The sequence below is a fragment of the Sinohyriopsis cumingii genome, chromosome 15 (genome assembly GCF_028554795.1).
Source record: "Sinohyriopsis cumingii isolate HCF-2022 chromosome 15, ASM2855479v2, whole genome shotgun sequence".
Classification (NCBI taxonomy): domain Eukaryota; kingdom Metazoa; phylum Mollusca; class Bivalvia; order Unionida; family Unionidae; genus Sinohyriopsis; species Sinohyriopsis cumingii.
The window spans coordinates 8,773,416-8,917,594 of record NC_142975.1 but is presented as its reverse complement, the minus strand read 5'-3'; the positions used below and the strand labels follow the sequence as shown (position 1 = coordinate 8,917,594).

At 39.1% G+C, this 144,179-nt stretch overlaps 1 protein-coding gene and 1 long non-coding RNA gene across 2 annotated transcripts; one reads left to right on the top strand and one right to left on the bottom strand.

The window, feature by feature from the left end:
- Positions 1-23,794: 23,794 nt before the first annotated feature.
- Positions 23,795-136,675, bottom strand: LOC149781238 (uncharacterized). Its single transcript, XM_089935318.1, has 8 exons — positions 136,236-136,675; positions 129,306-129,437; positions 121,488-124,007; positions 76,861-77,084; positions 74,796-75,032; positions 50,183-50,382; positions 47,044-47,265; positions 23,795-36,761 (listed from the first exon to the last, which is right to left on the bottom strand). The coding sequence occupies exons 2-8, from the start codon at positions 129,367-129,369 to the stop codon at positions 35,936-35,938; spliced, it is 4,293 nt and encodes a 1,430-aa protein (XP_089791444.1). The 5' UTR covers positions 129,370-129,437; positions 136,236-136,675; the 3' UTR covers positions 23,795-35,935.
- Positions 109,134-113,784, top strand: LOC149781239 (uncharacterized). Its single transcript, XR_016414661.1, has 3 exons — positions 109,134-109,633; positions 110,264-110,408; positions 113,592-113,784. It is a non-coding gene; the product is annotated as an uncharacterized LOC149781239 (long non-coding RNA).
- Positions 136,676-144,179: the final 7,504 nt, after the last annotated feature.

Sequence of the window (144,179 nt, the reverse complement as noted above, 5' to 3'; positions counted from 1 at the left end):
GAAGTGAAGACAGAAGTGAAACAAGAACCGATATCCCCCGCTCAGACATCCTTCTCCTCTTCGACACCTATTGCTGGCCGCACACGCAAAGCATTGCAATCCAAGAAAATACCCCAAGAGAAAAAGAGTAGCATCCTCCAAGAGTGGGTGTCTTATTAACACACCAACCAACACAAAAAATGGAAAAAGTCTTAGCCAGCATTTACTACGATCCCTCCCATCCTGCAGGTTACGCAGGAGTTCAAAAATTGTATGGTGCTGCCAAAACGCGACTGAAAAGTCTCCGTTTACCTCAAGTGCAACGATGGTTACAAGAACAAGCTACCTACACTTTACACAAACCCATTCGACGCAAGTTTGCCAGAAGTCGCACCCGAGTGGAAGGCATCGATCATCAATGGCAAGCCGATTTAGCCGATGTCTCTCATTTGGTCAGCTACAATCGTGGCTACAAATATTTGTTTTGTGTCATCGACGTCTTTTCCAAATTTGCCTGGGTCGTACCCTTGACTTCCAAATCGAGCAGCGAGTTAGTGCGAGCCCTGCAACGGGTGTTGAAACAAAGCGGTCGTCACCCTCTTCGATGGCAAACGGACAAAGGCACCGAATTTCTGAACCAAGCTTTCCAAAAAGCGTTAAAGAAACGTGACATTCATTTTTTTACCACCGAGAATCCCGAAACCAAAGCCAGCATCGTGGAACGTTTTCAACGCACTTTGAAAGAACGCATGTGGAAATATTTTACGCATCACCACACTCTGAAGTACATCGACATCTTACCGCACCTGGTGCAAGCGTACAACCAATCTTACCATCTAAGCATCGGATGTGCCCCGCAAGACGTGACTCCCGACAACGAAGTGTTGGTGTTTGAGCGCCTGTTTGGTACGTCCCCGGCGAGGGCTGTCCCCGAGAAAAGTGGAATGTTGGCCGTAGGAGATTGGGTGCGCATTGGCAAAACCAAACGCACTTTCGACAAAGGTTACTTACCTAACTGGACGACCGAATTGTTTCGCGTCACTGGACGAGTGCATGGCCGTCATCCTGCCGTCTATAAATTGGAAGACATGAACGGAGAAGTACTCAAAGGAACGTTTTATTTGCCCGAGTTACAACGCGTCACCAAAAAAGAAGACGACGTGTACGACATCGAAAGCATTCTCGAACGCAGAACCCGTAAAGTGGGCAAACGACGTGTCAAAGAAGTCAAAGTACGTTGGAAAGGATATCCACCCAGTTTTGATTCTTGGATCGACGCTTCGCAAGTCATCGACTATAAAAAGAAGTGACCATCATGCCCTTTCACACAGCAGACGCATCTACGTCGACCACTCCTCCTTCACCTAGTTCTTCTGTGCAAGATTTACAAAAACAACCCTTGTGGGTGTGGTGTGGAGAACGTGTGCCTAAAACGCAAATCGTCTTTTTCTGCCAAATCTTCGTGGTGTATTGTGTCATCGGGGCAGCCATCGCCAATTTGAGTTTGCAACAAGGAGACAAACAATTGTGGACCATTTTATTGAGCAGTTGCATCGGTTACCTGCTTCCTAATCCCTCCCTGAAATTCACCTCGAACGGGAACCTTGTGTCCAGTGCCAGTGCCAGTCACCACTTCAATCACAACCAGAACCCCATTTTAGAAGGAGACACGCCTCTGACGTCCACTAACCCCTCGGACAGCCACAGAACTCTGGAATTATGAGTCACCAAAACCAATTTTACTTAACCTTACCCAGTGACAGTTCCATGGAGGTGTTTCCCAAGAACACGTTGTGCTGTTACACGGCCAAATTACCTCAAGCCATCCCCTTAGATCACGAAGCCCATTGGGAAGTGGCTTTAGTAGAAATGATTCACCCGACCCAAGTCCTCAATGTCCTTCCCAATCAAAATTTTTTTGATGTGGAAGTTCATGACGAACAATTGCAACAGTGGATGGATAGCAATGTCAAATATGACAAGAAAACCCGTACACAAAAGTACACCACCTATCACTTGTTCATTTCCCCAGGCTATTATTTTAGTGGTCAACATTTGGTCAGCACCATAGCCTCCAGGTTTAATGCCGTGTTTCTGAAAGCTTTGGAGCATGTTAACAAAAGTGTCACCATGGAGTACCACAAAACAGCTCGTCGCTTCTTGATGAAATTTGAACGGAGTAAAATCCTGTCCATTTTATTTTGTCCTGAATTGTATGACATGTTGGGCGGAGACATGAACCTGAGAATGAGCATGATGAAGAAAAGCGAATTACCCATCGTTTACGACAACGAGTCTTTTAGCAAGTTATTTCGTGCCCCGGTAGAACTGAACCAAGGACTGAATTTGATGTTTGTGTACTCCGATGTGGTGGAGTATAACGTGGTGGGACACACCTCCGTACCGTTACTGCGTGTCATTCCTTTCAAAGTGGATTCTGCCACGAACACTGACGAGGAAGGTGGAAACACTTACCACGTCCACCGCGAATTTGTACATCCTCACTATTTGCCTGTCAGTAAGTCGTATTTGGACACGGTCAACATTACTATAAAAGGAGATTTGGGACAAAATATTCCATTCACCAAAGGAAAAGTCACGGTGAAACTCCATTTTCGAAAACGGTTTTCTCACGATTCGTAAGTCATGTATCCAGTGTACCGAGGCGTTGCTCGACAGCGAGGACACGGTTTAGGAGATATGTTAAAATCGGCCTTTCGTTCGGTGGCCCCGGTGTTGAAACCGATGGTGACACGCGGATTGCACGCCTTGAAAGATGCGGCACTGACGCAAGGCAAAGAATTTCTCCAAAATGTCATCATCGACAAACAAAACCCTAAAGAAGCCTTCATGAGGGCAGGCAAAAATGTCTTGCTGCAAACGGGCAAAGACATTTTAGGCCAACGATAAACACCTATAAATGCCCTGCACGCTACCGAGTCAGGCATTCAGCAAGGACAAGGCAGAAAGAGACGACGAAGAAAACACCCTTTCACCAGACTTCAAGCGAGAAAGGCCAAGAAAAGAAGAACCGTTCGAGACTTAGACGTTTTCGATTATTGAGAAAAGAGACCAAAAAAAAAAAAAATGATGCACCGAGAATCTTGCGCTTGTTCCAAGACGGAACTGGATCTGTTTGCCATGCCCCCCACGATGATGACGATGCAAGAATCCCAGTGGGTGGAATTTCACCCCGTCTCCTCACTGACCGATTCCGCTCCCATCGAATTTGAAATCAAAGGACAGCCCGAAGATTACATCGATCTGAATAGCAGTTACTTGTACCTGAAAGTAAAAATTCTAGATAAGACTGGAGGTGCTATAGACGATGAAGCAGTAGCTCCCGTCAACAATTTCATGCATTCCTTGTTCAGTGGAGTGGACTTGTACTTGAATAACAAACTGGTCAGTAGCAGCATGGATACTTACCCTTATCGTGCCTACCTGGAAAATCTCTTGACGTACGGAATAGATGCCAAGAACACTATTCTCAATGCCTGTGTGGTATGGGAAGCTGACGAACCTACCAAGTTTTAAATATTGGAAACTGATGAAAAGAAAGACAACAATGATGGATTTGTAGAACGAAGAAAGAGAATCACGGGAGCCGACACAAGTTTAGAACTGATGGATCGTTTGCATTTGGACATGTGGTTGCAAGAAAAGTATTTGCTGAACGGGGTGGATGTCCGTCTGAGACTGAATCGTAGCAGTGCCGCTTTCCATTTGATGGCTGATAGTGACGGTTACAAAACCAAAATCCTAGAAGCCAGACTCTACGTACGCCGTGTGGAAGTGTTACCTAAAGTGGGAAACGACATCAGTCAGACGTTGAGCAGAACGACCGCCAAGTATCCCATACGACGCGTGGAAGTGAAAACCTTCACCATTCCCAAAGGACAGCGATCCATGATCGAAGATCATCTGTTCCAAGGACAGTTACCCAAACGTTTGATCGTTGGTATCGTCGAGAATACAGCCTTCAACGGAGCTGCCGAAAAAAATCCTTTCTACTTTCAACACTTTGGCGTGTCCAAAATCGAAGTCAGTCGCGATGGCAAGACCTTGTGTACCCGACCTTTCGAACCTGACTTTACCAAGAAGAATTACTTGAGATCGTACTTGTCCCTGTACGAAGCCACCGGACAGTTAGGAACCAATACCAGTCACGGTATTACGTACGAGGATTATGCAGGAGGCTACGCTTTGTGGGCTTTCGATTTCACTCCGGACCAAGGCAGCGACGAGGGACATTTCCACCCTATAAAATCCGGCCAGATTCGTGTGGAAATTCAGTTTAAAGACCGAGACCCTGATGAAACGGTGAACGTCATCCTGTATGCAAAATTCGATAATACCATAGAAATCAACAGTTTGAGAGAAGTCATCCTAGATTACTAGAAACCATGGAAGACTGTTATCCCTCTTTACCTAGTGGAGAAACTTTTAGTGTTGCATTGTTGTTAAAAAATGTTAGAGTTGTTGTTTAGTGTTAAGTGATTTTTGAATAAAAAATGTTGTGTTTTGAAAAAAATGCCTTTGTCTTTTGTTTAGGTATAAGAATGTTGGATTGATGCTCTTTCATTTCTTACTATTCCTCTCATGACACTCACTAAACGTTGCGACTCAAAAACCGTGTGGGGGATGTTTTCCTTCACGTCCGCGCTTTGACTTTAAGAACCGGGTTGTTTCCAGTCTAACCATCCATTGTCGACTCATCCTCCTAAGAAGATGTGCTCCAAACTAGCTTAACTCAACGAAGCCTACGTGAATTTGCATAGGGTCAGACACAGTCTGATACCGAAGCCAGAAGAAATAGAGAATGTGAGAATGTTAAAAATCACTGAAGACCTGATAGAAGAGCTCTTCAGAGAAGAAATGAACAGGGAGAAAGAAGAATGGACAGAGAAGTACAGACTTCAGAGACAGCAGCAACAGCAGCAACAAAAGCAGCAGCAGCAGCAACCTGAACCTGACAGAGGATTTGTCGATTGCCGTATCGACACCAGAGTTCTTCTTTTCTTTCCGAAGAAGCAGACCTATCGCCAGAAAGTCTATCCTCAGAGGACATCGCATTCTTAGAAACTAAAAAAAGAATGCCATAGCAAACAAAAAAAAAACATCCCTTTTCAGGGCTACCCCAATACTCTAGAAAAGAAATAACGATCGATTTGCCAATGTGTGTAGGTAGAGTAGTGTGAAAATAAACACTAACTCTTTTTTAAAAAATGTGAGGGTATGTGTTTGTGTGTTAGTAAGTGCTTAAGTAAGCTGGTATGAATAGTAGATTAAAATCATGTTTTTTTGGTGTTTGAGGTGTATATTTGGAGTTAGATTGGATTGCTTTGCGTATGTGGATAGTCTATTGAAGTGATTTATAAAAAATTTTAAATTAGTGATGGGTAGCATAAAAAAGTGAGTGAGTGTTTCTTTTAGGTCCGCGCGTTGTTGTTTTTGGTCATGATGTAGGTAACATCAATTTTATGTTTTTTTAGGGGGATGTTTTCCTTCACGTCCGCGCTTTCACTATAAATTGAAACTCGCTGGGCAGTCTAGCTACCCTTGTTGATTGATCAACACCAAAAATGAACACGAGACTGTCTAAACTGTTGGAACTTCATGTGCATCTGGAATATGCCAGGCGCCTGTTGAATGAACTGGCCGCGGAAGCCATTGTGGAGGAGGGAAGGATAAGAGAGGAGGAGGAAAGAAGAAAAAAAGAAGAGGAGGAGAGAAGATATAAAGAAGAAGAAGAGGAAAGAAGATACAAAGAGGAGGAGAGAAGAAACAAAGAAGAGGAGGAGGAGAAGGAAAAGAAGAGAAGAAGAATAAATTTCAAAATCCCAGAGAGCGAAAATTGGGATTCTGAAGCGACATATCCTGCCTCTGCTCTCTCCCCCCAAAAAGTAAAAAGTAACTGGGGGATAAGATGTGTATGTGGCGCCAGGCCTGGAAGGTGCCACCATTAACCAGGTGTCCATGAAGTTCCAAAAACAACAGCCCTTTTCAGGGCTACCCAATACTCTAGAAAAGAAATAACCATCAATTTGCCAATGTGTAGGTAGAGTAGTGTGAATATAAACACTAACTCTTTTTTAAGATAGTGTGAGGGTATGTGTTTGTGTGTTTGTGTTTGTGTGTTTGTGTTTGTACCCGCTCACGTACGATTGTGTGGATAGTAGATTATGGATTTGTTTATCGTTTCTTAGCGTATGTGTTTGTGTTTGTGTGTTTGTGTTTGTACCCGCTCACGTAAGATTGTGTGGATAGTAGATTATGGATTTGTTTATTGTTTCTTAGCGTATGTGTTTGTGTATTTGTGTTTGTGTTTTTGTGTTTGTGTTTGTACCCGCTCACGTACAATTGTGTGGATAGTAGATTATGGATTTGTTTATTGTTTCTTAGCGTGTGTGTTTGTGTGTTTGTGTTTGTGTTTGTGTGTTTGTGTTTGTACCCGCTCACGTACGATTGTGTGGATAGTAGATTATGGATTTGTTTATTGTTTCTTAGCGTATGTGTTTGTGTATTTGTGTTTGTGTGTTTGTGTTTGTGTGTTTGTGTTTGTACCCGCTCATTGAGTCATCCACCCTTGTGTCTTCCATGATGTTTAGGACGGACATGCTCATGTATGTCAGGTCCAAGTGGACTGTTGTTGATAGGACAGATACTAGTCAATGGATGAGGAGAGTTTACATAGAAAGACAAGGATGTCTCAAGAGGGTACTTGTGTATGGACCGGTAGTTAGAAGGAGTTGAAGAAGAAGAAGATGTGACAGATGCCATCTATGTTAATATTAATATTAACATAAACCCAAAGGCCCTTTTCAGGGCCAGCCATATTTCTCGAAAAGAGATAGCCTTTCCATTGCTTACCCCTTTTCTAAATTTAAATTTAAATTAAAAAAAAACTTTTTTAAAAAAAAACAACAAAAAATCCCATATTCAATTCCCCTTGTCCCTAGACAAACCCAAACTCTATTCCCATGTTAATTTCCCTTGTCCCTAGACAGACCCAAACTCTGTTAAATTCCCATTGTCCCTAAAGTGACCCACGATTTTTCTCCATGCTAAATTTCCATTGTCCCTAAAGTGTCCCAGGGGTCTTTTTAATGCTAAGTCCCATTGTCCCTATAGTATCCCACTTAACTACTCATGCTGCTATGGTGGACAGATGATTAACACTCAGTCAATTAGACAATATAGGATTTATAAAAAGTAGTTTGAATGCCAATGAATACAATGAATTTTTATTCTGCACCTCCACCCACCCAGCAGATTCGTTGCCAACATTGCCTGTTACATATCTGTACAGGATTTCATCTCTTTCATTTTCTTACTAAAGTGATCAATTTTAAAGTGACAGTGAATAGAAAGTGTTTACTTTTTCTGGATTGTACCCTAAATAAGCGGTTAACACGTGCAAACGTTGCTGTCTTATCTTCAATGATAAAAAACAAAGAAATGCACACAACTAAGTAATTTCGTTCATTAAAAACACTATTTCTAACCACTGATTGTTGTCATGGGGTCCCTAACTCTATCGTGCTGTTTGTGATTCAAACCAAACGGAAGTTTCTTTACTAACACGGTATCCATATCACATGATTGTGTCAAATGTTTTTTTCATGCAAAAGGAGTGATGTAATTTAACATCTCCAATAAGCTCCAAATATTTCTGTAAATTGCAATAACTTTAGAAGTTGTGCCCTTTTGAACCATTTAAATAAAGAGTTAAGCTGCTTGCCGTTCTCATTTTGTTTATTGCAAATATTGAATGCAGATGACCTAGGTTTGCTTTCTATATACGTGTTGTCCTTTGAGCCTTAGGTGACTGCACTGAAAATGGACTTTTCCGGGAAACGGAAAAATGACCGTGAGCAGGTTCATTGTTTATATTTAAAAGTCTTGCTTGGTTTAAAGCGTGAACAAGGTGACTGTAGGGATAGACCATTTAATTCTGGGAGTGAGTGGCCTGTGATTTTATTGAAAAAAGTTCTGGCTCCTAAATAATTTGACATTTTTTAAAACTCAAATTTATAGCACCCACCCGAAATTAAATGTTCAGTGCCATACTAGATTAACCACGTGCACTGCTTAGTTTTAGTTGCCTGACCCAATTAGTAGCGTAAGTTCTTACACCTTAAAAGTACCTTTGTCGTGAATGGCACTGCTTTAGTTGACTTAACATCAGTAGCTGGCTCCGACCCCCAATTACCTTAAAACAAATTCACTCTTTACTCCTGGCCTAATTTGAGGAAAAATAACTATTTATATCAGACGAAACAAATAGAGAGAGAGAACGGCGTCCCCATTTGGAAAAAGATACTGCAAATTTCTTCAAATGGCCCCCACCCACCTCTGCTTTGGGTCCCTGTGCAGTTGCCCTTATTGCACGCCCCTCTCAGAGAGGGAGGCAGAAGAAGAAAACAAAATATTCAGAAGGATTAAATGATCTAACCCTGTGCTAAGTTCACTAACCCCATTAGTTCCATGGCTTTAGGTGATTGCTGACTAATCTCATACCTGGCATATCCTTAGCTGATAGTTAATCTCGTACCTTATATCGCTGGTCGATATAGGACCTTTTATAAGTTTTAAAAGATTATACAAGTAACACTTTGTTTGGCGCTAAATAGCCTAAAAGTGCTGATGCGCCGTTAAAAAAAAAACAAACAAACAAACAAATAATCTCGTACCTGCCATGGCCTTAGCTGATAAATAATTGTTGTTGTTGTTGGGTTTAACGCCATTTTTCAGCACACGATCGGCTATGCATGGCGGCCAGTATTAATGGTGGAGGAAGAACCCGGGAAAACCCCAAGAAAAACCACCGACCCACGAGCAGCTACTGGCAAGCTTTCTCACATACCCACATTGGCCGAATCCTGGACTCGAACCTCGCCGACAGAGGTGAGATGGCAGTGATCCGTAACGGAGAGCGCTTTAGACCACTCGGCTACTCGGGGCCCCAGCTGATAAATAACTAATCTCAAGCAGCAGAGGGGGCGAATCGGACATTTTGTCCAATCGTTATTTGGCTTAATTATTACTTTCTGCACTCAACGATCTAGTGTCGTCAGCGCCTGGTAAAAAAAAAACGACGACGTCGTTGGGGGATCGTCGCGTCGTCATTTGGTTTAATTAACACCTTCTGCGCGTCGATCCCCAGCGTCGTCAGCGTCCGGTAAGCACATCGACGACCGCGTCGATGTCATCGCCCCCTCTGCTGCTAAGTGGTTATTTACAATGAAAATTATTTACAACTAACCGAATATTTGGTCAAGTCCGATACGATATCGTGTCCGAGGATCATGTAAATTTATCGTTACGAATCCATGTGGGGTTGACTGAGCATGACTAAAAAAGTTTCGAAAAACATTAAAGTCCATGTCACCGCCGCACCATGTCTGCCAAATATTTCGTAGCGTGTGTGTATCAACGCCGTTGAATACAGCAAGAATATTACAGTTGTCTCTAATTACTTTTGGAATCTGAGTGTATCGTTGAGTGACATATATCACGTCAGTGTTTTTATGCCTGCCTCTGGAAAATATCCTAGCTGGGTTTTTTTGATTGTCTAACATAACATCATCGTACACGACTAGATTGTTAACGTCGCCATCAATATCATCAATAACCGGTGCATCATTGATATCTGTAATAAACTCGATGACATTTTTTTTAGCGATCGCTGATGCATTCTCGTTGAAATCTTTCAACACCTCGTAGCATCGTTGATCATCTACGCTAGGAGCAATCAAATACAACTTATCCCACTTCATCCATCTCATTATTAAATTGAGTAACAATTGCGTCTTGCCGGATCCAGATGGTCCGATGATAATCATCCGGATCGAGTTTGGTAACGCTGCAACATGCTTAACTGGTTCTCTTGTTTTAGTTGCCGAAAAATCAATTATATTCATATCTCTATACATAAATTATGGATCTATATTGTGTGAAGTGTAGAGTACGTACTGGTACAAATGATATGACAACCGTTACGACAAGAAATAACAGATCGGCGCTTACTGGTAAGTGTGTACAATGCGGTACAAAGAAATTTAGATTTATTTCTATTAGACCCGGAGATGTTTTAAAAAAAAGCGAGGAGGTGACATCGCAGCCAAATTGGCAAAACTCCCCGGAACACCGTGGGCAAAGTATCCAGGAGAAAAACACCTCCCAGGATATAACTACTGTGGCCCCGGAACACGATTAGATATTAGACTCGATGATCAAAATCAGCCCAAACCCGGTGAGTATCCAATAAACGCTATCGATAAGGCGTGTCATGCTCATGATGTTGCTTACAAAAGTAGCGATCTGCAACAGCGTCATATCGCGGACGTAAAATTAATTCACGCGTTAAATGCTATTCCTGATAAATCCGTCAAAGAAAAATTGGCTTCATGGTTGGTAAAATCGGCTATGAAAGGTAAATTAATGATTGGAAGCGGAGCTTCTCGCGCTGGTAATTGAAAACGCTAACGTTTATAATAACAACATGGATTCCATCTATTATTCCCCGAGAGGATACTGGAAGGGGAAGGCCGCAATTGGTAAACTCGCAAGCGCTGCAAAGGTAACAAAGGCCACTGCGGTTAATTGGTTATCCAAACAGGCTATATGGCAAATTTATCTACCACCGCCTACACAAATCAACTTCTCGCGCTTTGATGTCAGCGTACCCAATGAAGTTCATCAGGCTGATATACTATTTTTGCCGCATGACAACGGTTACAAATACGCGCTAACCGTAGTTGATGTTGCGAGTCGATACAAACAAGCGGAACCGTTAAAAACAAAGTCAGCAACTGAAGTAGCCGATGCGTTTGAGCGGATTTATCGAAGAGGTCCTCTGCGCTGGCCAAATCTATTACAAGTTGATCCTGGTAGTGAATTTCGCGGCGCTGTTTTATCAACGCTGAAACATCATAGCGTCGCGATACGACGAGGTCATACTGCGCTACATCGTGATCAGGCAATTGTTGAACGATTCAATCGGACTCTCGCTGAACGGTTATTTGGATATCAATACGCGAAGGAATTCATCCAAGAAAAACGATCTCGAGAATGGGTCAAAAGGTTGCCAGGTGTAATTGCAGCGTTAAATAACGAGATTACCCGAGCAATCAACATGAAGCCCAGCGACGCGATTAAATACGAGTATATACCCGGAAAATCAAAAATAAATAGCGTTTCCAAGTCGATTCTTGGCGATGTCACTGTTAGATATCTATATGAACCAGGAGAGCTTGAAGGCGGTAAAAAAAGAGCTACTGATCCTATTTGGAGTGTTACCACACATAACATATCAACGATAACACGATCAACTGGTAGACCACCGATCTATAGACTGGATTCAACTGCTCCTCAGCGCGGATTTACACGCGAGCAACTACAAGTGATACCTAACGATACTCAATTACCCCCGCGTGGTCTTAACTAGCGCCGTTGCGTCTATTGCACTCAAGACAGGTCAACCTCACATTGTTTTTGACATGACCGAGACTGTTATCGATCCTATCCACGGTAAATTGGCGAGTGTCTTTATCCGAATAACGCCAACTCATTATACAATTGCAACTCGCGCAGTGATTATTCTGTTGTTGTCGTAGCGAGATTATTAATTCGGCATCAATATCAAAACGCCGCTGTTTTTTTTTATCCTGTTGGCGGTAACCCGAGAGTTTTCTATCAATGACGCTTGCATCGATGGTGACTTTGTCGCCGGCTTCGTCAGTGACTCCGTCACCGGCTCCGTCAATAACAATTCTTCGAAGCTGATTTATCCTTCGTACTCTGGACACTGCAAGATAGACTAGATTCGACCATTCGATGCGATTATCAACCATCCAAACAATTGTGTCCGTGATGGTCAGTCCCTGCGAGGAATGTATTGTTGTTGCGTATCCTAGCGTCCACGGGGATTTATCAGCACGTAGCGCGTCCTCGACGACACCGATATCAACGAGCACGATATCATTCAGCACGAGAATTTGTTTTTTTGTCCCTGACGCTGTCGGGCCCGGGATTTCAACTTCAATGTTCTGCCGCCGTGTGTCAGCGGGTCTATAACATAACGGCACTGGACGCGTTGGAAACTTTTCCTTATGCAACGCAAACAACCTCCGCTGAAGTGTGTCTCTGACTATCTTTCTGCTCGCTACAATTAAATCGTTTGGTCTCCATGTTTCCCAGAATTCATTTAACGGCGTTTCCGGAATCACCTCGCGGATTATTTCACATTGAATTCTATCCGGCTGTAATCTGATTAATTTTTTAACCTCGCGCAGTTGTTCATCAAGTGCTCGGTAATCAGTATCGGTTTCTTCATAATAGTCCACAAAACCCTTTAACCAATCATGTGGACCCTCGCCGACAAATGGTAGTGGTTGGCCATGGTCCCCACACATGATTACCGCTGTATTCGCGCGCAGCAACCACTCAAGAAACATTTGTAAAGTATCTAACGAAACAGTACATATCTCATCCCAGATGATAATGTCGGGAATAAATTTTTCCCCCATTCGATCAGGAGTCCACTCACCGCCGCTGTATCGAAAAAAGCTGTGATAAGTAACGGCGTCAACATTTCGTTGTTTTATCTCTCGCGTTAGTCTATGGGTCGGTGTAAGCACGATTATACTTGCCCGCGTTCGAAATAATTCAATTGCCCGAGTCGTCTTTCCCGACCCGCCACAGCCGCTTAAATAAACCGTCTTGTGTCTACAAATTGGATCAGAACACGATGGTGCATTAGACCATTCTGATAAATTATTACCGCGTAGGTAATTGTTCTCAACGATGACATTTGCTGACGGGGAATAATCGCGTCGTATTTCTTCTTTAATTCTCCATGTACCCCAACTCTCGTCCGGACTAGTAAACTCGGTTACGTTTTTCTTATACTTTACGTCAATATAAAACGAATCAACGGCTACTCTAACGGCGGTGTCAGGAAATCTATTTATCATCGAGAATAAATTGATAGCGGCGTAACCCAGCATAGATGCCCTCAAATGCGGGTATGCCGGGCTGTCTCCATCGCTGTAGGTAACAACTGTACCCAACTTTGTTCCATTGGACAAGAAAGCTGTTTCGCAGTTCACGTATCTATTTTTTGCCACTGCGTCCTTGATTACGAAATCATATTCTGCGTCATCTATAATCAGCCGTGAGCAATATCGTTTGTAATCGCAGTTTTTTCCACCTTGTGTAAACTTACCAATTATTCTTCTACCGAGATCTTTTGCCTCGTGGTTTCGTTGGTTGAATATCCTCCTGGACCATTCGATGATATATTCCTCGTCGGCATCAATGTTTTTTCTGGACTCGTCAATTATGCTATCTAGACGCTCCGGTTCTGGTAACCAGACTTCAGTCTGCGCCCGGTATGATATAATCGCGTCACTGACAATCAACGATACAAGCATGCTACAATCAATCATATACCGTAGCAGCGCTATTGGCAGCCACTTTTTTTCAGTCATGTGTCTACCGATCCAAATATAGCAACAGCGATGAAGTCCTGCCGCGAACTCAAATGATACTACGCGAGCGAATCCGGTTAAATCAAAATCGGGCAGTGGTCCATTAATAGCAACACGAGTCATTTCATGTCTGGGGTGTCCAAATCGTTTGAAATACTCAGCGGCGGATCCATACCCGAGAAAACTCGCTGGATAACAGGCAACCATATCAACCGAGATCATAGCGTCGCGGTTGTATTCAGTGTTCCATAGTCCACCGTGATAGTATTCCAAACAACTGGATTGTACATCTGGTAAAAATTCCTTGCGCGTTGGTCTCCACGCATTTTTCCTTGCTGCAACATGAGCTACAACCGATGGAATCGTAAAACAATTTGTTAGCAGTTGTTCATCATGCTCCTCAAATTCTATGGCAGTTTTTTTCATCCTGTTGTGAAATGCTTCAGTGCGATATAATTCATCGTTTGGTCTTACAAACTGATCAAAGGTATCCGCATCGTTTTCAGCGCTGCGAAGTAACCACACTGATACAGGGTCGTTTTTACACAAACAAGCAATAGCATCAAATAGTTTCCTCTCCGCGAGAAAACCGTCCTTGGAGAATTGTTCTCCCAGGAATTCTTCGGGTATATACTTTACTGTTCTATCCCGTGGAAATATTGTGATCGCGGGCGTCCATGCGTGTTCGTTATGATCAATAATTTTGATTGGGGCTCCCTTCGATTTATACTTTGATTCGTATAATACTTCACCGGTTATCGTTGTAACGGTTATTGGAAATCTCAGCGATGTTTCTAATCTCGCTATGTCGCTGATGGTCGCTCCACGCTCTTTTACGGTTAGTTCCCACTGGTTGATTTTGCTACGTCGTAAATCAGTCAATTTGTTTCCTCGACACGCATTTGTAAAATGCTCTATTATTCGTTCTGCTACACAATTTATCCCGGTTGACTGTTTCATCGGTTTCAGTTTTCCGATATCAGGTTTCTTATTTAACGGGTATATTCCATAAACAACTGCTGTTTCAGGATACGCTCGTTCATAGTATGGTCTGTCAATTCCGGTTAACAACCCCGGCTTGGAGTCGCGGCTGACAATGACTGTTTTCTTGTCGCTGAGAACCGGTTCAAATTTATCACGTATGATCCAATCGCCTGATTTCACCCGGACAATGAATTTTACTCTGAAGAAATATCTTTTACCGTCAAGTTGTGATATTATCGTTGCTGCGCGGTTGTCGTTCATGATAGCATCAACAACACCATCAATTCGAAATGTTGACCAACTGTGAGATGCGCCATCACGCTTGAATTCATTGATACAATCGCGTATTTTATTCAACAGGGTTTTATCGTTTATTAACGCTTTTGGTGTGTCCTTGAGGACTCTATCGAGATTGAATTTAATATTTTTCCGGGGCTTAATTGCTGCTAATCTCTCAAACTCATCCATATAATTAAAACAAGTATTTAAATGAAAGAATATAGTATAATGAATCACTGCAAATGGTTGATGATTGGGTCGACAACCCCGTGCAATAAATCATGTAGAGGTGAATTCTGCGGATACCATTTACAAAGCGTTCGTAATGGTTCTCTTGGCCCTCTCCCGTGCTTGGTTTGCCACGTCGGTGTAAGAGGAAAATCACAGTTATGTATTAATTGTGGCGGAAAGCGATACAGGGAACTAAAACGCTATTATGACAAGCGAATTAAAAACGCCGTCATTGACCCTACCGCAGACTTCGTCATCAAAACCCCCCAAGACTACGTTGAAAGATTTATAATTAAACCAAATAATAAATTAGACAAATAGTATTATTATACAAATGGACCAAGAATTTCAGCCGCATCCTGTGCTCGTCAGTTACGAGGCATCTCGCGACGGCATTGTTAGAAACCGCAAACTGAAGAAGCCGGTTGGTACCGTGAATAATCGGGGGTATTTGCAATTTAGTGCTGGAAAGAAGACGTATTTTGTTCACAGGGTGGTATATGAAGCGTTTAACGGATTGATCAAAGATGGCCTCGTTATTGATCACATTAATTCTAATTGTCAAGATAACAGACTGTGTAATCTGCAAGCTATCTCTCAGAGCGAAAATATTAAAAAAGGCCAAACTGGTAAGTGTTCAAATCAAGCAAGAGGTGTCAAATCGTTTAATACATCAACGCATGAGGAAAAAACATTTCACTCCATGCATGCGGCAGGAAAATATTTCGACATTTGTAGGGCCACAGTACGATTTGTTGCAGAACGAGTATATCAAACAGCGATCTCAAAAAGGACCGGACACAGAATTCGATTTTCATATGTAAATATCAGCGAGTGACGAAGTCACCGGCGCCTATGGCGCTGACAAGGCCACCGGCGCTGACAATAAATTGTCCGTTCCGGAAGAAAACAAAGTATGAACACCTCGGAATTGATACACGGGGGTTTCATTTTTTTTTTATTTAAAAACAAGATGTTTTATAAGAATAATGAATATCGAAGACATCAATAATATGTTAGCCGAGATTTCAAAATTAAAAAATCAAGGAATTGAATTATCTGATGGTCTCGACAGTGAAAAAATATTATCCGATTATGAAATTATTAACGAACAATCGAAACGGGGGTGTTTTACCCTGGCCCGCGAGTATTTTTTTATAAAACGATTACAACATACGATTAATGAAAACTTGTACCACAATGACGCAAATGCATTCATTGGACTATTTACTGCCGTTGAAATAATACGAAAAAAACTCGGACGTGTTTATGAACGACGCCGGGAGATTTCTAGTAAGATCAAAAACATTAGAAGGATTATAGACGAAAACTCCGGCGAGAAATTAGAAATTGCGAAGCAATTGCAATAATGGTAGGCGAATCACTTACTACTCGGCTAGCCAGAGAGCGGCTAGCAGCGCTTAAAAAGTTTATACCGTTACGAGACAGGGTCCGAGAACAACTTCAAACGCGGCAGCAACTACAAACCGATTTTAGTGTTGGAAGCGAACAACTCTTTGACCCGGTAACTAAAGCGACCAAAGATGTTACGGCGGTAACTGTACCCGTTCTTGGTGCGCTTGAAAAGATAGCGGCTCAGACCGAACAAACAAAAAGGTCTTTAGAAACACTTCCTGCAAAAATAGCGGCTGCTACAACACGGAGGCCGCCACCACTCGCTATAACCGAACCACAAGAACCCTATGTTACAATGGCCGATGAAGAAGAACTAGGTGCTACTGCGAAAGAACCGGAAGAAGAAATACCAGAAGAGGAAATACCAGAAGAAGAAATACCGGAAGAAAAAGAGGGGAATATACCCCGTATTGTACTCAAGAAGAGCACAATAGATGAAATTAGAGGCTTCAGCAGCAGGGAAGAATTAATTAATTTTGCTGCCAACAATTTTGCTAAGAGCATACGAGATAAGAAGCATATCAATAGCGGTTACGAGAAAAATATAAAGTCGTTAAAGGACTGGGCAAGAATAGTGTATTTAGCGAGTAAACATAAAGAAGCATTACCACATCGTGGTGATCCCGATTACGATGAATTCCACAAGGAAGTTAAGAGTATAACACCAAAAAAAGGAAAAGGATACCCTGTTGGTAAAGAATCCTACGGCGTTACCTGTCCTGGTAGTGTTCTCAGTGATATATCACGGCTAGAGGTACTAATTGGAGGAAAACGAGCCGGAAATAACTCTCCGGAAATAATCAATGAAGCCGCTGATATTTGCAAGCGGTTATTTGCAGGCGGTATTATGGACATTAATGCATATCGAACGCTCATAGACGAACTCGTGGATGATTAATTGGAAAACTGGTGTTTTTAATAAGGATGATCATACACTACAACCATGATAAACCAGTACTCGTCTACGTGGTAAACTCGCGATTGCCTGTTTACCACGCGTACTATGGAGACGGTCTCGGTAGCACCATTGCGGGGTTATTTACAAGAATGGCTCCAAAAGTAGCGCCGTTAGCCAAACAATTAGGAATGAAGGCTATTGATGTTATTCGTGATAAGGGAATTAGTGCTATTGGAGATGTTGCCGGAAAGGCGCTTTCAGCCGCGCGGGACAAACTAATGTCATTGGTGAAATCCAAGAGAAAAAAACAGAAACCACCGGTAATGCCATCAACGACAGTGATGCCTGCAAATGTCAGTAAAGTAATAAATAACGCCGTGGAAGAAAAATTAGAGTCGTTGGCGACGAAGCCATCAATGGCTGAGCCATCCGCCGATGCGGCAACCAACGCGCTCATGAACGCGATAGCGGGAAGTGGTTTAAATTCAAAGAATTTACGACGAAAAAATCGCAATTGAAAACATCAACATGATAAATAATAAAATGTTTGCGCGTACCGCTGATCCCGCGTTTGATATGGACGCCCCAGTGCACAGGGATGATTCTGTCCGTGATTATCAATATTATTCTTATCATGCAGCGCAACCTGACCTACGATCGCGAATTGAACTTCAAGTCCAAGATACCAGTAAATATTTTTTGCCGTGTGAAGCGTTTATCGAAATCGAGGGAGAACTCGTGACAAATGCCGCCGATAATGCACCATACGCAGATGACAATCGTGTTCGAGTTGGCTTTGTCAACAACGGTATCATGGCGTTATTTGAGAGCGCCAGATATCTTATTGACGGGCGAGAAATTGAATCAATAGAACGCGAGGTTGATGTTGCAACAACGATAATTGGGTTAGCGAGATACTCGGATGATTATACAAGATCGGCGGGCCCATCTATGATGTTCGCAAAGGATATCACTAATAACGCTGACCATCTTCAGTACATCAACGTGCTGGTGGAAAGAGATACCGCAACTGACCCACAGGCTGAAGCAAATAACCCAGACCGCAGAGCAGGACCAGGCGCTAATTTCAATATTATAAAAAGTACTAATGATAATTTTAATCTAGGATTCGCAACACGAGTAGGGATGTTGCAAGGAATACGCCGAAAGTTTTCATGCGCGATTCCACTCCATCACATATTTGGATTCTGCAGAAATGTCAGAAAAGTTGTCTATGGGGCTAAGCATACAATCGCGCTGACGCGAAGGGGCGATGATAACAATGCAATATGGCATGCTGCTGGCGTCGCTGCCGGTAAAGTCATTTTAACTAAAATGGCATTGTGGATGCCGGTGCTGACTCCATCAGTTACCACGGAAGCACGATTGTTAGCATTTATGGAACAGGGAGGGAAATCGCTGTTGAGTTGGCTAGCGGTAACAACTGATGCTAAAGAGGATAACGTCGCCGATACGTTTACATGGCACCTAGCATCAAAACAAGGTGTTTCAGCCCCGCGTCATATATTCATAGCGCTGCAGAATAGGGAACGATTGGGCAGTCAAGAACGCAGCCATATGATATTTGATCAATTAGGAGTCAGGGATGTTTCGCTGAGAATAAACGGACAACAGGAACCATCCGAGGATATACAGTTTAATTACGACAACAACCATATCGCACGTGTGTATCATCGATTGCTGTCATATATGGGTCGTGATCAAAACGTCGACACTGGTTTGCAAATATCACAACTTGATTTTAAAAACCTGTATCCGATTTATTACTTTTCGTTGGAACATCTTGATTTAACGAGACAATCCGTCGTTGATATACACTTCAGAGCTCGTATAGCCCCGGGTGGTGTTAATTATAGAGCGGTTGCTGTCATTCTCAGCGATAAATCAATGCTGCTAGAAGGCGTTGGTGGACGAATGAGAATCGTTGATGCGCCAGTGGAAAACATGTAATTGAAAGCACAAAACGCGTTTACAATAAAATGTCGTATAGTGTCGTCAGTGTAGAGTTGACTGATGGTCAAGTCAAGAAATTACGATCAAAGTCGGCTAAACAATGCGGGACCACAATAACGCTGAAGCCGTCACAGATGGCGGGTGGTAATCATAAGATATCGTTGACGGCGCGTCAAATAAAACATTTCAATGATGCGATGAAGAATAAAAAGGGTGTTCAAATAGATTTTTCAGCCGCAGCAATTAAAAACATGGAAAAGACCGGTGGGATATTTCCGCTGTTAGCTGCGATTCCGGCATTGATTGCCGCGGCCGCACCAGCAGTGGCTAAGGCGGCGGCGTTAGGAGCCGTTGGTACCGCGGCGGGGATGGCATTGAAGAAGGCAACCGGGAAAGGCTACAAAAAAAAACGACCCGTGGCCGGAAAGGGTCTAAGACTACCGGGAACCCCGTATTCATGGTACTCGGGAAAGGGTCTAAGACTACCGGGAACCGTTTAATGACTCCAATGTCTAATTTTGATTTAATAGACGCCGCAAACGCGCTAGCGATAAAAAACTTCAGAGGTGTTTTTATGAGGGATCAATTACCGGCGGCCCCAAGGAATACTGAAACAGGCATAATTAACCTCGATGGGTCCTCCGGAGCGGGAACTCATTGGGTTGCATACGCGATTGATCCGCGTGCGATCGTCTATTTTGATTCATACGGGTTAGCCCCGCCGAAAGAGTTCATGCGGTATATCCGGGCGTGTTCAGCCCGGGCGTGTTCAGCCCGGGTTTTTTATTCCACGTTGCCAACACAGCAGTTAAGCGACCCGCCGATATGCGGCCGTGAAGTATTGAACGTACTCGCGGCGATTTCATCATCGCGGAAACCACCTCATGTGGTTGTAAACGAATACACTAGTGGGAAATTTAGAGACAATTACATTAGATAATAATGATTGATATTTGGGGACGACCGGTTTCGGCGCTGAAAGAATCCACGGAAACGGCCGCCGCCGACATAAAAAAACTAATTGAGGATGAAATCGCTGATATGTTGAATCTAACAAGTGTTGACCCGGGCGAAATAGTTGTATTTCAAGACCGCCAGGGTAAATTGAAATCCGGTAATGTGTCACTGAATGACGTTTTAATACGACAGCGTGATGCCGCCGAGGACACTATCGCGCTGTATAACAGCAACGGACGACTCAAACCGGGTGATCCATCTTGACGATAAATGGAAAAATAAGTACACTTGGCGACAATTATATAACCATGTCAAATTCGTTAAAAGGTTTACGTAGTGAAATTAAATCGTATGAAGAACGGATCGTGTTGACGCTAACGCATTTCGACGATGTGCGACACATTGTCGATAGTTTTTTTCGGGGGCCCCCGACGGCAACCGAACCGAATTTTATAATAATAACAAATGCTATTTCGGATCTTATGACGCTGCCGGGCCAATTTACCTCGTTACGAAAAAATGTTAACAGGATCGATGACAACTTTGATAAATTCTTTGGTAAAAAAAATACCAAGCCGGATGAGATCACAATAACTATAAATGATATCACTGCGTATAGACAGGAAATAGAAACAATCAAAACTAATGTTGCAACGAACAAAAAGAGTGTAGACTCGCATGAACGGGAAATAGAAACAATCGGCGCTAATGTTGCAACGATCATAAATAATGTAGACTCGCATGGACGGAAAATAGAAACAATCAAAACTGATGTTACAACGATCATAAATAATATGGACGCACATACACAGGAAATAGGAACAATCAAAACTGATATTGAAGCGAACAAAAAGAGTGTGGACGCGCATACACAGGAAATAGGAACAATCAAAACTGATGTTGAAGCGAACAAAAAAAATGTAGACGCGTATTGGCGGGGAATAGGAATAATCAAAACTGATGTTGCAGCGAACAAAAAAAGCATAGACGTGCATACATATGAAATAGGAACAATCAAACTTGATGTTGCAGCGAACAAAAAAAGTATGACCGAGAATACACGGGAAATAGAAACAATCAAAACTAATGTTGTAACGATCATAAATAATGTAGACGCGCATGGACAGAGAATAGAAACAATTAACACTAATGCTATAGCGAGCAAAAAAAGTATAGACGTGCATGAAGGGGAAATAGAAGTACTCAAAATTAATGTTATAGCGAACAAAAAAAGTATAGACACGCATATACAGGAAATAAATACACTCATTACTAGGGTTGCAGCGAACAAAAAAGATGTGGACACGCATATACAGGAAATAGGAACGATTAAAACTGATGTTGAAGCGATTAAAGACGGACTACCGAGAGTAGCAGAGCAATTCGAAAAAATAAAAATCCCTCATGAGAACATCATCAACACAGTATACACAATTCGGCATGGATCATTCGATTGGACTCCTACACAGAATACAGTAAATATTACCGCAACTGTTAAGGGTATTTATCGATTGACACTGGTTTCAATGATGCAGTTTAATATATTATCGTCGAGTTCATCCGGGTTTAACAATACAATATCAACAATTATAGACAGGAACGCAACTGAACAGTTTACAATTTATGCCGTTGATAGAAATCTAGCCCGGGCAAACATTACATGGTATGTGGAATTTGCAGCGAATCTAAGTAATTAAAAACACTAGCTCTTTTAAAATAAAAATGACCACCAAGGAAATTGAATCAGAGGTATCACCGACGTCACATCAATATCGATTCGATACCGCAAAAGAATTTTCCGCGAACTTGAAAACGCTTTCCGAACAATACCGTGCAAAAATAAAAAAATACCGCAGAAAAATAACCGCCATCGACGCGGTCGTGTACTCGGTATCGGGTATAGTAGCTGGCGCCGGTGTTATTTTATCCACGGTGACCACGATAGCCCCGATCGCTGTTCCAATCGCTGTCTCCGCAATGACAACAGTTGCTGGAGTTGCCAACGCAATCACTAGGAAGATATCATCGTGTTTTCAGAAAAAACTCAACGAGTATACAGTAAAACATCAAATAGTATCCGACGCATACTCGAAATTATCCGGGTTGATCTCGTTATCGATTGATAATTTGTTCGTATCCGATGTTGAATTCTCCACGATGGTCCAGTTATATAGCTCCGCGATGTCAAAAATCGAGGATTTTCAACTGGAAGCCGAAACCACCTGGTTGTTAAAATTAGACACTAAAAACAACGAATAATAATAATGTCGCTGAACCCCGAAGGGTCTCAATTACTGCAGCGGATCGCGGAGAATACCACTCCGGTACAAACAAATATGATATCGATAACATCAACGAAACCCGAATTCAGTGTAAACTTTCCATCACCGGTTCCAGTAAAGGAAATAGCGCTGGCAAAATTGCGAGTATATCACAGTTGGCCTAATATCCGAGCGGACGCATTTAACGGACAACAACCTAATAACTCGCTGGTTTTTGCACGGAAAAATAAACCCGATGGAACCCCAGACTGGGAGGAGGTTACAATACCAACTGGGTCATACCAAATAGAGCAAATCAATAAAGAATTTCAACGCAGAATAAAATCGATCACAGGAAAGGAATCAAAAATCGCTATTACGGTTCATGAACCGACGTTATCGTCGACGATTGAAATAAGCACACCGGGGTATATGGTTGATATTTATAACAGTTCAATAAGAACCATACTAGGATGGCCTAAGAATCCACCCGCGGATGCCCCCCCATCAACTTATATCCTCAGACACGATAACGGAGATGATGGTAGGCATATTGCCCCGTACAACGTAAATATCGCATCGGTGATAGCGATTAATCTAGTGTGTGATGCTATCGAAGGAAGTTACCAGGTGGATACCAAGCAATCAAATCAGGCTCAACAGGGATATATCCTTTATTCATTTTCACCAACAGCCCCTCCGGGATTTTTAATCGTTGAGAGTCCGATTAATCCGGTCTATATGCGATGCCATGATCGGTTTTTAACGAGAATTAATTTTAGAATTACCGATCAGTCAAATAACCTAATTGATCTGCAAGAGGAGGAGTTAGTGATCACTCTGTTTGTAAGATCATTGTAAATAACCACTTAGCAGCAGAGGGGGCGATGACATCGACGCGGTCGTCGATGTGCTTACCGGACGCTGACGACGCTGGGGATCGGCGCGCAGAAGGTGTTAATTAAACCAAATGACGACGCGACGATCCCCCAACGACGTCGTCGTTTTTTTTTTACCAGGCGCTGACGACACTAGATCGTTGAGTGCAGAAAGTAATAATTAAGCCAAATAACGATTGGACAAAATGTCCGATTCGCCCCCTCTGCTGCTTCTCATACCTGGCATGGCTTTAGCCGACCAAGCTCCTGTTCACTACTAACAAGCAAACATACAGGCCTGGTAATCAAACAAACATGTTGATTGTTTTTTCCCAGTAATACTCATAATAGGATTATGGTGAAGTTCAGGAACACCTAAAATGCATGTAAACATTCAAATAGTTGATACTAAGTTGTTAATATAAGAAGCAGAGACAAAGGTTCAATATCCATATTTAATAATAATTCAAGTTTTATTTAAAATTTTGTCTCCTAGAGTAAGCCCCATGCAATGTCAAGAGAAAACAAAAAAAATTGCAAACAAGCACATGAATGAACCAAATTCTTGAAAAGAATAAAAAAAAAAAAAAAAACGTGTCACTACATTTACATATTAGACTGAAGTAGTTATTTCATTAAATCTAATCAACATACTTTTTCAATACACCTCATTGCAGAAACAACAACCATATTTAGCCAACTGCAGTTGTCTCCCTTTTCATTTCAGTAGTAAATATACTGAGAGTTATGGCACATACTGAAGTCCAATATAATAACAGTTGGAGAGATTTGAAAATCATGAAAATTTATTAGACCATATAGACTTGAGGGTTTTCTACAGTGCTCCTACTTAAGTTCAGCTCTTAATATTTCAAAATGTGCAATGGAGTTGGTAAAATGTGACAATTATGGTATTGAAAAATAAACAAACTGAAGTCAAGAAATACAAGGTACATGTATTCTTGAGATTGCAAATTTAAAAAGCAGCTTGACGGGGAGTATGTGCAAGAAACATCAAAACGAAATGTTTGACCTTAACAACTGCAACATTTACTTAGTGTTGGAGACATTTTTTCTTGTCCGCTTTAAGTTTTCGAGAAAGTGAACTTTAATACATGAGCTTAATGTAAAAACTTTAACACTTTAACAATGGCCTTTACAATCATGATAGTTGACTGGATATTACAGACATACGAATGTACATGCACACACTGGTGCTGAAGTGATTACTTTGTAAAGCTTTCAGCAAAACAGGTTTGATAACTACATATTTTCATAACATCTTGAGTGATTTTAATATTTTCATTATGTGATTAACATTTTTTACAGTGCTTGAACCTTTATGGTTCTCATTTTTTCTGGTAATCTGTGCATCTAAATGATGTGTACCTGAATCATCTTACTGCCATAAATTCTGACAAACATTTTGTCATAGTTTTCTGACGGATTCGACATTAATATGGAAAACAAGTCATACAGATCTACAAGATAAAAAGAGAATCCAACTGCAGATAACAATGTTGTGATTTTAGATAAATGTTTCTTTTCAAAATCTTGTTCTGATGGCACTCTGAACACTTTGCCTAAATTGTTCCACTCTCACAACAAAGGTACTCTTTGGCATCAGAAGTTAATGCAGTTACCATCGTGCATGACGTGAAACCGATATTTCCGCCCTGCTTTACAGTATTTAAGCAGACCAAAAATGCTTTCCTAAACTGAAGAGTACCCAACTGCACTGAGGTGTATTGAATGATGTGAATAAACAGTACATACTTCAAAACAGTTTACATTTTACAGATTATCACACAAATAAATCAATGGATTATTAAATATTAAAGTATTCATACAAACCATCTTCAATTTCATTTGATTATTCAAAATAATTACTTTTTTATATTTGTGTGCATGTGATTTATGGATAAATAAAACTGATCAATAACTTCAATGTCAAGGAAATATATACATCAGTAATACAATGTAAACAATAGAAAAGAGGTTCAAAAGATATTATGCTCTTTCATGATGGTATAGGAATCATACTATTATGTAAACCATCGTTCTATTTTACAATTTTGTAAAAATACTTTTCATTCTGCTCCAGGTATACAAATAATTATGGGTAAAATACTAGACTTTGATTTTCTAAAACATGTCTTCCCTTACTACAGTCCAAAAGCTACAAAAACACAAAATGTGAAAAACAGAAAAAGTACTTGTTAGTAAATGCAAATCTAGCCACGCAATTACGTATGCATAAAAATATATTCCAAAATATTTCAACTATGCCAAGTAGTTTTCGTGTAATCATGCCAACAAAGTAACATCGAAAAGTACCCAACAATCCAACAAGCTAAAAAATGTATAACATAGGGAAATTATTCTTTATCGGCATACAAATCAAATCAGGTTTTCTCTATCTGCATTCAAACATGACTACCATATTTCACTTGTTTATGTCCAAATGGTTTTGTGCAATTATGCTAACAAAGTTGTCTAAAACAGCACAGGTCCAACAAGATTACAAAACTGATAAAGCCTGGAAAATGTATTTTGCTATATGCGTATTTCTTTTTGTGCATGTATCAGTATATCCAAACAGAACCATCAGTAACTGAGACCTCACAAAAGCCACAGTCTCTATAATTTGCCAGGCAGGGCCTTAAAAAAAAATTCTGTTGGAATCCAAAATTTGTAAGAAGTCGGACATTTAGGGGTTATAATTCTTCAATATGATAACATAGGATGCTGTAAATGCTTTGCATTACAGAGTATCATCAGTATAAAGAGACCTAATAACTGTGGATGAAATGCAATATGCCTTAGTAAAGCAATGTTAGGTGGACAGGCAATTAGGGGCCACAACTCTTCCAAATGAGAATGTGGAACACTTTAAGTCAAACTCATTCAAGGACTCATCAATGCCATCATGCCAGATGTGGCTAAAATGCAACAAAGCTTATTTAAGTTTTGCTGCAAAAACCAAAGCCATGAGAACATGAAAGCAGTGGCCATAATTTGTGTCAATAATGTTATAGAATTATGGAAATCAAATTCATTCATGACCTAATCAGTCTGAAGTCACATGCCAAATTTGGTTTGAAATGCAAGAAGTTTCGGTGAAGTTGTCTAACCAAACCCAAAGTAATGAGGAATCACAATCGGGCCATAACTCTTCTAAATAACACTAAACTCCTATAAAACACATGAAAGTCTATGAGACAATGTTCAAACCAAACTGTTTCAGAAGATGCTGTAAAGTTTCAGGGCTATGCTGGTTACAGATAAAAATATTAAGCTGACATTGTCCAAGGCCTGGAATTGATGAGACAAAACACATAAAAGGGACATTTAGGTCTAAGAGACAATCTACACATCAAACTGACCTGCAATGTTGAATATTGCTAAGCTAAACTGGTTACAAGGATCTGCTCTGAAAGAGATATCACACCGATGGAAAAAGGGCAAAACCTTCATCTCAGTTGGACCTAAAAAGCCGAAAGCTTTAAAAGGCATATTTATTTGTAACAGGCATTTCACCAACCAAATCACGTGCAAGGTTGCAGAGTTGTGCACATTACATGTAACAATCTCAATGAAGATATGAAGTTAATTATCAGGGACCCATACATTGTTAAAAAAGGAGCTGACTTGACAGAACCCATCCCAAATTGCATTAAAATATGTTGACTGGTTCCCAAGTTGTACTCATTACAAGTTTCTGCTTAAGTGGAGATGTAATATCGATAGGGGCAGAGCAATAACTCTGTTGAACTTGGGCTTGAAAAGATGAACCAAAGCTACATCTACATGTAAAAGGAATATTCAACCACCAAAAATGCCTTGAAATAATGTGAAAGTTTTGCTAAGCTATGCTGGGTATAATGGCTGGATGGAGAGACTGATGAAACCATTAATATTATTCCACAAATTGATGTGAGATGCTAAAATTCACATACATGGCATTGAATAACTACCATACTTTTCAAAGTGGATAGCACATGACATGTCAATGTCTGACATTGTATACCATACATACAATATGTCAGTGTTTGACATCATGCACCACACATATGATATGCTCCACAAAAACAATTGTTTCAGTTACATATACTGTCTGCATCCTTTTAACAATACAACTTTAATCTGATGACAGTGGCAGGTAAAAGTATTATCTTTCTATTTTTTAAGTCATAAAAAGTTTATACAATCATACTGTCAAACAATAAAACTCAACTATGAAGACCATTATTTGATTTTTTATGCAAGATCAACTGTTTGACAAAATGTATGACCTCTTTGCACAGTATAAACAAAACTGTTATTGATAAGAGCAAAAATAAGCCACAAACAAGAACAGTTTTGGAGTATCGGTCCTCTTGTTTCTAAAATCTTCACACAGCTGGGGCAGTTTTGTACTGCTCAACATATTCATGCATTATTAGCATACAGAATGCTACTTTTATGTACAAAGTTTTCAGTATATTTTATTTTTTAAACCCCATTTGAGTGTGTGTGTATCTGTGATTTGGATTTTTAACGTAGCGTTAACAATTTTTCAGTCATATCGCTACGATGTCTGCAGTATGGCAGTTTATAGTGATATATATTACTGGGGCACCATGTCACAGACATGAAGCATGATGTCCCACCCAGTCATATTATCCTGACATCAGGCCAACCAGTTCCAACACTAACCGCTTAATGCTGAGTGCCAAGTGAGGCAGCTGTTAGTACCATTTTTGTAAGTCTTTGGTACAACTTGGCTGGGGATTGAACCCACGACCTCCTGGATCTGAGGTGGATGCTCTAACCACTAGACCACTGGAGTGGTCTAAACACCATTTGATGTTCATATAAATGACACCTGCTCATAAACAACAACTACATGGGTTCCTTTTCTTATACTGATGATTTTTTTGAACCTTTAAATAAACAGAACCCATCCATATGGGAAAAATACATGTTTGGATTACTTTTCTTTTACCGATTACCATTTTACCCTCTATATAAAAAGCACTTGTGCATATGGGACAAATATGTGCATGGGTTGAGTTTCTTATACTAATGATTATTTTACCCTCTACATAAAGGTCACCTGTCCATATGGGACAAATACTTGTATAAGAGCCTTTTCATATACTGATGATTATTTTTACCTCTATATAAATAACACATGTCCACATGGGATAAATATATGTACAGGTTCCCTTTTTATTTTTGATTATTTTAACATCTATATAAACAGCACTTTTCCATATGGGACATATTCACATATGGGTTTTCTTATACTGATTATTATTTTACCCTCTACAGAGAGAACACCTGTTCATATTGGACAAATACATGCAAGAGGAAAATGGTGACAATGGAGGAAGACAATCCAACTCACTCTACATTGCTTAAATTTAGCAATGAGTAATGATCGTATCTTTGGCTTCATTGGCAGAAAATGAAGCACTCTCCTGAATAAAGATCTAGCTCCAATATCAACCCAAAACAGAAGCATGGTAGAGAAAATCGGTAGAAATTTGTTTCCATGTACACATCTATCCTGGGACTGTACTGGTGCCAAGGAAAATTCATAACTGTCACTTGGCTAGCCAGAGCCTATGACTTTTGAAAATGATATATACATGGAGTTTCAGGTCAGTTCATCCCATCTATAAATACAGCCAATGTACAATGAATAATTACATAACTCACATACATGAAGCTTTCAGAAGTCTCTAGTAACAATACATCATTGCAAGCCATGTGGGATAATCAGCTTTACTCCTTTACCACCCACGGCTGACTGCTGTGATTTCTTCATTTTTCATGAGTAAGCATAAACAAAAAGAAGCCATCAACAATCTCCTACAAATGAAAGTACCCATTTTACTGATCAATATGTAGGTCTGCTTTGAAGAGAATCTTTGAATGGCTTATTCAAACAGCATGAAAAGTCATCTTGGGTCACAAAGAAATATTTGTGTTTGCAGTGATAGGTTAAGCAGAGTTACGCATATTCATAAAAATCCAAGGAAATGTCTGCATAGGTGTGAGCCTGTGATTTGGATTCTTAATGCAGCTTTAACAATTTTTCAGTCATATGGCTACAATGTCTGCAGTATGGCAGTTCATAGTGAGTCTAGCACTGGGCCATCATGCAGTACACATGTAGCATCACATTAGCTGACACCAGCCCGACCAGTCCTAACATTAACCTGTTAATGCTGAGCGCCAAACAAGGCAGATGCAAGTACCATTTTTATAAGTCTTTGGTATGACTTGGCTGTGGTTTGACCCCACAACCTTCTGATAAAGGAGCATAGCAGATTATCACCCATGGAGTGCTACATTCGTAGCAATTGTAAACATTAACTATCATGCAAAAAACAGATTCTGATTAAAGTGATCTTGACAAGAAAATCATGCCCTTTATGCCAGGACATAAAGACATAAATCAACAAAAGAGAACATTATTTTCTATTTAGTGAGTTCTCCAGGATAACAACTACATAATATATGAAAGCATCTCTTTGCTTAATTGCAACAAATCACATCACAAATGTATGATTAGGACCACTGATCTATAAGTCCGGTGATAATATGTCCAAATTGAGCATTGTTAATATTAATTGACATTACATGTTTCAATGTCCTCACAGCATAGTGAATGAATGTAATTTTCATGTGGTAGTCTAATTTTTAAGAAGGGATTCATTAAATTATGTTGGAATTTGTGTTATCGTGTGAACTGGAGAAAACATGATATTGAAGTAAAGGCACTATGATCACCTAATATAAACCTGGGAAATAATTTTGTTGTTCTTGCTTTTCAAAAAGCACTAAGCTTAAAAATTGTCTTCAAAACCTCTTATCACTGTCCACCCCATAAAGTCATACTTTACTGGGAGTATAATTACTATTTGAAAGCTGAATTCATGCATTAGAATTATCCTGATTAGCCACTACAGCTGGGGGCTTGCACAAGATGCATCCAATCCATTCATGTAATTGTTATACTTAATCATATGTTCAATACATAATGAACTTACTGAGGGTAACCCATTGAAATAGATACTGTATAGTCATTTAAATGAAAAGTTGACTACTGAATAAACAAATTTATTTCTACATCCAAAGGCCCTGGTCTGAATAGACCTTCTATGTAAGCATAGGAACTTCAGTCATGAGCTACATACAATGGCAAAAAGGATGAATGAAAAGTAACAAGGCTATCATACACTTTATACAGTCACTGATAATGACACTGGGGTGAATACAATGGCACTCCTCTATTTTATAGAGGTGAACTAAAAATAAACAGTCCTTTTCAAAGTTAATGTTTACACAACACTGTACAAGGCTAGCCTCTCCTTTTATTTGTATGTGGTTGATGAGAGACAACCTTGCACACAAGATATACACCACTGTCTAATAGCACCTATGCACAACATCATACACTATGATATTCTTTAAATGGCATTTACAGAATACAGTCTACAAGCTTGTGAAATGTATGTTGGTACTGACACATATGAATATGCTAGTGATGTATATAGAGATATGGATATGCTAGTGATGTATATAGAGATATGGATATGCTAGTGATGTATATAGAGATATGGATATGCTAGTGATGTATATAGAGATATGGATTGCTAGGGAAATGCATACTGACAAATACTGAGAACTATTTGTGTTTGCAGTGATAGGTTAAGCAGAATTATGCATATTCATAAAAATCCAAGGAAATGTCTGCATAGGTGTGTGTCTGTGTGTGCGTGATTTGATTCTTAATGCAAATTATAACAATTTTTCAGTCATATGGCTACAATGTATTGCAGTTTATAGTGATGTCTAGCACTGGGCCATCATGCAGTATACATGTAGCATCACATTATCGGACACCAGGCCGACCAGTACGGTGATACTATATGCCTGAGAAAGGTATACTGACACATAGATATCCTAGTTAAAAGTATAATGACACATGGGTATGCTAGTCAAATATATAATGACACATGGATATGCTAGTCAAATATATAATGACACATGGATATGCTAGTGAAATATATATTGACACATGGATATGCTAGTGAAACTATTCCAGGTGAAAATTAATGATCTGATTAACAGATCAACAGTATTACTATGAAAAGTTAACAAAATGCAAATGCAAGAATTATACAGAGCATGGATTATATAAGTAGGCCTTGAAATGGGTAATCGGACCAAACTGGCATTTCACTTGAATTTCATCCATTGTTGTCATTTTTGTGTTTTCAGTGTCTGGAATGCACTAAGATTTTACATCTATCACTTTCATCACTGTCTCCTTTAATTTTCACTAGTTTGGAAGTAATCTGAAATTCATTTGCTGAATGTGGATGTTCAGTTTTCAAACAAGTTAAAGGGAGAGAACTATGGCTTCATATCTTGACTTGTCAAAAGTGTGACTTAAATAAAATTTTTTGCCAAAAAAATACAGACAACACCAATTTACAACAAATTAAAATAAAATCACAACTGAAGTAAGTTTTAAAATACTGTTTTAGAGCATCATTCAATTAAGACAATTTCCTTTTTACTGTTTTATTCCAAAATCATTTAACAAATACAACCACCATTGATGATGTCATCACATTTAAGACAGTTGTTTTTTGTCTTGCTGCAAAAAGAAAAATTTCTTAGCTTGTAAAATGCAAAAGAAACTTGCATTTTGAAGAATCTGAGGGCAGCTTATCTTGCAAAAGTGTGAATTTAGTAGCAGCATGCATTTCATTCAGTTTTTGTTTATCATTCATTGTTCTGCATTCCATGTTTTGCATTTGTGCATTCCATTTTCTTCAAAATGCATGCATCATATTTTAGTATTCATTTTGTATTTCAATTTTATCTGAGACAATTTCATTTCACCTGCATTCATTTTCAATCTGTTTGAATTTCATTTCTTGTTATTGGTAAAATTACTCATTCCAGGGTCTGTACATATATTCATGCATGCCACTTAATCTGCTACATGGCAGATCATCTCAACTCCCTTCAATCCAAAATCTTTCATATTCTAAAATATCTACTCAGCTTAAACCTAACATGCAGTGCAACTTCACTTCTAATTCTTTATGTACACTGCTAATGTATTTCTTACTGATTCCCATTTTGTAAATATATCTTTGTACTTCACTGCCTTCAGCAAACCACCTCCATTACACTAAAAATGTTCCATCCCATTCCAATGCATTTCAGAGAAGACCTGATTAAAAGTAATGCAATGAAAACTCCAGGCTTATGTTGTTTTTAAATATTTTTGTATTTTATGGGCTTTTATTCAAAGATTATTCAGTATATAAACATATGTATGGATTGATATTTGCTAATTATGTAACCAGGTCACATGTCAGGGAGATCAAACCCAACAAAGATTAGTAATGACTAACTGAATAGCTGTCCAATAACAAAAGTCAAAGCCAATAATGTTCCAAAACGAAATGCAAAGCAAACAGTAGGAAATTAGAAAACAACAACAAATCATCTTATTTACAGTATTAAAATACTATTTATTCCAATGAATCCTTACTAACCTTAAACTTGTTGGTGTGTTACATGTGACTTCACATTCCAATGTCTCTATACTAACCTAAGACTTGCTGGTGTGTTGCATGTAACTTCAAATTCCAATATATCATTAATATGTAAGACTTACTGGTGTGTTACATATAACATCACATTCCAATGTCTCCAACTTAACCTAAGACTTGCTGGTGTGTGACATATGACTTCACATTTCAATATCTCCATTCAACCATAAGACTTGCTGGTGTGTGACATATAACTTCACATTCCAATATCTCCATTCAACCATAGGACTTGCTGGTGTGTGACATATAACTTCACATTCCAATATCTCCATTCAACCATAAGACTTGTTGGAGTGTAACATATGACTCACATTCCAATCTCTCCATTCAACCATAGGACTTGCTGGTGTGTGACATATGACTTCACATTCCAATATCTCCATTCAACCATAGGACTTGCTGGTGTGTGACATATGACTTCACATTCCAATGTCTCCATTCAACCATAGGACTTGCTGGTGTGTGACATATGACTTCACATTCCAATATCTCCATTCAACCATAAGACTTGCTGGTGTGTGACATATGACTTCACATTCCAATATCTCCATTCAACCATAGGACTTGCTGGTGTGTGACATATGACTTCACATTCCAATATCTCCATTCAACCATAAGACTTGCTGGTGTGTGACATATGACTCACATTCCAATATCTCCATTCAACCATAGGACTTGCTGGTGTGTGACATATGACTTCACATTCCAATGTCTCCATTCAACCATAGGACATGCTGGTGTGTGACATATGACTTTACATTCCAATGTATCCATTCAACCATAGGACTTGCTGGTGTGTGACATACGACTTCACATTCCAGTATCTCCATTCAACCATAAGGCTTGCTGGTGTGTGACATATGACTCACATTCCAATATCTCCATTCAACCATACGACTTGCTGGTGTGTAACATATAACTTCACATTCCAATATCTCCATTCAACCATAGGACTTGCTGGTGTGTGACATATGACTTCACATTCCAATGTCTCCATTCAACCATAAGACTTGTTGGAGTGTAACATATGACTTCACATTCCAATATCTCCAATCAACCATAGGACTTGCTGGTGTGTGACATATGACTTTACATTCCAATGTCTCCATTCAACCATAAGACTTGCTGGTGTGTGACATATGACTTCACATTCCAATATCTCCATTCAACCATAAGACTTGCTGGTGTGTGACATATGACTTCACATTCCAATATCTCCATTCAACCATAAGACTTGCTGGTGTGTGACATATGACTTCACATTCCAATATCTCCATTCAACCATAGGACTTGCTGGTGTGTGACATATGACTTCACATTCCAATATCTCCATTCAACCATAAGACTTGCTGGTGTGTGACATACAACTCACATTCCAATGTCTCCATACTACAATAAGACTCACTGGTGCATTATGTATGGCTTCACAAAAGAACATCTGCGTTATAATGCCAGTTTTACTCCTCATTTCACTCTTGGTTTAACATTTCATAACAAAAGTACATGAGAAAAATGATGTACTTTATCAGAATGAAACATCTGTGTTTCAACTGTTTCCACGAATCAAGGCATTAATTTTATAACTGCAGGAAATCTTTTATTTACCACCATATCTAAAGTAATGAACTAATTCTGTAACTACAAGAAATCTTAAGTTATCGCTGTACGTGTACCATGTACACCTTTGCAACCTTTACGCTAAAATTATAATTTCCCCTGTTTATATAGAGCATTTGCTGGAGACATTTCCAGCAATGATCATTTCCACCAATTCTTCAAACTTCAAGATACCGATAGTTTCAGATACTGTACACAATGGCATATTACTCAATGATTTTGACTGGTCAATGAAATTATTAAAATAATATATTTTCAACCAACAGCATCAATGATGATTTAATTTCAAGCACTTTTTTTTCTTCAATTAATATTTAATCATTTAAAATTAATTGGCCACTCAAGTAAGCATTTAACCATGAAATTTCAAATGCAAAGCCTCACAGCAAACACCAAAAGAACCAATGGCACTTAACAAAAATTAATGAATTTTTTTTTGCTTTAAATAACTGGTACCAAAAGCATAAAGATTCATGGTGAATTGTATACACTGCCAATCATAATGTACAATGCATATGTGACTCTCATTCTTTCATTGAATGATAACATCTGCTGCAATTCTAATCTAGACTTTCTGTCATTTGCTTACAGTATCAGACCACATAATACCATATATACCGACTTATAAGCCAAGTCCAACTGCAAACTACACAAATCCAGATCTGCTGTCATGTAATGCATCAGCAGATCTGGGTCCCTGCAATTTGTAGGAGTAAGTAGAACAAACAAATACAGACCCTGGTCTACTAGCACGATATGCAACAGCAGAACAGGGTCTATGTTATTTGCTTTCAGACCTGATCTGTATGAGAATGTAAATGGTATTAATACTACAATGATGCATTTCTAAAGACAAAAAATGCAGGCAACAATCAAACATATGTGGGTCAAATGCCCCTTACTATATACAACAAGCTTTTCTAAAGAATGAACAATGATATTTTTAGAAATGAACAATATTTGCTGGTCAATTCTAAATCTAGTATCAAAAGCAGCAAGGTTCATCAATGTATTAAATTATAATGAAGCATTTTTCAAACCCCAGGAAACGGAGTCAATAGTAAATAAAAAAGGGTATACATCATTACTGTATACTTTAAGTTTCTTGTTAAACAGAGTAATCTCTGACAGAGTAACCTGCCTGTTTAACTCTGCCCTCAATATCATCTACTCCAAGGCCACTGACTCTGGCCACTAGAGTTATCAGGTCTCTGAGAAAAGATTCAACAGCTGATAATGCAACTAACACAAGCTGACACTTAAATATGACGTATTCCACTGAAATATTTTTAAATCCCAGTCAACAATCTAAACAAACCCCAGGGCCACAACGCCTTTACTGTAGACAACAATTTTCTTGTTTAGTAGACGGTTCTCTGGCGGACTGCCTTGCCTGGTTAGCTCTGGCCTCAACATCATCTACTCTCTGGCCTTGTCTTTGGTGTAATGTCTGGCTGCTGGTAGTATCGGATGACCTACGAGGGGACAGAGGAGAAGAGTATGATGGTGCAGAAACAGGATGAGAACTGATATTGTCAGAGAAACTACTAGTAGTAGTTGCAGACCTATGAAGGGAAGTCTCTGCTAATGAGGAACTTTTGTGGATACCTGATGTAGGTTGAACTGATGCATTCTGCAAAGTGGAGGGCTGAATCTGGGCTTTGGGATTTGGTGCGACTTTTTTTGTTGGTCTGACTGGGGTTGCCTCCCTTACAGATAAATCTTCAACCTTTTTATAGCAGACAAGATATTCTGGATAACATTGCTTCAAATCAAAGACCACAAATATGGCAGGATTGTTTACATTGTCAACGCATGAGTCAAACAGCTGGTGTGCTGTAGCTCCTGGTTTTTCGGGGGGCCGTGTATAGGTGGAAGAACCAACAGAATATTCCCCTACCAAGACCTTAGCCACGAACATGTACCTATCAGCTGTAGTACTGGAACTATTTGTGTAGCTGTGACTGTACTTGGCATCTCTAGCAAAATAAGCCCCCTTCCCATACACTGTACCATGTTTGCCACAAACACGAAAGTCGAAACTGTTGGTGCAGATTCCTCGCACAGTGTTCAGGGAGTCAGTGCCATGGAAGAGATTCCTCTCATCTACTTCTTTGGTCTGACCGGCTCTCTCCAAGCTGATCTTCATGCTCTGTTTCTGCCTGAAACACAATTACAGTACATCCAACATTTATTACATGTACCTTGCATGCAGTGTCAATATATGAAAGAAAAAAATCCTAAAAATTAATTTGGCACAGTTATTTTGAAATTTATTTCTCATCAACCATAATATGCAAATAAACTGAATATAACACAAATAGCAATTAATATTCAACATTGTATCAGATGTGAAGTATTGTGGTAAAAACTTCAAATTATTATAATAATAAATAGTGTCATGCAGCCAGAAATTGACAAAGATATGCAATTCTCCAAGATATCCCCCATGCAAATCTTCATGGAATAACATTGATATGAACGTGTGAATGACAGGTTTGATGGTAGTTTGTGGTTTTAATGCCATTTTTCAGTATAGGCTATACATCGTGGCCAGTATATTAGGTGGAAGAACATGGGGAAAACCCCAGGAAGAACCATGATTCATCCACAGGAAGCTACTGGCAAGCTTTCTCATTTGCCTATATATCAGCTGAGCCAAGACTGTAACCCCAGCTGACAAAGGTGAGATATTGTCAGTGATCTGTAATGGTGAGTGCCTTACACCACTCAGTAACCTGGGACCCCAACTGGGTTTTGAAACCAGTCAGTTTGACCTCTATTGGTATAATGTGAGGCCTGGCTTTCAAAACAAGGAGGCATATAACTGATCAGTCAGGAAACTATTCATTTTATGCCAGTAACAACAAAATATGTTTAATTCTGATAAGTAGCTGTCCTATTTTTAATACCTAACCCCATGCACCATTTTTCAACTTAAAAACTGACACTTCAGATTGGAAACTGACATGACCTATGATGAGTTGCATTTGTTTACACACAGTTAACAGAAACAGACTGTTTTTTGTTTTTCAACAAACCTGGGACAATATGATGGATAATGTGACCTTATCATTAAACATGGACTGTACATATATACCAGTAATACTGAAAGTTCTTGTTATAACCTTTTTATTTCTTTGAATCCATCAATAAATTTAACACTGATAGACATATAGCATTCTTTAAAATGACCTGAAGCTATATGTACACTGTACCAGACCTTGTAGATCTACAGGTGTGATGTACCATAGGTAATGATGGTGACCTAAAAATGTTGGCGGAGAACAATTTGCTACTGAGCATACTATAAAATTTCCTTAGGGTTGTCTCCCACTCTGGATGACTTTGTAAGTTTACTAATGAAATTCTCTATCACATCCTACAATTTTGGTGTAGTTTCATCACTTAAAAGATGGATACAAATCCAAGTATGATGACCCATGTTCTTGAGAACCATATTCTGTCATTGGTGAATGGAAAGTGGCTGTTGTGAAGATGTTCCATACACCATGGAGATATCTGTACTATCTCAGGCATTATATACACCATGGAGATATCTGTACTATCTCAGGCATTATATACACCATGGAGATATCTGTACTATCTCAGGCATTAATTCATCAGGTATTTAAAATATACGGAAAACTCATTCGAAGCTCATAAGAAATGTGGGCAAAATGGGTTGTGCATATTTTTTTTAACCAGACTTGTTTGGACAGGGAAAGACCAGCAGAAACCACAATTCAGTTGACTTAGTAAGACTTCAAGATAGTTTTATTTACATTATTTATTTAACGTAAAAGTCAACCAGCTACCTGTGCCTGGCTCTGCTAGTGTAAATGGACAATTTTATTCCTCCAAAGTGATGCGAAAAGTTGTGTAACACTACCAAACTGCCCATCCACAAACAGGGACCTGAAATATCCATCTACTCCATAACAATGCACTGGTGCATAAATCCATTGCCATGGCAGCCTTTCTGCAGGAGAACAGCATCCAAACTTTGTTACTTCATCCATACAGCCTTGATTTAGCTGCATGTGATTTTTGGCTAAATCCTGTTATCAAAGATTTACTGAGGGGTAGATGATCTGAAAGCCACAATGTAGCTAAAAGTACAGTCTTTCAGTGTATAAACAACAGACCAAATAGCAAATTCAAAATGGCATTTAATAATTTGATAATCAGTGTGTAGAGGTGGAAATGAATAACTGTGTGGGGATGTTGGTATGTACTTTTCACTAATAAAGAACTTTATTGCACTGAACACTAATATTCAGAACTTTCCTCATATCAAACTTCAGATGAAGGTTATTCAAAAGTTTATAAACTTTTGTAAAATTAAATTCATATATTTGCAGTGATTCAATTAAATTCCACAGAAAATTGTAGTATCACAGAGACAGAGACAAAGGCAAGAGCAAAAGCAAAAAAGTTGTGACATTTTTATTTGAGTACAAGAGTTGAAGAGAGAAAAAAATAGTGATTGAGGATTGAGAAGAAGACATTCATATCTCCCCATCTAATCAACTGGTAACTAGATGAATGGTAATTTGCTGACAAACATATAGCTCTGCCTCTCCGACATACCATTTTAACAAAATGATAGTGATGAGTCAATAGTACAATCTCAATTATGAATAACTGTGAGATGAGTTTTCTCCAAGCACAGGTCAAATTGGGCAATAACTCTTCTAAAAACCATGAAATCACTGTCACTGGTCCGTAATTACTTATTTAAGACCATGTTAAATCTATGAGTAAGATTAACTGTAGTCAAACGATTCTGTCATACATTGCTCCCGTCTTTCAACAGAAAGGGATGTAACTCTGGCAAAAATGGTGGAAATACAGTGCAGGGATCATACTCAACGTTTGGTGTAAAATATATATATATATATATATATATATATATATATATATAAAGGAATTTCTTACTTGAAAAATATGATAAATATAGGACGTTGAAAAATAGGATAATTTACTAGGCAAAAACTGAATATTTTCCAGTGTGAAAAAAAAACACACACACACACACATGCACATACATACATACATACATACATATATATATATATATATATATATATATATATATATATATATATATATATATATATATATATATAATACACAGCTGAAAATCAACATGAGGTAATATCCATAGTAGCACTGTGGGTAAGGGTTAACATACCCATCAAACTTCTGTTCAAGGGTATGAAAATATATCTGACTTGCACGAGTTGTAATTAGAAAGATATGTGCATTTTTATTATATTTTCTTAATAGTTGTGAGTTTGTACTTCAAACATATCACATAATTTCAGGACAGAAGTAGATATAATAATGAGAGGAGTTCAGGTCATGGGTTTTCTTGAAGAAACAGGTTGACCTAATTCCTGATTGGTTAGCTGCTTGTGTACTTGACCTTATCAACAAAGACAAAGTGATTTTGAAATGATTCTTCAAACCTCATTCTGCTTCTGAAATTACATCTTAGTTTTTTTCATAAAAAATGTTGTACTGAAAATGTGCTCTTCCTGGCATAAACATGTCTTAAAGGAGTAAAATAGTTGGAATTTTGTCAATTATTCATTGGAATTAGAATGTGCTCAGACTTTAGGATTTAATAGATGTTTTGTATTTATTTTGAATTCATTAAGACATCTGAGATTATTCCATTGTGATACATCAAGACTATTGGCACATCAGCACAACAGACAACTTCATTTGGAACACCACTTGAACTCATTTGAAATATTCTATGCTTTTTGACTTGTGTATAGAACTTAGGACTAGTTAGGATTTCAGTCACCGTTCTGTATGTTATTTGTAATTTTTAACTTTTTATTTTAGGGAAATATATTATATTTTGAATTTTACAAAACTTGTTGGTCTATGTTCTTTTCTCATACTTCATTTAATATCACAGAATAGTAACAATAAATACAAGTAAATTATATTCTATATATTTCTAGGTTTAAAAAAAATCAGGTTACACAAAGTAGGCATAATAAATAGTTAATGGCTGAAAGTATTTAAACTGTAGAAATTATAGGGCAATTATCTAAAATATACAATACAAACATTGTGGATTTTTGACTGACCACTCATGGACATGGACATATGAGGAAAGGGGTTCAGTAGTGTTGGTTGTCCGCTGGGTCTGGTTGGTATCCATTCATGAATTTTGATTTTGCTGTAGTGTTTTATAGTACCCTTCACTGTCTTTATTGAACTGTGATAGTTGACACACTAAGCAAACAGATGTGAGACACCCATGTGTCATAAACAACACCAATGCAAGTGTCAATTTCATACCTGTACCTTACTATGTACATACTATGAAAACATTTTTTGTTGTATTTATCAGTGGCGAAGCTTAGACATACATCAGATGTGTACAATGTAGAAAACAAATCGAAATACTGTATTTTAACTTTATGGTTAACTTTTTTTTAACTTAATGTTATATTTTTAACTTTAAATTTTACCATAACCTTTGCCCAATGACTGTGTCTGTATGAGACAAATGCCTAGCTATGTCCCTACATGCACCAGCAAGTATATCCACATGTCAAAATGTATGTTCCCTTTGGCACCAAGCAATACTTTTATGCCCTTTTTAAAAAAATTATATTTCATTATAGTGCCTGATGTACTGGTTCCCAATATTTCACAATTTCCCATTACTTTCCATAAAATTACCATGATAACTTTTAATGAATTATTAAAAGCAGTGAACAAATAAAAAACAACAACCTTCACCTGAAAACAAACATGTAACATTCATGGAAGGTAACTATCATTTACTGCGTTTGTCTTTTAGATAAGATTTGCAACACAAGTTTTTATTAGGTAAATAATCTACCAGACTGAATGAAGACAGAGCCCTTTCAAAGCCAAATGCAGGTAAATAATCTATTAGGCTGAATGAAGACAGAGCCCTTTCAAAGCCACATGCAGGAATTATAATTATGAGACTGAATGTAAGACAGAGCCCTTTCAAAGCCACATGCAGGAATATAAGTATGAGACTGAATGTAAGACAGAGCCCTTTCAAAGCCACATGCAGGAATTATAAGTATGAGACTGAATGTAAGACAGAGCCCTTTCAAAGCCACATGCAGGAGTTATAAGTATGAGACTGAATGAAGACAGAGCCCTTTCAAAGCCACATGCAGGAATTATAAGTATGAGACTGAATGAAGACAGAGCCCTTTCAAAGCCACATGCAGGAATTATAAGTATGAGACTAAATGAAGACAGAGCCCTTTCAAAGCCACATGCAGGAATATAAGTATGAGACTGAATGAAGACAGAGCCCTTTCAAAGCCACATGCAGGAATTATAAGTATGAGACTGAATGTAAGACAGAGCCCTTTCAAAGCCACATGCAGGAGTTATAAGTATGAGACTGAATGAAGACAGAGCCCTTTCAAAGCCACATGCAGGAATTATAATTATGAGACTGAATGTAAGACAGAGCCCTTTCAAAGCCACATGCAGGAATATAAGTATGAGACTGAATGTAAGACAGAGCCCTTTCAAAGCCACATACAGGAATTATAAGTATGAGACTGAATGTAAGACAGAGCCCTTTCAAAGCCACATGCAGGAATATAAGTATGAGACTGAATGTAAGACAGAGCCCTTTCAAAGCCACATGCAGGAATTATAAGTATGAGACTGAATGAAGACAGAGCCCTTTCAAAGCCACATGCAGGAATTATAAGTATGAGACTAAATGAAGACAGAGCCCTTTCAAAGCCACATGCAGGAATATAAGTATGAGACTGAATGAAGACAGAGCCCTTTCAAAGCCACATGCAGGAATTATAAGTATGAGACTGAATGTAAGACAGAGCCCTTTCAAAGCCACATGCAGGAGTTATAAGTATGAGACTGAATGAAGACAGAGCCCTTTCAAAGCCACATGCAGGAATTATAATTATGAGACTGAATGTAAGACAGAGCCCTTTCAAAGCCACATGCAGGAATATAAGTATGAGACTGAATGTAAGACAGAGCCCTTTCAAAGCCACATGCAGGAGTTATAAGTATGAGACTGAATGAAGACAGAGCCCTTTCAAAGCCACATGCAGGAATTATAAGTATGAGACTAAATGAAGACAGAGCCCTTTCAAAGCCACATGCAGGAATATAAGTATGAGACTGAATGAAGACAGAGCCCTTTCAAAGCCACATGCAGGAATTAAAAGTATGAGACTGAATGTAAGACAGAGCCCTTTCAAAGCCACATGCAGGAATTATAAGTATGAGACTGAATGTAAGACAGAGCCCTTTCAAAGCTACATGCAGGAATTATAAGTATGAGATTGAATGTAAGACAGAGCCCTTTCAAAGCCACATGCAGGAATTATAAGTATGAGACTGAATGAAGACAGAGCCCTTTCAAAGCCACATGCAGGAATTATAAGTATGAGACTGAATGAAGACAGAGCCCTTTCAAAGCCACATGCAGGAATTATAAGTATGAGACTGAATGAAGACAGAGCCCTTTCAAAGCCACATGCAGGAATTATAAGTATGAGACTGAATGAAGACAGAGCCCTTTCAAAGCCACATGCAGGAATTATAAGTATGAGACTGAATGAAGACAGAGCCCTTTCAAAGCCACATGCAGGAATTATAAGTATGAGACTGAATGAAGACAGAGCCCTTTCAAAGCCACATGCAGGAATTATAAGTATGAGAGTGATGATAGTTATGACCAAAAGAGGTTACAAATGATGAATTATGTGAGACATAAAGACGTACTGACATGTAAATGAATGTCATTACTCTTTCTAACACTTTACTGAAGAAGAATAACGTGGCTTCATAAAATGATTTTTTGTTTTTTTATCCACCAACTTTAAAAATGATAATGGTCAGTGGAGAACATCCTACTGGCACCTTTGATGCCAAGTTTCAACCTTTCTTTCTTTTTTAGCACTAATGTTTCCAAATGAACATTAGCTTCTGAATGAAAATGTTCTTTGTTGTCACAGAAAACTGCATTGGGATAGTTTGTGATAAATGATTCAGGACTTCTAACATCAAATGAGAAACGCAACGAGGTTAAGCTTTGATAATTCCGACAAACACTGGTTTCTAGTGATATATAAAGCAAAACATTTAAAATTAATTTTGGCATTAATGCATATAGCAAAAGTCTTCTGCCGCTGGATAACTTTAATAAAAGTGCTATACAATCGGTTTTCTTTATTTCAAAATGAATCTTTCATATCTTTGTATTGAGTCTGTAATGAAAATTTACATCTGGGATTGTAATTACTCTAACATTTTTCAGAAAATGGAGAGAAAGAGACAGAGAGAGAGACTGCATGTTGGTTGTTTTCAGATCATAATACTCGCCTCACAAAAATCAGAGTTGTAGAACAGATAGTAATACTTCTTTGAGTTAAACATAATGTTTTGTAAACATATGATAGGTACAAAAAATGCTCCAATTTTTATATATAGGACTAGATTTTCACTGTAATAATCTACCAAAGAAATAAGAGAGTAGGAAGTAGGAGATTATGGAATCTCACTTTTAACTGATGTAAACTGAGACTACAATATTACAGTTTCTGATGTAATGAAATGCGTAAATGCAAAATAGTATTTAAATATTTAATAGCAGATTATCAAGGGCTGATTATATCACTTTAAATATATTACTTTCCATGCATGTCCTGTGTGAAGTATATTGAATCTTCTATTATTTACAGAAATCACATTATACATAAGATCAATGAAAGAGCTTGGTCAATATACACAACCTCAAATAATATTTATAAGATGTACCCAGTAAACAAGAAATCCATCAATCAATGCACAACGAGCCGAGTTCACAAAATCTGAAACTTATTTAATAACTGCAGTAACTCTTTAAAATATTGTGTGATTATTTAAGAGTTTTTTTTAAAAAATCTGTTTATCATGGTATAAACTGTCAGTTGCCAAATTATACAGCAAATAATGTGCAAGTCAGCAACTGACAGCTTATACCATGATAGACTCAGATTTTTAAAAAAAACTCTTATAATTGCAATTCTTTATATAAAAAAAATATTTATTTTGATTTTGCAAAAATATTTCACATCAGTTTTCAAGCCTTATTTAAGCATATGAATTCTTGTTGAGGGCATCTGCTTCGTAGCTATTTACAGAATGTGGGATTCTCCATCTGTAATGTAATAGCTACATCACCATCAAACAAATTCTACCAATGGTAGGCGATCTAAGGTTTTGAACATTCTACAGCATGATCTTAATCTCTGATCTAAATAGGCATATGTGATAAGTTCAATATTCAAACCAAAGGATGTGGTGTTTTCTTTGACAAAGAAATTACTCTTGGATCTGATGCTTTCATGAGTTCACAGTGATTTGGACCAATCAATACTGTTCAGCCACGTAACCAATTTTTGTTTCTTTAAACCTATCTTCATGTTCTTTAACATTTTAAGCTTCCTATAGGGGCTACTTACTAATGAAGTTAAGAATATTGGTAAATGGTTATTGTGATGGGGGTTCAATAGTCAAACTGTGCAAGACATCGACCCCGACAGTTATGATGGGGGGAGTAGCAGATTTATTTCCCATCAACCCCCACATCGTAACTATCATGGTCAGCATCTCACATTGTAGGACTGTGAGTCCAATTATTATATTGTCAATCTTTAAGCCCATCCCAATCCCTATATCCATTTGTCTATAGTTTTAAATTTATTTGTAATGAGCCACAATGAAAGTGCCACTATGGCTACTCCAATGTTCTTCTTGGCAGATTTTGATTTTCCCAGTGTTTTTTGTCAAATCTAGTCAAATACAGAAATATTTATATTCAGAAATAATAAAAAGATGTGTTATCTGATTCTGTCAAATCAATGTATTCAATTTTCTAAATAAAATGTAAAACCACCATTTTTATTTCGTTTTAAGGTGTGCAAGCCTTCCAGTTCAGCGTTTACATTAGTTACTTTGCACGTGACTCTATTTATAGAACTTAGTAAATAGTAGTTCTCCATAATTTTTACAGAAAATAAAAGCAACTGGGTTTGATCACATGGTTATATTCTGACCAATGAAAATCCTACCTACATTTATCAACTGATGCAATCTCTGTTGTATAGTTCTATTGTGTCTTTAATATTTGGTCCATGACTGTAGATTGCAATGGGCTAAAATAGATTATTTGATTGTTTTTGTGTTCTACATAATGAACCTGTTGACAAGTTTGGGGTAATTTCACACTGGATGATTAAGTCATGTGGGTTGTGTTGCGGTTTAAGCCTGATGGGTTGTGTTGTGATGCAAGTCACGTAGGATGAATTGCGAAATAGAGTCGTAATTGAGTCATGGAGATGTATAACATGCAAAGAGATCATAAAAGTGAGTGTGTGTGTGATTTTGGATTTTTAACATAGCTGTAACAATTTTTCAGTCATATCGCTATGATATCTGCAATGTGATAGTTAATAGTGATGTCTATCACTGGGGAATCAAGCTGCAGACATGTAGCATCATGTCCCACCCAGTCATATTATCCTGACACCAGTCCTAGCATTAACCTCTTCATGCTAAGTGCCAAGCACGGCAGCTGCTAGTTCCAATTTCATAAGTCTTTGGTATGACTTGACCGGCATTCGAACCCGTGGCCTCCTGCAGCAGATGCAAATGCTCTAACCACTAGACCACCGGAGCAGTGAGATCATAAGAAGAAACTTTTGTGATTTTGATTTAATGCTTGAGGAAATGCAACATTTATGCAGGAATATAAACAGATAAAGGTATTATCTGTGGTCTACTATGATCTGAACCATTATTTTGTTTCCTAGTTCCCAGTTTGCTATGTTACTTGAATTATTCACTTGTATAACAAAGAACTCATTGACTCTGGACTAAAGCAACATTTTTGATTACTGTACATTTATTCAAAACAGCTTTCGACAACACCACTGTCAAACATTAAGACAGTTGGAACTTCAGCATATTCAAAGATATTGGTACACCAGCATATTTCAGACATGGAATTCATTTGGAACTATTCTTTAGGACTTGTGATAGAACTTTCAGGATTGTTTTGGATTTAATTCATAATACCATAAGTTCCTGATCAATTTTAATTTTAGAATTAAATTATTTGTTAAGTTTTACAAAACATTTTGGTTTTGCTCCTTTCCGTATTTAGTTTAAGATCGTAGTCATAACAGTCCAAATGCACATCTGATGATGATGATGACAATAATGTTTACCAAGTTTTACAATAATCCACCAACATGAGGTTCACCTGGCTTATATAGCACAATATATACACAAGTTAGATGATTCTGGCATGATCAGTGCTTTAGACTGAACTGTTACGTCAATGCCCCCACCTCTCTAAAGTTCATACAAGTGTTTCATACAAAAGTGAATGATACTAACTCATCATAGGCCCTCCATAACTTCATATTCTGTACTCTACAGATATAGCTGATACGAAACTCCTGGGGTTGAAGAGTACTGAAGAACAAGCTTTCCACCTTTTTCAATTCTACAGAATCTTGTTTCAGCTCCACTAGTTCAAAGTCATGTGCTTGATCCCATGGAACCCAGCCAGCTGGTAAAGGTATGGCAACTCCTGTAGGGGTGGAAATCTTCTCTGGGCTGTAAAAAAGATCGATACAAAGATGTCAGTATGGGTAGAGGGAGTGTTCTTATCTTTTATTATTAAAGCAGTATGTTCCCATGGTATATTTCCTGAATAATGAGATTCCAATGGATTACCTGATAGCACAATCTGAATTTCTGACATCATTCCGTCTTTGACATGTTTAGAGTATGCATTATGCATCACCAACAAATGACAATATTTTTTTAATATATGTTTATCCATCCTTATATAAATCTGTACTTCAGCCAGATCTTTCATTTGTATTTGCGCCAAATTTTAAATAAAAGTATAGGTGTTAAAATTTTAAAGAGGTAAGGGAGCTCAAAAGACTATTTATCTTTATTGTAATGTCTATGGTTCCAATTAGGAAATAGGAGGCAAGACTTGTGAAATACATTCAGCAAATAGGAGGCAAGACTTATCAAATACTATCAACAAATTATCAAACAATACCTCAAATGTCTGAATGACAAAAAGTTTGCACTAAAAATCCTGACCAAAAGTATTTCCAAAGCAACTAAGTAAAGTTGCAAATACATATATTTCACTTATTCATGGCAAAAATACCAAAATAGGAAATTCATATCATTGGATGGAAGTAATTTTAAACAATGCATTACTGGACCTTATCAAACTGGAAACAAGATGTTTCTGTTCATGTCTTGGATTTCTATCAAAGATTCACTCTGACTTTTGAATAATGTATAATTGGCCCTTGTCAAACTTGAAAACTACAAGATGCCTGGCCATCTCTTGGATCACATACGCACTCTGACTTTTGAACAATGTATAATTAGTCCTTATCAAACTGGAAAACTACAAGCTGCATGGCCATCTCTTGGATTACAGATACACTCTGACATTTCTTCATGGATTAAGACACCCTAAAGGTGTTAGGATTTTGTTTCCAGATGGAAATTTCTTCAACAGATGCTTGGCAAATTTGGAAAGGAAAGCTCTAATTAACAAAAGGTCTCCTGCTGTCCTGGTTTTTAACTTTAAGTTGAAATAGATTTTTGAAATCAAGTATATGTTGGGTTAGATTATGTAGCACATGATCATCAAAATTACACAAATACTTTTACGAATATTCTAAATTAATGTGCAAATATTATATGCTGAAAATGAATTCTTGATATCTGCAGTCAAGCAAATAATTGACAATAAATAAGGGAAAAACTAAAACGTTTAATTCAAATGATACAATTTATCAAAATAAATGAACATTTTAACATTTGCTATTTCCATAACTGACAAATTTATGAATTTACAAGAATTATGTATAAAACAGTAAAATATATTTTTTAGGAATCTTTAAATTTATGGGAATTTATAAGAATTTGACAGCCACAATACAATTTGATCACATTTGATAAAAATTTTAGGCACAGAAGTCTAAATCGTCAATTAACTTTGTAAGAAGAACCAGGGTTAAAGCAGCAGAGGATTTCTGATTGATCACTATTCAACTGCTATTGTGACCCAAGAGCTTGCATAAGCTTTCACTAAAGAACTATTTCCAGACATTACAAAAGCTTCAGTGGTCTAAATATACTGGTTTTCAAGCTGCTGTTTGCCTATATAAAATTTCATAAAAATCGAAAATCTGAATCTATTTAAAGTGACCATAATGGCATAACCTGAATAGTATATGTCGGTTTGGTGCTTTATTTACTGATCCAAGCTCTTGCAGTACAGCATTCAACTTGGCACTTTTAGAAATCAATTATGTTTTGATCATCTATTAAAGCCCGTACACATATAAATTTCTCTGATTCAATTAATGTCTCTCATCCACATGTTTTAGTAACTAATAATCATTAAGTATCAAGTTAGTAATTTCATAATAACAGGGGCCCCAAGTGGCCGAGTGGTCTAAAGCGCTCTTCATTATGGATCACTGCCATCTCACCTCTGTCTGCGTGGGTTCAAGTCTCGGATTCAGCCTATGTGGGTATGTGAGAAAGCTTGCCAGTAGCTTCTCGTGGGTTGGTGGTTTTTTCCCGGGTTTTCCTGGGTTCTTCCTCCACCATTAATACTGGTCGCCATTTATAGCCTATCGTGTGCTGAAAAATGACGTTAAACCCTAAAACAACAATAACAACACTAATAATAACTATCAAGTACTGAGTAGTAATGTCACAATCATGCATGTTCCTGTATTATCTCAGTGATGAAGCAGTACTTTCACCAATCATGCATGTTCCTGTATTATCTCAGTGCTGAAGCAGTACTTTCACCAATCATGCATGTTCCTGTATTATCTCAGTGCTGAAGCAGTACTTTCACCAATCATGCATGTTCCTGTATTATCTCAGTGCTGATGCAGTACTTTCACCAATCATGCATGTTCCTGTATTATCTCAGTGCTGAAGCAGTACTTTCACCAATCATGCATGTTCCTGTATTATCTCAGTGCTGAAGCAGTACTTTCACCAATCATGCATGTTCCTGTATTATCTCAGTGCTGAAGCAGTACTTTCACCAATCATGCATGTTCCTGTATTATCTCAGTGCTGAAGCAGTACTTTCACCAATCATGCATGTTCCTGTATTATCTCAGTGCTGAAGCAGTACTTTCACCAATCATGCATGTTCCTGTATTATCTCAGTGCTGAAGCAGTACTTTCACCAATCATGCATGTTCCTGTATTATCTCAGTGCTGAAGCAGTACTTTCACCAATCATGCATGTTCCTGTATTATCTCAGTGCTGAAGCAGTACTTTCACCAATCATGCATGTTCCTGTATTATCTCAGTGCTGAAGCAGTACTTTCACCCATATAGTCAGAGAAATCACAACTCTAAAATTACCTGTACCCAATTAAGTCATTCATTCAGACTGTGACACTGGATAAAATAATAATAGTAATAATAATAATAATAATTATAAAAGTCAACCCAACTTACTAATGCTTAAATTCCACATCCTCTGCAGACACAAACAAAGGGCGTCGCATAAGTTTCCGTTCCTTATCTGTTTCCATATTTATCTGCTTCATGCTTTTGAAGTCAATGCGGTATTTGAATCGATAGTTGTCACGGCAAAACAGATATGTGTCCTGGCATTTGCTCGTAAACTTTTGCTCCAATGTGAACTGCAGAAATTCCTTGAAAAGAAACCATTAGTTACTTCCATGTATGACATGATGGAAAAGAAAAGAACAAATTACAACCTTCTCTAAGGTCTGTGCATGCAAAAGTCCACTAATGATGTCACAATTTCTTTTTGTCTTTTGTAAATTTAATATGTCATCTTGAGACGACACATCTCCCTAGTGCCCTACTTAGAGATGACACATCTCCCTAGTGCCTTACTTAGAGATGATACATCTCCCTAGTGCCCTACTTAGAGATGACACATCTCCCTAGTGCCCTACTTAGAGACAATACATCTCCCTAGTGCCCTATTTAAAGACGACACATCTCCCTAGTGCCCTACTTAGAGACAATACATCTCCCTAGTGCCCTACTTAGAGATGACACATCTCCCTAGTGCCCTACTTAGAGATGACACATCTCCCTAGTGCCCTACTTAGAGATGACACATCTCCCTAGTGCCCTACTTAGAGATGACACATCTCCCTAGTGCCCTACTTACTGACGACACATCTCCCTAGTGCCCTACTTAGAGACGACACATCTCCCTAGTGCCCTACTTAGAGATGACACATCTCCCTAGTGCCCAGCTTATGTAATGACTCCTGTGGTGCAGATCTACATTTTATACTACTTCCTTGATTCGTACTATTTATGCTATACTTTATTTGAACTGAAACAATAAATATATTCAATTTCTAAAACTCAAGACACCCATACAAAATAGACTGACTGATGTACTAAGTTTCGTTAAAATTTGTTGAATGGGTTCAGGTCAATGCTCTAGAAATGAAAATGTTTTATGAACAGACGGACAGGTTAGCCAACAAACAGATGTAACAGAAGGATAGAGCACCTGCAAATAACAGCCCATATTACATTACCAGCAACACACAAAACCCCCATAAGAATATGGAATTATCAACGTCCTCCACTCCACCAAAATGTCTGCTAAACGATTTGTCAAAGACTTCACGTATTGGAACAATATACATGTACATACAAAACATAGAAGGAAGTGATTTAAAAGAAGCAAAAACAAACACCTATGAAAGTTCATATGTACAAAATATAAATTAGATTATGAGCAACATTTATACAGTGATTACAGACTTCTTCAACTGCCAACAAGGAGAGAGAGAGAGTGTGTCTTCACACTGCTGTTAATGCAGCCACATTCTCTCTTTTGTAATCATGAATGAGTTAATTATATAGTATTTTATACATGGACTGACATTAACTATGAATGAATAATTATCTTCCCATTCAAAATCACAAAGGGTAATCAACTTTAAACTGCACATATTACAAACATTATGTGTGTCCCTGCTATGGTTGCATGAAAAGATGGTTTGGCGGACATTTGGTACTACAATATTCCCAACGCTAATAAATGTGGGATAGTCAGGCAGTCAGTACTCTCAACCCTGGTTGAACACGGACAACATACAAATGGAGTTTACAACAAATTAATCCTTTAAGTCTACCTATCATGGACCGCCCTGGTGGCCTAATGGTTAGAGCACCTGCCTCAGATGCAGGAGGTCGTGGGTTCGAACCCCAGCCAAGTCATACCAAAAGACTTGCAAATAGCTGCCTTGCTTGGCACACAGCAGTAACTGGTTAGTGCTTGGACTGGTTGGCTTGGTGTCAGGCTAATGTGACTGAATGGGACATCATGCTACATGTCTGCTGCATGATGCCCCAGTGATTAGACTATAAACTGTCACACTGCAAACATCATAGCGATATGACTGAAAAATTGTTAAAGCTACGTTAAAAATCTAAACCTCACACACACACACTACCTATCATGTATCTGTGATTCAACACCATAGAACACCATTTCAAATCAAGATTGAATAAATAAAATCAAATAACTGCAGGCAAATAAATTCAATACAATGACAATATTTGATCAAAAGCATGAAAATATGATGTTGGAACTGTACAATGAACAAAAGAACAAACTAGAATTTGTATTGTACTCCATTTATGAGCATTCAATGGCAAAGGGATGGGTTAGAGGAGGGATACAACATTAACTCGAGAAAAGACAAAGCCAACTTCTCTCTTTCTGAGTATTTGGGTGAAATGACAGGCAGTGGGGAAATTATTTTTTCTACACACTCTAGCAAATACCTTTGATAAAGTTGTTTAAATGTATCCCTATATGATGGTGGATTGTCATGACTGGAACAAAACCTGATAGGCCTTTAAAGCTATAATACTTTGTGTCAAATTTGGTTAAATTCATTTGAACAATTATTTCAACAAGCTGTTTCAAACATATTCTATTTTTAAAAATACCAGCCATACCTGACAACTGGTTGGCATTATTTATACAAACTTGAAAGACATCCAGGTTGTGATTTCTTTTAAATTTGCTCAAGTTTTGTTTAGTGGCTTCTGACACAAAATTGTTCCAAGTTAATTTCCTTATTAATGTTTGGTAGTGATGGTCATATATAAAATGTACAAAACTGTACGGCCAACATGTCAGGATGTTTTCTGTCCAGTTTGGTCCAGTTCCAATGCTTTTTCTTTTAGGAGAACTAATTATTTCACACAGAGGTTCTTCTATTTTTCAGTAAGCATGGCCATAGTTGAGGGCAGATGAACAAGCCTGTCATGAAAAAGTGCTTTCTGTAAAATTGGGAACAATTCTGTTCAGAAGTTGTTAAGAAAATGAGGTGTAATTTTTTTTTTATTTGTGTCATGCGTATTTAATTTATATTATTTATTGGCTTTTCTCCATGATTATGCATTATGTACATCTGTATTCTGTACCAGACCTTGTCCTAATTCAAGCCCAAGGTGTACCTGACAAGTAACAACAGCATACGTAGCTAAAATTTTCTCTATGAGTGTGGATTAAATATGCAGATCATTATCATTGGAGTTAAATGTTTATTTAAATCTGAGTTTAATGTTTACAGTCTTGATTCTGAATTTAGAAACTTCTAGAATGGAAGTTTCCATTAAGTCAACGGAGTATTTTCAGAAAATGATAATTGCAATCTAGGTCAAGTAGAGGGGTATATAAGCTTGTTTATCTAAGAATTACTCATTCTTGCCTAAACATCCAGAGAAGAATTTTTGTGTTCAGCTTTTAATTCTGGTTGATTTTTTTCTCCTTCAAATTATTATTCACTGGAATTAAAAAGCACTCATTAATCCATTTTGGAAACACTGTTTTAAATGAGATACCTGAAGATAGCTTTTTTTGTTGTTGTTGTTGTACGGTTTAACGCCATTTTTCAGCACATGATAGGCTATACATGGCGACCAGTATTAATGGTGGAGGAAGAACCCGGAATAAACCCAGAAAGAACCACCGACCCACGAGAAGCTACTGGCAAGCTTTCTCACATAACCACATTAGCCAAATCCGAGACTCGAACCGACGCAGACAGAGGTGAGATGGCAGTGATTCGTAAGTGAACGCTTTAGACCACCCGGCCACTCAGGGCCTCTCCTGAAGATACCAGATATATGCATATTTGATTTTTTTAAAAGTTTTAAAGCATTTCATCTTGTTTAAATTCTTAAAGATTTTAGCAGAACTTTTTAAAAGTTGTAAAATTTATGATGTTGACATGTTTTTTCTTAAATTAATAGTTTTGATAAGATAGGTTTTAGCTGTATTGTTTCCTGAATGAAATCTCATCACTTCCATCTTCACATCAAATTGGGCACCACATTCAAGGTTTGAAACAATCATTGTCATCTATACACCCTAGTAAAACATCACACTGAAATATTATAATCTACCAGTGTTACTTAAGTGAGAGAACACATGTTTACATAAATAATGTTCTGTCTGAACCTGAAACAATTAGATATGGAGTACCACAAGGCTCAATTCTAGGTCCATTACTATTCATTTTATTTATTAATGACCTACCACTTTTACTAAGAGACTCAATATCATCTACAGATCTCTTTGCAGATGACACAACATTGTCAGACATCCAAAACACAAAGCATGAACTAGAAATTTCTTTAAAGAATGCCATAAACAAACTGGAAAACTGGTGCACATGTAATGGCATGTTGGTAAATACTGGTAAAACTAAAATATTACTTATCTCAACATGGCAAAGAAGGACAAATCTTGATAGTGATGAACAGCAGCAGAGGGGGCGAATCGGACATTTTGTCCAATCGTTATTTTGCTTAATTATTACTTTCTGCACTCAACGATCTAGTGTCGTCAGCGCCTGGTAAAAAAAAAACGACGTCGGTCCATCTTACACGATGGTGACGTCATTTGGTTTAATTAACACCTTCTGCGCGCCGATCCCCAGCGTCGTCAGCGTCCGGTAAGCACATCGACGACCGCGTCGATGTCATCGCCCCCTCTGCTGCTAAGTGGTTATTTACAATGAAAATTATTTACAACTAACCGAATATTTGGTCAAGTCCGATACGATATCGTGTCCGAGGATCATGTAAATTTATCGTTATGAATCCATGTGGGGTCGACTGAGCATGACTAAAAAAGTTTCGAAAAACATTAAAGTCCATGTCACCGCCGCACCATGTCTGCCAAATATTTCGTAGCGTGTGTGTATCAACGCCGTTGAATACAGCAAGAATATTACAGTTGTCTCTAATTACTTTTGGAATCTGAGTGTATCGTTGAGTGACATATATCACGTCAGTGTTTTTATGCCTGCCTCTGGAAAATATCCTAGCTGGGTTCTTTTGATTGTCTAACATAACATCATCGTACACGACTAGATTGTTAACGTCGCCATCAATATCATCAATACCCGGTGCATCATTGATATCCGTAATAAACTCAATAACATTCTTTTTAGCGATCGCTGATGCATTCTCGTTGAAATCTTTCAACACCTCGTAGCATCGTTGATCATCTACGCTAGGAGCAACCAAATACAACTTATCCCACTTCATCCATCTCATTATTAAATTGAGTAACAATTGCGTCTTGCCGGATCCAGATGGTCCGATGATAATCATCCGGATCGAGTTTGGTAACGCTGCAACATGCTTAACTGGTTCTCTTGTTTTAGTCGCCGAAAAATCAATTATATTCATATCTCTATACATAAATTATGGATCTATATTGTGTGAAGTGTAGAGTGCGTACTGGCACAAATGATATGACAACCGTTACGACAAGAAATAACAGATCGGCGCTTACTGGTAAGTGTGTACAATGCGGTACAAAGAAATTTAGATTTATTTCTATTAGACCCGGAGATGTTTTAAAAAAAAGCGAGGAGGTGACATCGCAGCCAAATTGGCAAAACTCCCCGGAACACCGTGGGCAAAGTATCCAGGAGAAAAACACCTCCCAGGATATAACTACTGTGGCCCCGGAACACGATTAGATATTAGACTCGATGCTCAGGATCAGCCCAATCCAGGTGAGTATCCGATAAATGCTATTGATAAGGCGTGTCATGCTCATGATGTTGCTTACAAAAGTAGCGATCTGCAACAGCGTCATATCGCGGATGTAAAATTAATTCACGCGCTAAATGCTATTCCTGATAAATCCGTCAAAGAAAAATTGGCCTCATGGTTGGTAAAATCGGCTATGAAAGGTAAATTAATGATTGGCGCTGGTAATTAATAACAATCATCCAAGAAAAACGATGGATTCCATCTATTATTCTCCGAGAGGATACTGGAAGGGGAAGGCCGCAATTGGTAAGCTTGCAAGCGCTGCAAAGGTAACAAAGACCACTGCGGCTAATTGGTTATCCAAACAGGCTATATGGCAAATCTATCTACCACTGCCTAAACAAATCAACTTCTCGCGCTTTGATGTCAGCGTACCTAATGAAGTTCATCAGGCTGATATACTATTTCTGCCGCATGACAACGGTTACAAATACGCGCTAACCGTAGTTGATGTTGCGAGTCGATACAAACAAGCGGAACCATTGAAAACAAAGTCAGCAACTGAAGTAGCCGATGCGTTTGAGCGGATTTATCGAAGAGGTCCTCTGCGCTGGCCAAATCTATTACAAGTTGATCCTGGTAGTGAATTTCGCGGCGCTGTTTTATCAACGCTGAAACATCATAGCGTCGCGATACGACGAGGTCATACTGCGCTACATCGTGATCAGGCAATTGTTGAACGATTCAATCGGACTCTCGCTGAACGGTTATTTGGATATCAATACGCGAAGGAATTCATCCAAGAAAAACGATCTCGTGAATGGGTTAAAAGGTTGCCAGGTGTAATTTTAGCGTTAAATAACGAGATTACCCGAGTAATCAACATGAAGCCCAGCGACGCGATTAAATACGAGTATATACCCGGAAAATTAAAAATAAATAGCGTTTCTAAGCCGATTCTTGGCGATGTCACTGTTAGATATCTATATGAACCAGGAGAGCTTGAAGGCGGTAAAAAAAGGGCTACCGATCCTATTTGGAGTGTTACCACACATAACATATCAACGATAACACGATCAACTGGTAGACCACCGATCTACAGACTGGATTCAACTGCTCCTCAGCGCGGATTTACACGCGAGCAACTACAAGTGATACCTAACGATACTCAATTACCCCCGCGTGGTCTTAACTAGCGCCGTTGCGTCTATTACACTCAAGACAGGTCAACCTCACATTGTTTTTGACATGACCGAGACTGTTATCGATCCTATCCACGGTAAATTGGCGAGTGTCTTTATCCGAATAACGCCAACTCATTATACAATTGCAACTCGCGCAGTGATTATTCTGTTGTTGTCGTAGCGAGATTATTAATTCGGCATCAATATCAAAACGCCGCTGTTTTTTTTTATCCTGTTGGCGGTAACCCGAGAGTTTTCTATCAATGACGCTTGCATCGATGGTGACTTTGTCGCCGGCTTCGTCAGTGACTCCGTCATCGGCTCCGTCAATAACAATTCTTCGAAGCTGATTTATCCTTCGTACTCTGGACACTGCAAGATAGACTAGATTCGACCATTCGATGCGATTATCAACTATCCAAACAATTGTGTCCGTGATGGTTAGTCCCTGCGAGGAATGTATTGTTGTTGCGTATCCTAGCGTCCACGGGGATTTATCAGCACGTAGCGCGTCCTCGACGACGCTGATATCAACGAGCACGATATCATTCAGCACGAGAATTTGTTTTTTTGTCCCCGACGCTGTCGGGGTTGGAATTTCAACTTCAATGTTCTGCCGCCGTGTGTCCGCGGGTCTATAACATAACGGCACTGGACGCGTTGGAAACTTTTCCTTATGCAACGTAAACAACCTCCGCTGAAGTGTGTCTCTGACTATCTTTCTACTCGCTACAATCAAATCGTTTGGTCTCCATGTTTCCCAGAATTCATTTAACGGCGTTTCCGGAATCACCTCGCGAATTATTTCACATTGAATTCTATCCGGCTGTAATCTGATTAATTTCTTAACCTCGCGCAGTTGTTCATCAAGTGCTCGGTAATCAGTATCGGTTTCTTCATAATAGTCCACAAAACCCCTTAACCAATCATGTGGACCCTCGCCGACAAATGGTGGTGGTTGGCCATGGTCTCCACACATGATTACCGCTGTATTCGCGCGCAGCAACCACTCAAGAAACATTTGTAAAGTATCTAACGAAACAGTACATATCTCATCCCAGATGATAATGTCGGGAATAAATTTTTCACCCATTCGATCAGGAGTCCACTCACCGCCGCTGTATCGAAAGAAGCTGTGATAAGTAACGGCGTCAACATTTCGTTGTTTTATCTCTCGCGCTAGTCTATGAGTCGGTGTAAGCACGATTATACTTGCCCGCGTTCGAAATAATTCAATTGCCCGAGTCGTCTTTCCTGACCCGCCACAGCCGCTTAAATAAACCGTCTTGTGTCTACAAATTGGATCAGAACACGATGGTGCATTAGACCATTCTGACAATTTATCACCGCGTAAGTAGTTGTTCTCAACGGTGACATCTGCTGACGGGGAATAATCGCGTCGTATTTCATTTTTAATTCTCCATGTACCCCAACTCTCGTCCGGACTAGTAAACTCGGCTACGTTTCCCTTATACGCTACGTCAACATAAAACGAATCAACGGCTACTCTAACCGCGGTATCGGGGAATCTATTTATCATCGAGAATAAATTGATAGCGGCATATCCCAGCATAGACGCCCTCAAATGTGGATACGCCGGGCTGTCTCCATCGCTGTAGGTAACAACTGTACCCAACCTCGTTCCATTGGACAAGAAAGCTGTTTTGCAGTTCACGTATCTATTTTTTGCCACTGTGTCCTTGATTACGAAATCATATTCTGCGTCATCTATAATCAGCCGTGAGCAATATCGTTTGTAGTCGTGGTTTTTTCCACCTTGTGTGAACTTACCAATTATTCTTCTACCGAGATCTTTTGCCTCGCGGTTTCGTTGGTTAAATATCCTCCTGGACCATTCGATGATATATTCCTCGTCGGCATCAATGCGCTTTCTGGACTCGTCAATTATGCTATCTAGACGCTCCGGTTCTGGTAACCAGACTTCAGTCTGTGCCCGGTATGATATAATCGCGTCACTGACAATCAACGAAACTAGCATGCTACAATCAATCATATACCGTAGCAGCGCTATTGGCAGCCACTTCTTTTCAGCCATGTGTCTACCGATCCAAATATAGCAACAGCGATGGAGTCCTGCCGCGAATTCAAATGATACTATGCGAGCGAATCCGGTTAAATCAAAATCAGGCAGTGGTCCATTAATAGCAACACGAGTCATTTCATGACTGGGGTGTCCAAATCGTCTAAAGTACTCGGCGGCGGATCCATACCCGAGAAAACTCGCTGGATAACAGGCAACCATATCAACCGAGATCATAGCGTCGCGGTTGTATTCAGTGTTCCATAGTCCACCGTGATAGTATTCCAAACAACTGGATTGTACATCCGGTAGAAATTCCCTGCGCGTTGGTCTCCACGCATTTTTCCTTGCTGCAACATGAGCTACAACCGATGGAATCGTAAAACAATTTGTTAGCAGTTGTTCATCATGCTCCTCAAATTCTATGGCGGTTTTTTTCATCCTGTTGTGAAATGCTTCAGTGCGATATAATTCACCGTTTGGTCTTACAAACTGATCAAAGGTATCCGCATCGTTTTCAGCGCTGCGAAGTAACCACATTGATACAGGGTCGTTTTTACACAAGTAGGCAATAGCATCAAATAGTTTCCTCTCCGCGAGAAAACCGTCCTTGGAGAATTGTTCTCCCAGGAATTCTTCGGGTATATACTTTACTGTTCTATCCCGTGGAAATATTGTGATCACGGGCGTCCATGCGTGTTCGTTATGATCAATAATTTTGATTGGGGCTCCCTTCGATTTATACTTCGATTCGTATAATACTTCACCGGTTATCGTTGTAACGGTTATTGGAAATCTCAGCGATGTTTCTAATCTCGCTATGTCGCTGATGGTTGCTCCACGCTCTTTTACGGTTAGTTCCCACTGGTTGATTTTGCTACGTCGTAAATCAGTCAATTTGTTTCCTCGACATGCATTTGTAAAATGCTCTATTATTCGTTCTGCTACACAATTTATCCCAGTTGACTGTTTCATCGGTTTCAGTTTTCCGATATCAGGTTTCTTATTTAACGGGTATATTCCATAAACAACTGCTGTTTCAGGATACGCTCGTTCATAGTATGGTTTGTCAATTCCGGTTAACAACCCCGGCTTGGAGTCGCGGCTGACAGTGACTGTTTTCTTGTCGCTGAGAACTGGTTCAAATTTATCACGCATGATCCAATCGCCTGATTCCACCCGGACAATGAATTTTACTCTGAAGAAATACCTTTTACCGTCAAGTTGTGATATTATCATTGCTGCGCGGTTGTCGTTCATGGTAGCATCAACAACGCCATCAATTCGAAATGTTGACCAACTATGAGATGCACCATCACGTTTGAATTCATCGATACAATCGCGTATTTTATTCAACAGGGTTCTATCGTTTATTAACGCTTTTGGTGTGTCCTTGAGGACTCTATCGAGATTAAACCTAATATTTTTCCGGGGTTTAATTACTGCTAATCTCTCGAACTCATCCATATAATTAAAACAAGTATTTAAATGAAAGAATATAGTATAATGAATCACTGCAAATGGTTGATGATTGGGTCGACAACCCCGTGCAATAAATCATGTAGAGGTGAATTCTGCGGGTATCATTTACAAAGCGTTCGTAATGGTTCTCTTGGCCCCCTCCCGTGCTTGGTTTGCCACGTCGGTGTAAGAGGAAAATCGCAGTTGTGTATCAATTGTGGCGGAAAGCGATACAGGGAACTAAAACGCTATTATGACAAGCGAATTAAAAACGCCGTCATTGACCCCACCGCAGACTTCGTCATCAAAACTCCTCAGGACTACATTGCAAGGTTTATAATTAAACCAAATAATAAATTAGACAAGTAGTATTATTATACAAATGGACCAAGAGTTCAGACCTCACCCTGTGTTTGTTAATTACGAGGCATCTCGCGACGGTATTGTTAGAAACCGCAGACTGAAGAAGCCGGTTGGTACCGTAAATAATCACGGATACTTGCGATTTAATGCTGGGAAAAAAATCTGTCTTATTCACAGGATGGTGTATGAAGCGTTTAACGGACTGATCAACGACGGTCTCGTTATTGATCACATTGATGGATGTCCTCAAAATAACAGACTGTGTAATCTAAGAGCTGTTACACCGAGTCAAAATTCCAAATTTGGAAAAACAGGAGGGATGAGAAAGGCAAAACCCGTAAAGTCATTTGATACAATAACGCACGAGGAAAAAATATTTCGCTCTATGAATGCGGCTGGTAAATACTTCGATATTTGTAGTAAATCAGTTCTAGATGTTGCGGAGAATATAACTAAAACAGCGATCTCAAAAAAGACGGGTCATAGAATTCGATTTTCATATATAACATCAAAGGGAGATAACTCGTTTTGTGATAGCGTCGCATGACAAGAGTTACGTCCCTTGAAGTCTAATTAATGTTGCGTCCCTTCAAGTCCAATTAATGTTGCGATTAATTAATCATTTTACGATGAAAACTAATGAAATACACGCTATTATCTAACAGTGTATTCTTTTTTTTAATGTTTTATTCAAGTATTTGGTTTCATTTAAATGCCGTGAAACACCATTAATAAGTATTTAAGGATTCAAACGATTCAAGGGAATTCAAATTAACACACACCTTGTGACTGACGCCGCTGTATTAGTCACTTTATATACAAGATGACTCGTTATAAGCCTGGGGCTTTCGAAAGCCAATTCAACTAATCAAAACTAACCCACGCTCTTGACCCGGGCGTGTGGTTGTCTTTTGTTCACAATCATGCAACCGGGTTAATTTAATTGGGTTGCTTTTGATTGGTTGAATTGGCCGTAGAGTTCCGCCCCGCCGTTTTATGTTTGTGCTGTCTTGTGCCGTCCCATCATCCATCAATCATTTCATTATAAATATATTCATCCTTAATTAAGTACATGTAGTGATGCCCCCCAAGCATATCTTCTGGGCGGTCTACGATGACGTTTGTCACCCTAGGCCTCCCTCCCGGAGATGTATGCTTTGGGGTTCCAAGATGTGAATGTCCTTAATTAAGTATATGTATATGCCTGCAATCTGCCACAACACTCGAGTGGAGATCTACGGCATTGTACTGTCCATGTATGCCTGCAATCTGCCACAACACTCGAGTGGAGATCTACGGCATTGTACTGTCCATACAAAAAACGGGGTCAAAAATGGCCCCAATAATTTTATTAAAATTTTTGATATTAGAAATAAGATGTTTTATAAGAATAATGAATATCGAAGACATCAATAATATATTAACTGAGATTTCAAAATTAAAAAATCAAGGAATTGAATTATCTGATGGTCTCGACAGTGAAAAAATATTATCCGATTATGAGATTATTAACGAACAGTCGAAACGGGGGCGTTTTACCCTGGCCCGCGAGTATTTTTTTATAAAACGATTACAACATACGATTAATGAGAACCTGTACCACAATGACGCAAATGCATTCATTGGACTATTTACTGCCGTTGAAATAATACGAAAAAAACTCGGACGTGTTTATGAACGACGCCGGGAGATTTCTAGCAAGATCAAAAACATTAGAAGGATTATAGACGAAAACTCCGGCGAGAAATTAGAAATTGCTTCGCAATTGCAATAATGATAGGTGAATCACTCACTACTCGGCTAGCCAGAGAGCGGCTAGCAGCGCTTAGAAAGTTCATACCGTTACGAGACAGGGTCCGAGAGCAACTTCAAACGCGGCAGCAAATGCAAACTGATTTTACTGTTGGAAGCGAACAACTCTTTGCCCCGGTAACTAAAGCGACCAAAGATGTTACGGCGGCAACTGTGCCCGTCCTCGATGCGCTTGAAAAGATAGCGGCTCAGACCGAACAAACAAAAAAGTCTTTAGAAACACTCCCTGCAAAAATAGCGGCTGCTACAACACGGAGGCCACCACCACTCGCTATAACCGAACCACAAGAACCTTATGTTACAATGGCCGACGAGGAAGAACTAGGCGCTACTGCGAAAGAACCAGAAGAAGAAATACCAGAAGAAGAAATACCAGAAGAAGAAATACCGGAAGAAAAAGAGGGGAATATACCCCGTATTGTACTCAAGAAGAGCACAATAGATGAAATTAGAGGCTTCAGCAACAGGGAAGAATTAATTAATTTTACTGCCAACAATTTTGCTAAGAACATACGAGATAAGAAGCATATCAATAGCGGTTACGAGAAAAATATAAAGTCGTTAAAAGACTGGGCAAGAATAGTGTATTTAGCAAGTAAACATAAAGATGCATTACCACATCGTAGTAAATCCGATTACGACGCATTCCACAAGGAAGTTAAGAGTATAACACCAAAAAAAGGAAAAGGATACTCTGTTGGTAAAGAATCCTATGGCGTTACCTGTCCTAATAGTGTTCTCAGTGATATATCACGGCTGGAAGTACTAATCGGAGGAAAACGAGCCGGAAATAACTCTACGGAAATAATCAATGAGGCCGCTGATATTTGCAAGCGTTTATTTGCAGGCGGTATTATGGACATTAATGCATATCGAACGCTCATAGACGAACTCGTGGATGATTAATTGGAAAACTGGTGTTTTTAATAAGGATGATCATACACTACAATCACGATAAACCAGTACTCGTCTACGTGGTAAACTCGCGATTGCCTGTTTACCGTGCGTACTATGGAGATGGTCTCGGTAGCACCATTGCGGGGTTATTTACAAGAATGGCTCCAAAAGTAGCGCCGTTAGCCAAACAATTAGGAATGAAGGCCATTGATGTTATTCGTGATAAGGGTATTAGTGCCATTGGAGATGTTGCCGGAAAGGCGCTTTCAGCCGCGCGGGACAAACTAATGTCATTGGTGAAATTCAGGAGAAAAAAACAGAAACCACCGGTGATGCCATCAACGACAGTGATGCCTGCAAATGTCAGTAAAGTAATAAATAACGCCGTGGAAGAAAAACTAGAGTCGTTGGCGGCTCAGTCATCCACCAACGCGCCCATGAACGCAATAGCGGGAGAGTGGTCTTAAACAGAATTCAAAGAATTTACGACGAAAAAATCGCAATTGAAAACATCAACATGATAAATAATAGAAATGTTTGCGCGAACCGCTGATCCCGCGTTTGATATGGACGCCCCAGTGCGCAGGGATGATTCTGTCCGTGATTATCAATATTATTCTTATTATGCAGCGCAACCCGACCTACGATCGCGAATTGAACTTCAGGTCCAAGATACCAGTAAATACTTTCTGCCGTGTGAAGCGTTTATCGAAATCGAGGGAGAACTCGTGACAAATACCGCCGATAATGCACCGTACGCAGATGACGATCATGTTCGAGTTGGTTTCGTCAACAACGGTATCATGGCGTTATTTGAGAGCGCCAGATATCTTATTGACGGGCGAGAAATTGAATCAATAGAACGCGAGGTTGATGTTGCAACGACGATAATTGGGTTAGCGAGATATTCGGATGATTACACAAGATCGGCGGGTCCATCTATGATGTTTGCGAAGGACTCCGCCGACAACGCTGATCATTTTCAGTACATCAACGTGCTAATAAAAGAAACTACCACAATTGACCAGGATGAAGCAACCAATCCAGATCGCAGAGCAAAACCAGGCGCTAATTTCACTGTTATAAAAAGTCTTAACGATAATTACAATATGGGATTCGCAGCACGAATGTTGATGCTAAAAAGACCACGCCGACAGTTTTCATGCGCGATTCCACTCCATCACATATTCGGATTCTGCAGAAATGTTAGAAAAGTTATCTATGGGGCCAAGCATACAATCGCGCTGACGCGAAGGGGCGATGATAACAATGCAATATGGCATGCTGCTGGCGTCGCTGCCGGTAAGGTTGTTTTAACTAAAATGGCATTGTGGATGCCGGTGCTGACTCCATCAGTTACCACGGAGGCACGATTGTTAGCATTTATGGAACAGGGAGGGAAATCGTTGTTGAGTTGGCTAGCGGTAACAACTGATGCTAAAGAAGATAACGTCGCCGATACGTTTACATGGCACCTGGCATCAAAACAGGGTGTTTCGGCCCCACGTCATATATTCATAGCGCTGCAGAATAGGAATCGATTGGGCAGTCAAGAACACAGCCATATGATATTTGATCAATTAGGAGTCAGAGATGTTTCGCTGAGAATAAACGGACAACAGGAACCATCCGAGGATATACAGCTTAATTACGGCGACAACCATATCGCACGTGTGTATCATCGATTGCTGTCGTATATGGGTCGTGATCAAAACGTCGACACTGGTTTGCAAATATCACAACTTGATTTTAAAAACCGGTATCCGATTTATTATTTTTCGCTGGAACATCTTGATTTAACGAGACAATCCGTCGTTGATATACACTTCAGAGCTCGTATAGCCCCGGGTGGTGTTAATTATAGAGCGGTTGCTGTCATTCTCAGCGATAAATCAATGCTGTTGGAAGGTGTTGGTGGACGAATGAGAATCGTTGATGCACCAGTGGAAAACATGTAATTGAAAGCACAAAACGCGTTTACAATAAAATGTCGTATAGTGTCGTCAGTGTAGAGTTGACTGATGGTCAAGTCAAGAAATTACGATCAAAGTCGGCTAAGCAATGCGGAACCACAATAACGCTGAAGCCGTCACAGATGGCGGGTGGTAATCATAAGATATCGTTGACGGCGCGTCAAATAAAACATTTCAATGATGCGATGAAGAATAAAAAGGGTGTTCAAATAGATTTTTCCGCCGCAGCAATTAAAAACATGGAAAAGACCGGTGGGATATTTCCGCTGTTAGCTGCGATTCCAGCGTTGATTGCCGCGGCCGCACCAGCAGTGGCTAAGGCGGCGGCGTTGGGGGCCGTTGGTACCGCGGCGGGGATGGCATTGAAGAAGGCAACCGGGAAAGGCTACAAAAAAAAACGACCCGTGGCCGGAAAGGGTCTAAGACTACCGGGGACCCCGTATTCATGGTATTCGGGAAAGGGTCTAAGACTACCAGGAACCGTTTAATGACTCCCATGTCTAATTTTGATTTAATAGACGCCGCAAACGCGTTAGCGATAAAAAACTTCAGAGGTGTTTTTATGAGGGATCAATTACCGGCGGCCCCAAGGAATACTGAAACAGGCATAATTAACCTCGATGGGTCCTCCGGAGCGGGAACTCATTGGGTTGCATACGCGATTGATCCGCGTGCGATCGTCTATTTTGATTCATACGGGTTAGCCCCGCCGAAAGAGTTTATGCGGTATATCCGGGCGTGTTCAGCCCCGGCGTGTTCAGCCCGGGTTTTTTATTCCACGCTGCCAACACAGCAATTAAGTGACCCACCGATATGTGGCCGTGAGGTATTGAACGTACTCGCGGCGATTTCATCATCGCGAAAACCACCTCATGTGGTTGTAAACGAATACACTAGTGGGGTCGTAGAAGCTCAACGGATTTTAGAGAATAACATTTACAATAATAATGATTGATATTTGGGGACGACCGGTTTCGGCGCTGAAAAAACCCACGGAAACGCCCGCCACCGATGACATAAAAAAACTAATTGAGGATGAAATCGCTGATACGTTGAATTTAACCAGTGTTGACCCGGGCGAAATAGTTGTATTTCAAGACCGCCAGGGTAAATTGAAATCCAGTAATGTGTCGCTGAATGATGTTTTAATACGACAGCGTGATGCCGCCGAGGACACTATCGCGCTGTATACCAGCGACGGACGACTCAAACCGGGTGAACATCTATCGACGATAACATTAATCCGAGACGGTTTTACAAGGTTGGATAAATCGGTGACCGAACTTGACGCGCAGGTGAAAAAATCTATCACCGATATACAGCTCACTACCGCTAGTTTTTTCGGGACCCCGCCGGTAACCGAACCAAATATTACAACAATAAAGAATACTATTTTGGAGTTTACGATACTGTCGGCCAATTTATCCTCGTTACGAAAAAATGTTAACAAGATTGATAGCGCCGTTGATAAATTCTTTGGTAAAAAAAATATCAAACCGGATGAAATCACAATAACTATAAATGATATCACTGCGTATGGACAGGAAATAGAAAAAATCAAAATTATTGCTGAAGCGTTTAGACAATCACTATTGAAAACAGATCAATCCGAAAGAATAAAAATCTCTCATGAGAATATCATCAACACAGTATACACAATTCAGCATGGATCATTCGATTGGACTTCTACACAGAATACAGTATATATCACCGCAACTGTTAAGGGTATTTATCGATTGACATTGATTTCAAATACGAAGTTTAGTATATCATCGTCGAGTTCATCCGGGTTTAACAATACAATATCAACAATTATAGACAAGGACGCAACTGAACGGTTTGTGATTAAGACCGTTGATAGCAATATATTTAGGGCAGACATTACATGGTATGTGGAATTTGTAGCGAATCTAAGTAATTAAAAACACTAGCTCTTTTAAAATAAAAATGACCACCAAGGAAATTGAATCAGAGGTATCACCGACGTCACATCAATATCGATTCGATACCGCAAAAGAATTTTCCGCGAATTTGAAAACGCTTTCCGAACAATACCGTGCAAAAATAAAAAAATACCGCAGAAAAATAACCGCCATCGACGCGGTCGTGTACTCGGTATCGGGTATAGTAGCTGGCGCCGGTGTTATTTTATCCACGGTGACCACGATAACCCCGATCGCTGTTCCAATCGCTATCTCCGCGATGACAACAATTGCTGGAGTCGCCAACGCAATCACTAGGAAGATATCATCGTGTTTTCAGAAAAAACTCAACGAGTATACAGTAAAACATCAAATAGTATCCGACGCGTACTCGAAATTATCCGGGTTGATCTCGTTATCGATTGATAATTTGTTCGTATCCGATGTTGAATTCTCCACGATGGTCCAGTTGTATAGCTCCGCGATGTCAAAAATCGAGGATTTTCAACTGGAAGCCGGAACCACCTGGTTGTTGAAATTAGACACTAAAGACAACGAATAATAATAATGTCGCTGAACCCCGAAGGGTCTCAATTACTTCAACGGATCGCGGAGAATACCACTCCGGTACAAACAAATATGATATCGATAACGTCAACGAAACCCGAATTCAGTGTGAACTTCCCATCGCCGGTTCCAGTGAAGGAAATAGCGCTGGCAAAATTGCGAGTATATCACAGTTGGCCTAATATCCGAGCGGACGCATTTAACGGACAACAACCTAATAACTCGCTGGTTTTTGCATGGACAAATAAGCCCGATGGGACCCCAGACTGGAATGAGGTTACAATACCAACTGGGTCATACCAAATAGAACAAATCAATAAAGAATTTCAACGCAGGATAAAATCGATCACAGGAAAAGAATCAAAAATCGCTATTACGGTTCATGAACCGACGTTATCGTCAACGATTGAAATAAACACACCGGGGTATATGGTTGATATTTATAACAGTTCAATAAGAACCATACTAGGTTGGCCTGAGAATCCACCCGCGGACTTGCACACGAATGAGAAATCGTATCATGAGATTAATCCCGGGTATCGAGATAATTTGTCTATTATGAAAAACACGTCATTACCCAGCAGGTTTATATTTCAAGACATGGACACCATGCAGTGGTATTTTCAGTATGACAAAACCCCTGAATCGATCGTCGTATTAACAGTTAATTTAGATGATATCACTAATGCGTTTGCCGAGATTAATTATATTTACCATTCACAACTAGAACAGCTACGGCAAACAAAAGCACGAAAACACGTTGAGGTGTTAAATCAACTCATATCAGACATGGAATATATCAATGAACGAATCGTTAAAACAATATCCGATAACAGCGATGGTAATAAACAAAAACTCCTAACCGAGTATAATATCACAGAAGCCGATTTACCCGATTTAAAGTTTTCAGGATACAACGCACCAGAACTAAGAAAATCTCTTAATGATTTTCTCGGTCCATCAACTAATATCCTCAAACACGATAACGGAGATGGTGGTAGGCATATCGCCCCGTACAACGTAAATATCGCATCGGTGATAGCGATTAATCTAGTGTGTGATGTTATCGAAGGGAGTTACCAGGTAAATACCAAGCAATCAAATCAAGCTCAACAGGGGTATATCCTTTATTCGTTTTCACCAACAACCCCTCCCGGATTTTTAATCGTTGAGAGTCCGATTAATCCAGTCTATATGAGATGCCATAATCGGTTTTTAACGAGAATTAATTTTAGAATTACCGATCAGTCAAATAACCTAATTGATCTACAGGAGGAGGAGTTAGTGATCACTCTGTTTGTAAGATCATTGTAAATAACCACTTAGCAGCAGAGGGGGCGATGACATCGACGCGGTCGTCGATGTGCTTACCGGACGCTGACGACGCTGGGGATCGGCGCGCAGAAGGTGTTAATTAAACCAAATGACGTCACCATCGTGTAAGATGGACCGACGTCGTTTTTTTTTTACCAGGCGCTGACGACACTAGATCGTTGAGTGCAGAAAGTAATAATTAAGCAAAATAACGATTGGACAAAATGTCCGATTCGCCCCCTCTGCTGCTTGAACTATGTCTGACATTGAAGGATACAAATCTGCAAATGGTCTGTCATGATAGACGACTTGGTGTTCTGGTAGATAATAACTTATCATAGACTGAACATATCAAACATATCAGTAAAAAAAAGTCAATTCAAGTTTATGGCTTCTCAGTAGGATAAGACATTTTCTCCCTGAAAGGCACAAAAAACTATTTTATTACAGTTACATATAACCCTATTTGGACTACTGCAGTACTGTATGGGGTAACTCAAATGATAAAAACATAGCAAAGCTGGCACATCTTCAAAAAAGAGCATTTGGGTTAATATCAATCCAGAAAGAAAGCAAGGAAAATTTAGCTGGTACTTAAAAAATATTACCTATTAAAGACTGACTCTGTTTGAGAAAAGCCAAATTAATGTACAGGATATCTCATAATCATGCTCATGAATATTTACAATCACTATTCAAGTATAGGCTAACTGGTAACACTCCCCACCTGCGATCCATGTCTACCAAACAGTATACTATTCCCAAGCCACATAAGGAGTTATTTTAAAAAAGTTTCCAATACTCTGGAACTCTGCTCTGGAATAGTATTCCAGTTGAGATTAGAAATGCCCACTCTATTTCCTTCTTCCAAACCCAATATATCCAGTGGCTTCAGAGATGCAGCTTAAATAAATAAATTCCTTTGTATGAGGGCCTCAAGGTAGATTAGTTTTTAGCTAATTGTGTTACCCTCTTTAAATAAGGTCATTATTATAAACCTCTCCCAATATTAACAATGAAAACCTTGTATCTGGAAACCAAAGCCTTCATTGTCATCTATTCATCCCAATAAATAACATCCCAGTAAATAACATACCAAATATGATCATCATCCCTAAAGTAGTGTAGATGGGAGTTCATGTTACAAGGAAGAAGCCATATTATCTACACAAATATTACCTTTGACCCCACAATTCCTTCTCCCTCAGAAGGGGCTATCCAAGATCCCAAACCTTCATTGTCATTCAGGTGAAACATCACAACAAATATGATCGCCATTCTGAATCGACGCAGATGGAGTTCTAGTTACAAGGAAACACGACCAATGAACAGATAACTTGTATACTAACGTGCAAGTCAAGTCTAACTTCAAACAACAATGATTGTGGTCTGCCAGCTGCAATGTGCTAGCATATCAGGGTCTATGGTGTTTGTTTTTCTGATTACTTTCTATAATCTACACACACCCAGACCTACTGGCACATAAAGTGGTAGCAGATCTGAATCTGTACAGCTTGCAGCTGGACTTGACTTACAAGCAAACATATACAGTAAATGGAAATATTGGATGCTTGGAAAGACATCTCCAAAATATATTTAAAAAGGTGCAGATATAACAGCATCAAATTAGTACAAATTTAAAGCTGAATTTTATCAAACCTGAGTGCTTGTAAAAAAACAAACAACAACATAGCATTCCCATGTTCACTTGTTTTGTCCCACCTCCAGAGTGGATAAGGTAAAACAGGTGGGCAGATGTTGGCTGCATGTCTAATTCATCTTTGTATGCTCAACAACAAAAATTCCAGATCAAGGTGGTCACATGCCCATCCACTTGGGCCCAATCGCAATGAAAAAATATTATTATTGGAAAATAAGTCAATACTTAAACACTCACAAAAATCTATTTAATTCTGACATATGATAAAGGGAATATGCTGTTTACATATACTACTGAAAACAAAAGGCTGTCTTAACAGGACAGAGTCACTCTGATAATTGTTAAAATTACAATTATTGAACAGTAGTAACAGCTGAGAAGTGGCAGCATCGATGTACAATACACAAGTCAGCAGGAAAATGGTTTGATAGCCTTTATGGCTTCCCTTAGTAAGATGTTGAGCTTGTTCACTTTGATAATTAATGGCTATTACTGCAAACAATAATTGTCAAAATTACAAATCCAAATGGCCACAAGGTCAAATCTGCGTGATATTAATGGTACATGTTGAAGCCGTTTTGGCTTCACTCACTTACCGTATATACTCGTGTATAAGCCAAACAATTTAGGAAAAAAATAAGGATTGGAAGAAGGGGAGTCGGGTTATCTGTGGGACAAGGTCCAAGTCTGAAATTTTTAACGCTTTTTTCCCTTGATTTCCAGTATTTATTGTTTCTGTCGATCTCCGAAGATGAGATCACATGCCTAATGATGCCACATGGCTCATAAGATTTGTGCTGTTGTGAAGTGAAACAAATATTTTTTTCTAACTTAAGTGGAAGGATAATGAATGAAAAACATGTTTTAACGTACTTGACATCTATTTGACAGATGTCCATCCACCAGAAAATGCAGCCATACATGTTATTTGAGCCACGGTGGTACGCGTATTTTCCAAATGAACCACCATGTTAGTAATCTCCAGTCAAGTATTTATTCCTCAGCTAATCAGTAATCATTAAACTCTATGGTATCGTACAAATGTACGCTAGCTTATTTCAGTGTAAATATGAAAGAAACTACGTAAAAAAGAATTACGATACTAAAGGCATATACGACAAACATTTTGATCAAGAGTAGAAATAACTGTACGATAGTCTTAAAGGAACAATAGCGAGAGGCACCATAGGGGTTTATTGCACGCACACTTAGAAAGGGTAAATAACAGGGCAATGTTCGAGTCAGCGTAAATAATTGTAAAACAGGTGTTTTAGAAGTAATCGGCAGCCACAGTTTATATACTTCTGTTGTTTAGTTGTTTGTAAAGCAAAGTGGTTTGTTAGCGGTAGAGTGTTGTACAATAGCTACCATATGCTTAATCTGTGGTAAATGCCTCGGGGATAATTGGTTTGTTTTGTTGCACAATGCCAATGACTTTACTAATACATGCCGACTCTCAGATGTATTGTTTAATGAGATATGGTAGTGGACATGGTTTCTGCTCAAAGTTATAAACAATCACAATACTAGAATAATGTCCAAGCTGAAACCAATCATACTTTGATCAACTGAATCACACTACCGGTAGTTTTAAAAAAAACCACAAATAAACAACAATGATAAATAATTATCAAATACAAATTGATAACCAACCACACACGGAAATAATTACAGGATAAGGTATATAAATAGTATACTACCACTATAAGAAATTATTTCAGTTTAATCTCTCTAGAAGTTTATATTCAATTCAGTCAGATAAAATGAATAGTGCTGGAAGTAAAAGAAAGCGTTTTGCATATGATGCAGCATTCAAACTTAAAGTTATTGAATATGCAGAAGCAAATAACAACTGTGCTGCAGCACGTGAATTTTTGTGAATGAAAGCAAGAACGGGAATGGCGGAAAAGCAAAGCAGCATTAGAAGAAATACCAAAATCCAAGAAGGCTCTTCAGACTTGATGTCTGCCTTAACAAACCTTTTAAGGACAAGTTACGAAAGATGTGGGCAGAATGGGTTTGTTCCGGGGCTGTGAAAATGACAAAAGGCGGGAATTTAATTAGGCCGGATATCGATTTGGTCGCCAAGTGGGTAAAAGAAGCGTGGGACTCAATTCCATCGGAAATGATTGCAAAATCATTCAGGAAGTGGTGTATCAGCAATGCCATGGATGGAACAGAGGATGATGCTATATTTCTATCCGACAATGACGAGGAGAGCGAGAAGGAGAACGACACACTATCGGATGACCATGATGACGTATATGATGAAAGCATGCCCGTAACAGAAGCCGAGTTTCGTGAACTGTTTGGCGAGTCTGATACAGAGCCAGATTTTGAAGGATCCTAAAAGTGATAGAACTTTTATAATTCATGATTTTAGAACGAGGATTAATTAAATTTCCATTAAGACTTAACACTTTAGAATTGTTTTTATTTCTATAAATTAGCTTTCTTACTTTCATTTTATTTAATAATGTGATATGCCTAAATAAACATATTCAGAACTAACTTTGTGCATCTTGTGATGTACCAGAAGTCTAGAAATTATGGGTCGGCTTATATGCGGGTCATGCACTTTATAACAGTTTTACCAATTCAGTTGGGGGGGGGGTCGGCTTATACACAAATGGGCTTATACGCGAGTATATACGGTAATGTAAAAAATGTATACAAACAATAGGTTACCAGATGTGACTAACGAATCACGTAACAAAATCACTTTCTTTAAAAACACACAGCAATTTGTTTTGATGCATAAAAAATTGTTTTATCAGTGATGTAGGCAAAATGAATAACTTACTGCAAAAAGATCAACATGTCGTCGAGGAAAAGAAAAATTCTCAGTTTAGAAGAGAAAGTGAATGTAATTCAACTGATTGGGAGGGGGTTGAGGATCCTTGCAGAAAACTAATCTCGGAAAGACTGAGACGAACAATATCGTGAAAGATATGGAAACAATTCTGCAGATGTGGGAAGGTGAAATGGATGGAGAAAGGAACATTGTTTGAGCCAGATGTTTGTATCCTGATTTGAATGACAAGAAAAAGTAACAATTTTGTCAGTTGAATTGGGATATGACAACTTTACTGCAAGTAACGGATGGCTGCACAGATTTCAAGTGCGACGCAATATTAAGTGTTCTGTCCTTAGAGAATCAGCTGATGTTAATAATGAAGTTGTCGAAAGTTGGAACAAAAAACTAAACGACATATGCAGAGGATATGATAGCAAGGATATTTTGAATTGTGACAAGACTGGTTTGTTTATTTAGACTGTTACCAACAAAGTGACAGATGATATGATCTGTAACATAATTATGAAGAGAGTTTTAAAAGTATATCAATGGTTATTCATAACATTCTTTTGAAAATGATGAAACAGTTTGTTTTACATTTATTTCACAACATGCATGTGATTTTTTAATGAAAAATTAAATGTTTTAGAATTAAATGTATTTGTGACTTTCTTCATATGTATTTACTATTTGCATTTGTCATCCCCCTCTAGAAAGGACACCCTCATTTTAAGGTCACTTCACTGCTGCAATTGGGGTGCCCTTATAAGAGGGGGACTACTGTGTATATATATATATACATATATATGTATATATACTATTCTACAATTCTATCATAAATTAAAATAAATAGTAAAAATGGCTCCAATGGTTGCTGATAAAACTGTTAGACAATGGCAGAGGACTCCTAAGTTCTGAGAGCTGAGAGTCCTGGACTCCTAAGACAGAAATTATGTTGGAAGTCCTATCATAGAGTCTGCTGGACTATACACTGCAGAATCTGTATACTAACTCCCCAAGCTTAGCTTATCTCATGTCCTGATGATAAACTTACTGGTTCCAATAAGTCCCATCTCCCAAAATCATTTGTGAAGAACCATCTCCACTGAGTCTTGAAGCTGTCCTCGGAAGATGGTTTGGTACCCTCTGCATAAGACCGTGTGGACAAACGTCTCACAATAGTCTCAATTTTAAAACTGGATTTCCCACCATCACTTACTACTATTGCACTCAAGGATTCTGGTTTGTGAAATTCAAGGGTCGCTATGAAACTGCTGCCACCGAAAAAGACCTGAAAATCATACAATAAATAATCCGTGCATGAATGAAGCTGCTAGGTATCATTGAGTATGGAATTATTCAAATCAGCAAATTTGTCTGAATTGAACTGTAGGTCTGGAGTTGTTTCACTTAACTGTGCTTTGTACACTGTACTTTATTAAAATAAATTGAACCCATCTCATGCATTGTATGTAAGTTTATTATACTTTATCCTCTGATAGCATTCACACACCAAAAAAAAAATCTAAACAACAGTCTAATTTTTTCATCAAAATGCCATTAGGTATATACAAATTAACAAGGCATTTAATGTTGGATATGTAAATTTATCATACTTGATCCTCTTAAATCATTCACATCAAAAAACCAGTCTGAAATTTTTACCGAAATGCCAATAAGCATCATTATACCTACCTGACCATATATTGTCAAATGCTGACAAAAAAAGCTATCTCTCTGATGTCCCTAAAATTAGGACAAAGAAAATAATTTGCCCAAAAAACTAACAAAAGAACCAGTTTTCATTTCTGGAGTTGGCAGATGAAATAAAATCCTATCTATTTATCAACTGTGTTTTGCATCTTTTATTGAAACTGTTGTTTTTGAAACAGATAATACCAGCAACAGCAGTGAAATTCTAGATATCAGTACTGCTGCACATTATCATTTGAGAGATTAGAATGTTCCAGCACAAAATCTGCCTACCAAAGACCAATGATACCTTATCTTAAAATCTCATGATTTTCTACATTTAACCCCAGTGGTATTAGGAATAAAAGTTCATGCATACCTCCTTTATCAATTTATCCTTCTATTTTTAACAAATTTTTTGTTATTTCTAATATAATCTTGTTAAAATGGAACATTTTACTAGAATTGATGCAAATTTCTCATTAATCATGTATACTGATTGATAATAACTTGTAAATAAATTAAATGAAATGCTAATAACATACAGCTGAATGTATCAGCAGTAAGTATAATAATTACATATTAGAACTGTGACATATGTTTGCCATTTGTATTTCTTCAAGACATCAATAACAAGTCTTTGTCAGAACATTTCAAATGGTAGAAAAATAATTGATATGGGGAACAATGCATGTTACACAAGATTTTCCAAGTATGCATTTGAATAAAAGAACAAACATAATCCAGATTCCCAACATGTCTATTCATTTTACCAACTGTTTTTTGTAATAACTGAAAGTTAAAATCTTGTCAAAAGTAATATCGAAGTTTTCAAGTATGAATATTGTCTCATTGTTGTGTTTAAGACATAAGTGTCAAGTTTGGCTTCTTTTTTGTAGAACATAGAAGCATTTAGTTGGTCTTGGCAAGTGTGAAAATGTAGTTTGCTGGCATTCAACTAGATGTAAATACTGGCAAGTTCAGACTGCAAAACTGATTTTAGTTTCTCACTATTTTTCTTACCAATTTAAAAAGCAGTATCATCTGCATACATTTTTGTTTCAGCTATTTTAAATGAAATAGGTCATTTGCATAAGAAGCAAAAGGAGTCACAGGATGGATCTTTGTGGAACACCTGTGCTAATACCCTTAAGTCTGAAATGTTACTGCATTAATTACAGCATATTTCTTCCTGTTTGATGATATGCACAAAACTGATACCCTTAAGTCTGAAATATTACCATTAATTACAGCATATTTCTTCCTGTTTGATATATATTCACAAAACATCTGTAATTCAGTGTCTTGAATGCCAAAACGATTTAGGTAGTTACAAATGATGAAGTAAATAACAGTGTCAAAAGTATTCGTTAAAGAATACAAAATACAATCAATTGATATTCAAAAAATATCATATGACTGCTCACCACTGCCTGACAGGTGCTCTCCTTGTTACAGTACGCTCTTTCCACTTCAATCATCTGCAGCTTGTCTAGAGTCAGCCATGTCTGAAACATTTGAATCTGCCAGATGTATGGCAGCTTGATGTTGTCATGGTGATGAAATTTACAGCTATTCATCTTACACTTGTCTGCAAGATAGCGGTCACAAATCGGAGTGGACTGAGCTGCATCCATCTCCAGGACTGAATCTACAAGTATTCAAATAACAAGTACCATCAACCCCTTTGGAGTCTATTTCAGTAATAATGTAGTCTTTTACAAATACACTGACATAGACCATGTCATTATAACCATCCATATAAAAGAAGTAGCCAAAAGAAGAATTTCAAGATGGTTGCCTAAAAGTTAAATCAACAACAACTAGCAATGATGGAGTCAACTGGTACCATGTTATCTACATAAATTTTCCAATACCGGTTCAAATAGTGTGAAACATATTACTTTTTAAGTTAAGCAAATTCTTGATTATCATTTGAAACAACAGACCCACCATCTTAAAAAGTACCCATAAAATTACCCAGTGCCCAACTAGCCCCATCTTGGCTTGTCTAAGTAGACAGGAGATTTCAGTTTAGATATGGGAATTTCCCCAAAGAAAATTTTGCATGAAATGAAAGACAGGTTGCAGGTCTGAATGAAAGACTTTATATCCTTGGGTAAAATTCATTAGATTGGCTTTCTAGTTTTCCACATTGCTGAACTTTGGTTTCAATCTACTTAGTTACCAATGGGTGAGATCAGTGGGATGGCACACAAATCCAAAGGCACTATTACAATATTACTTGTGTGTTTGTAGCAGTAGCAGTTGTTTCTGTCAATTTTCTGAACATGTAACTAGTACAATGTCATGAATTAAAATTACATTTTACAAGTTGCTTTTGTATCTAATTATTATACTCAGATCAAGAAACAAATTAGTCAACGGGTGCTGCCCTATGAATTTCTCTTTCATGTCTATTTAAGTAAGAAAAGAAGCAGTTATTATCTTCCAATTTTACGTTTTTAACACCTACACATTAAAAATGTTGGATTATTCCTTCATTTCTACTTGAAATATTTATTCAACATAAACAGTTAGTTTGCAGTTCGACTTTTGTATTTATCAATATTTAACTTTTATGATGATAGCAGGCTATTTTGAGAACAATGTATTGTGCTACATTGTGCTTAACCTGGTGCTATCGAACATGTCTGGGGAGATCAGTGTAAGGTGAATGAAATTTTAAAATAATCTGTCTTTATAAAGGTTCAATTCTGTGCATTTAAGAATGTTGCTGCATGGATGTCTGAGCAAATACCAAAATATTTCTAATCTGGATGTATGACACAGAAATACGGAATGAACATCTGTACAAACCACCAGATCAATCATGCAAGATTAAATGGATATGTGATGAACATCTGTACAAACCACCAGATCAATCATGTAAGATTAAATAATAATAATAATAATAATGACCTTATTTAAAGAGGGTAACACAATTAGCTAAAAACTAATCTACCTTGAGGCCCTCATACAAAGGAATTTATTTATTTAAGCTGCATCTCTGAAGCCACTGGATATATTGGGTTTGGAAGAAGGAAATAGAGTGGGCATTTCTAATCTCAGCTGGAATACTATTCCAGAGCAGAGTTCCAGAGTATTGGAAACTTTTTTTAAATAACTCCTTATTTGGTTTGGGAATTTTATACCGTTTGGTAGACATGGATCGCAGGTGGGGAGTATTACCAGGTAGCCTATACTGGAATAGTGATTGTAAATATTCAGGAGCACTATTCTGAGATATCCTGTACATTAATTTGGCTTTTCTCAAACAGATTCGGTCTTTAATAGGTAATATTTTTAACCTACCAGCTAAACTTTCCTTGCTTTCTTTCTGGATTGATATTAGCCCAAATGCTCTTTTTTGAAGATGTGCCAGCTTTGCTATGTTTTTATCATTTGAATTACCCCATACTGTACTACAGTAGTCCAAATAGGGTTGTATGTAACTGTTATAAAATAGTTTCCTGTGCCTTTCAGGGAAAAAATGTCTTATCCTACTGAGAAGCCATAAACTTGAATTGACTTTTTTACTGTATGTTTGATATGTGACATCTGTACAAACCACCAGATCAATCATGTAAGATTAAATGGATATGTGACATCTGTACAACCACCAGATCAATCATGCAAGATTAAATGGATATGTGACATCTGTACAAACCACCAGATCAATCATGCAAGATTAAATGGATACGCAATGAATTTCACTACTCATTCTAGGTTTGACACTAACTTTTATAAGTAGGAAGCCCACAGGAGTTCAAGCTTTTGAAAGCTGGTGGTTCTTCAGACTGATAGAAGGTCCTTCATGTTTATGGGTTAAACTTAACTGAAAAAATGTGAAATCTATAAAATAAAATAAAACATGCATACAAGGCTGTTATTTTATTACAGTTTACATTAAATTCGTCAGCAGTTTATATGCTTTGTTTTGTAATGCTGACAATCTTGTTTTTGGTGTTTATTATCATCAGCATAATAATCATCATCAACACCACTGATGCACCATCCATTCCCATTGCAACAATCTTTTTCATCTATTCATTCCCAGGATATTCTGACATAAAGCCCACTATAGCATGACTGGTCATTTCACTGTCTACCCTGGGTACATTTTCTATACCAATAAAGTGAGCTTAACCTAACAAGAAATGTTGTTGTTGCGGGGTTTAATGCCATTTTTCAGCACAAGATAGGCTATACATGGCGGCCAGTATTAATGGTGGAGGAAGAACCCGGGAAAACCCAGGAAAGAACCACCGACCCACGAGAAGCTACCCACAAAAACTTTCTCACATATCCACATTTGCCGAGCCCAAGACTCAAACCCACGCAGAAAGAGGTGAGATGGCAGTGATCCATGATGGAGAGTGCTTTAGACCACTTGGCCACTCGGTGCCCCTAACAAGAAATACTAAATTACTGAATTAACGTTATTAAATAAAGCAGAACAGATCTAAAGTTAAACTGGTGGTTTAAAAGTTTACAATATTATAAATGGAATGGATCTATTTTAATTTGCTGGCTTAATAGTTTAAATTGATGGTTTAATAGTTAAATTCAATGGTATGAAATGAAAGTTTAAAATTTCTTTGTTAGATGTATCAACAGAGCCATCTCTAGTAACTGACAAAAGTTGACTGGAGGAAATGATACACACATGCCAAACTCCTGTGAGATTAAGCATAATATATATTATTGCTATTATAAAAAAAAGCGTAATCTGGGTGTAACAAGTGTAAACTATATATTACATGCCAGAATTACAGCACGTATGAAAAAGACACCTGGTTATACAGCTGGTAAAAATCCTTGTCACAAAGGGCAAAATCCATATAGATTAGAACCAGAATACAAACACAAAATATATTGAAAAATTATATATATATATATTAAGCACTCACTTCAACTAGTCTACATTAAAGATGTCAACAGCTACCCGGGTACATGCCTATTAATATTAACCTGGGTAATAAAATGAGCAACTGGTTACCCATTAAAAAAATACAAAAAGCATTGAAAGTTCAGATAAAGACACAGAATAGTGATTACAGTTCGAGGCTCGTGTCCTGTGCGCATTTATTCATCACAGTTGCTCATACTGCTGCTTACAATTTACTTGTCATACATGTACTATATAGTAATACATGGGACAACACTTCTCTCACGTGACCTATTTAAGACTAAACGCTGATATTTAAAGCTGGACTGTCCTAACTTTGTGCCTGTCCATGGTTCATGTGCCATTTTTCTCACAACTTAAACGCGTTTGTTTTGAGATCCTGATGATATTAATCAGGTCAGTACCTTTCGTCAACAGTGGCAATATGTACCGATTATGAAATATTCAGCAAAATAAAATTAAAATACGTACTACAATTCAAATAAAAGAAAGCACAATATAAATGTCTGGTTTAACTAATGACATTTCTGCCTCAAGTTTGTAGCCCTGGAGAGAGTATTAGCTGTTCAAGTCAGGGCCGCTGTTCAGTACATTTGTTTACTGGACTCTTTTTAATTAGCAGGAAACCCAAGGCAGATATTTCTGACACAGCAAAGGCAACACAAAAACTAGGTTACCATAACATGCACTTCTTATACCATGTAGGAAAAATGAACGAAATAGACAAGTATACAGAATGAAATTTTTCATTGAAATATTTAAATACTAGGGAAATCTTTGTTATTTAATAACATTGAGAAAAAAAGTCTAATAAAATTTGACTATGTGTATAAATGTTATGATTTTTCCATTCATTTTACAAGAAACATCGGATTCTTGAATATCAAACCACTAATCATAGATTCATTCTGTTTTGATACAACATATGTAGTGGACCAATCTAAACTGAAAATAAATGGTGCCAGATATCATAAAAAAAATGGGTTGTATCAATGTGACTGTTGGATGTTATATCACTGAAAAATCTTAGAGGAAAGGGATTTTGTTAAACTTAAAAACATGTTGCACCGGATGGTTGTTAAGGGCTGAACCTGGCAGGTCGAGGACACTACAACAGTCATCATGTGTGGACTGGACTTTATGATTATTCACAAAAGTTACTGTAGACATGTAAACTAGATAAAATGAGTGTTATGCATAAATAATGTATCCATTTCTTTTATGTCTATACTCTTGTATTAACTACTAATCCACATGGATTTGGCAGATATGTGCCCAAAATTTTAACTGCAGATCCAGTTAAGCAGCAACAATAAATGTACATTAAATAAAATAAATATGTATGTTTTTCATGCAGTATTCTGCAATTATGGCATGTAATATTTAGATTGCTCTTTTTATGCTCAGATTATGCTTTCTGCCACTTAAATTACACTTATACCTCTGCTGGAGGTTGGCATGTCTGAACCTACAACAAAACCGTTAAGGTTCACATTCATTCCTTTCATCAGGTACCCAGGTAACTGATCATTATGACTGAAGGGTACCCAGTAGAAATTTCTGAAAATTGTTACATCTCTAGTCTACATGTGTAACTTTCCCTGAATGACTGTCACCTGGAATTCTGCAATGATCATGGTGACGTGCTCTGAGTAATGTAAAAATTACTCTCATATTCTTCTTTTAAAGTTTGCAAAGCGATGTTGCTTTTTCTGATCTGTCATGTTTAGAAGTTTGAAAATATCCATCTGGTGTAACATTTCCATCACATAACATTCAAAACTCACACTTTAAAGCATTTCCCATAACAGCTGGTGCCATGTTTTTTAAAAAAAACATACAATGGTTCATTAACTAACTACATGATTAAAAATATGCATCTTTTAGGCAAATATTACTTTTGAAAAAACCAGTTATTTTCTTGGAAATGGGTCATATACAGTTGCTATAAATAGCAAATATGCTTATGCTTATGCTATTCTTACACAGCAGTCCACTTTTTTAAGAATATTCTCAAATTTATATGAGTGGAATTAAAGAGATAATAATAAAATGACAAAGCAATTTTTATTGCTTTATTTTATTTTACTTTTTAATGTAACAAAAAGAGCATAATCTATGCAGTCTCATGGAAAATGTAATCTGGTGAAAGAAAGCATAATGACAATGCCAAAAGTGTAATAGGATGTATGAATTGATATGGTCCTGTTCTGACCCTACCAGTATCAATAGCCCTGATAAATTTCTGACAATATTTGTCCATCAGCTAGGCACTGCCTATTTACAAAACTTGTCCAAATCACATAATTTTACATAGTATGTGGGTGTCCATGTCCTGTACACACATATTTTGAGTTTTTCTGTTTGTTTTTTTTTTTTTGGGGGGGGAGAAGTGGAGAGACATTATCAAGAATTTTCCACATTTTTCAACCACACCAAACCACATAACAAAAAGTCAATAGCCTAACCACTTGATGCTCTTATATGATTAACAAAGCAAGCAGCCAAATTACAATTTACAGTGAGCGCCCACCTGACAAAGATAATTTAGATTAAATGGTGTATACATGATATTTGTTTTAACTTCGTTTTACTTTAAATTTTTGCTGTGTTTGACATATTTATAATTAAAAGAAAGATTTATACAATCCTATGACATGGGATAAATATAGTTTTAATATCCACAATTTCAAACTGAGGGCCACAACGGACCACCCAGCTTTAGGAAAGTGGTGGTCCTTCCGAAATAATCTGGTGGCCTCAGGCCAGCGGACCTGTGTTATGTCGAACCCTGCCATTATGCTGGAGTAAGAATAAAATGAAATTTAAGAATGACACCACTGTGGTAATGCTGGATGTCAAATTAGCATCAATTAGCAACATTCTGATTTAGGTTGAACTACATATAATAGAAACACTTGTAGTGAAAACCCCATTCAGAAGACCAATAGAGGCAGCAATAAGATTTTTAAGATGGCCATCATGGAGAAAGAAATTTAATGTCACCATTATGGTTATGATGGATGTCAATTTAGCATAAATGTCAAACTGGAAACATTTTGATTTGGGATGAATCACATACAGCAGAAACACTTGTAGTGAAAACCCCACTACAATATAATCAGCCATTCAGAAGAACATGAGAGGCAGCAATAAGATTTTTAAGATGGCCGTCATGGAGGTTACATCAGATATCAGATCGGCATTATAACTAGACATCCAAGAAAAAGTAGCAACAGGATTTTCAATCTGGCCCTCATGTAGATCATACTGGATGTTAGATAGGCACCATTATTATTCATAAGCCTTTGGCTTCACTTGTATAAATTAGCATTTTCACCTAGGCACTTGCTTGAGAGACACTTTTTAAAGAGAAACAAAATCACGTGACATAGTCACATATATAACCAGCTGTTTTTCCACTTGCGCTAGACAAGAGGTAGTAAGTATATATGCACTGAATATTTTATCGAGTGTATTTGAAAATTAAACTTAATTAAGCAGCCGACCTTGAATGCTGTTCAGGTCAAATTGCCCCAACTTTACAAATTTAGCACTAGTTTATGGCTGCTGACACGGACAATGTCCTGTCAATTACCCCGTCTGACTCTGAGATGTCAGACTTTTCAGGGTTTGATATCAATGATATTGGAGCAAATGTCGAAATATCCTCTGAAAGGAAAAACTGTCAAAATTGGGAAAGGGAAAAAACCAATGCCAAAAAAGGCAATACATATATCTAAGATGAGGTCTGTTGTTGTCAAACTCGCAAAAGCATATGTTAAGGGAGATAATTCTTCCAAGAATGTTGTGGAAGGACCATCCACTAGCAAGGTGGGGAAAGCGACCGAAAAAAGGTCGACAGGGCAGAAATTAGTTGACTTGAATAAGTTAACACCAGAAAATATCGCAGTTTTGCATGAATTATTGGGTATTAACCCTAGCCATGAAGACACTAGTGATAATACTGCTTTCACAGATAATGATATCTGGGACAGGGAACAAAATGTGTCAATTGCTGTCCCTGAGAAATCTCGCACTTTACTGGGAGTTATTTCAAATGTATCCATGGCAGGAAATCTGAATGAAGCCCTCTTCGATACAGGGTATGATGAAAATGTAGTTGCTTCTTCTATACATGAGAATGATCACAATTTAATAGAGGAGGCATGGGAATTGCCTAAACTTAAAGTTCCCCAATATGTGGAAAAAATATCAGAGTCTCTAATAGAGCTTATTAACGCTGCTACAACATCACAGTGTATAAACTGATAAGATTGTGGACAAATACAAAATTCCTCAAAATTGCAACAAAATGGGTACCCCCAAAATTAACCTAGTGATCTGGGGAGAACTGAACAAAAGGGTACAGTCTGCTGACAAGAATTTTCGAGACACAGCTTTTGGTCGCAGCCGCCATTATGCCCATAGTTAAACTTGCTGCTCTTGTAAAGGCGCAAATGTCCATTGCTCCTGAGATTAAAGACTGCCTTTCGGATGCAATTACTTTAATGGGCCAAGTTCAATATAACATTTCTCTACGCAGACAATATATGTTAAGGCCCCACTTGAAAAAGAAGTATTCTAGTCTGTGTAATCTGAACACCCCCATCTCCTCTCTTCTCTTTGGCGATGATGATGGTCAAGATATTCATTTACGTAAGAGAGTTGGCATCATTTATTGGGTTACTTGTTAACGCTTTTCAAGCAGTTTTAGAAGGGCCAATGTATTATCGTTATTAGGAAAGAGACAAAGTTCTCGGTCTTACATATTGCCAAAACTATGATGCACATATAATGCTGTCGGATAATAGTAAGGCTGAGCTACAGTGGTGGTCTGAAAACATAAAAATATGTAGTAACCCTAATCAACATGGCCACATGAATACAAATTGTGGCAGGGGAAAGATGTACATGTCTCAACAGGGAGATATTCAACATAACTGACAGGTAAATTGAGCAAAAATAAGTAAATGTCTTGCAGCATGGAAGTTGTTGACATCTGATAAGTGGATTTTACAAACGGTAGATGGTTTAAGAATAACACTGAATTCGACAAAATTCCATATCAAAACAGTACGGAATGACATCAACTTTTCTAATGAACAAAAGACTCTGATACAAAATGAAATAGATGAAATGTTAAGGAAAAGAGCTATTAGACCTTCTTTTCATGAAAAGGGAGTTTATTTCAAATTTGTTCATTGTACCTAAACCTAATGGGAAATTCAGACCAGTCATAAATCTGAAGGCTTTGAATGATTTTGTCACATACAAACATTTTAAACAGGAAACTTTTTCTTATGTTTTGGAACTAATACTGGAAAATGATTTTTTCACATCTATTCATCTAAAAGATGCATATTTCAGTGTTGCAATACATACAAATTTTCAAAGATATCTAAAATTTCAGTGGAATGGAATACTTCATAAATTTGTTTGTTTACCCTTTGGGATTTCCAGTGCACTGAGGGTCTTCACAATTTTTTGAAACCACTGTATTCCTGCTTCAGGAAACTAGGTATTCGTTGCTCATACTACATTGATGACTCCATTAACATGAACACATGCCCCACTTTATGTCTTCAAAATACAAATTTAATGCTCGAAAAGATAGTATCTCTAGGGTTTACTATTAATTATGAGAAATCTCACCTTATCCCATCTCAGAAAATTATCCTTTTTGGATTTCTTATAGATTCAGTACAGTTTAAAGTCTTCCTTAGAGAGGCTGAAGTCCAGAAAATTGTAAATACCGCCAATCAGTTTTATTTCTCTACTCTACTTAAAACTTTGACAAAGGAAGAGGTTTTGTTTAAAAATCCCTCATTTTCCTGAGGAAAGGGTATGTCCTATGCACACACTTTTACATTATCTTGATAGAACTAATGGTCTTAGGAAGTGTGATCAGTTAATTGTGTCTTTTCGTACTTTTAAAGCAATTACAAGCAGTACATTAGCAAGGTGGTTGAAAGCGGTGCTACAGCTTTCAGGCATTGATGTCCAGTGTTTTAAAACTCATTCATATCGTTCAGCTTCAATATCCGCAGCATATAGGGGAGGTTGTTCCCTTCAAGAAATTCTTAGAACAGCGGATTGGTCCTCGACCAAGAATTTTCACAAATTCTACTTACGTGATATAAATTCAAATAAGAGTTTTGTAAAAGCAGTTCTATATGGAATGAAAGTGTTGAATTTGACTGTTTTTGTTGCCTTGTTTAAACATGATAATTTATACATGTGAAGCCAAAGGCTTACGAAAAATAAATGTCCACCATCCAAGCATACTTTAGATGTGATGGATGGGGTGGCATTATTGGAGTAAGCCAGAGGCTGAGTTTGTATAAACCCTCCCAGTGATATGTTCTCACCCTATTATGAGGTGTTATAGCCAACAAAAACAGGGTTAAAATATGACGTGGAGGGAAAAACAGCTGGTTATATATGACTATGTCAAGTGATTTGGTTTCTCTTTAAAATGTGCCTCTCAAGCAAGCGCCTAGGTGAAAATGCTAATTTATACATGCTCAGCTTCTGGCTTACTCCAATAATACCCCCCCTTTCATCACATCTAAAGTATGCTTGGATGGGGGCCCATTTTCAGCTATGATCATCTAACGGGTATAACAAGTCTTTTAGTGAAAATCTCATGTTGGTATATCATCATCTATTGATGAGTAGCAGTAATGAGATTTTAACGATAACCACCATGAGTAGTGAAGGGGGACACTTTACGTATAATGGGAATTAGCATTAAAAACACCCTTGGGACACTTTACGTATAATGGAAATTTAACATGGAGAAAAATCGTGGGACACTTTACGTACAAGGGGAATTAACATGGAGAAAAATCGTGGGACACTTTACGTACAAGGGAATTTAACATGGGAATAAATCGTGGGATACTATACGTACAAGGGGAATTTAACATGGGATTTTTTTTTTTTAAAAAAGTTTTTTTTAAAATTTAAATTTAAATTTAAATTTTAAAAAAGGGGTAGGCAATTCAAAGACTATCTCTTTTCGAGAAATATGGCTGGCCCTGAAAAGGGCCTTTGGGTTTTTTCTTCTTCTTCTTTTAACTTTTTAACTTCTTCCACCATCCTCTTATTTTGTCCATCATTCCTTTCTTCTTTTTCTTTTCTGTTTCCGGCAACCAGTCCGGGTGGCCCATGGCCCGGAACTTCTCTTGGATTTTCATCCAGTTTGTGTTCAGTTTTTCAAATTCATCCCTTTTTTTTCTATTTTCTTCTTCTTTTCTTTCCTTTAACCACTTTTCTTTGATCTTCTTGACCTCTTCGGTCAGCACATTCCTCATTAGTTCTTCAGCTTTCTTAAGTTTTTCTAACCCCCACTTCGCGAAACACCAATCTGTCCATTCTGCAATGTCTTCTAGAAAGCACCTTGCACTCGTCACATGATCTATCGCTTCTTTTAACTTACCCACTTTGACATACGGTGGGTTAATTAAACCTCTGATTCTCTTCTCCTCATCATCTATCATTTCTTTTACAATATTTACGGATAAGTGGAGGCTGGTTACTTGTCTTGAGACGAAGTCTTTTGTCACTGCATACCTCCATTCCTGTTCAACCCTTTCTACTACACTCAATCCATCTACCATCCAATACCAACTTCCCATAAGATCGTTGTATAAAGCTGAAGCTGCTGGCTTCTTCTTGTGTGCTTATTCGGTAAAATGGGTTCCAATGGCCAACACTGTTAGTTTTATACTCAAAGCGCGAACGTGAAGGAAAACATCCCCTAAAAACATAAAATGGATCTTACCTAGATCATGACCCAACAACGCGCGGACGTGAAGGAAAACATCCCCCTACTTTCTCATTTCATATAATAAAACCCTAACTATACTCTTCACATACGCTAAGAAACCCATAATCTACTATTCACACAAACATACCTTAGCTCTTACAAACACACAATCACACAAACACATACCCTCACACTATCTTAAAAAAGAGTTAGTGTTTATTTACACACTACTCTACCTACACACATTGCCAAATCGATCGTTATTTCTTTTCTAGAGTATTGGGTAGCCCTGAAAAGGGCTGTTTTTTTTTAAACTCCAGATGCACCTATCTAATGGTTGCACCTTCCTGGCCTGGCGCCGCACACGCATCTTCTTCCCCAGTCTTCTTTCACCTTTCTTCTGGGGAGCGCAGAGGGAGGATGATTCGCTTCAGCACCCCAATCCTCTGTTTCAGGAATATTAAACGACATCCTCTCTTCTCTTTTCTTTTCCTCCTCTTCCCTCTGTCTTCTGTCCTCTTCTTCCTTCTTTATTCTTGCTTCTTCTACTATAGCCTCCGCTGATAGTTCATTTACTATCCGCCTGGCATATTCCAGGTGCATCTGGAGTTCTAACAGTTTCACTATTCTGCTAGTCATTCTTCTGGCTGTGTTGATCAATCAACAAGGGTAGCTGGACTGCCGAACGAGTTTCAATTTATACTGAAAGCGCGAACGTGAAGGAAAACATCCCCCTAAAAACATAAAATTTATCTTACCTAGATCATGACCAAAAAAACAACAACGCGCGGACCTAAAAGAAACACTCGCTCACTTTTTTATGCTACCCATCACTTCAATAGACTATCCACATACACAAAGCAATCCAATCTAACCCCAAATATACACCTCAAACAGCCCAAAAAACAAACATCATTTTAATCTACTATTCACACCAACCTACTTTATCACTTACAAACACAATCACACTAACACATACCCTCAAAATTTTTAAAAAGAGTTAGTGTTTATTTTCACACTACTCTACCTACACATTGGTAAATTAATAGTTATTTCTTTTCTAGAGTATTGGGTAGCCCTAAAAAGGGCTGTTTTTTGTTTTGCTATGGCATTCTTTTTTCAGTTTCTAAGAATGCGATGTCCTCTGAGGATAGACTTTCTGGCAATAGGTCTGCTTCTTCGGAAAGAGAAGAAGAATTCTTTGGTGTCGATACGACAATCGACAAAGCCTCTGTCAGCTTCAGGTTGCTGCTGCTGCTGTTGCTGTTGTTGCTGCTGTTGCTGCTGTCTCTGAAGTCTGTACTTCTCTGTCCATTCTTCTTTCTCCCTGTTCATTTCTTCTCTGAAGAGCTCTTCTATCAGGTCTTCAGTGATTTTTAACATTCTCACATTCTCTATTTCTTCTGGTTTCGGTATCAGACTGTGTCTGACCCTATGCAAATTCACGTAGGCTTCGTTGAGCTTAGCTAGTTTGGAGCACATCTTCTTAGGAGGATGAGTCGACAATGGATGGCTAGACTGGGAACAACCCGGTTCTTAAAGTTAAAGCGCGGACGTGAAGGAAAACATCCCCCACACGGTTTTCGAGCCGCAACGTTCATGAGAGGGATAGTAAGAAATGAAAGAGCATCAATCCAACATTCTTATAGCTAAACAAAAGACAAAGGCATTTTTTCTAAACACAACATTTTTTATTCAAAAAATCACTAAACACTAAACAACAACATTTTTAACAATAATCCAACACTATAACATCAAACAATTTTTTTCAAATACAATCTACTTTAAACAAGGCTGACAACGTTGTGAATGAAATTGTGATTTCCACTGTTGGAAATCATTAGGCCATTGATGGACACTACGTTTCCTAGCTTGAGACAAAAGATAAGCATAATGGTCACAAAACCATCGATCTACTTTCACATCGTTTCTAGCAGAAGAACGAGGATCGAAATGAGTCACTAAATGTTCTAAGGAATAGCCCAGGCTGCGATGATGCAGAAAATACACACAGTACTGTCCACACACCAAGGAATCTGTACCTTGTAATTTCACATTATTGAATCGAGTGGTTTGAGCATTTCTTCTCATAAAGTCGATGATATCGTCTTCCAAAGGGGGCAATCCGTACGAATCGAAATATTCCACACATCCTTCTTGAGGAAAGTAGACGACTACCCAGTGGGTTCCTGGGAGATGACTATCGTCCGTGTTGATCACGTAAGCTTGATGGTCTTTAGGTTTGCGATGAGGGAGTTCATCTTTAGCACAGACGACAGGATTCCAAGAAGACGTATACGAACTGTGGTTCAAAAGGTAATAAAGTTCCCAGGTATCCATTGTTTTGTGTTTGTTTTCTTCTTCACAGGTAATAATAAGTTGTCAATTCGATCCTGACTTTTTGCTTGAAAATGTCTGACGAATAAACGGTTATTCGTTCTGTTTCCTCACTCTGATTCAGGAGAGCTTCGATACGATGGATCTCTTGAGTGGTTAATGCTGGACAAGAATGTTCACGCAAGTCTTTATACCATTGGTGCAACACGTCTTTGTTCGAGATGAGGCTCCAAGCTTCGTCCAGATACTCGTCCAATTTTTCTTCTTGACTCAACATCAGGCATTTATCGTGTTGAATTTGACTGGGATGATCGTTTTGACATCCATAACAATTTTTCTTGATCAATTCCGTCATTTTGTCGACCAAGTGTTTGGCAAAACAGGAGACTAAATGGGCTTCTTGTTCTGGCCATCTCGATTTCATCATGATCACTTCTTCTTCTTTTTCCACGGTCTCCTTACATTCCATCTCCAAAGTTTCTCCACTAGGTAAAGAGGGATAACAGTCTTCCATGGCTTCTAGTAATCTAGGATGACTTCTCTTAAACTGTTGATTTCTATCGTATTATCAAATTCGGCATACAGGATGACGTTCACTGTGTTCCCTGCTTCCAGTGGACTCGCAAACTGAATTTCCACACGAATCTGGCCAGATTTTATAGGGTGGAAATGTCCCTCGTCGCTGCCTTGGTCTGGAGTGAAATCGAAAGCCCACAAAGCATAGCCTCCGTCATAATCGTCGTACTCAATGCCGTGACTGGTGTTGGTTCCTAACTGGCCGGTGGCTTCGTACAGGGACAAGTACGATCTCAAGTAATTCTTCTGGGCAAAGTTAGGCTCGAAAGGTCGGGTACACAAGGTCTTGCCATCGCGACTGACTTCGATCTTGGACACATTGTAATGCTTAAACTCAAAAGGATTTTCGTTGTGGACTCCGTTGAAGGCTGTATTCTTGACGATACCAACAATCAAACGCTTGGGTAACTGTCCTTGGAACAGATGATCTTCGATCATGGATCGCTGTCCAGCAGGAATGGTGAAGGTTTTTACTTCTACGCGTCGTATGGGATACTTGGCGGTTGTTCTGCTTAACGTTTGACTGATATCGTTTCCCACTTTAGGTAACACTTCTACGCGACGCACGTAGAGCTTGGCTTCTTGGATAACAGTTTTGTATTCATTGTTATGGGCCATCAAATGGAAAGCGGCACTGCTACGATTCAGTCTCAGACGGATATCCACTCCGTTCAGCAAATACTTTTCTTGTAACCACATGTCCAAATGCAAACGATCCATCAGTTCTAAACTTCGCCCTTGCAGAATTTTAGTTCTACGTGTGTTAAACCCCACATTGTGAATATTGCCATCTTCTGTCAGGGCTGTGTCGGTAAACGTGGTTGCACCGGCCGTGTCAGGTTTCCATACCACGCAAGCATCCAGATGAGTGTTCTTGGCTTCTTTTCCGTACGTCAAGAGATTTTCCAGGTAGGCGCGATACGGGTAAGTATCCATGCTGCTACTGACCAGTTTGTTATTCAAGTACAAGTCCACTTCGCTGAACAAGGAATGCATGAAATTGTTGACGGGCGCTACCCTATCATTGGCTCCAGGATTGGTGTTGTCAGTTTTGATCACTTTGACTTTCAAATACAGGTAACTGCTATTCAGATCGATGTAATCTTCGGGTTGTCCTTTGATTTCGAACTCGATGGGAGCTGATTCCGTCAATGAGGAGACGGGATGAAATTCCACCCACTGGGATTCTTGCATCGTCATCATGGTGGGGGGCATGGCAAACATATCCAGTTCCGTCTTGGAACAAGCACAAGACTCTCGGTGCATCATTTTTTGTTCTTCCTCAATAATCGAAAACGTCTAAGTCTCGAACGGTTTTTCTTTTCTTGGCCTTTCTCGCTTGAAGTCTGGTGAAAGGGTGTTTTCTTCTTCGTTGTCTCTTTCTGCCTTGTCCTTGCTGAATGCCTGACTCGGTAGCGTGCAGGGCATTTATAGGTGTGTCTCGTCGACCCAAAATGTCTTTGCCCGTTTGCAGCAAGACATTTTTGCCTGCCCTCATGAAGGCTTCTTTAGGGTTTTGTTTGTCGATGATGACATTTTGGAGAAATTCTTTGCCTTGTGTCAGTGCCGCATCTTTCAATGCGTGCAATCCGCGTGTCACCATCGGTTTCAACACTGGGGCCACCGAACGAAAGGCCGATTTTAACATGTCTCCTAAACCGTGTCCTCGCTGTCGAGCCACCCCTTGGTACACTGGATACATGACTTGCTTACGAGTCGTGAGAGAACCGTTTTCGAAAATGGAGTTTCACCGTGACTTTTCCTTTGGTGAATGGAATATTTTGTCCCAAATCTCCTTTTATAGTAATGTTGACCGTGTCCAAATACGACTTGCTGACGGGTAAATAGTGAGGATGGACAAATTCGCGGTGGACGTGGTAAGTGTTTCCACCTTCCTCGTCAGCGTTTGTGGCAGAATCCACTTTGAAAGGAATGACACGCAGTAACGGCACGGAGGTGTGTCCCACCACGTTGTATTCCACCACATCGGAATACACAAAGATCAAATTCAGTCCTTGGTTCAGTTCTACCGGGAAACGAAAATACCTCGCAAAAATATCGTTGTCGGAAATGACTGGCAATTCGTTTTTCTTCATCATGACCATTCTCATCTCCGTGTCACCGCCCAATATGTCAAACAATTCAGGACAAAATAAGAAAGACATGAATTTTTTGGACCCCTCAGAAAATTTCATCAGAAAGCGACGAGCTATTTTGTGGTATTCCAGGGTGACACTTTTTTGGACATTACTCAAAGCTTTATGGAACACGCCATTAAACCTAGAGGCTATGGCGCTGACCAAATGATGACCACTGAAATAATAGCCTGGGGGAATGAACAAGTTGTAGGTGGTCGTTTTAGTTTTGTCATCATAGGTTTTATTGGTAGATGTGCCAATCTTATCCAACTCCTCTTGCAATTGTTTGTCATGAACTTCCACCTTAAACCAATTTTGCTGGGCAATGACATTGAGGACTTGGGTTGGGTGAATCATTTCTACCAAAGCCACTTCCCAATGGGCTTCGTGATCTAAGGGGATGGCTTGAGGTAATTTGGCCATGTAACAGCACAACGTGTTGTTGGGAAACACCTCCATGGAACTGTCACTGGGTAAGGTTAAGTAAAATTGGTTTTGGTGACTCATAATTCCAGAGTTCTGTGGCTGTCCGAGGGGATATTACTGGACGTCAGAGGCGTGTCTCCGCCCAAAATGGGGTTCTGGTTGTGGTTGTTGGAGTGGTGACTGGCACTGGCACTGGACACAACGTTCCCGTTCGAGGAGAATTTCAGGGAGGGATTGGGAAGTAGGTAACCGATGCAACTGCTCAATAAAATGGTCCACAATTGTTTGTCTCCTTGTTGCAAACTCAAATTGGCGATGGCTGCCCCGATGACACAATACACCACGAAGATTTGGCAGAAAAAGACGATTTGTGTTTTAGGCACACGTTCTCCACACCACACCCACAAGGGTTGTTTTTGTAAATCTTGCACAGAAGAACTAGGGGAAGAAGGAGTGGTCGACGTAGCTGCGTCTGCTGCTGTGTGAAAGGGCATGATGGTCACTTCTTCTTTTTATAGTCGATGACTTGCGAAGCGTCGATCCAAGAATCGAAACTGGGTGGATATCCTTTCCAACGTACTTTGACTTCTTTGACACGTCGTTTGCCCACTTTACGGGTTCTGCGTTCGAGAATGCTTTCGATGTCGTACACGTCGTCTTCTTTTTTGGTGACACGTTGTAACTCGGGCAAATAAAACGTTCCTTTGAGTACTTCTCCGTTCATGTCTTCCAATTTATAGACGGCAGGATGACGGCCATGTACTCGTCCAGTGACGCGAAACAATTCGGTCGTCCAGTTAGGTAAGTAACCTTTGTCGAAAGTGCGTTTGGTTTTGCCAATGCGCACCCAATCTCCTACGGTCAACTCTCCACTTTTCTTGGGGACAGCCCTCGTCGGGGACGTACCGAACAGGCGCTCGAACACCAGCACTTCGTTCTCGGGGGTCACGTCTTGCGGGGCACGTCCGATGCTTCGATGGTAAGATTGGTTGTACGCTTGCACCAGGTGCGGTAAGATGTCGATGTACTTCAGAGTGTGGTGATGCGTAAAATATTTCCACATGCGTTCTTTCAAAGTGCGTTGAAAACGTTCCACGATGCTGGCTTTGGTTTCGGGATTTTCGGTGGTAAAAAAATGAATGTCACGTTTCTTTAATTCTTTTTGGAAAGCTTGGTTCAGAAATTCGGTGCCTTTGTCCGTTTGCCATCGAAGAGGGCGACGACCGCTTTGTTTCAACACCCGTTGCAGGGCTCGCACTAACTCGCTGCTCGATTTGGAAGTCAAGGGCACGACCCAGGCAAATTTGGAAAAGACGTCGATGACACAAAACAAATATTTGTAACCACGATTGTAGCTGGCCAAATGAGAGACATCGGCTAAATCGGCTTGCCATTGATGATCGATGCCTTCCACTCGGGTGCGACTTCTGGCAAACTTGCGTCGAATGGGTTTGTGTAAAGTGTAGGTAGCTTGTTCTTGTAACCATCGTTGCACTTGAGGTAAACGGAGACTTTTCAGTCGCGTTTTGGCAGCACGATACAATTTTTGAACTCCTGCGTAACCTGCAGGATGCGAGGGATCGTAGTAAATGCTGGCTAAGACTTTTTCCATTTTTTATTTTGTGTTGGTGTGTTAATAAGTCACCCACTCTTCGGTGATGCTACTTTGGGTGGGACGAAAGGGTGGTTTGGAAACGGATTTACGTGTCCGATGGGCTACGGGAGTAGAAGTCGAAGGTAGTGGTGGTGGTGGAGGTGGCAATGGAATGGCTTTGGTTTTCTTTTCTTTTTTCGCTTCTGGTTTCCCTTCTTTCTTTTTCACTTCTGTCGAAGGAGGCGTGGACATCATCTTTTTAACCCAAGCTTTCATTTCTTCTCGTTGGGGTGTGGGGGACGGGGTCAACAAGGATGCTGCAATCTTACTCGAAATGGGAGCTGCTGACGGTGTTTGAAACACTTCACGCGTCTCTTCTTCCTCAGGTCTTTGTGGGGTAGCATCTCTGGTGACCCTTGGGGATGGTAATGGTGGTGGTGGTGGTGGTAATGATGATGATGGTGCTGGACTTTTCATCAAGGTCTTAAAATGTTTTAGAGTGGGTAAAGCTGTTTCGTCTAAAGCTTTCTGGTGAAAGAGTTGCAGTCGTTGCAAGAGTTGACCGTACTTTTGCGATTTTTCTGTTTCGGACAAATCTTGGCGATCCAGCAAGGATTGCAATTCGTGTTGTAACTGGGACATCTCGCTCAAATTGGGATTGGGAGGTAAATGCGGGGTGCGTTGTTCTTGCCACCGATGGTATTCCATCCATCGTTTGTAAGGCACTAAAGCTAGTTTTCGTCCTTCCATGGGGTTGTCAGGGGTGAATTCTGAGATCTTGGGACTTCCGAAGGCCTTTTTATCTTGCTCCCACCAGTCCTCCCAACATGGTTCCCAAGACTCCTTTCAGTATGGGGCCTAACAAGAGAGGTAAAATGCCTCCACGTTGGACCAACATCTTCTTTTTTTGACGAATGGGAATTTTCTTTTGAACCATTTTCCGAAGAACGTGACGATGTTTGCCTAAGCATTGTTTCTGGTGTTTGGACAAAGGGATCGTGCCTTTCAAAACGTTCAAACAACATTCGCACACGGTATCGATGACCTCTTTGGAAGCCGTTTGAATGAGTTTTTTTCGTAGGGGTGGAGAAGCTTTGGACAGGACAGATAACAGGTCCCCATGTTTGGCTAAACGTGGTGGCAGTCCTTTCCTTTTCTTTCCTTGGGGTTTTCTGGAGGGTGACATCTTTGAGTCTTTAGGAGCACCTAAAAACACTGATACCCTACTCGGTCACAGGCCTTTTTTATACTGGAACGCGTCGCCACTGATTGTCTTTACGTTTTATCAGTTTGAGGACAGGCATGACACGTCGTGCAGGGGTACGTAACGGACTAAATCGAGCCAGTTCTTGTTTGGACAAATCCAGTAAACTTTGTAACATGCCCGATCTTTCTTGGACTTTGATTTTGGGAGAAGGTACTTTGTGAGCAGCAGCCACTGCCGCTAAATTGGAAGGTCCTGCCACTGGGGAAGTTCTTTTGGGGGTCATCAACGGAGAAGTTCTTGGTGTGATCAACGTCTCCAAGTACTCTTCAGTTCCTGGTGACATCAACGGAGAAGTGGACAAACGTGAGGCTGCCGGAGACGATGTGGCAGGTCGTGGCTTGCGAGTGTAAGGTTGCGTCCTGGCCGAAGTGCCTCTCTTGCGACTAGTTTTCTTCTTCTGTGGACTTTTCTTTTTCTGGGGACTTTTTCTCTGTTTCTTTTTCTGGGGGCTTCTTTTCTTTTTCCGGGGTGATGGTGGTGGTGTCTGGTAAGAGGAGGGTCCTGCCACTGGAGAAGTTATTCTTCTTGGGGACCTGGTCTTTTTCTTTTTCTTCTTGGGGCTTCGTTGGACTTTTGTCTTGGGGATAACTTTGGGGGCATTAGGATCCCATCTTAAGAGTGAGCGAATGATGACCCCTCCTAGAGTACCGCTCCCTCCAGGTTTCAAAATGATTTGTTTTTTGGTTTGAGTGTCGATGCGGGGATCGGCCAGTTGGACCAAAGCAACTTTGTTTCGATCGAAAAAGCGTTGGGTTTGATGAGGAATCTGAATGATTCCTTGGAGTATTTGACGTGCCGTCACCGTGAACCATCGTAAGACTTCTTTGAGACTAGCTTCTAAGACACGAGCTCGTGTTTGTGGATCTTTTTCTCGACTGATGCCATACAAGGCACGAATCAATTTGACGGGAAGATGCAACTGAAGGGACGTCATGTTCACACTGTGTGAGACAGACGAAAAAGGGTCTGAGGTTTTTATAGATTTTTTTCATGGAAGGAGTGAAATGAAGTCGAGGACGGAGACGTGTACAGGACAGGCCCTCCGTCTTGGCACCAGTGGTGAAACAAGTGGGTACGAAATCGCAAATCCTCGGGGGTCGTAGGTTTCAAATCGACGAGTAAATAGGCGTGTGGCGTTTGAGTGGCATCGTCGTACGCCTGAGTCAGCCAAGGCGTTCCTAACTGTTTGGCTAAAACTTGCACTTGCGATTTATCTCGAGGGCTTTTAAACAAGACCACGTAATGCGCATTGAGACTGATGGTGCGATGGGCTTTACTTTGTTGAAACAAATTTTGGGTGATGTAAACGACACTGGCATTACGGTGATGCCCTTTGCGCGTGAACCACAGTTTAATTTCTTCTTCGTCTTCTCCTAACATGTCGTCGAAAATGACCAAATGGGTTAGACGGGAGTCAGAGACGATGCCATCGTCTTCTTTAGGAATGCCTTCCACAAACACGATGGAATCGCCTTGACTTTCTCGCAAGAGGCTGTACGCCGATTGCCACTCTTTGTAACACCACACGATCCGTTGAGGGGGCCGATCGATCAAATGATGTTTATGTTCGATCAAACGTTTGACGAATTCGGTTTTGCCCGAACCGCTAGGTCCAGCAATGAGCATGTTAAAGGGATGGCGAAGATACAAAGCCTCCCAACTGGCACGATCTAAGTGTTCGTCGATGACTTTGACAGTAGAGGAAGAGGGAGCAGAGACAGCAGAGGTAGCCATGGTATGAGAAATGTCACTTGTGACACGAAAAAACAAACAAGACAAGAGTTTATATACTTTTTCAGAACACGTTTATTGAATGTTGTTTTTTTTCAAATATGAACACGAAAGACAAAAATACATACAACCCAAATAGTGATGTACAGGAATATAAAACACAGCAAAGCGATCAAAGTGGAATATAAACAAGTGTCTGTACAACATGTTTTGGTTAACCAAGATGTCCTAGGGACAGTGTGTAATGTTCTTACAGTCTCTACATGAGGTATTGTCACACAAGTGTCCTCCCGGAATGACCTTTCAGGTATGTCCATGACAGTCCTGTCCTGAAGCGAGTGGTTGTTCTCGGTGACGGGTTCTTCTGGCACCGTCACTAACACGGGTTGAAAAGTAACTTTTTTCCTTGAACAACTCTTGTGCATACTGGGCCACTTCTTGGGTCCAAGCCTCAAAACCCCCCTTTTTCCAATCACGAACATCTGTCCAATGAGGGTGTAAGTCACAAGCTACACACACATCGTCATACACGTCTTGGGTCGCTAAAAGTTGACGAATCTTTTTTTCCTGTTGAGGTCGAGAAGTATCCAGATGAAAACGCAAGGCTTTGAACAAAAGGAGTTTTTCGTGACCATTTAAGGCCATGGAGGTGGTAAGTACTGATCGTAAAGAGTCCACAAGGAATCGGCTGGTAAACGAAATCCCAGAAAACAAGTCACTAAGACACACACCACTTGTCGTCCAAAATTCAATGGATACAGTTCTTGTAATAATTGATGGTAATGATCCACGGTTTGAATATGGTCATTGAGTTCCTTCCACGGAATCTGTTGGATGACATGTGACATAAACCGTGGCATGGCAGCCTGTTTTTATATTCTCTTTTTTTCGGATGCAATAGACGTACTTTCTAGCCAGAGATCTTCGTTCTCCAGTAGGGAATCTAAATCTTGCATACTGTAACCGAAACGTCAGAGTTCGTTTAGGTGTTTCCTCTTCCTCTAAGTAGATTCCACGTAAAATATGTTGGTAATCCTTTAACTTGTCTTCCTCAATGTATTGCTGTAGGTGAATCTCGAAGTAACCATAATCAGGAACATGTCGATCATTAGCGACCTCAAAGTTTTGAACAATGTCTGACCATTGAAAGAATTTCTGACGAATCAGTTCTCTTATACCATTCAAGTACCAGTGGTTAAAGATCTGGTGACGTATCGGATGCAATTGTTCTTTACGTTTCACTTGTATTTTCACCAGCTCTCGGTAAATGCGTTCTCTCAACTCCACAGGCAAAGCACGAATGTTCTCTTGTAAAGTATCCATGAATAGGTCATACTAAATCCTCTTTGGTCTGACACAAGAAATGTACTCTTTGCACAAACATGGTTTCACTTCAGTGTCGAATTTAAATCGTTGAGTCACTAATCTACACATTACAATTCGTTCAGAAGTTTCCTCTTTCACCAAGTTGACATTGTGTGAAAGATGTTGGTAATTCGTTAACTCTTCCTCTGGAATTCGATGCAATACGTTTACAATGTAGTAGATAGAATCGTCAATACCAAACCATTCCTTTTTATAACCAGGAGGTCGTTGATCAATGTCTGTCCAATGGAACACTTTCAATTGAATCAGTCCTTGTATAGCCTTCAGGTACCAGTGGTTCAAACACCGGTGACGTATTGGATGCAATTGTTCTTTACGTTTCACTTGTATTTTGACCAGCTCTCGGTAAATGCGTTCTCTCAACTCCACAGGCAAAGCACAAATGTTCTCTTGTAAAGTATCCATGAACAGATGATTATGGTAAGAAGTTACTTCAATGTCTCGGTCCCACTAAAGGTAAGTAATGACAATTCGGTGACCATCGAGCATGTTCTACGTAGGCCGAATCTTGCGGTTCCCAGTGGTGAAGTGACACACCGCAACTGAAGCACTTGACTTTATCTCCTTCGCCCAAGTAGAAAAATCCGGCTCTGGCTAATTCTTCGGGGGTCGGTCCTCCCAGATACTTTGGCCATTTTCCTTTGAACGATTGAAGACGATTTTCAAAGTCGCAGTATTCCGACGAACGCACAGGAAACGAATATTCGTTTTTCACAGGTTCGTTTCGATGAGGGTTGAGTGAAATGGGTAGGAGTTTGCTCAGGGCTGGATGACATCCGTAGGGAGGTAAACGTGAAGGTCGACATTCCCCTTTAAAACGAAACCCAGTAAAATGTCCAAGAGGACGAGCAGCATCGCTTTCGCATCCCACAGGTTTGACACGCACAGCATCACTTTCCATGACAGGGGTAGGGGCACTAAAGTTCCCATGATGCTTTACGGCATCGCTCAGGTCACAAGGTACAGCATCGGTCCCATCGCAAGGCTCACAATCGCACTCGTCTGCAAACTCCGTTACGCAATTACAATGGTAACCACATGGACAATCGCAGTTTCCTTCCGGACATTTTCCGTCGCAATGCATGGGTCTTATCCATCCAATATTAGTCACACTAGAGGAAGATACAACTTTTTTACAATCCCCAAACTGGAACGATGTCTCTTTCAAAGTATTCATCTTGTTTGCTCGGTCTTGGTAGTCACAATGAACTATCGATCTTGCCTAGGGTTCCTTTTTTATATACAGACCAATACCGACGTGACCGTACGGTAAGGTGAAATGATTGGGAAGTCGAACTCGCTTCTGGTATACAATTTGATAGACTTTTTTCAAGGGCCGACTGACGATGTGGTGAGTGGGTAAACGTACAATTTTGTTCGGTTGGTAGGTGGTCACTTTAAAGTTTCCATCCTCTCCCGATTGCAAGGCTTCTTTCAATACCCCAAAGTTGACCACTCAACTGGTACGATAATTCAGAGTCGGTCCTTTCACTTTGCACGTCGTGTGCACTTCTCCTTGTTTGTCACGGTATTCGTAGCCGTAATTTTTGGGACCGCCACTGACGAAACTTAGAATCTTGTCGTCGGGATGTTCGTCTGTCCAGGCTCCTAAACGGTCTCCTTCGATGTTAGGGTGATGTTGAATCGGGTGATGGATGTAAATGCAACTGTCCGTGTCAAAGTACAGGACGCGTTCCCCTAACAGTTCTAAAGCTTCGTACAATTTTAAGCGAGCATGGGCTGTCACGTAAGCCGCAATGATGACATTTCCAAAAGGGTCGTCTTGTACAAAGTCCAGATCTTCTTCGTAATTGACCAAGATCAAATTCTCTCGAACGACGTCCACGTGTTTCATGTATTTGGTTTTGTCGTGAATCATCTGGAAGTAGCGGGAAGGTTCTGTCAAATATTCCGTCTTGGGTAAACACGGTCGTTGTGCCATTTTACCCCACAAGCAATTTAACATCACTTTGGCAAACGATCGCCTGCCTTCGTTTTTCTCGATGTGGTCTAAAGTGATGCCTTCTTGTTCCCGGTATTTCTCTTTGAATTGTATTTGGTCTTCGGGAGTGTGACACCAGGAAGGATAGCCGCTGGCTTCTTGCTTCAGTTTCAAAAAGGCATCCACGTAGTCTGCGAAAATGCCTTTCTGAGTAGGGTCACCCTTGTGGTATTGTTGTGTCTTGGGAAAGTGGCAAATTTCGTACACTTCTAACAGTTGGTATCCCATGTCCAGAGCTTTGAACAATTCTACGCTGACCCAGGTTCCCGTCAAGGCCCGTTCTTCCTGGGTGTGCTGACAAAGCTGATCTTGGTTGCATGTTTCGGCACAAGTACGGCACAAGGGAAACATCAGTTTGCCTTGACAATGGTGAGGTAAGACGGGATGGTAGAGGTTCGTGGGAGGCAAAACTTTGCACTTGATCAAGCCTTCGTATTGTCGAATGTTTTTCAGGTCGATGTGTTCCGTCAGCAATTGTGGGTGCCCTACGGGAAAACGAGAATATTTGCACACGTAGGGATACAGCGAACACACGTCCAAGTATTTGATTTCTTCTCCTTTCTCTTCGTCGGCTTGGTACAGCAAACAGGTGGCATTGGTCCTTCCTCCGTACAAACTATCCCTCGGGTTCAGCGGGTCCACGAACTGGTAACTTTCCACGAGGCGTTTAAACTCGAGATCGGTTTTCATACGGTGATCGTACTCGTGTTCCCACATTTCCACCACTTGGTATCCTTGCTGTTCCAACTTTAGGCGCCGCTGACAAGTGTCCTGGTACAAGTCTTCCATGGTTCGTTGCAAAAACTGATTTTTAGTGCCACGGTCAGGGTAACAGACGGGACATCCGTGAAATAAGCAACCGTTAAACTCGTACACGATCTTGGGGTTTTCTAAGTCCCAGCCATCGACCGAATACGTTCCGATGGTCTTTTCGCCCCCTCCGTTGCGGGCATGCTGAATCCACTTGTCTTCCTTGTCGCACAAGTAATGTAACCAACGTAGGGCTTTGACCGAGTATTGACGTTTGACAAAGTGGGTCGTTTGAGGACTGATGACAGCCACGGTCTTTTCAGGCATGAATCGTTGTCGATACACTAAGGAACACGCTTTGGCAATGGTGCAAGCTTCTTTCAAAGGATCGACCCCTCCGTGTTCCATGAACAGTTCTCGAAATTTTCCACAGCAACGCCGTAAAATGTCCACGTCGGAACGACAATACTTTAGCATTTCTTCCTGAAAGTCGAAAGGGTCCGAGGCGTGAGCCTGGTACCAAGCGTAGAAAGCTTTTCGTTGTTCGGTACGCATGTTGTCGGGGTCGTAATAGTGAGCCTCAGGCAAATGGGGTAGAACGGCGTGTTGATTGGCTTCCGTATTGAAAAAGTGTGGAAAGTACCCTTTAGCCATTTCTGTCATTCCAAACGTTTTAGGCATTCGACTCAAAGGCATGGCCAAGTAACTCATCGAATCTTTAAACTGCACTTGTCCCACTTGCATGAAAATGATTTTGGCTCCGTTCAAAGTCACTTTAGGACGCTCGGTGCCTTGTTCCGTATAGTACCTCAAAAGAAACTGTCCATCGTATCCGGAAAAATTGTGAGCCATCACCGTGGCATGACGATGACAATCTCCGTAAAGTTCGATGTCCTCTTGGCTCCACGTCTTGTCGACGGGGTCTAAGACCCATTGGGCAAAATCGTCTAGCGTCTTTGGTCCCCGAAAGATTTTTTCACGCCCTCCAGGAATCTTGCTGCAGTGAGGGCAATGACTGAAGATAGGTTCTTGAATGCACTTCTCGCACGCTCGATGAGCCACGCAGAAATTAGGGATGTGAATGCCAGTCTCTTGCATGCATTCGAAATCGAAAAAGATGAAATTGCCTTTCTTCTTGTGACCGTCCTCTTTCTCTGGTGGGGGTTGGTATTTTTGCACGTAACATTGGTGTTCCAAGTCCACGATGTGGTGACAAATGTGACATTTTTTCTTTCCTCGACATACGTGTGCCTTGGTATTATTGGTACGTATGACTTGTTCACACGTAGAGCACAATCTCAGCAGTTGACAAGCGCATTTCTTCTGTGAACCTTGAGTTTTCAGATGTTGTTGGTAACAGGTAGGGCTGACAAACGTGCGCAGACAAGTGGAACAAGGCACTGGTTCTTCGCTCAGACAGGGTGAAGAGGCCAAACATCCTGTGCATTTCGATCCACAATGCTTGTGTTGCTCTCGATTGTTATAACCATGGTCACATTTCTCACAGTAATAACCGTATTTCAGGAATCCGGTGATACTGGTAATGGTATCGAAATGTTCATCGTGATGATAAAGATGAATGTATTTTCCGTCCTTAAAGTCTTGGCCTCGAAACAACAGAGGTCCGCGCACTTCTTGAGGGTGCACTTTCAAGGTGTAGCGTGGAGCTAGGGTATCTTGCAATTTTTGCATCTCAGGAATGCCACAGGGTGTGTCTTTGGACAGTCCGGCTTGTTGTAACAGGAGTTCTGCTTCGTTTCGTTGTTTGGCTAGATGGGAACGTTGAATAGTGTTCCAGGTTCTTTTCCATTCTACCGTGTCGTTCTTGTCGGCATAGGTTCGTCCCACCACGATGGCACGGGCTAAACACATCTGGTCATGAGAGTTGTTAATTCGGACGAGACTCTTTTTGGTGTTGCTTAGGTCGTCCACCAATAACATCTTTTTGCGTCCAGTCCCTTGAGGAGGAGAGACGTGGGTCATGTCCAGTGTGGCTTTACCATCGGTGATGTCAAACTGATCATTAGATTGTTGTACGTGTTGAATCTTGTCCATGACTTTGGAAGCAGTTAATTCTGCAGGGGTGCTAAACTCGATCCAAACAGGGGATTTCAAACCGTCGTGTTGTATGGAAAGTCTCAAACGATCGTCTTCTTTGGGTTGACATTGTCGCTTGAGTGCAGTGAGCAAAGAATCCCACACCTCAGTGATGAACACTTCTGCTTTCTCTAACGGTACTTTGGACTTGAAATCTTTAAACTTCACCGTGTATTTGTAAGCCGTGGTTCTAAATTTTCTAGAGGAGCGCTTTTCCGTCTCTCGAATGGAATAGTACTTTTCAGGGTTGACAAAGGGTGGTGAACTTGGTTTAGAGGGTTTTGATTCTGGTTCACTCATGTCCTCTTCAAAATCACTGGCATGAATTTGTGCCAAGATTTCAGCCCTAGTACGAGGCGATAGATCACGTTTCTGCCTCTTACTTTCTTCTTTCTTCTCGAATGAATTAGATCGTTTCATCTTGAAAGCAAAAAGTCAAATGACTCAAGTTCAAACACCATAAACTACTTTATAGTCCTGGCAGACCAGCGTATATAAAAGGGTGTGTGTCTTGTCCTTTCACTATTCATTTCACTCTCAAGCCGAGCACAACGATGGAAGAGACTAACCAGATGGAACGTTTCGTCAGAGCTTTGCGAGGGGTCATTAGAAAATTCTCTTCAGACCAGCCTACGGACTACTCTCCTTCCTTTAGAGATAAAAGTCAAGATACTTGCTATATCTGTCAGAAGAAAGGGCATTGGTCTTCTGAGTGTCCAGACCGTCAAAAAAGAACAAAAACAGGGACTAAAAGAGACAAAAGTGAAGATACCTGTTATTATTGTCAAGAAAAAGGACATTGGTCTCCAGATTGCCCAAAAAAGAAACAAGAGGAGTCAGAAGAAAAGAGGAATTCTTCAGAAGAAGAGAGGGATTCTTCAGAGGAAGAGAGGGATTCTTCTGAGGAAGAAAGAAGACAGGTGAAGAAAAAGAAACAGGAGAAAAAAAGAAGGGAAGAAAGCGAGGAGGAAGAAGAAGAGGAAAAGAGTGTGACGGTGAAGAAATTCAAAAAACAGAGAGACTAAACAAGGAGAAAAGAAGAAATCAATGAACTTTTAATTAAAGTGTTGTGATGTGAATTGGATTGTAAAAAATGGAGAAAAGAATAAATGAATGATAAAAGGTAAGTGTCTTTGAGTTGTGATTTTAAAATAAGAAGCTACACTCACGCACTCATACACAGACAAGTACTATAAGGGTAAAATGGGTGGTTATTTTTTTTTTTTTGAGTTATTGGCAAATTGAAATTGTATTTCTTTTCGAGAAATGTGGGTGGCCCTGAAAAGGGCCTTTTTCTTCATGGTGAAGGGGTGAGTTTAAGCAATCAACTTTAACTGCCTTATGCCTTTGCCACGGCCAAGGCCTACTTCTGGACTGCGTAATGTTGATGATTGGGTTGAAATCACTAAGGGTGGTACGGTAGGCTTAGTCACAGGGTTGACGTGTTTAGCTCGGGAAGGTCGTATTCTCTTCGGTCGTGATAAAGAAGTCTGATACATTTGTTTCAGACTTCTTAACTCCGCTAAAATGTCCAACAGTACCGTGACCGTTTGATTTTCACCCTCTTGTTTCTTTGCTACTTCTTCTTGCTGTTGTTTTTTTCTTACCTCTTCTTCTTGTTGCTGTTGCTGTAGGAGAAAAGCCTGTTCCGCTTCCTTTTGTCGTTGTATAAATTTCTCCAATTCTTCTTTCTGTCTCTGTCTAAAATTCTCCACTTGCGGTAATGAAGAAGGTAACGAAGGTTCCGGAACAAATTCTTGCGAGGAGAGAAAATCCACAAAATCCCAATTCACCTCTTCTGAAAGTAAGTCCGGGTTCCTTTGGGCGGTCTCCCCTGCTGGTGCACCCCACTGGATCGTTTTCTGAGTTTCCGTCATGTTGAATCACTATCGCATAGATTGACTGCACACAAGCGCTAGCGAATCTATATTGACTACGTGACGTCACAGACTGCTCTCTTCGGATTGGATGCGGGCTGACTGAATTCTGTAACGCGTGTTCGGATTGGTGAATGAACTCAATCCGTTTCAATCCTTCCTCCGCCTATAAATAAGCGCCGTTCAATGCATTGATTCACCTGTTCTCGTCGCTTCAAGATGTGGACTACAGTTGAGTCATCCACCCTTGTGTCTTCCATGATGTTTCGGACAGACTTGCTCATGTATGTCCGATCGAAGTGGACCGTTGTCCACAGGACAAACACCAGCCTGTGGATACGTAGGATCTACGTCGAAAGACAAGGATGCCTGAAAAGAGTGCTGATGTACGGACCAACAGTAAGACGCAGCCTAAGGACAAGAAGAAGACCAATGCGGTGCCATTTATGTTAATGAATACATTAACATAAAACCCAAAGGCCCTTTTCAGGGCCAGCCATATTTCTCGAAAAGAGATAGTCTTTGAATTGCCTACCCCTTTTTTAAAATTTAAATTTAAATTTAAATTTTAAAAAAAACTTTTTAAAAAAAAAAAATCCCATGTTAAATTCCCCTTGTACGTATAGTATCCCACGATTTATTCCCATGTTAAATTCCCTTGTACGTAAAGTGTCCCACGATTTTTCTCCATGTTAATTCCCCTTGTACGTAAAGTGTCCCACGATTTTTCTCCATGTTAAATTTCCATTATACGTAAAGTGTCCCAAGGGTGTTTTTAATGCTAATTCCCATTATACGTAAAGTGTCCCCCTTCACTACTACCATGGTTGCTATATTGGATGTTCAAGGGGTACCTATTTCATTTCAGACCAGCCCGTACAGAAAAATCTCACCAGTTCACATGAGCTGCTCATAAGCTGCACATGAGAACCTTGTTAGAAATGTATGCAAATTGGGTAGATTTTGCAGGCTCATGTGTGCAGTTTGTTAGATCTTGTGAGCCAAGGAAAAACTAACCTGATTCTCACGTGAGCAGATTTTGCTCACGTGAGAATCTAAATTTTCACATGAGAAAGTAGAACTTAGAAAACATTCTTTTCCATTACATACAACCATGTTTGAAAATAAGACAGAGTTCTAATTTCTCACGTGAGTTATCACGTGAGAAACTTGGACTTTGATTCTGGTTAAACACTTTTTTCAAATTTATTCAAAGTTGGATTTTCTCATGTAAGTTATCACATGAGCAATTTGGACTTAAATATTTTGTGTATGTTGAATGTCAAGCATCTCCATTATTGTCAAATAGACATCATTTCTATTTTGCACTTGCTGTTACTTTGTTGTAATTTTTAAATTTTAAAACATTTTCAACTTATTTTCTCACAGTGAGTTTTAATCTTATTTTGACCCAACAGGTTCCTTGTATTTGAACATATTAAGGTTCATTTCACTGTTTATAAAACGAAACAATTCAGAATTAAGGTCTTGTATAACCAGACTACCCATTAAACTTTAACAGCTGTCAAAGAATAGAGTTAATAGCTTGCATACTGATCGTGGTTGATGTTTAATAATCCGTAAAAAGGTGAAATGTTTCTCTCCCCAAAATTCACAGTTTACAAATATAAAAAGGAAATAAAACTTTTGCCCTAAAATGAATCCTATGTACCATAAACATATGATGCAACTCCTTTATTCACAGACTTCTAACACCCCACAATCAAATTGTAAAATAAGTACATAACCTCATATCTGGAAAAAAATAAACACTGATGCACAGTCCTTTTGGCCTAATAAACTCTCAAGTTATTTTCCATAAAAAATTGGAGAATTACATAAACTACGTCGTTTTCTTCCATGCCTAACGTTCGCACAAAAGTCAATACAATCTTATACTTACTGAGTTGTGTAATTCGGCTTAGGGGTCATCCATTTAGTACGTACGCAAAAGTCTAGCAAAGCTTGGCCACCCCCCACCCCGTACGCATGCATACTTTTTTTTTTTACGCCCCCCCCCTTACCGCGTACGTACGCTTGACGCCCCCCTTCCCCATATTCTATAAAACGGTCTATGTTTAATCCACGCAGAAACCATAAAGGATTAATAATATTAACGTGTTTAATAAAACATTGTCCACCAACGTTGAATGCCTGGCATCAAAGAAATACGCGGGGTAACATTAAACATTTTGTCTAGTGTCCGCTAAAATTCAAACGCCAACTGAACAGTCGAACAGGTTACGTATTAGACACATTATTATCGAGGTTTCACCCCAACCCCGTTTCCTTTGCATGTGTGCATTATCATTAAAAAAAAAACAACAACATGTACTGTACATAAAATTTAATAAATCCGTAAGAAACTAACTGCCTAATCCAGTCGTGTTTGGTTGTGTAGCTGTTTCGCACTGTTTTACACGTGTATATTCTTGGCAATAGAAACTTTTGCTTATTTGCAGCCTTTTAAATGTTGTAATCATGTTATTTCAAAGTTTATAAAAGAAGTTTCCTATTGAAATAATCACAAAACAAATCACTAACGTTTCCGTTAACTTTTCTGTGACCCAGGTTATCAGAGTACACGGTGGAAGAATCGGCTTGTTAGAACCATTAGAGTGTCCTGTGGGGCATGGCTCGGCACAAGCTAGTGTAAAAACATCACAATTAACTAGGTCTATATTAATTAACTTATTAATGATATGAATTCACTTATAGCTCAGTTTTTATGAAACATCAGATAATAAAATAGCATTTATTTAATATATAAAAATAACATTAAAAAATACCCGAGTACAGGTGTACAAAGGAGTGTAAAACCAGAAGGGTTCGCATCATTGCTTACAATTTAAATGTCAGTCATACAGTAGTATAAAATAATAAAAGTATTATTTTTATACTACATGTATGACTGATTTTTATATTGTAATCAATGATACAAGCACCTATGCGTACAACAACATGTTTACTAATAATTTACCCTTTATGGCGCCTCAGATGAACTCAACAGATGCTGGATGTTGACCTACAGTGTACATGTAGAATAGCACTTTTAAACCGAACAGACAGAAATTTACGCGTGGGCCATGTTCTCTTAGCAAGGGCCACGCTGTTTATGGAGGAAGTTATTTAATATTCTCCTGCAACATGTTTACTCTTAAAACATTCTGACAGCAAGAGTGTGGACATTATTAAAATATAGAAACCAACACCAACATTTTAAGATATCCACGTCGGTACGGTTGTTAATGTCCAGTACGAAACAGAAGACGTCGACGTGCTGTTAGGCAAGATTCAAGGATTATGAAAGACTTGTTCATTGCCGAGAAAGAGGTAAGTTACTTTTACTGATTTCTTTTTACAATTTCGCATATAGAATGATCAAAGTGGATAGCCTGAATCATCGACATTATAAGCATAAGCATAAATTCGCATGGTCGTTTAAAATTGAGCCAAGGGTTTGTTTCAGATTTTACTTAAAGATAATAATTCAACCTCCTGTTTTTAAAAATGATATCTACACCGCGCTATCATCGAATATTTAAGCCTTCCGCAATTAAACTGTGCAACCATGTCTGGCTCTTACCCCCACCCCCAATAATAATGCGGGCGCTCAGTGAGGAGCACTTGCGTTATCGATTGAAACAATTTGTACAAACATAAATGTTCTTCGTATTATTTTATTGCTGATTGGGTGGATCAAGATAAGCATACACGATTGAGAACCAAATGCAGTAGCTTAATTCATGATTTTATTCCTTAAAGACATTTGCCCTGTCTGTCAAATATTTTGATTGGTAAATTTAAAATAGAGATTTAATTGGATAAGGATTACAGCTTTTCTTAATGCTTATATACACTAGGACTCTTGCCAACCAAATCGTTTTCTCATTTCAGTGCATTCTTTCTGTTATGCATAGATAAATAAAATGATCAATTATACTAATTTTTATCTTTTTACAGATTAAACTTCATGAAGGTCACAAAATTTAATCAACACAACAAAGTTAGCAGTCATTTGAAAGAAGTGCAAAACATTGACAGCAACAGGAAGAAGTCAGACAAAACCCCATTGCCATGCTAGAGGAAATTCCGACTCCAGTAAAGGGTATGTATAAGACGCTTCAAATCTTTTGATGTAATACACATGATAACATATGCCTTTCAGACTCTAAAATTTGACCCCCAATGCATTTGTTTTTTTAAATATAAAAGTTGGAAACCAGATTTTGAATTTCTTTATATATTGCAAATGTACATACAGTCAAACCCGGTTATCTCGATTACGTCGGGGGTGTAAAAAAATCGTCGACATAACCGGGTTCCGAGATATCCGGGTTCATAAAAACCGGTAATTTTAAAAATGTCCTTGAGCATTACTCCTGTCTCTTGCTGGTGTTTACTGGAATCCCCTCCCACTGCATGTTACAATAAAATAAACAAAACGCTTAATTGATAATAAAATGAAATGAACTAACCTGGTGTTGTTATCATTTATTCCTTTTTTATCATCATAAGTAATTTATTAAAGAAAAAATATATCTATGAACTCCATATATCACATGTAGCGTATGCATCCATTACTGTAGTGTGCATCACTTATGTCAGATAACACACGACGCATTTTTATAATTGATGTGAATATTGAAAAACAAATCATGTTTGGTTGTACTCAGAGGTTTGAATATGTTATCAGATTGAAAAATGGATCAAAGAAAATCACAAACGAGAGAGTGAGAGAGAAACATCCACCGATTGCTTTCAGGCACCCGCCATTCACGCATAACGCGGTGTTAGGTGCAAAATAACCAAGATTGTATTATATCCAGGTTAATATATGACAGTATCTCGCAGATAAAGATCAATAAATGTTTTTGAAAATACATGTATATGTACATTGACTGTGAGTGCAAATGAGGAAAAGCGATCCTATAAACCAACTCTGCTAGACGCCATCATGTATGCCCGTGCAGCTTGGAACAGTGTATCGCCGAAAACCATTAAAAACTGCTGGTTCCATTGTATTTTTCCGGAAATTTCTGATGAAGAATTTCACCAGCAGTGTTTAATTGCACAAGAAATTAAAGAGCCTCAATCAGAAATAGGTCTTGAAGCGATGGCTGATGCGATTGCGGACTCCATAGGCATTGCTCGGGATGAATTTTCTAATTATGTTCACGTGGATGATGATGCCAATGCCTATGGTGAACTTACTGATGAGGAAATAATCCAATCGGTGACAACGAAGCAGATACAATCATGCAAGCAAGATGATGATGATGATGATGATGATCAGCCTATCACTATCCCAAGCTACAGTGAAATGGCTGAATGCATTAAAAAAATGAAATTGTTTGTGGCAAGTGTCGATGGTGCCGAGCATATGTATGAAAACGTAAGTGCTTTTGAATCGTTCGTTACAGATCAGCACCGGAGTAAACAAAAGCAGACTGATATTACTTCATATTTTCTACAAATCGATCGCTTTTGCTGACTATTTCTTGTACAATTTCTGTGAGATTGACGTTAAAAAGTTGCATTTCGTCGAATTAAGCGGGTCCACATGTTACTTCGGACCGAAACTTATGCCCGACATAACCGGGTTATCGACTTAACAGAGGTCGAGATAAGCGGGTAAAAAATGGCATAACAAAGAAGAATTTTTTCGGGACCGGACCAAAACGCTCGACATAAGCGGGTTGTCGAGATAACCGAGGTCGAGATAAGTGGGTTTGACTGTATTTTGGAAAAATGTATCCCAAAAGTTTTGGAGAAATCTTTCAGAGGACTGTTCCAGAGGTAGAGATGTCAATTTTTTTGCAAATTTCTAATGTGTACCCATCATTCCTAACAATTGGTTACCAGAGTATACAATCAAAAGGAAATTGTATTAAATGTGAAGCTGAACTGCTTTGTTGTAGGTTCACATGTTCCAACCCCAAAATGAGCTGTAAGCATAATTATTACTAATAAGTGGCAAAAATCATAATCTGAGCACAACAAGAGTATAAATTACATGCCATTATTACAGAAAACTGTATGAAAAATGTATATGGAGTTATAATTTTTGTCACAAATCAGCTGAACTCGTGTGGATTACTAGTATAGATGAGAATAGACACAAAAGAAATTGATAAATTATTTGTGCATAACAGTCATTTTGACTAGTGTACATGTCTACAGTAACTTTCGCGAATTGTCATAAAGTCCATAAATGTTGATTGTTGTATTATCCTCAACCTGCCATGGTTCATCCCTATACGACGTTCCAGTGCAACATGTTTTTAAGTTTAACAAACTATCTTTTCTCCAACATTTTTCAGTTACATAACATCCAGCAGTTGCATTGATACATCCCGGGTTATTTTTGTTGTTTTTTCTTCTTTTAAAAAAAATGATATCTGGTGCCATTTATTTTCTATTTAAGCTGGACTGCTATGTGTGTAGTATCATAATAGAATGAATCTAGGGCAATGGTTTCACATTCAAGAACCTGTTTTTTCAAAACTGTTATTAAGTAGCAAACTTTTTTTGATCTTTATATTTCAGTCTGTATAGTTGTCCGTCCATTTCATTCATTTTTTGTCCTAACATGGTATAAGAAGTGCATGTTACAGTAGCCAAGTTAAACCAGACATTCATATTGTGCTTAATTTTATTTGACCCAGATAATGTCACCAGGTTCTGAAAACAAGAGTGTTTTAAGTCATGAGAAAATTGGCACATGAACCATGGACAGGCATGAATTTTAGGATGGTCAGGCTTGAAATATCAGGGTTGATTCTTAAATAGGTCACTTGAGAAAGGATTGTATTGACAAGTAAATTGTAAGCAACCATATGAGCCCCTGTGAACACTTTTTTTTAAACGGGTACCCAATTGTTCGTTTTATTACCCAGGTTATTATCAATGGGAGAATACCCGGGTACACATTGGCATCGTTATCCAGTAGTAGTCAAATTTGGAATATGCAGTGTGACTTGCAGGTATCTCATCAACAGTGCAGTTTATATGTTTGCTACTGAATTATGGTAATTCTGTTGGTAGAGCTATTTGACTCATAGTCCAAAGGATGAATTTTCAGACTGGGTTGGCTGCGTAAGTGTGTCCTTGGGAAAACAGTTGGCTCCTATTTTCACAGTGTGATAAAGTGCCATCTAATCCAAACTACAATTATGTATTTTGCCTTTACCTTGTAAAACAAATCTTCAAAAATCCACCTTACAGAATGTCTCAAATGCTGTGATCAGAAAAAAACAAACTTCTACCAACTTTTTCATTTCCATTTCAGGTTTCTTTTTTCAACAGTTCAAAACTGAGCCTGCTAACTTAAATTCAGTGGTCAACAGGAAGTGCATTGATTCAAAGAGAACAATCTCCAAGTGAAAATATTGTTGCAGACTGGCAAATAATGAAATTCAGAAGCAGGAATGTCAATTACATGATTTGTTTGCTTTGAATTTTCTGGAAGAATTGTCTTCATGTGAAGCATATTTCCAGCAGTATCTTTCATTATGACCTTAAAGTTTTTAGAATAAATGTGATGTATTAATATAACAGATACATACATACATACATACATACATACTCTAGTTGTCTTACCTTATTAAAAGATCACTAATTGAACTCAAATTATATGCTTATGATTACGAGATTTGAATATTGATCTTACTCTGTTTAATTCTTGTATTCAATAAAAACTAAATACTATAGTTGTTTTTTGTTGTTTTTGCTCATGTGAGCAAAATGTTGCTCACGTGAGCAAGATGTTGCTCACGTGAGCAAGGTGTGGCTCACATGAGCAAGATGTTGCTCACGTGAGCAGATCTTGCTCATGTGAGCAAGGTGTGGCTCACGTGAGCAAGATATTGCTCTTGTTAACAATTCCTGCACATGTGATTTTCTTATTAGAATCTATTTGCTCACGTGAGTTCTAACCTAATTTGCATGTTAAATTGCACATGAGACTAACCTGAGTTAGATCTCACGTGAGAATCTCATGTGCAGAAGGGTAGGCAGTTTTGGTGTGGGAATGAGACATCAGGATGAAACTAACAAGTTTTATAACCTTCCTCCAAGCACATGGAGTTGAGGAGCAGCAGTGATAACAGATAAATGCGAATGGATTATGGACAGACAACAGATGAATGCCCATGGCATAAACGCTTTTGCTATTCAACCATACAGAGGGACTGATATGGAGGATTAATATTCATCTGAATAAGATGGTAACACACAGACTGATATGGAGGATTAATGTGTCATATGAATATGATGGCAACATACAGACTGGTATGGAGGATTAATATGTCATTTGAATAAGATGGCAATATACAGACTAGTATGGTGGATTAATATGTCATTGGAATAATATGGCAATATACAGACTAGTATGGTGGATTAATATGTCACTGGAATAATATGGCAACATACAGACTGGTATGGTGGATTAATATGTCATTGGAATAAGATGGCAACATACAGACTGGTATGGTGGATTAATATGTCAGTGGAATAATATAGCAATATACAGACTGGAATGGAGGATTAATATGTCATTGGAATAAGATGGCAATATTAAGACCAGTTATGGAGGATTAATATGTCATTGGAATAAGATGACAATATACAGACAGGAATGGAGAATTAATATTCATCTGAATAAGATGGCAATATTCAGACTGGTATGGTGGATTAATATGTCAGTGGAATAATATGGCAATATACAGACTGGTTATGGAGGATTAATATGTCAGTGGAATAATATGGCAATATACATACTGGTGTAGAGGATTAATATGTCAGTGGAATAATATGGCAATATACATACTGGTTATGGAGGATTAATATATCATTGGAATAAGATGGCAATATACATACTGGTATAAAGGATTAATATGTCAGTGGAATAATATGGCAATATTCAGACTGGTTATGGAGGATTAATATGTCATTGGAATAAGATGGCAATATACATACTGGAATAGAGGATATATGTCATTGGAATAGGATGACAATATACATACTGGTATGGTGGATTAATATGTCATTGGAATAATATGGCAATATTCAGACTGGTTATGGAGGATTAATATGTCATTGTAATAAGATGGCAATATACAGACTGGTATGGTGGATTAATATGTCAGTGGAATAATATGGCAATATACATACTGGTGTAGAGGATTAATATGTCAGTGGAATAATATGGCAATATTCAGACTGGTTATGGAGGATTAATATGTCATTGGAATAATATGGCAATATACATACTGGTTATGGTGGATTAATATGTCACTGGAATAATATGGCAATATACAGACTGGTATGGTGGATTAATATGTCAGTGGAATAATATGGCAATATACAGACTGGAATGGAGGATTAATATGTCATTGGAATAAGATGGCAATATTCAGACTGGTTATGGTGGATTAATATGTCATTGGAATAAGATGACAATATACAGACTGGTATGGAGGATTAATATGTCATTTGAATATGATTGCAAGACACAGACTGGTATGGAGGATTAATATGTAATTTGAATATGATGGCAACATACAGACTGATTGAACAAGGCACAGAAACTGACTGAACTCTTCCATTCAATGTGAACTCAGATAACTATTCCGATGGAGAACAAGGATGCATACATTGTCCACTTGTATAAGCAGAAAGGCAACAGGCAATCTCATAACAACCATTGGGGCTTCTCACTGCTGTCAATAGCCAGTAAATCCTTGCCATAATTCAGCATAATCACATAATGTATTGCACTGATCAAGCACTCCTGTCTGAGAGTCAGTGTTGTTTCAGGAAAGAATGAGGGAGCACGGACATGGTCTTTGTAGTTTGTTAACTCCAGAAAAAAATGCCAGGAATAAAGTTGAAGATGTTACAGGAAGTGACTGTTCTTGTTCTCCTATCTGCTGATGACTGTTCCCTAAATGCCAAATGTGCATCCGACATGCAACAGAGTATGGATCGTTTCACAATTTTGGCCTCACAATCAGTATAAAAATGAAAGAGACAATGAACCCGACCCTGCACCAGGAAAGCCTCATATACAGCCTACCATCACAGTAAATGGCCAAACCCTTCTATCAGTGGATGAATTCACATATCTCTGCAGCACAATGTCATATGCAGTCCACATCAATGATAAAACCAACGCCAGAATTGCTAAAGCAAGTGTAACCTTTGGCAGATTATGCACAAATGTGTGGGAGGGCATAGGCATCAGTCTTTTAAAAAAACACTTAAGGTCTACAAAGTCACTGTGTTCCCTGCTGTATGCTTGTGAAACCTGGTCGTTGTACAGATATCATGCGAAGAAGCTGAATCATTTCTATATGGGCTGCTGGAGGAAACTGATGAGGATAAGATGGCAGGAGAGGGTCCCATACAATGAGATTCTCATGTGGTCAGGCATACATACTCAGCTGATGAAATCACAGTTGAGATAGGCAGTCGATGACACCAGTCTGTTAGAAGAACTAGAACAAAAGAGGATCTTCTACAGTGAGCTGAAGGAGGGAAAGTGATTCCAGAAACACTTCACCTGGTGCAGTCTCATAGATACTGGATCTACACACTTTGAATGGATGAGAATTGCATAAGGAGTACATATGCATGAGCAGCATCAATCTCCGAAATGCAGCACACTGTCTATCAATCAAGCAAACCAAAGTGTCATCTTGTGTACACACATACACACACACACAGAGAGACCCTTCAGAACACATATTGGCCTTCATCAGCCACTCATGTACTCAACAGAAACCAAATTGTTTAGTGCTGTCATGGTCATCTTCGAACTCGAAGGACTTACAACAAAGCACTGCCTTACCTACAAAAGTTTCCCAGGCAAATCTCATGAAAGAAATCAGACCATGCCTGACAATGTGGGTGTGCTTTCATGAATAGTCTGGTAACTGTCTCGGCAGCTACCAGTGGCCAGACAAGATTCAGCTCTCTCTCATTTGCCAGACCAATAGGAGCTGGAGAAAGTAGACTTGGCATGCAAGCCAAATGGCTCCAATATGGCTCAAAGTAAAACATTATATTCAATGTCCAGACTAATGAAAATTGTTTGTATTTTATGAGCTGAGATTTTGATGAATCATACATGACCATGTCAGAGTTCAGAGGACACTAATCTAAAAAGCCATTTTGGCCATAGGGCCAGTGATTGTGAGGTTATGTCTTGCTTTCCTCAGTTAATTTGTAGGAAGACCCTTTGATGGTCACTGCAGATGTGTCTGTACAAATGGCATCTGAGAGCTGCAAATCTTGTCCTGCTGCTTCACCTTTCTTAATGGGTTGATCAAGGGAAGGGAGGAAGATGGTTATTTTTCAATTGCCTGTAGATAGTAACCTACTCTTTGGGACAAAACCAAGTTGCATCAGTGGTACAAATGAGCCATCACCAGTGTATTTTGGATCCAGGGACAACACAAGCAGCTCACTCAGCCTGCATGATGAAGACACTGAAATGTAAGGGAGGTAAGCCAGATCAAGACGTAGAAGGGGTTCCATTTGGAGAAGAAAGTGAGCAAGATGGACCTGAATAGGCTGAAATGTAAAGGAGGTAAACCAGATCAATACCTAGAAGCAGTTCCATTTTTGAGAAGAAAGTGAGCAAGATGGACCTGACTAGGCTGAAATGTAAAGGAGGTAAGCCAGATCAAGACCTAGAAGAGGTTCCATTTGGAGAAGAAAGTGAGCAAGATGGACCTGAATAGGCTGAAATGTAAAGGAGGTAAGCCAGATCAATACCTAGAAGAGGTTCCATTTGGAGAAGAAAGTGAGCAAGATGGACCTGAATAGGCTGAAATGTGAAGGAAGTAAGCCACATCAAGACCTAGAAGAGGTTCCATTTGGAGAAGAAAGTGAGCAAGATGGACCTGAATGGGCTGAAATGTAAAGGAGGTAAGCCAGATCAAGACCTAGAAGAGGTTCCATTTGGAGAAGAAAGTGAGCAAGATGGACCTGAATAGGCTGAAATGTAAAGGAAGTAAGCCAGATCAAGACCTAGAAGAGGTTCCATTTGGAGAAGAAAGTGAGCAAGATGGACCTGAATAGGCTGGAATGTAAAAGGAGGTAAGCCAGATCAAGACCTAGAAGAGGTTCAATTTTGAGAAGAAAGTGAGCAAGATGGACCTGAATAGGCTGAAATGTGAAGGAAGTAAGCCACATCAAGACCTAGAAGAGGTTCCATTTGGAGAAGAAAGTGAGCAAGATGGACCTGAATAGGCTGAAATGTAAAGGAGGTAAGCCACATCAAGACCTAGAAGAGGTTCCATTTGGAGAAGAAAGCGAATAAGATGGCCTGAATAGGCTGAAATGTGAAGGAGGAAAGCCACATCAAGACCTAGAAGAGGTTCCATTTGGAGAAGAAAGCTAGTAAGATGGACAGTCAGACAATTTGTTACGGCTAATATCCTAGTTTTATTCAAATCACTTGCTGACAACCTTGAGAACAAAGCTTACTGCATGAGAAGTATCATCTGAGATTTCAAAAGAGCTTGTGTATAAGTGCTTGACACAGCTTCCAGGGGATCATTGCTGTTGATATAATTTCAAAAGAGCATAGAATCGCTTGACACAGCTTCCAGGGGATCAGAAGTGATCACTGCTGTTGATATAATTCTGGGAATCATCACTGGGAGTGAGGCAGAAAATCCACATCACCAATAATGCTCATGACTGATTCTAAATTCTGATAAATCCTCAACAGATCCTGTTCAGACGATTTAGAATGTGCCCTCTTCTCTCGGCCTTTTAGTTGCCAAAGCTGTATGACACTATACCATACATCTTCAACCCATTATGAACAAAAACACATACTGCATGGGTGTGACAATGAACATTTAGAAAATGCAAGGCACATCCCATGCTTACCTTCTGTGACTCTCCATTTCACAAACAAGCATACAAATTAAATGCAATTAAGCAAACTTGCAACACCGAGACAATCTAAAAAAATGCTTAAAAACAGAAGTTTAACAGCCCAAAATAAAAAGGCAATGGTAGAATTTCATGCAAGTCATATCAATCCATAACAGTTCAACAATAACAAAAGACAGAAATATGAATAAATTCACCAAAAACAATACAAATGTTGTATACATCAACCATCTATATTATAACCCATTGACAAATCTGGCTGGATGGTCTAAGGGTATGAAAAAATCCACTATTAACAGTCTTTCAGTGAATCTTCAGCTGGTAAGTATCAAGGATATGGGTGGCCACCTAACTGGGGCAACAGAAGGTAATCTGTAAGAGTTACTTCCATTGCCTGTAAGATGTATGGACAAAAAGAAATTTTTTCATCTTTCAGGGAAGACTGAATTAGGAGGTAGTGGAGGTCACTTCCAAATGTATTAAATGGAGAAAAACAAAGATCATTTAATCATGAAAATCAGGTAAAAAAGACATGTTTAATAGTGTGACTGAGTTACTATCCTAGAGTTACACCCATCTAGCAATATCAAAAGCATCCAGTGAAATGAAAGTAAAACAAGCATCTGAAACTACAAAAAAAAAAACTCGAGTCTAAATATAGTCACACTGACCTACTTTTGGTATCCTTGCTTTATAATCATTCACATGAATCCACATATCATTTTCAAAGAGTCCAATATAATGATTGAGCAACCATGGGGAGGAAGAAAAATGAATGTAATATACTACTCATAAAGATATATAATGTGTAAAATCTGTATCACAATAACCTACCTTTCAGCATGTTTTTAGCATTTTGAAGGGCAACCATGGTTTTATCACAATGTAGTATTCATTTTAGTGTAAGAATATTAGTAATAAAAACACTGAAAAAATTATTATTATTGTTATTTTTGTTTTACTCAATGATTAAACTGAAACGTACTTTCAGGAGACACATTTCAACATTAGAAATGTTCTAGTCTTTTAGCGTATTAATCTTCGACTATAAGAAATCAAGTTGTACATCTGATTATGATTCATACACTCATAAGAACTGATTAATGTGCATCAAAACAGCTTGTGCTGATGTAGCTTCTCTGATGAATGGGCAATATCAGCAAGTCATTTACAATAAAGAAATGTGACAAAACTAGGTCACTGTCCACTGAGAGAAAAGATAGTCCTTTTAACAATGTCTACTCACTGGCATATAAAATACAATTCAGTGGGTGGACACACTGCTGTGAGAGCTGAAAATAAACCAAGACCTCCTTTACTGTATTAATCCACTTTGGAAAGACAGCATTTTGTTAATCCACTTTGGGCAGACAACACAGTAGTAATCTACTCTGGGCAAACATTTATTGCCACTTACAATCATCAAAATTATATCAAACCTACAAGTGACCATTTTTAGTGAGGTATGAAAATGGCAATTCAAATTGGAAACATAATTCCTTTAATCATATCGGCCCATTGGATGTTCAAGTGAATGGAGAGGCTGCCAAAATCAGTTGTAATCAAGAAAGACTTCTGTTCATTACAACTTTACAAATTATATCAGGCACAAGTGATCATTTACATTAGCTGACACAAAAAGTGGCAATCTGCAGCCTAAAACAAGGCAAGTTTTTAGAAAAAAAAGGCACAATCTGAGGCAGAAAATGGCTATGTGCTGGGTAGAAAATGGCTAGGTGCTGGAATAAAAAATGGCTATGTGTTGGGTAGAAAATGGCTAGGTGCTGGAATAAAAAATGGCCAGGCATGGAAAAATAAGAGTCAGGCACAGGAATAAGATCAGTATGGCATAACACCATCCTAAAATGACCTGTGTGAAACATTACACAGGTGATGAGAAAAATAACATGTTCTAGCCGCAACACTGAATCCATATCTGTACTAGCTAAACAAAACAATACTTCCATTCTGGATCCATACAGCAAGATTGCTAACAATGCTGTACAGCAGATAGCTTCACAGAAGAAAATCTTGATTGGAATTCTTAATGAAACTAAAAAACAGGAGTCTAATGTAACCCACCTGTGTTTCACATACAATCATAATTTGATGAATCTATGCTAGCAATGTTTCAAGTTTTCATTTTTCTGGTGTTTACTTATTTTTGTCCAGTTGGCGTTTATGAAATCAGTAGAAACAATGAAAACCACGTGCTTCTGCATCAAAATTCAGTAAAGATATGCCTAATAAAGAATCACTTAAAAAATATACAAACCTATGGGCGTTTTGCTTTCTTCATGGCTACTCCCATGTCTTGACTTGGGTCCCTTTAGTTTTGTACTTTCATTATCTGTTTCTGGACTCACAGACTTTGGTTTCTGAGAGTCTGGTCTTCTAGAAGGTGGCACATATTTGACAGATTCATCTTCCTGGAAGTCTCTTTTCCCAGGTGAATCTTTTGCAGCCTCCTCTGTGTCATTATTTGTCCTGTCCTTGTTAAAGCTTCCATTTCTTCCAGCATTGTATTTCCCAAATCTTTCAGGAGAAGGAGAGGATGATGATCTTGTGTAACCTTTCCTGCGATCACTGGTTTTACGTCCACCATCAGGTTTACTTTCCTGTTCCTTCTGAAAGCTGCCTCTGCACTCTGCCGCTCTATTTAACATGTTTTGAGACATGCTTCTTTTTTCGGGAATAGATTCTTTTGAGCCATAAGGTGAACTGTCCTTTTGGTGTACATATCCTTTGCTGGAAGAGGTATAAATGAAAATCACCTTCCTGAGTAAATCTTCTTTCCAATGAGACAGGTGGTAAGCTTTAAGAACATTTTTATTCTGTTCCGTTTCAAGACTGTGACTCAAGGTGCAATCGGATCCTTTCTCACATCTGCCCCACAGACTTCTTTTACAAATGTGTATGTAAGCACAGACTGGACGACGGCAAATGTGGTTTAAATTGTGACTGCCACACACATGGGGAAACCTCTGGCTATAGATCAGACGAATCTCTTCATTGCTGAAGATGTCCAGACCAAGCTGGGATATCAAAACAGCATTAGCTCTATCATTAAAGTTGTGTGAAAATCGACACTTCTGTCCTTCCTTGCAAGAACCACCAATAAAATCCTTGCAAACATGTGCATGTGGGCAATTAGACTTTTCACATGTTTTAAACTTGCCAAGACCATTATAATCCAAGCAAAATGTTGCTTCTTTGTAAAAGGGAACAATGAAGTGAATTTTCTCATCAGTTTTAAACAAAATAAATCGCCTTTGATGACTCAGAAACCATTTTGTAATGTCAAAATCTTTTGGGAACAGGTTCTTGTCAGCTATATTTCTGAGAGATGTAGGACCTCCCACCTCTTTGATGAAATATTCAAAGACTTTATTTTCATTTGGTAAGTCTGCTGATTCTCCACACTCAGAATCATTACTTTCCTCTTGTGTATTCTTCCTTCTAAAGGTTTTCTCCTTCATCAGAGAATCTGTTGAGGTTCTGAATCCTGTGCTTCTTGCTTTAGATCCTTTTGTGGTATCAGATAAATATGGTATTGAATCTTCCTGTAAATCAGATTTACTGACCTTCAACTCAGCAACCTGATCTCCAAGATCTTTAATTTTTGACAGAAGATCCTCAACAACTTTGTTGCTCTTGACATTTTTCTGGGGCGACTGTTGAAAACTTTCCTCAGTTTCAGAATCAGAAAATGAAGATGCTGAGTCATCCGAATCATCGACAGTTGGATCTTGTGCTGCTGCAGTCCTATCATTATTTTTGTAATCTGATTTCTTTTTCCTTGGTCTCCTTTTTCGCGATTTCTTTTCTGGTCTTTCTACAAATGGTGCCTTAGCATTCGTATTAGATGGTCTTGACTTTATTTCAGCATCAATCTGTTCAATGGCTTTTTCAAAAAATGCTCTCTTTTCCAAAACCTTTGCATTACTGCTATTGTTCCTGCCTTCAATCTTTAATGCATCTAGTTTTGCTTTATATCTTCTCAATCTGTTGTAGAGTGTTTTGAGTCCAAGGTCCTTAATGCCTTCAGCTCCTGCAATTGTATTGTCTTTGGTCTGGTTAGAAGTCAGGGTATCAATAGTATTATTTCTTCCATATATGCTATTGTTTTCTGTACTCTGCTCACTGGAGCTGTCTGTGCCTGACTGTTCAAAATCAGAACCTTCTTCAGGTTCATCATCTTCATCACTCCCACACTGTGACCCACCTTCAGTGGTCCTTTCACCACCAACAATGTTTCCCCCTCTTCTTCTATCTTGCCCTCGTTTCCCCCAACGGCCTCTGCCTCTTCTCCCATGAAAATTACCTCGTCTTTGGTTCGGTCTAGATTTGTTGTCTCCATATACTTCTCTCTCTCCAGGCAGTGTCCTACTAGCACTAGGGTCTTGTGTCTGTAGTGCTCCATACATCCAATTTTCCTGTCTGTAGTTATCTGTTTTTGCAGACCTTATCCCTGTCCCCCTTCCTCTTGGTTGGTTTGGATTAAAGTTAAGGTTACTTGGTACACTTGATCTAATGTCAAGTGGCAACCCAAGTATTGAATTCATGCTTCCATGGTGTGCATCATAATGATGGCTACCCATATTTCCTCCCCTACTGCCAAGGTTGTCTTCACCTCTTGTGCCATGGTGACCAGCTCTTCTTTGACCCTGACTGCTGTTACCTCTTTGACTAAGGTGACCACCTCTGTTGCCTCCTCTGTTTCCCTGGAAACTTTGAGGATCTGCACCACCAAACATACCACCATGTGGTTGGAGAGGAACACTTGCTTGTCCAGCTGCAAACACAAGGCAGTCATTAAGACAGAAAAAAGTATGGATGAATATACACTACATGTATATACAATGTACAAGAGATCCATGCAACAGTACCATCCCATGTAACAATACCATCCCACTTTACAAAACTCAAGTGAATACAAATGCCATAATGTAACCATACCACCCCACTCAGCTCCACTTTCAAAAATTCAACTGAATACTTATTTTCGATGTTGACAATAACAATGTGTATTCAGTAAGTAGCTACTGTCATCTCACCTGAAGATGATATTTAAGACCTCCGAGATAATAAATGACAGTCTTTCTTAATGAGCTAGTCCAAATATTTTTATTTCATTTAACTTAGGTAAAACCAATCAAAGTTTATAGCTTGTATGTCTTTAGGATTTTACTGTTTCTATCCATAAACAGCTCATATCTTGTGTACTGTCATTTATATCCTTTCAAATTCCTAAAAATATCAGATGCAGATCTTCCTTTATTCATTGTTTTTACCAATTGAAATCTCATTCTTCCAGATGACATTTTAGCTGCAAGTCCATTGCTGTTTTATTAAGTTTGTTCACAGGTTCAAGCTTTACTGTTTTTCAGTGATAAAGGTGATCCCACAAAGTAAATATGTAATCTATATACACATGTTTAGTTAATATTTATAAATATATTAGGCATATAACCAGCATATATTCATATAACTCTCATATATTTATTAAAGAATGACCATAATATAGATTAAAATTCTTATTATATAAATACTGGATCATCTTTAATCCATACATGCCATAACACGCCGTGTTACACGAAAAACATGATTTTAGACTCCTCATCCCCCCATGGTCAAGTTTTGAAATACATAATTTTCCTGAAATTTCATCACATTTTTTTCAACAAAAACAAAACCTTATATTTCTTGACCAGCACGATATATGCCTGCAATATGCAGTGAGTGATGTCCTATTCAAAGCTCAGCTAAACCTATCATCAGTGAATACATCCGATATAGAGTCAATTAAAAGGTAAGGTGGTCAGATATAAGCAACTATCTTTCAGAGATTACTTAATTGCCTAACAATAGCTAGAGTGATATGCCATGTCAAATTCTGCAGTGTGAGAGCCCATTTAGCTAGTTTGCTAAGCTAAGTGACACATATGTAGAATAAAAACCTAATTAAATCTGGGTGAGTGCAAGACAAACTGTAGCTCTTGTCACGCTAATAAGACAGACTCGTTCACTCCACTATGTACATGACAATCATGGAACCAACGGTGGCCAAGTGGTATGTGGCACTTGCCATTACAGATCACTCATTCATCTCACCTTTGTCTGCACGTGTTCATGTCTTGGCTTAACCAATGTGGTCACATGAGAAAGCTTCTGTGAATTTGTGGTTCTTTCCAGGTCTATCCCTGGCTCTTTCTCTACCAAATATACTGGCCACCACTTACTGCCTGTTGTGTGCTCAAACATGGCCTTTTTAGACCCCACAAAAACAAATGAAAAATATTACAATAATGGCATCTGCCATTATTTTTCAACAACAAAAACAAAACCTTATATTCCTTGACCAGCATGATATATGCCTATAATATGCAGTGAGTGATGTATGAACAGTCCTGCTCAAAGCTCTGCTAAACCTATCATCAGGGAATACAGCTGATATAGAGTCAATTAAAAGGCAAGGTGGTCAGATAAACAACTTCCTTTTTAGCTAGTCTGGTAAGGTAAGTGACACATATGCAGAATAAAAATATAAATTCATCTGAACTACTTCGAAGACCTGCGCTAAAGAGCAGATGTTATTGTAGATCATTGAATTGAATAAGAATGTTGAAGCCAACTTTATTTAAGTTTGTGATCAGTGGCAACATTTCCAGCTGATGTTGGATTTTTTAAATCCATATATAAAATGCAAAAGATGATTATTTTGGTGGTTGGAATTGTGTACAAGTGCTATTCATTCTTGAAGGCAAAATGCCGAGAAATAGTTGTGATCTGGGAAACGAGCCATATCTGAAGCGAGCCATGTTCAGCAAATCCAAATTTTACAACTCCTGGTTGACAGACTTTAAGTTCGTGCAGCACAGCAGCAAGGGGGAACATTTTATTCTGTGCACATCTGTATGACATCTGTCTGTTGAGATAGCAACACCAACCAGCACAATGGCTGTACAAGAATGCTGAGCTTCATTTCCAAAGTAACTACCTTGTTTAAACAATCGACAGATATTGTCGCTAGAACTGAACTACTTTTCTGCAATTTCATTGCCGATGTCACACAAACCTGTCAAATTAACAGTTTGGGCAACACATTGTCAAGAGTGAACAGAGGTTATACTCACTGACCTATACTGACATTTCGATTTCATGGGAAAACATGTTCCTGCAATATACCCATGCTGTGTGAAAAGAAAGCTATCATACACACATTGAGTGTTATAAGAATATAAAGCAGTAAGTCAGAGAGACAGAAGAGTGGGAGTGCATGTCTCCATAGGACCTCACAGAGCGTTTTCAGCTGGTGGAGGGAAAAATTTGAAATATCAGCTGGGAAGTGAACAATTGGAACAGCGAATAGTGTTCAATTGTGGCCACCTTTAGTGTTACATGTATTGGTGACTGATGGATGGAAAAATTGTGTAAATTCATGGAACCAAACTGAGGATAGATATCCAGACCAGGATATCAGTGGAAAAAATTGACTTGGGTGAGTTCCCAATGTAGTGTAACGATAGAACTGTACCATTAAGAGAGCTGAATAGGAGGACTTGAATCAATTTATATATTAATTTCATTTATCATCACGAGACGTAGTGTTAGTGGGGATGCGAGAGTGTGTGCATTATTAGTGTTATTTGTCAATAAATTTAATATTATTTGTGTATTTTTCATTGTTTGTCTTCATCTCTTGAGTGACTATCACTGTTCCAAATATTCACCCTCCCCTGTCTTAAGTATCTGGTTAAGTGTAAGGGAGTTCATGACAATTTGCCTTTATCAGCAGCAGACCGTTTTTCAGAGCTTTTGCAAGGAAACGTTCCCTGAGAGTGACATAGGCTAAGAAATTTAAGGACAAAAACAGCAAATACCATAATTAATGCAACTGCACCAATAATGGATAAACAAGTAATGGAGTTATGCCAAAATAACAGATTTTTGGTCCTCATCTCACAAGGGAGGTGACAAGACCATCGCTATTTTGATCAGGGTGTATGACCATGCCATGAAGAAAGTTGGTACAAAGTTTTTCAGACTAACTGTATGTAACATCAGTACGAGTCAAAATATATTTGACACATGGAATTCAACTTTCAGGTTATTTCTCTTTATTATTATTCATTAATCATGTTAAACTATCAACATTTAATTACCCCAGGCTTTTCAATATGATTATAGCCATGAAAGAGATCACTTTAAAGACAATAACATTCATGTGTACACGGTTAACTTTTAATGAAAGACATTACATTAACACCCTTTCTAGACGATTTCTTTTTACTGTTCCTCCCCATCCCCATTCCAGAAATTAAAAGGTCCTTCCCTTATTTGGTTCATGTGTTTTTTTCTGCATATAAATACATTTTTACCAAATCAGTTAAGCTGCTTTTCTTCGGGGAAATCTGAACAGCACCATCCAATCTCTAATGCATGCAAAAATTAGCATAAATGACACTTGCATTACTATTAAACCAACTAATGAAAGTAGCAAAGACTGCATGTAATTAAGTCTAAATTCTACTATCCAATGGATTTTAAAGACAGTAACTTGGTTTATTTTTTTATTTAATGTTGGGGGGGGGGCCTGTAACCATGTGGACATATCTTTGTGGTGATGTTATCTGATAATGCTCAGTCTACTATGTTTTGATTGTAAGTATAGTAATTGCTTCATAGAAAACAGATGGCATTTGCTTTTTATTCAGATCTGAATTTCCAGTCATTTGCTATAGCATGATATGAAAATATAGTTTATTCTCATTTTGATAACAATTTTTGGGCATCACATGCACTGATCCGCCTTCTGACCTCAAAACACACTTTTTGAGACTCAACCCCCCCCCCCCGCAACACTGCTTGGGAATATATCATGTATGTTAATCCATTTTAATTTTTTGTTTTCATTCCGCTTTTGATTCTGGCATGCAAGTTGTTTTAACAGCTCCTTCTGATTAACTAACTAACTGGTGGATCCTTCTTTTGTTTTCTGAAAGAAATCCAGGCCAGTTTATAGTTTAAACCCAGAAACTGACTTTAGTAAAGGAACAATTTTGTCCAAAGGCAATGCCGGTACGTACCCCTTTGTTCTGCAACAATAATCCTTTTATGGCCTTTTACTAAATAATATTAGCAATTTCTGTAGCTGAGTTAACATGTACTTATTTAAGGTCAAAACATATAACCACTGCATTATTACTGCAATTATTTGAAAGTATTATTTTTAGACCTCTTAATCATAATTTAGCGATATTAATGAAGTTTGCGCAGTGGTCCCAATGATTTGAAACCAAGATACGCACTTCATTCAGCAACACATTAAAATCTTCAATGTACATGCAGTGATGCCATGATGTAAACAATGTCACAATAAATGCAAATGATCAACCAAGCAGTATTTTAAGTTGTCTTGGTACCACATTTTAAGGAGTTAAGTATCTAAATTTTCAAGGCAGAAAATATAATTATTGATGACTTTTGACAATTGTAATGTAATTAAGCATAAACTAACAATATTAAACTAGAGTTAAAATGGGAGAAGCTGTTGTTGTTATGGTTACAACATCATGCTAATTCACAATGCTTGTCATCTTCTGATGAAATTTACATATTTAAAATATTTATAAAAGATAAGAAAACATGAAGAAAAAAAATTATAATATTTTTCAAACACATTATTTTAGTTCATAATATTTCCATCTAACAATTTATACTGATAGTCCATAGCAACTGGGAAGTATTGTTTTCTTTATTATAACATCATGATCAATAAATTATGCTAAGTGATCAGAGGGAAAAAATGTCTGGGGTGACCCAAGACTAACATAACATGAAAAAATTTATATTATTTCAAGTCCCAACATAGGTCATAAAAAAGTATCTTTAAGAAAATCAAGAGTATCCCAAAACCTAAGCACCATTACAGAATTATTTATTTATTTATTTATTTATTTATTTCATGACTCAGGAAAGCTTCTTAAGCAGAGCATACTCAAGTTAGTTCTTATATTTTGGGAGTAACCTAGCAAATAAACATACATGTATAAGTAATTAATTTCTGGAGCTTGCTGTAACTTCAATTTACCTCCAGTGACTGGACAGAACCTTTTTTGTTGACTATCCCACACCCAGTTCTGCTCTGGATTCATAATGTCCACAAAATCTTTTAGGTGATTCCTTGCGTTTAGAGTCTTAGTCACTCAGCAGCTCAACGAAACTGAAGAAAATGAAATTCAATCGCAGAATTAAACTTTATCATTTCATTATTCTCCCACAACAACAAAAAATAATCTAGGTATGTGTTCTCCCATATATTGGGCATTGTATACAAGCATTGTATCCATCACCATACATTGAAAAATTTCAATATTATAAATCAGTTTGCTGCTTAGTAAAAATAAAACTTAGGTTTCCAAATCAATCTCCTACTTTGGGTATAATTCTTCATCCATATGTACATAATTATAATTGGCAATCCCATATCTGGTCTCAAGCTTTGGGTATAATTCTTCATCCATATGCACATAATTATAATTGGCAATCCCATATCTGGTCTCAAACTTTGGGTATAATTCTTCATCCATATGCACATAATTATAATTGGCAATCCCATATCTGGTCTCAAACTTTGGGTATAATTCTTCATCCATATGCACATAATTATAATTGGCAATCCCATATCTGGTCTCAAACTTTCTGAAAAACTACATACTGATTTCAAAATTCCTGTAATGTCCTTAACACAGAATGTACATAATGAAATGACACACACACACACCCTTCCCCAACCACCAAATGATTGGTGTTTAAAGGCACAGCATCACATGAAAGGTTTCTAACCCAGAAACGCTAGACAACCTGGTCTGGGCAGGTTTTAACTTGCACCACTGAGCCACCATGGCTCCAGTCATCTAAAGGATTCACTGATGGTCAAGTTATTTATGACATTGCTTTAATGAGTAACAATGATGGTCAAATTATTTGTGACATTGCTTTAATGAGTAACAATGATGGTAAAGTTATTTATGACACTGCATAAATGAGTAACACTGATGGTCAAGTTATTTATGACACTGCATAAATGAGTAACAATAATGGTCAAGTTATTTATGACTGCATAAATGAGTAACAATGATGGTCAAGTTATTTATGACACTTCATAAATGAGTAACACTGATGGTCAAGTTATTTATGACACTGCATAAATGAGTAACAATAATGGTCAAGTTATTTGTGACACTGCATAAATGAGTAACAATGATGGTCAAGTTATTTGTGACAGTGCATAAATGAGTAACATTGACTGTCAAGTTACTTATGACACTGCTTAAATGAGTAACACCGATGATCAAGTTAATTATGACACTGCTTCAATGAGTAACACTGGATAGTAACACCTTGATCATTTAGGGTAAATTACTATTGAATCAGTATAGCAGTCATTTCTTAAATCTGGGTGAGTGCAAGACAAACTGTAGCTCTCGTAGCACTAACAAGACAGACTCGTTCACTCCACTATGTACAGGACAATAACAGAGCCACCGGTGGCCAAGTGGTATGTGGCACTTGCCATTACAGAACACTCTTTCATCTCACCTTTGTCTGCATGTGTACAGGTCTTGGCTTGACCAATGCCAGGGTACATGAGAAAGCTTCTGTGAATTTGTGGTTCTTGCCAGATCTATCCCTGGTTCTTTCTGTACCAAATATACTGGCTACCACTTAATGCCTGTTGTGTGCTCAAACATGGCCTTTTTAGACCCCACAAAAACAAATGAAAAATATGACAATAATGGCGTCTGCATCTTCCAGTGATAACCATAATATTTACCAAGTTCCACTGAACCCCATCAAAAACTGAAGGGCTTGTTGAGCCCATGAAACTGCTTTTTACAGGGTCAGATGGCACTAAGTTCTACAACTCCAACAAAAACTGAAGGAGCTTAGTGATTTGTTAATATGAGAATAATATTTACTAAGTGTCAATGCAATTCATAAACAAGAGTTGCTTGGAGAGACTGATGCACTAATGTCTAAAAAGAAATGTACAGGAATTCAATATAGGAACAGGCATGAAATTTCATCAACCATGCTGGACCACAGTTTCAAAGTATAACAGGACCAGTCTAGTTTAAAGAACAAATATCCGGTAGACTGAGACAGAATGAGACCACTACAGCCATATAGTCTGACTAATCAGTTCCAAACATAATATGCTAGAAAAGTGAATATTTATTGCAGAAATTATTAAATGCAAAAGTGTCTGTGATTAGTGCTTGATAATAACCCAAGTACTAAAATGAGCTACTGGGTACCTGTTTTCTGTATACAAATTTTCTACCAGTGCATGTGGCCACATAAGCCCTTGACTTTTAAAGGAAGCAATCACTTTGTTTTCAAGTTGACAATCCTTCTGATTGAGCCTCAAATAAAATGTAATACATGTACTTGTTCAGTGCCGAGGCAAGTTATGCCTCTACCAGTAAATGTTTGACTTTGATCCCTTAGCTTGTTTTCCCGTGTAAAAAAAAAACAACCTTTGATCGAGCCCAAAGAGATACTTGGTTTGTGGAAAGTAACAGAGGGTAGTTATTTGATCTTGCCGCACAACTGACACATGTTCAGTTGCAACCTTTAACAGATCCACAAACTGCATGATCAAAGTGTTAGTTACAGTGCAAAAGCTCATCAGTCTCTATGTAGGCAAACGTATATAACAGTGAGGCCAAGGAAAGGGAGTCAGATGACGTTTATGATGACCACAATGACTTAGTAGCCAACAATGGAGAATTTCAGAACTTTATCAGACAATGTGGATGAATTCTTGGACTGTGTACCAGGTGACATTAGGTAGCAACATTTATAGGATACTGTAAATTTTACAAAATGTGGATTTAACTTTATTTCTATTGCAAGATGTGTGGAATTAACATTTTTCAGGATATTGTGAATCTGATCATTTTGAACTATTTTTATACCGCAGTGTGACCTATAATTGAATTCATGGATTTATCATATAAATGGATTTAAAATGTCAAACACTGGATTTTAGTGGATTTAATTAAAACATTTTGCAAGTTGTTAATTTATTTATAACAGATTCCACTCAATAATACAAGTTTATTTTACAGTTTTGTTGTTAATTTTTCCTATCTTCCTATCCATTTATCTATTGATCCAGTTGGGTATTTGTTTTTTCCAAAATGCAACTCTTGACTCACTGACACTAAGTCACCCCTTCAGATGGGTCAGACTTGCAAATTACACCCTGATTTGTACACTTTGACCACTGACACTAAGTCACCCCTTCAGATGGGTCAGACTTGCAAATTACACCCTGATTTGTACACTCTGACCACTGACACTAAGTCACCCCTTCAGATGGGTCAGACTTGCAAATTACACCCTGATTTGTACACTCTGACCACTGACACTAAGTCACCCCTTCAGATGGGTCAGACTTGCAAATTACACCCTGATTTGTACACTTTGACCACTGACACTAAGTCACCCCTTCAGATGGGTCAGACTTGCAAATTACACCCTGATTTGTACTCTTTGACCACTGACACTAAGTCACCCCTTCAGATGGGTCAGACTTGCAAATTATACCCTGATTTGTACACTTTGACCACTGACACTAAGTCACCCCTTCAGATGGGTCTGACTTGCAAATTACACCCTGATTTGTACACTCTGACCACTGACACTAAGTCACCCCTTCAGATGGGTCAGACTTGCAAATTACACCCTGATTTGTACACTCTGACCACTGACACTAAGTCACCCCTTCAGATGGGTCAGACTTGCAAATTACACCCTGATTTGTACACTTTGACCACTGACACTAAGTCACCCCTTCAGATGGGTCAGACTTGCAAATTACACCCTGATTTGTACACTTTGACCACTGACACTAAGTCACCCCTTCAGATGGGTCAGACTTGAAAATTACACCCTGATTTGTACACTCTGACCACTGACACTAAGTCACCCCTTCAGATGGGTCAGACTTGCAAATTACACCCTGATTTGTACACTCTGACCACTGACACTAAGTCACCCCTTCAGATGGGTCAGACTTGCAAATTACACCCTGATTTGTACACTTTGACCACTGGAAAAATACACTTTTGCATGCCGTTAATGCCAGAGTCAACCTACAACAAGCAGATCAGGTTTGCATAGTTTGATAAAATTTCCCTTTAATTGGTACTGGGGTAACTGATCAATAAGATCAAAGGGTACCCAGTAGATGTTTACTAAAATTTTCACAGCTCTACCTGTAATAACGAGTGTCTGAACTTCTTAAATAAAGGCACATAAATATATCTGTAAGACCTTTTATTCAAAATGATCTCATTTTTTGACGTCATGGGGCCAATGGGCCCTACTTTCCCCATTTCTAATGTATTCTCATACTATCCCATTCACTTGTAAACCCCCACCCCAAACAATTTTAAAAATGAAATACAACAAGGATTTGAAAAATGCACAAAACTTAGTCATTTCATTCACTGGTCAACAACTTCTAACCTGATTGTCACCAAGGGGTCCCTGATACTGCAGACATTGGCACAAAACAAGTTCCCAATGTAAAAAAGTAGCCAGACTGCCTGCTCTCCTTTTCTGGTTTCTATAATAGTCCATTTCAGCAAAAACTGTTGTCTGCATGCAATATTTACAATGACTAGTTATAATACTCAAAAAACAAACTGAACAAATAAAACAAGAAGAACTCTTGTATACACATATTATAGTAACTCCAAAATTTACGGAATGACTGAGAGTGTCAAAGAAGATGAACTTACATCTGTTACTTGTAAACATAAACAGGTCCATGCAAATATGGCAAAGGTGCTGCTAAAGAAAATCAGGTTTTTGTCAAAATACTAACAAACTGACAGTATTTGGCACCCCAAGCAACAATCAGGATAGAAATTATAAATCAATAAAATCAAATGACTAAGTTTCGTGCATTTTTTATATCCTTGATGCCTTATTTTTAAATGGGTAGGGATGTACAAACGTGAGAATATTATAGAGAGAATACTGTAAGGATGCAAATTTCTGTCGATCAATGAAGAGTGCATTAACTTGGGGCCAGAGAACAATTAATTTGATTTATGGGGAAAGGTGCTTGTTAATCGCTATACTACAATGATCTCTAATGTCTGTGTCAAGAGAGGAAGTGATTCTTAATTCAGCCTTCATTTACTTAGCTGCTAGATGACTAGAAAGGGGATGGTTAACTTCGATTTTGTATCGGAACTGTCAGATTTGAAATTTTCCAGATCTGTTGCTTGGAATTCTGTAAGTCATGCTGACCGCAATTTTGGCACCAAGTTATAAAAGGTGGTAAATATATTTAATCCTGATTGTTAATCTAAATTAAATAAAGGGGCATGTTTTACACACGAAAATTCCTTGGGCTTTAAATACTGCCTCCATCAAGAAATCTTGTCAGTCTGCATTTTTCCTGCAAGAATGAACATATAAATTTGGAAGAAGTTCTCTCGTAAAACATTGGTCAAAGGGACCGGATGTCTGGAAAGTCAACGGACACAATTTTGGTGGTAGAAGCGAACAAAGCTTGAAAGCACAAGGGGAAATATCTCCACGGACGTATCCATGGATATATCCACAGACGTATCCACATACCTACTTATCCAAGTATCTACGTACTTACGTATCCACCTACCCACACAAAGTTTGGGGGCTGAAGAGGCGAGACCGTAGGGAGGTCAAAAAAAGGGAAAAAGCAAAAGGACCTGGAGGAACCACCATAGTGAAGTTGGAAATGACCGGAATAAGCAGGTTATGAAGTTGTACAAGGCAATGACTTCGATCGTTCACTCGATTATATGATGAACTAATCCTATCATTTAAAACAGATCGTCTATTTATATAAATATATTTGTGTTTGAAATTTGGTGAAAGATTTATTCCAAAGAGAAGTGTCTCTTTCTAATGTAATGTATCATCCCAGTTGTTTATGTAACTGATTTGTTTTTCCATATACGGGAGCTCATGTCATTCTGTTCTATACATCTGCTCAGATCTCTATTTATTCCATCTATAATTTTCACACTTTATTTTAATATTTACTCAATCTGGGCAACAACAATACCAAGGGCGATCACCCTCTAGATAACAATAGCCAAACAAAGCAGTCACCTTGTAAGAAGGTACAACCTCATAACACCACAACCAGTAGCAACCGCTACAAACACTAATCTATAAGTTTCCTTTGTTCTGTGGGCCCTATGGAAGATTCGCATCAGCCCTCACTAAATACCCTGATTATTAATAGTACTTGTAGCAGTGTTAACTAACCGAGCATGCATATATATATATATATATATATATATATATATATATATATATATATATGACATCCAATATGGACAGCTGGCCACTGGTACCAGAAGAGTCGGCCACCCCTCACTCCGTTTCAAGGATGTGTGCAAGAGGGGCATGAAGGCATGCGACATTTCACCCGACGGCTGGGAAGTTTTGGCCGAGGACCAAGGCACCTGGAGACTGACGTTTAACAAGGGCATAGCAGTCGCTGATGCAATGAGGCCAGTTGGCGGCAGAGAAACGTGAGAGAAAGAAGAGCGCGGCAGCAACCCCAATAACTCAGACTTCCCAGTATGTCTGCGCCAACTGCAATTGGGACTGTCACTCGTGCATATGCCTGCACATCCACAGCAGACGATGTCAACACCCCTGACACAGACGACACTCCAAGGGCGCTATTCGCATGGTCTCTCGAGACTGAGCCGCCAATGAAAATGATGTGTGTGTGTGTGATATAGAGACAGGCAGACATACACACACACTGGTAAAACGCCCTTTGGTTCCCAACGACGACGTCGGCAGCCTACACTTTCGATTTTGTTCCTTGATCATTAATTGGGCTAATGAAGTGTTTATGCCTATTATCGTGTAATTGTTTTGCCAGGCCTGCTGCACAAAACATAGATCCATATAAGTGACAAAAATAACTTGCCTACAAATGAAAACAAAGGACCGGATGCAATAAATATGTCCTTCAGGGAAGATTTATCCAGCCACAGACAACTGTTACTGTACTCCGAAACCGTCTGAGGTACTCGCAGCATTGCTATTTTGTTTGGGGAAAGTGAACGTGGTTTCAGAGAAAAAGCCGAGCGAAAAAATATAACCTGGCCTGACAAATTCCATATGTATCTGTTGTACATACATCGAAGGAAAACAAATCCAAGTATTACATACCGTACTCATCACATCATTAATGCCGAGACCAAACGTTTCTCCTAGTGGGTTTACATTGATTAGCTCCACAATGCGTATGTACTGATTTCAACATTGTGACTTTAGTGTGACAACTCCTTTACGGGAAATGGTTTGGCCTACATTCGGAACATCATAGCTTTCTCATGTGTTCGTAATGTCCGCCTCTCTTCCCGAGTGGGATAACTTGTAAAGCATGCTATGGAAAAGGCCACGAGTATTCCGAGTTTTTCTCACGCGAGGCTAATAACTTCCACTATCTCTAATCGCCTTTATCTTGCTTGTATATGGCGTGTACATTTATGTGTAAGTACCTGAACTTTACACTGTGTTCAAATTATAATAAATCATATGTTAATCCAAAATACCTCCAAAGAGGAACTTAATATGAAATTCTTGTCATATATTAAGTAATTTAGTTGATTATACGGTGAAGATACAACAGAGAAACAGCTGGTTTATACTTTATCCCAGTGGCGTCACTCGGGTTGGTGTCACCCAGTGCGGTAGCTCATGGTGTCACCCCCATGGTCCTCCTTCCGTAACAGACCATACAGAATCCTTAGTAATGTCATTTTGGTGTCACCCCTTCTGATGGTGTCACCCGGTGCAGTCCGCATCCCCTTAGCGACGCCACTGCTGTGCCTGCTAGTCATGTATTTAACTATGATCGGTAATCCGACTAGACCGAGCAGTGTGTGCTCTGTAAAATTTGCAATTTTTCATTTTGGTGTCACCGTTCTGAGATGGTGTCACCCGGTGCGGTCCGCACCCCCCGCTCCCCCCATTTCACGAGAAATCAATCAAACTTGATATGATAAAGGAGAAATACAATCTAAATCCAACTGAAGCTAGATTTGAGATCAGACATGCAGTAACCTTTGAGAAGCAGATGCTGTAAATGCGTGTGTGAGTGTGTGATTTGGATTTTTAACGTAGCTTTAACACTTTTTCAGTCATATCGCTACGATGTCTGCAGTGTGACAGTTTACAGTGATTTCTAGCAGTGGGGCATCATGCCGCAGACATGTAGCATGATGTCCCACCCAGTCACATTATCCTGACCCCAGGCCGACCAGTCCTAACACTAACCTCTCAATGCTGATTGCCAAGCTTGGCAACTGTTAGTGCCATTTTTGTAAGTCTTCAGTATGACTCGGGATCGAACCCACGACAACGGCGGACGCTCTAACCACTAGGCCACCGGAGCGGTTTGCTGAAAAAGACTTTAAAGAGGACTATATCGCCTTAAGAACGTAAACATAATCCCAACACGAGGAACAGTGTTAAGAGGTTGTGTAAATACTACAGAAATTCAATTTTTTTTTGTAATAAAAAAATCCACAAATTGAGAAATGTATGAAAACTGATTAAACAAAGAAAAGAAAATATCAGTGACGAAACAAATCTAACCAACATAGTTTAAATATAAGAACAGTTGGAAAATGTAGAAACCAATAGAGCACAATCATATGGATTTTTAGAGAGTCAGCGAGAAATTTGTGAAATAACATTGAAAACATGAATTCAAAGGTTAGTGAAAAATTACCTTTTAGTGAAATTAGGTGAAAATATTGTTTAAAGAGAGAGGTCTAAGAATTGTCACGGACGTTACTGATATAGCAAAAGCAATGCAAATAACCCAAGTTGCATGTCACGGACGTTACTGATATAGCAAAAGCAATGCTAATAACCAAATTTGCATGTCACGGACGTTACTGATATAGCAGTAGTGAATAGGGATACTTTACGGACAATGGGAATTAGCATTACAGAACCCCTTGGGACACTTTACGGACAATGGAAATTTAACATGGCGAAAAATCGTGGGAACATATACGGACAAGGGGAATTTAACATGGGAATAAATCGTGGGACACTCTACGGACAAGGGGAATTTAACATGGGAATAAATCGTGGGACAATCTACAGACAAGGGGAATTTAACATGGGATTTTTTTTTTTTTTTTAAAAAAAGGGGTAGGCAATGGAAAGGCTATCTCTTTTCGAGAAATATGGCTGGCCCTGAAAAGGGCCTTTGGTTTATGTTAATATGCCCTTAACATAAAGGGCATTTGCGACATCTTCTTGTCCTCAAACTTCGTCTTACAGCAGGGCCATACATCAGAGTCCTCTTGAGGCAACCTTGTCTCTCTATATAGACTCTTCTTATCCACAGGCTGCTGTTGGTCCTGTGGACAACGGTCCACTTGGATCGGACATACATGAGCATGTCCGTCCTGAACATCATTGTTGACACAAGGGTTGAAGATTCAACGTCTGTCCACATGTTGAGACTCCGAGAATAGGTGAATCAATGCAGTGAACGGCGCTTATTTATAGGGACAGGAAGGATTGAAACGGATTGAGTTCATTCACCAATCCGAACACGCGTTACAGAATTCAGTCAGCCCGCATCCAATCTGAAGAGTTCAGTCTGTGACGTCACGTAGTCTATATAGATTCGCTAGCGCTTGTGTGCAGTCAATCTATGCGACAGTGATTCAACATGACGGAAACTCAGAAAACGATCCATTGGGGTGCACCAGCAGGGGAGACTGCCCAAGGGAACTCGGACTTACTTTCAGAAGAGGTGAATTGGGATTTTGTGGATTTTCTCTCCTCGCAAGAATTTGTTCCGGAACCTTCGTTACCTTCTTCGTTACCGCAAGTGGAGAATTTTAGACAGAGACAGAAAGAAGAATTGGAGAAATTTATACAACGACAAAAGGAAGCGGAACAGGCTTTTCTCCTACAGCAACAGCAACAAGAAGAAGAGGTAAGAAAAAAAACAACAGCAACAACAGCAAGAAGAAGTAGCAGCAAAGAAACAAGAGGGTGAAAATCAAACGGTCACGGTACTGTTGGACATTTTAGCGGAGTTAAGAAGTTTGAAACAAATGTATCAGACTTCTTTATCACGACCGAAGAGAATACGACCTTCCCGAGCTAAACACGTCAACCCTGTGACTAAGCCTACCGTACCACCCTTAGTGATTTCAACCCAATCATCAACATTACGCAGTCCAGAAGTAGGCCTTGGCCGTGGCAAAGGCATAAGGCAGTTAAAGTTGATTGCTTAAACTCACCCCTTCACCATGAAGAAAAAGGCCCTTTTCAGGGCCACCCACATTTCTCGAAAAGAAATACAATTTCAATTTGCCAATAACTCAAAAAAAAAAAAATAACCACCCATTTTACCCTTATAGTACTTGTCTGTGTATGAGTGCGTGAGTGTAGCTTCTTATTTTAAAATCACAACTCAAAGACACTTACCTTTTATCATTCATTTATTCTTTTCTCCATTTTTTACAATCCAATTCACATCACAACACTTTAATTAAAAGTTCATTGATTTCTTCTTTTCTCCTTGTTTAGTCTCTCTGTTTTTTGAATTTCTTCACCGTCACACTCTTTTCCTCTTCTTCTTCCTCCTCGCTTTCTTCCCTTCTTTTTTTCTCCTGTTTCTTTTTCTTCACCTGTCTTCTTTCTTCCTCAGAAGAATCCCTCTCTTCCTCTGAAGAATCCCTCTCTTCTTCTGAAGAATTCCTCTTTTCTTCTGACTCCTCTTGTTTCTTTTTTGGGCAATCTGGAGACCAATGTCCTTTTTCTTTACAATAATAACAGGTATCTTGACTTTTGTCTTTTTTATCCCCTGTTTTTTTTTCTTTTTTGACGGTCTGGACACTCTGAAGACCAATGCCCTTTCTTCTGACAGATATAGCAAGTATCTTGACTTTTATCTCTAAAGGAAGGAGAGTAGTCCGTAGGCTGGTCTGAAGAGAATTTTCTAATGACCCCTCGCAAAGCTCTGACGAAACGTTCCATCTGGTTAGTCTCTTCCATCGTTGTGCTCGGCTTGAGAGTGAAATGAATAGTGAAAGGACAAGACACACACCCTTTTATATACGCTGGTCTGCTATGACTATAAAGTAGTTTATGGTGTTTGAACTTGAGTCATTTGACTTTTTGCTTTCAAGATGAAACGATCCCATTCATTCGAGAAGAAAGAAGAAAGTAAGAGGCAGAAACGTGATCTATCGCCTCGTACCAGGGCTGAAATCTTGGCACAAATTCATGCCAGTGATTTTGAAGAGGACATGAGTGAACCAGAATCCGAACCCTCTAAACCAAGTTCACCACCCTTTGTCAACCCTGAAAAGTACTATTCCATTCGAGAGACGGAAAAGCGCTCCTCTAGAAAATTTAGAACCACGGCTTACAAATACACGGTGAAGTTTAAAGATTTCAAGTCCGAAGTGCCGTTAGAGAAAGCAGAAGTGTTCATCACCGAGGTGTGGGATTCTTTGCTCACCTCACTCAAGCGACAATGTCAACCCAAAGAAGACGATCGCTTGAGACTTTCCATACAACACGACGGTTTGAAATCCCCTGTTTGGATCGAGTTTAGCACCCCTGCATAATTGACTGCTTCCAAAGTCATGGACAAGATTCAACACGTACAACAATCCAATGATCAGTTTGACATCACCGATGGTAAAGCCACATTGGACATGACCCACGTCTCTCCTCCTCAAGGGACAGGACGCAAAAAGATGTTATTGGTGGACGACCTTCGCAACACCAAAAAGAGTCTCGTCCGAATTAACAACCCTCATGACCAGATGTGTTTAGCCCGTGCCATCGTGGTGGGACGAACCTATGCCAACAAGAACGACACGGTAGAATGGAAAAGAACCTGGGACACTATTCAACGTTCTGACCGAGCCAAACAACGAAACGAAGCAGAACTCCTGTTACAACAAGCCGGACTGCCCAAAGACACACCCTGCGGCATTCCTGAGATGCAAAACTTGCAAGATGTCCTAGCTCCACGATACACCTTGAAAGTGCACCCTCAAGAAATGCGCGGGCCTCTATTGTTTCGAGGCCAAGATTTTAAGGACGGAAAATACATTCATGTTTATCATTACGATGACCATTTCGATACGATTACCAGTATCACCGGATTTCTGGGATACGGTTATTGCTGTGAGAAATGTGACCATGGTTATAATAATCGAGAGCAACACAAGCATTGTGGATTGAAATGCTCAGGATGTTTGGCCTCTTCACCCTGTCTGAGCGAAGAACCAGTGCCTTGTTCCACTTGTCTGCGCACGTTTGTCAGCCCTACCTGTTCCAACAACATTTGAAAACGCAAGGTTCACAGAAGAAATGTGCTTGTCAACTCCTGAGATTGTGCCCTACGTGTGAACAAGTCATATGTACCAATGCTGCCAAGGCACACGTATGTCGAGGAAAGAAAAAATGTCACATTTGTCACCACATCGTGGACTTGGAACACCAATGCTACGTGCAAAAATACCAACCCCCACCAGAGAAAGAGGACGGTCACAAGAAGAAAGGCAATTTCATCTTTTTCGATTTCGAATGCATGCAAGAGACCGGCATTCACATTCCTAATTTTTGCGTGGCTCATCGAGCGTGCGAGAAGTGCATTCAAGAACCTATCTTCAGTCATTGCCCTCACTGTAGCAAGATTCCCGGAGGGCGTGAAAAAATCTTTCGGGGACCAAACACGTTAGCCGATTTTGCCCAATGGGTCTTAGACCCCGTCGACAAGACGTGGAGCCAAGAGGACATCGAACGTTACGGAGATTGTCATCGTCATGCCACGGTGATGGCTCACAATTTCTCCGGATACGATGGACAGTTTCTTCTCAGATACTATACGGAACAAGGTACCGAGCGTCCTAAAGTGACTTTGAACGGAGCCAAAATCATTTTCATGCAAGTGGGACAAGTACAGTTTAAAGATTCGATGAGCTATTTGGCCATGCCTTTGAGTCGAATGCCTAAAACGTTTGGAATGACAGAAATGGCTAAAGGGTACTTTCCACACTTTTTCAATACGGAAGCCAATCAACACGCCGTTCTACCCCATTTACCAGAGGCTCACTATTACGACCCCGACAACATGCGTACCGAACAACGAGAAGCTTTCTACGCTTGGTACCAGATTCACGCCTCGGACCCTTTCGACTTTCAGGAAGAAATGCTAAAGTATTGTCGTTCCGACGTGGACATTTTACGGCGTTGCTGTGAAAATTTCGAGAACTGTTCATGGAACACGGAGGGGTCGATCCTTTGAAAGAAGCTTGCACCATTGCCAAAGCGTGTTCCTTAGTGTATCGACAACGATTCATGCCTGAAAAGACCGTGGCTGTCATCAGTCCTCAAACGACCCACTTTGTCAAACGTCAATACTCGGTCAAAGCCCTACGTTGGTTACATTACTTGTGCGACAAGGAAGACAAGTGGATTCAGCATGCCCGCAACGGAGGGGGCGAAAAGACCATCGGAACGTATTCGGTCGATGGCTGGGACTTAGAAAACCCCAAGATCGTGTACGAGTTTAACGGTTGCTTATTTCACGGATGTCCCGTCTGTTACCCTGACCGTGGCACTAAAAATCAGTTTTTGCAACGAACCATGGAAGACTTGTACCAGGACACTTGTCAGCGACGCCTAAAGTTGGAACAGGAAGGATACCAAGTGGTGGAAATGTGGGAACACGAGTACGATCACCGTATGAAAACCGATCCCGAGTTTAAACGTCTCGTGGAAACTTACCAGTTCATGGACCCGCTGAACCCGAGGGATAGTTTGTACGGAGGAAGGACCAATGCCACCTGTTTGCTGTACCAAGCCGACGAAGAGAAAGGAGAAGAAATCAAATACTTGGACGTGTGTTCGCTGTATCCCTACGTGTGCAAATATTGTCGCTTTCCTGTAGGGCACCCGCAATTGCTGACGGAACACATCGACCTGAAAAACATTCGACAATACGAAGGCTTGATCAAGTGCAAAGTTTTGCCTCCCACGAACCTATACCATCCCGTCTTACCTCACCATTGTCAAGGCAAACTGATGTTTCCCTTGTGCCGTACTTGTGCCGAAACGTGCAACCAAGACCAGCCTTGTCATCACAGCCAGGAAGAACGGGCCTTGACGGGAACCTGGGTCAGCGTGGAATTGTTCAAAGCTCTGGACATGGGATACCAACTGTTAGAAGTGTACGAAATTTGCCACTTTCCCAAGACACAACAGTACCGCAAGGGTGACCCCACGCAGAAAGGCATTTTCGCAGACTACGTAGATGCCTTTTTGAAACTGAAGCAAGAAGCCAGCGGCTATCCTTCCTGGTGTCACACTCCCGAAGACCAAATACAATTCAAAGAGAAATACTACGAACAAGAAGGCATCACTTTAGACTACATCGAGAAAAACGAAGGCAGGCGATCGTTTGCCAAAGTGATGTTAAATTGCTTGTGGGGTAAAATGGCACAACGACCGTGTTTACCCAAGACGGAATATTTGACAGAACCTTCCCGCTACTTCCAGATGATTCACGACAAAACCAAATACATGAAACACGTGGACGTCGTTCGAGAGAATTTGATCTTGGTCAATTACGAAGAAGATCTGGACTTTGTACAAGACGACCCTTTTGGAAATGTCATCATTGCGGCTTACGTGACAGCCCATGCTCGCTTAAAATTGTACGAAGCTTTAGAACTGTTAGAAGAACGCGTCCTGTACTTTGACACTGACAGTTGCATTTACATCCATCACCCGATTCAACATCACCCTGACATCGAAGGAGACCGTTTAGGAGCCTGGACAGACGAGCATCCCGACGACAAGATTCTAAGTT

Coding starts and splice junctions, on each gene's coding strand:
- LOC149781238 (XM_089935318.1), bottom strand. CDS start 129,369: ATGAATCCAGAGCAGAACTGGGTGTGGGATAGTCAACAAAAAAGGTTC. Junction 50,383..74,795: donor GATGGGACTTATTGGAACCA/GTAAGTTTATCA, acceptor TTTCTTTTCAAG/GAATTTCTGCAGTTCACATT. Junction 47,266..50,182: donor GATGTGGAATTTAAGCATTA/GTAAGTTGGGTT, acceptor TCTTTTTTACAG/CCCAGAGAAGATTTCCACCC.